The sequence below is a fragment of the Malus sylvestris genome, chromosome 9 (genome assembly GCF_916048215.2).
Source record: "Malus sylvestris chromosome 9, drMalSylv7.2, whole genome shotgun sequence".
In the NCBI taxonomy this organism is placed as follows: domain Eukaryota; kingdom Viridiplantae; phylum Streptophyta; class Magnoliopsida; order Rosales; family Rosaceae; genus Malus; species Malus sylvestris.
The window spans coordinates 8,920,809-9,063,957 of record NC_062268.1 but is presented as its reverse complement, the minus strand read 5'-3'; the positions used below and the strand labels follow the sequence as shown (position 1 = coordinate 9,063,957).

Here is a 143,149-nt window from a genome sequence, read left to right as displayed (position 1 = left end):
GGACTTTGGTACAACAGAAAGTGTCAAGTTTGTGACCTTCACTAGATTGCTCCGGTCACTAGTGTGGGTAAGTATGTAAATGGATAGAGACAGGAAAGCAAAACACAAGATGTACGTGGTTCACTCAGATTGGCTACGTCCACAGAGTAGAGGAGTTCTCATTAATTATGAAGGGTTTACACAAGTACATAGGTTCAAGCTCTCATTTAATGAGTACTAGTGAATGATTTAGTACAAATGACATCAGGAAATATTGTGGGAGAATGATCTCCTTTTATAGAAGAGAGTTTCTAGCTTTGTTCTGAATTGACACTTGTTGTGTTGTGATTGACTTTTGATGTTGACATGTGTTGCACTGTGATTGGCCTCCTGGTTGGAGGAAAACTCTTCTGGGTCCTTGACGGTATCATGTTGATCGGTGCTCAGTAGTTTCGGGATTGGTCAAGTATGGTACAATCAGTGCTCCCCTAAGTTCCCGAGTGAGGGAAGCTCCTCGGTTGAGGACTTGCGAAATCTGAGCCGCTGAGTAATCACGAAACTTTTAAGTACCGAAGTGTGGTATCGTTTTCACTTGCCTTATATGTCTCATAGTAGATGTGGCATTTTCTCTGGAAGTACTTTTCCTCCATCTAGGGGTGATATCTTTAACCGATGGAGATGCACAAGGTAATTTATCAATTTCACTTGAAGCTTACTTGTACTTTCGGGCTTGGTCAAGCGCAATACAAACCCTATAGTAGGAGTCCCCCAAGTCTCTGAGCGAGGGGATCTGCCGAAAGAGGTGACAGACAAAGTAAGCAATCAGAGTTCCAAGCAGTCAGTCTCAGATTGAAAGTTTGATCTCGTGTTCCGGCTGATTGTTCTCATTCTCTTTGTTCTGTAGACATCAACAAGGACAAAGAAAAGGAAATGGAGAATAGATGATATGATGTACTTTTGCTTTTGAAGAAGTAACTTTCCACAAGCTTATTCTTGAACTAGGTTGGAGGGTTTTCTGGTTTCCTCCAGAGGACAAGGTCGACTCAAGAATTTAAGGGTCAATATAAGTCCATCAAATCAAGAGTGCGTTCAAACTTGATGATATGAGATACTTTTGCTGTTGACAAAGCAATAGATAAATCGGTACGTGTTCTGTTGCGCTTGTCTCCACATGCTTCCTTGTATCATTCTCACTTGCCCTATCTGTTCCTTAGGTAGATGTGGTATCTTCTCTGAAAGCACAAGATGTTGAAGATGAGTACTCAAGAGCAATGCTAGGTAAGTAATCAGGCAAGGGGTTCCAGGCAGTCAGTTCCTGACTGGAAGCTTGATTCAAAGTGCTGACTGATTGCTCTTTTTTTCATTGTCTTGCAGGTAAGAACAAGGGCGAAGGAAAAGACAGGGAAAAAGCATGATATGAGATACTCTTACTTTTAACGCTGATGATATGAGACACACTTGCTCTGATATGGCTTGTTTGCAGAGGTATTATCGGGGGGAAAATAAGCTAAGTATTTCAAGAGACGCTGCTGAGAGTGCTCTCTCGGATGTGAAGAAAAGTTGAGCATATTTTTTATTTACAGGTTTGCGTGGCTGTGGAGGATGAAGGTCGACATATATAGGAATTGTCCTAACAGTGAGTAGTAACGATGTTCCTTTACCCTTCTCGATCATAGCAATGTAGTGGGAGCTGCAAGATTCACATGTTTTAACTTTGTCAGAGCACTTTGAAAAAGTGGTATGTGGTATCTGGAAAGCTGATGTTGCGTGTGAAGATTGCAGACAAGCTTTATCCAAGGAAATCTGGGTCTCGAAGTTCGGAGAGCGATGCCTCTTCGATTTTCAAACAAGCAATCCTGTCGAGGATATAACTCTCGAGATTCGAAGAACGGTGCCTCTTCAATTTTTGAGAAAGCAATCCTGTTGGGAGTTTGGCTTTCGAGATTCGGAGAGCGGTGCCTTTTCAATTTTTGAGAAAGTAATCCTGTTGGGAGTCTGGCTCTCGAGATTCGGATAACAGTGCCTCTTCGATTTGTGAGAAAGCAATCCTGGTGGGAGTCTGGTTCTTGAGATTTGGAGAGCGGTGCCTCTTCGATTTTTGAGCAAGTAATCCTGTTAGGAGTATGGCTCTCGAGATTCGGAGAGTGATGCCTCTTCGATTTTTGAGTAAGCAATCCTGTTGGGAGTTTGGCTCTCGAGATTCGGATAGTGGTGCCTCTTCGATTTTTGAGAAAGCAATCCTGGTGGGAGTCTAGCTCTCGAGATTTGGAGAACGGTGCCTTTTCAATTTTTGAGCAAGTAATCCTGTTGGAGGTCTGGCTCTTAGTGTTCAATGTGCAGGTTCTATGTCTAATATGACCCAACGCCTATTTGCTCGAACCCGCCAAGTTGAGTCATTGGCGACTGAAGCGATAAGTCTCAAACAGGAGATCAGAGGGCTCTAGCATGCGAATAAACAGTTGCACAGGCTCGCACATGACTATGCTACACACATGAAAAGGAAGCTTGACCAGCTGCATGAATCTGATGGTCAGATTTTACTTGATCATCAGAGGTTTGTGGGTTTGTTCCAAAGGCATTTATTGCCTTCGTCTTCTAGGGCTATACCGCGTAATGAAGCTCCAAATGATCAACCTCCAGTGCCTCCTCTTTCTGGGGTTCTGCCCAGTACTGAGGCTCTGAATGATCACCCTCCGGTGCCTTCTCTTTTTGAGGCTTTGCCAACTGCTGAGACTTCTCTTGAGCAACCTTTGTGAAGGCTCCTTCTTGTTTGTTTATTTTGATTCATGTATATGCACATATTTGTAACTTCTCAGAGATATCAATAAATAAGTTTTGTTTCATTTCAACGTATTATGTTAAATACACCAAAGTCTTATTCACTAAGTTCTTTGAATTTTTTCTTTTGTTGAAGCTTGTATGTTGAAATTTTGTGAGTGAAGCATGTAGGTTGAGGTAGTGCTCCCTTAATTTCCCAAGTGAGGAAAACTTCTCGGTTGGAGACTTGAAAAATCCAAGTCATTGAATGGTCGTGAGACTTCCGAATATCAAGGTGCAGTAGCATATGGTAGGAGTCCCCCAAGTCTCCGGTCGAGGGAGTTGACGAAAGAGGTGTCTTGCTAGTAGCCAAGTTTCCAAAGTAACAAAATTTGACCATTTTCCTTTCTAAGTGGTAGCCCAAAACTCCTCCTTCATGTATATTTGTTATGAAAGTTGTTAGACCCAAAGAAGAGGAGGCCTATGCAATTTTTTTTTTTAATTTTAAATTTTTTTTTTGAATTTTTGAATTTTTGAATTTTCGAATATATATTATAAACTTTATATGTGAAGCTTTGTAGGTGAAGTTTTGGTGTTGAAGCTTTGTAGGTGAAGCTTTGAGGTTGAAGCTTTGTTGGGTATCATGAATTGATTTTGCTTCACACTATCTTAATTAAGAGTGTGTGAAGCTTTTGTAGGTGAAGCTTTTGTGTTGAAGCTTTTGTAGGTGAAGCTTTTGGGTTGAAGCTTTGTAGGTGAAACCTTTGTAAGCTTTGGTGTTGAAGCTTTTGTAGGTGAAGCTTTGGAGTTGAAGCTTTTATAGGTGAAACTTTGGAGTTGAAGCTTTTGTAGGTGAAGCTTTGGAGTTGAAGAAGCTTTTATAGGTAAAACTTTGGAGTTGAGACTTTTGTAGGTGAAGCTTTGAAGTTGAAGCTCAAAGCTTGGAGTTGAAGCTTTTGTAGGTGAAGCTTTGGAGTTGAAGCTTTGAAGTTGAAGATTTGTAGGTGAAACTTTGGTGTTGAAGCTTATGTTGGCACCATAAATTGATTTTGCTTCACACTGTCTTGATCAAGAGTGTGTGAAGCTTTTGAGAATTGTAGTTGCCCTCTATTGATGAAGGTTTTGTCGGCACCATAAATTCGTTTTGCTTCACACTGTCTTGATCAAGAGTGTGTGAAACTTTTGAGAATTGTGGTTGAACTCCTTTGATGAAGCTTTTGTTGGCACCATAAATTGGTTTTGCTTCACACTGTCTTGATTAAGAGTGTGTGAAGCTTTTGAGAATTGTGGTTACCCTCCATTGATGAAGCTCTTGTTGGCACCATAAATTGGTTTTGCTTCATACTGTCTTGATCAAGAGTGTGTGAAGCTTTTGAGAATTGTGGTTGCCCTCCATTGATGAAGCTCTTGTTGACACCATAAATTGGTTTTGCTTCACACTGTCTTGATCAAGAGTGTGAAGTTTTTGAGAATTTTGGTTGAACTCCGTTGATGAAGCTCTTGTTGGCATCATAAATTGGTTTTGCTTCACACTGTCTTGATCAAAAGTGTGTGAAGCTTTTGAGAATTGTGGTTGAACTCATTTGATGAAGCTCTTGTTGGCACCATAAATTGGTTTTGCTTCACACTGTCTTGATCAAGAGTGTGTGAAGCTTTTGAGAATTATGGTTGCCCTCCATTGATGAAGCTCTTGTTGGCACCAGAAATTGGTTTTGCTTCACACTATCTTGATCAAGAGTGTGTGAAGCTTTTGAGAGTTTATAGTTGTCCTTCATTGATGAAGCTTTGTTGAATTTCCCAATTTCCCTTTTTCGATTTTTTATTTTATTTTATTTTATTTTTGGGAAAACTGGAAATTTGAAAATGTAAGAGAGACAATATATATAAGCCACACCTTGTAGTAGTCGAAGGTTTGGGTGAACAATATAAATTGAATTTGCTTCTAGAAGTCTTGATGAAGAGTGTGTGAAGCTTTCTATGAGTTGTAGTGTTTGCATTGTTACAGAGGAGAAATGTCTGAAGCAGATGCAAGAGGGCTGAATAGTTTGATCTTTGTATACCATGCACTGAAGTTGTTGTTGGCTTGCAATAAGACTTTGTTGGTAACTATAACTCTTGTTGGGTATAAATGCTCCCCTAGTTGAGTTGTAAAGCTTGAGGGTTTTTGATTATTTGTGAATGCTAGGAGTTCAAATGTACAAGTTATACCACTCGTCTTCTTGATGGTGGAATGAATGGTGAGTTGCTTTCATCACATGGTTGGTGGTATGAAGATGAGTTCCTTCATCACATTTCAACACCTGGTTGGTGGCACGAAGATCAGTTCCTTCTTCACCTAGTTGGTGATAAGAGTGGCAAGTTGCCAAATAATATTAAAGTACAGGTTGTGCATTTCATCACTTGGTTGGTGGTATGAAGGTAAGTTCCTTCATCACCTAGTTGGTGAGAATAAGGGCAAGGTGCCGAGGCAAATTGTAGCAAGTGCTGAATGACACAAAGTATTTTGAACCCTTTTGAAGCACAATTGCTTATATATGAATATGTTGGAATGTATGATTGAACGAATATACTGTGAAGCTGTTCGTTTATTTGTATAGTCTTGTTGACATATACTTAGACTTTGTTTCATGTTGGAAGCATTCATGTTGAAGCTTTGAACCCGAGTGTTTCATTGCTTAGAATGTAAGAGGATTAGGACCGAGTTGTCTAAATCACCTCTTTATTGAATTCATGTCAAATGGTCTTCGTTACATAGGATGCCGAACGGTTGAAGCTTAACACTTGTACAATGTGAGTTTACTTGTAATAGTACTTCAAGTGATCAGCGTTCCATGAATGGCCAAAGGTCTTGCCATCGGTGCTTTTAAGCTTGTAGGAGCCAGAGCGACTGATGCCAACAACTTCAAACGGTTCATCCCAGTTTGGATTAAGTGTTACTTCACTCGGGACTCTGTTGCAGAGTAATCTTTTCTTCAATACCCAGTCCTAGTCCCCCACTTTGAAAGAACGAGGTTTGACCCTTGAGTCATATTAGTTGGAGATGCATTGCTTGTAAGCGACATTCCTCAAGTGAGCCTGGTTTCTGTGTTCCTCAACTAAATCTAAGTTGAGGGTAAGTTGTTTGTCATTTTCGTTTTACACGTAGTTCTGGACTCGGAACGTTGCTTGCTCAAGCTCAACTGGGACAACTGCTTTTGTACCAAAAGTAAGTGAGAATGGAGTTTCTCCTGTTGAAGTCCGATATGAAGTGCGGTATGACCAAAGAACTTGGGGTACAAATTTTAGCCAACAACCTTTAGCCTTGTCCAAGCTGGTTTTTAAAGTGCACTTGATTATTTTGTTGATGGCTTCAATTTTTCCATTAGACTGGGGATGAGTTGGGGAGGCGAAACATAAGTTGATGTTGAACTTAGAGCAGAACATCCTGAACTTATTGTTGTTGAACTGTCGCCCGTTATCAGTGGCTATCGCATTGGGAATGCTGAATCTGCAAAGGATGTTTTTCCATACAAAGTCTTCTATTTTTGTCTCAATAATGGTTGCCAAGGGTTCTACTTCGGCCCACTTTGTGAAGTAGTCAACTGCAAAGATTGCATAGCGGACCTTGCCCTTCCCTGTAGGCATTGGGCCAATTAAATCAAGTCCCTATTAGGTGAAGGGCCAATGGCTAATCATAAGAGTGAGGGGCTCAAGAGGGGAGTGAGGAATAGTTGCGTAGCGTTGACATTTATCACATGAGCGAGATATTATGATGGCATCTTGGTGGAGTGTTGGCCAGTAATATCCTTGGCGAACAACCTTATGTGCTAGGGATCGAGATCCAGCATGATCTTCGCAGATTCCTTCATGTATTTCTCGAAGGACAATTTTCGCCTCCGTGGGCGTAAGGCATCTTAGGTATGGTAGGTTAAAACCCCGTTTGTAGAGTTGGTCATTAATGATCAAGTAATGGGTAGCTTTGTATTGAATCTACTTAGCTTGGACTTTATCATTTTGGAGGGTGCCATGCACAAGGAATTTATAAATCGGGCTAATCCAACTATCCCCCTATTGTAAGTTGCACACTTCTGTGGCCATGATGCTTGGTGCTGCCAACAATTCGACCTGAATTTTTTCTCCCAATTTTATCTTCCACTGTTAAGGCGTGGCGAGCCAAAGCGTCTGCATGACTGTTTGCCGCTCGAGGAATTTGGGTGATCTGGTAGTGGAAGTGCTTGAGCAACAATTGTGTTTGTGCCAGATATGCTGCCATGAAGCTATCCTTAGCGTCAAGGTTGTTGGTGACCTGGTTAATCACCAATTGGAAGTCATTGAAGATATCAATTTGTTTAACCCCAAGGTGTTTAGCCAAACGTAAGCCTGCTAGGAGGGCTTCATATTCGGCCTTATTGTTCAACGTCTTGATTTTGAAACGAAGAGCATACTCCATTGCCACTTTGTCAGGGGTCGTAAGGACTAGTCCTGCTTCACAACCCTGTTGGTTGGACGAGCCATCAACATATAGACTCCATGCTGGGGCTGTTGGTTCTATTCTCTGAGCTTCAGAGGGTAATGAAACCACTTCTTTAGGCGTAGAAATAATGTCAATAGGATATGTGAAGTCGGTGATGAAGTCTGCCACTGCTTGGCCCTTCTTAGCTAGCTTTGGTTGGTATGAGATGTCAAACTCACCCAATGTTATCGCCCATTTGATAATTCACCCCGAAGTGTCAGGACTTTAGAGTATCTGTCGAAGATGATGATGGAGTGTGCTTGGAAGTAAAGGCGAAGTTTTTGAGCAGACATGACCAATGCTAGAGCCAATTTCTCAATGTTGGAGTATCGTATATTCGCATCTTGTAAGGCCTTGCTAGTGTAGTATACAGGCCGTTCGACATTACCATCATTTTGAATAAGAACGGAACTTACTGTTGAAGCCGATACCGATAGATAGATAATGAGAATGGCACCAACCTCAGGTTTGGAGAACAGATGAACTTTACTCATGTAGTCCTTGAGGTTCTTGAATGCATCGACACATTCATCAGTCCATGTAATGTACTTTTTACTTCCCTTAAGTACTTTGAAGAAAGGAGCATATCTGTTTGTGGCCTTAGAGATGAACCTAATTAAGGCTGCCACCTTGCCAGTAAGGCTCTGGATGTCTTTTGAAGTTACCAGTTCCTTCATGTTGAAGATTACTTTGATCTTCTCGGGATTAACCTCAATGCCTCGTTGGCTTATTATGAAGCCTAAGAATTTGCCAGAGCCTATGCCGAAGGCACATTTGTTGAGGTTCAACCTCATTCGATACCTCTTCAGAATGGTGAAAGTTTCAGATAGGTTGGTGATGTGTTGGTCAGCATGTTTGCTCTTGACTAACATATCATCAACGTAAACTTTTATGCTCTTCCCAATCTGTTCGGCAAACATTGAATAAACTAGTCTTTGATAAGTCGCTACTGCATTCTTTAGGCCGAAGGGCATGACTTTATAGCAATATAATCCCCTGTCAGTAGTGAAGGCTGTGTGTTCTTGGTCCGGAGGTTTCATGAGGATTTGGTTGTATCCTGAGTAAGCATCCATAAAGCTCAGAAGTTCACAACCTGCCGTAGAGTCTATAAGTCTGTCAATGAGAGGAAAAAGAAAGCTATCCTTTGGGAGCAGGAGACTTTCTTTGGTCGGATTTTTCTTAACAAGGACCACATTTGCTACCCATGTTGGGTAATTGACTTCGCGAATGAAGCCTATGCCTTTGAGTTTTTCAACTTCTGTCTTCATCGCTTCATATCGTTCAACGTCATAAAATCTTCGCTTCTGTCTCACTGGCTTGGTCTTGGGGTCAATACTCAAATGATGACATATGATATCGGGAGAGATGATTGGCATGTCTTCGTATGACCAGGTAAAGACCTCAATGTTCTCTTGTAAAAAAGAGATCAATGCCAACCGAATGGGTGGTGACAAGGTGGTGCCAATCTTTACCATGTAATCTGGATAATCTTTTGAGATAGAAACCTTCTCCAACTCTTCAGCGGGTTGTGCTTGTTGGGTGAAAGAGTCATCTCAAAGATCGTCGGGTTGATTGTTGCCACCATGAAGATCCAAGTTGGCTTCGTCCGGGCTAGTCTTTATGACTTGGTCATGTATAGAAAGGGTTTCCTTGGGCACATGCAAGTGTTGTTGCTTGATTGAAGTATTGTAACATGACTGTGCACTAAGTTGATCTCCTATGATGTAACCATTGCCATAGGGGGTTGGAAATTTTATCAACAACATATGTGTGGATACCATGGCCTTGAGATCATTGATGTCTGTACGTACAAAGATGACTTTGTATGCCATTGGGCAATCAACCACCAGGTAGTTAGTGGTAATGGTAGCTGTGTAAGGGCATGTACCAATGGTGAAAGGTAAGTGTATGCTCCCTAAAGGTTGCACGATATCACCGGAGAAGCTTATTAGATGAGAAATTGAGCGATCGAGCAAGTGTTCAACTACATTAAGTGCCCTGAAAGCTTCAGCAAACATGATATTGACTGAAGCCCTTGTGTCCACTAGGATTCATCGTACTTCAAAGTTGGCTATGTGAGCTTCCAGGATCAGTGGATTGTTGTAAGGGTAGATGATACCTCTTTCTTCCTCAAGGTAGAAACATATTGGATCCCAATTAGGCTTTTAGTACTTGCCTCCCCTGATGTCTTCCACATGAAACACTTGGTGACCAGGCCTTAAAGCTTGTTCGCTGTTTTTCATGGCCCTGTAGAAAGATTCAGATATTGGTGTGTCGCCGCTTATGGAATGTATCACATTCACTTGGCGTTGGTTACGGTTATCCCTTGAAGGGTGAAGGAAGAATTCAACAATTTTTCTTTCACGTGCCAAAACTTCAATATGATCACGAAGGGTGATACACTTCTCGTCGTCATGGCCATTATGCTCGTGGTAGCAGCAAAATATGCCTGTGTTCTACGTGAGCTTGTAACCTGACTACCTCGGCATTGGCTTCAGTATCAGGTGTGCTATGCTGGGGTAAATGGCCACGCATGTGGCGTTCAAAGGTGTGTATGTCTCATACCTCGGGGTAAGGCTTGTCTTGACACGTGCTTGGCCCACTATATTGACTACCTGGGGGCGGGCATTATCGTGACGATACCTTTAGTTATCGCGATAGTGTCCCTTACTCATTTTACTAAAATGAGATTGGTGAGGATGGAAATCTTTCTTTTTGCCCTAAGATTGATATGTCTGTTGACTTGGTGAAGTATTAAGTAAGGTAGGGGGAGGCACCGCTGCCGTTTGGAAGGTTGAGGTCTTCTCATTTGGGTGGGTCTAGCTTCCACTCCCAACTTGCTGATAGGGGATGGTTGTTGGAGGTTTCTCTTGGTATGTCCTTGCCTCGGCGGAGGCATGGTTATAAGCCTGCACCATCACCTCAGAGTAAGTCTTCCAAGTGTTGACATTGATTATATACTTAAAGAAACAGTCACGTAGGCCTGTCGTGAAGGTTTTGAGAGCAGTCTTATTGTCTGCCTTGGCACAACAGGAATTCTCATGGCTGAAGCGGCCAGCATACATACGTAATGACTCGTCTGGCTTCTGGCGAATAGTGTACAAGTCATCCGCAGAATGCAAGTGATTGGTCTGGAAAATATGTTGATAAACAAACAGTTTCCTCAATTCCTTAAATGAGTCTACCGTTTCAGGTGGAAGACAACAATACCAATTTAGAGCTCTGCCAGAGAGGGTAAAGGGGAAGAGAAGACATTGCTCTTTGTCGGTGTGCATCTGGTATGCCATGGTGGACTCAAAGAGGTTAAGGTGTTCAATCGGGTTCTCATTTCCAATATAGAGTTGCAAGCCAAGCTTTTGTTTTGTCTTTGCTTGAAGGGGGTGTCGAGGATCCTCCTTGTAAGAGGGCCAGGCCTAGGTTGGTTCCAATCAAGTATCTCAGCTTGTCGTTCGGCCTTCAACTTGTTTACTTCTTTAAGGAGCTGTAGGACAAGAGGGTCCTGAGTGGAGTCATGTACCACTGGAGTTTTCTTTCGTAAATCTCCATCTCCTCTTGGAAGTAGGAAGGTTTGATCAAGAGCATGTGATTTTTCCCTGGACTAGCCATACTAACTTCCAAGGTATGTCTGTCGGAACATCTCTGAGTCCCCTATACCTTCGTGTTTCTCTAGGACTTGTTTCTTCTTCCCCAAATTGGTAGTCGGCCTGGGACATGGGAGGGGACTGAGTCTTTCAGAGACCCTTGGGTCATTGATCTTCGAGCTTACATGGATGAGATTGTCTCGACGTTACTTTAGGAAGTCTCAACAGTTACGAAAGACGGCTTTCGATCATTCCACTCATTTTGTAAGGAGGTGCATTCCTCCACTCCTCTTGCTTCAGGTCGAAGCAGCTGGGTTGAGAGAAGTCTCATGTTGGTCGCCATTTCAATGAGTAGTTCGCTCCTCAACAGGAATACCCATGTCGATGGCAAATGACCCTTCATGTTGGGGGGCACCCAGTTGATGGTTGGCTTCCACAGAGGTGATAAGCTTGTGTGTTTTAGTATATCTAGCCTTGTGGAGCATCTCGAAGACCTTCTCATACTGCTCTTGGAGGATCTCATTCTTCATCGCTATCCCGTTGTTATGAGCCTCTAGCTCATCGACTTTAGCCTGAAGAGCAAACTTCTTTTGTTCATTCTTTTGTTGCTTCGCACCAAGTGTGAGGGGGGTGTCGTTCTGCGTGTTGTGGCTTCCTTCACTCCCCATGTTGGAGAGGGATGCCTGGTCAAAAGAGAGTGTACGAATGGTGGAAATCTTTCCTTTTGCCCTGAGATTGATATGTCTGTTGACTTGGTGAAGTATTAAGTAAGGCAGGGGGAGGCACCGCTGCCGTTTGGAAGGTTGAGGTCTTCTCATTTGGGTGAGTCTGGCTTCCACTCCCAACTTTCTGATAGGGGATGGTTGTTGAAGGTTTCTCTTGGTATGTCCTTGCCTAGGCGGAGACATGGATATAAGCCTGCACCATCACCTCATACTAAGTCTTCCAAGTGTTGGCATTGATTATGTACTTAAAGAAACAGTCACGTAGGCCTGTCGTGAAGGTTTTGAGGGCAGTCTTGTCATCTACCTCGGCACAACGGGAATTCTCATGGCTGAAACGGCCAGCATACATACGTAATGACTCATCTGGCGTCTGGCGAATAATGTACAAGTTATCCGCAAAGTGTAAGCGATCGGTCTGGAAAATGTGTTGAGAAACAAACAGTTTCCTCAATTCCTCAAATGAGTCTACCGTTTCAGGTGGAAGACGGCAATACCAATTTAGAGCTCTACCAGAGAGGGTGGAGGGGAAGAGAAGACATTGTTCTTCGTCGGTATGCATCCGGTATGCCATGGTGGACTCAAAGAGGTTAAGGTGTTCAATCGGGTCCTTCTTTCCAGTATAGAGTTACAAGCCAAGCTTTTGTTTTGTCTTTGCTTGAAGGGGTTGTCGAGGATCCTCATTGTAAGAGGGCCAAGCCTAGGTTGGTTCCAATAAGGTATCTCAGCTTGTCGTTCGACCTTCAACTTGTTTACTTCTTTAAGGAGTTGTAAGACAAGAGGGTCCTGAGTGGAGTCATGTACCACTGGAGCTTTCTTTCGTAAATCTCCATCTCCTCTTGGAAGTAGGAAGGTTTGATCAAGAGCATGTGATTTTTCCCTGGACTAGCCATACTGACTTCCAAGGTATGTTTGTCAGAACATCTCTGAGTCCCCTATACCTTCGTGTTTTTCTAGGATTTGTTGCCCCTTCCCCAAATTGGTAGTCGGCCTGAGACATGGGAGGGGACCGAGTCTTTCAGAGACCATTAGGTCATTGATCTTCGAGCTTACATAGATGAGATTATCTCGACGTTGCTTTAGGATGTCTCGACGTTGCTTTAGGAAGTCTCGACAGTTGTGAAAGACGGCTTTCGATCATTCCACTCCTTCTGTAAGGAGGTGCCTTCCTCCACTCCTCCTGCTTCGGGTTGAAGCAGCTGGGTTGAGAGAAGTCTCATGTTGGTCGCCATTTCAATGAGTAGCTCGCTCCTCAACAGGAATACCCATGTCGAAGGAAAATGACCCTCCATGTTGGGGGGCACCCAGTTGATGGTTGACTTCCACAGAGGTGATAAGCTCGTGTGTTTTAGCCTGAATAGCAAACTTCTTTTGTTCATTTTTTCGTTGCTTCGCACCAGGTGCGAGGGGGGTGTCGTTCTGCGTGTTGTGGCTTCCTTCGCTCCCCATGTTGGAGAGGGATGCCTGGTCAAAAGAGAGTGTACGAATGGTGGAAACCAGCTTGACAAAGCTGAAGAAAGTAGAAATAAATGTGTTTCCCACAGACGGCGCCAAATGTTGATGAACAAAATCTGCGAGGACTTTGGTACAACAGAAAGTGTCAAGTTTATGACCTTCGCTAGATTGCTCCGGTCACTAGTGTGGGTAAGTATGTAAATGGATAGAGACAGAAAAGAAAAACACAAGATGTACGTGGTTCACCCAGATTGGCTACGTCCACGGAGTAGATGAGTTCTCATTAATTGTGAAGGGTTTACACAAGTACATAGGTTCAAGCTCTCATTTAGTGAGTACTAGTGAATTATTTAGTATAAATGACATTAGGAAATATTATGGGAGAATGATCTCCTTTTATAGAAGAGAGTTTCTAGTTTTGTTTTGACATTGACACGTGTTGGGTTGTCATTGGCTTCTGATGTTGACACATGTCGCGCTATGATTGGCTTCTGATGTCGACACGTGTCGCGCTGTAATTGGCCTCCTGGTTGGAGGGAAACTCTTTTGGATCATTGACGGTATAACGTTGATCGGTGCTCAGTAGTTTCGGGATTGATCAAGTATGGTACAAACAAAACCAAAATAAAGTTTTCATCAAACCTCCAAACGAAAGAAACTAATTCTGAATTGAAAACTCAAGATGGATTTGAAACTGAAAAATATCTTGCCAATGTTTATGTCCTTCTTGTTAGTATCCACATCTAATGCCCAATCTGGTGTCTATGATGTAACAAGTACAAATTATGGTGGAAAAGCAAACTCTGATATAAGATCTAAAATATCCAAAATATCCCGATATTTTTATCGAAATTTCCGTGTTTTTGGACTATCGATATTTTTTTGGACTACCGATATTTCCGATATCATTGATATTTTAGACCTTGCTAAGTCACTCATGTATCTTACCATGCAATGTATAAAGTGTAAAATATTGTACTAATTCATTATATATAAATGATTATGATGTGTTTAAACTTCTTTCATTAATTACTACATATTTTTTACACTCACAATGTTTGCCAACTTGCTATATAATCAACTTAAATCAGTTATATCTATCATGCAATGCATTTCCTTCCAATTTTTTGTGATAAACTAATAGATAATTGACTAAATAAACATCCTGCGAAGTTTCAATAAAAATTTCCAAGTTTTTCTTACAATTTCTGTGGTTTTTATTTAATTTTTATCGATATCGATAATATCCTGATAGTTCCATCAAAATTTCCGTGTTTTTGGACTACCGATATTTCCGATATCATCGATATTTTATACCTTGGATATAACCGAGGTAAGCATTATATATACTTATATAATTCATCTTGAAATGCTAAACCAATATTTTTGGCTAGAAGAAAAATTACTTCCGTACACACTTAGTCTTTGCACATTCTTGTTTTTGTTTCTTGCTTTTTCTTTCGATTTGTTTAGTTAGAAGTAAGCAATAAGTATGCATGGGAAAAAAATGAATAAGCGGAAAATCATTTCCGTTCTAGAATTGGTTCGTAATTAACTAGAATCATTTCAATTTTTAATTTTTAATTTTTATTTAATGTTTGTAATTAGGCTTTGAGCAAAGCTTGGACAGATGCATGTGCATCGACGTCGGCAAGTAAAATTGTTGTTCCAAGTGGGACATACAAGTTTGTAGGGGCAACTTTCAAAGGACCATGCAAAGCTGCTATTGAGTTTCAGCTAAAAGGCACAGTGCAGGCTCAAGAACATATCAAGGATCTCCTAAAACAAGATACTTGGGTAGCTTTTGAGCGCATTGATGGGCTCACCTTATCTGGTGGTGGAACTTAAGATAATTTAAATCTTGTTCTTTTATATTTTAAATCAATTGCTAGATTGTGAAACTAATTGGCTGATCATACTCTTCTAAGAATATATATATATGGTGCCTGACAGCCCGAGCCATACGTGTGAAAAGGGTATATATTAGGTAGCGACTCTAAGTCATGGATCATGTGGATAATCTGCGATTTTGATTCATTCTGACTATAAAAAAATTCTCCTGACAACATAACTTTTGCAAGAGACATTACTTGTCTTAATATGTTTTAACTGTTTTCACACTTTGGCAGAATTTGAGGTTCAATTCTGTTACCAATTCTATAATTCGAGATATAACAACAAAAGACAGCAAAAAATTCCCATGTCAATCTTATGGGTTGCAAAAATCTGGTATTCCAAGATTTTACTGTCTCAGCGCCTCAAGAGAGCGTCAATACAAATGGAATTCATATGGGACGTTCATCTGGGATCAACATCACAGATACAACCATTGGAACTGGGGATGATTGCATCTCTATACGTCACGGAACCAACCAACTCCATGTAACCAACGTTAAATGCGGACCAGGCCACGGCATAAGCATCGGAAGCCTCGGAAGGACTGAGGATGAAGAACCTGTGTCCGGAATCTTTATCAAGAACTGCACGATTACAAATACAGATAATGGTGTGAGGATCAAAACCTGGCCTGCTTCCCCTGCAAAGGGTACTGTTGTCTCAGATGTTCACTTTGAGGATATTACCATGGACAATGTTAAAAACCCTGTCGTCATAGACCAAGAGTATTGCCCACATAAGCTGTGTACACCTGAGGTATACCATTTTACACCAAATTAACATCATTGTTTCTTTATTACTTAGTCAAATGCTTAATCTAGCTAGAAGAATAGAATACAATTGATAACCGTTTGATCTATTGACACCAATCTCCACTATTTTGAATGGATACTTGAGTTCACCAGCCTATTTGAGATTGTTTATGAAAGGTTTAAAAAAAAAATTATGTCGACCAAAAACACTTCTATCAATGTTTGATATAAAAACTTAAAAGCATTTTATGAAGAAGTACATTTCTTTAGGAAGAACTCCTGTGTGGTTTTCCAAAAAATTACACTTGAATTTTTAATTACTTTTTTGGCATATTTATAATTAAAACATTTTTGTAATTAAAATTACACTTTAAAATTACACTTTAATGGTACTATTATTGTGTGCAGGTTTCATCCAAAGTTAAGATCAGTGATGTCAGCTTTAAGAACATAAAGGGCTCATCTTCAGGCCCAGTTGGTATCAAGCTTTTATGTAGTGGAAGAATGTGAAACTGAGTGACATTGATCTCACATACACTGGAGAGAAAGGCTCTATTACCTCTAAATGTAAACATGTCAAACCCACCATTAACAACGTGGCAAAGCCTCTTGCTTGTGCTACATCTTCTTAAAATCAAGCCAATTATTCGTTGTGAATAAGTTTTTTTGTTTGTTTTTGTCGTGCGTTGTAAATAAGTTACCCATAAGACTTTTCTCAAATAGCATGAGATGAGCGTGGGTTGACGGTTGAGTTTTTTTGTTCAAACCTCTCTTTGTAATAACATGACAAAATAAATTTTGTGTTTGTTACTCCAGGTCTCCCTAGCTAGTAGTGAATTTTCATATGTGATTTGAATTTAAAATACTTCATTTACAGGTTAACTGTCAAACTTTTTCATTTTTTTTAACAAAAATAAAAATTATAAGGACATCCAAGTTGTTGGAATATGACACTTTGTTTAGTCTGTTTAGACCTTCTAACGATAGTTATTTCCTTGTAACTGATGGACTTAAGCAGTCACATTTAGTTACTAGAACCCTAGACTTTTACAAGAGTTTTTTATGCAAGCAAACATTGGGGGAAGTGAAAATAGAACTTATGACCTCGGGTGTATGGGGTAGATGTTTTTAATCAATTGAGCCACATCACAAGTCAAAAGAGTAATACATATATAAAGTAGCACGGGCATAGTTTGAAGCAGTACATAAAAATGAACGATCATTTTTAATTACCCTCCACATCACATTTACTTGATCCACCACACAAGATCCACCACATAAGGCTCCATCAGTTCCATTGTTCGACATCTCAACCCTGACAAAATCACAATCAACCCTCAATAGCCTTGTAAACTCAAGATTTATAGACAAATAATACATGAACACTTTTACAAAGTAATAATTTGTATTAATAAATTTAGGGTTATAATCTTTTTACAAAACTTGAATCCACTTTTTCAATCCCTGGTTTGAAAAATGTGGATGTTGTTGATTTAATGGTGGCGATGACTTAATCTTGAATGAACGGATGCCACAAGGGTTTGTCTTAGAGCCACGTATTTATAGGCTTTCCATGTCTTGCCTACTGTTGAATTTGGTCTTGATTGTGGACTTGATTTATTGACGAAAGAAACACAAGACTTAATTTTGGGCTTTTTCATGATTTGGCATTTTAAATCAATTAATTTGTTTTGATTTAAATTAAAATTAATCAAAGAATTAATAAAGATAATTCATTAATTACTTTCCGTCAAGTGTCCACACATGTCACTTGATGACTTGTCCGGTTTTGATGAGTCACATGTCACGTGTATGATTTATGTGACCCTCGGTGCATGCCCCATAAGCTCAGGCATGTCGAAATTTAATGTATTGGTAAATATTTATTTCGTTGAAATTTTGATGCATGCAAGCCTAGCCACGGAATGCGATCCTCTTTCCACCCTAAAACGACCCTGCACTGCCACATTGAACCCCACGATTCCATCCCTCAAATCCTCAACCACAGCAGCCGCCACTCAATCCTTGACAAATTAACACCAACGAGGCAGAAGCACTGGCACGCAAGCTTCTAATTCTTCAGACGAATGGGATCTTGGTACAACCGTTAGCGACAACGTTAGTCATGGAGAGAAACTCCTTTAGAAAGAAAACGAGACTTGCATGAGTACGTCATAGTAGATGCTCTTGTCTTTGTCTTTCTAGCAAGTAAAGTGATGTACCAATTTGCGGTCAGTGAAGAGGTAGACTATAAAGGGAGACACCGAGATGTGCCATCTAGCAAGTAAAATGATGTACCAATTTGTCTTTGTATTGTTTCCATGCTATGATATGGTTTAAAACTATTATTGTGAGGATTCCCACAAGTCACGCCGTAAAGTTTAAACAAGTTGTAGGTGTGTCGCGGTGGTGGAGTTGGCGTTGATCAGGGTGCTGGTGGCTGCAGCAACTAGGGTTTGCTTAGAAGAAACAATTCGAGTACTGACTTGGAGAGAAAGCATGGTGAACTATATGTTGAAGTGGTAATTGACACTGAACTAACCTAGGGCCATACATAGTAGTGGTAATTGATGTTCTATAAGCAGCTTAATTAATTACAAATGATAGGATATAATTCTTGAACTACACTGCAATTAAACATCTTAATTCGGGGCTACTTCCTTGTTTCTTGGAAGAAATATTCTGAGTGAGGAAATTTCAAGCTCTTAATTAAGCCTTTCTTTTGAAGAAATTTTGAGATTTTTTTACTATTCAACGGCTGCTAGTTTTTTTCGTGCACGGTTTTTAGGGGTAAGGCACCTTCCATAAAACTAGCTAGTAATTGGCTAAATAATTGGAGGACGTTAAGCTTTCCAGTCTAAGTATAAAATTGCGATGAAACCAAAATAAAGTTTTCATCAAACTTCCAAACGAAAGAAACTAATTCTGAATTGAAAACTCAAGATGGATTTGAAGCTGAAAAATATCTTGTCAATGTTTGTGTTCTTGTTGTTAGTATCCTCATCTAATGCCCAATCTGGTGTCTATGATGTAACAGGTGCAAATTATGGTGGAAAAGCAAACTCTGATATAACCCAGGTAGGCATTATATATGCTTATGCAATTCTTCTTGAAATGCTAAACTAATATTTCTAACTAGAAGAGAAATTACTTCCGTACGCACTTTTTAGATTTTGAACATTCTTATTTTTCTTTTGATTTGTTTAATTTAAAGTAAGAAATAAATATACATGAGAAAAAGTATGAATAAGCGGAAAATCATTTCCATTCTAGAATTGTTTGGTAATTAAAGCGAATCATTTCAATTTTTAATTTTTATACAATGTTTTTAATTAGGCTTTGAGCAAAGCTTGGACAGATGCATGTGCATCGACATCGGCAAGTAAAATTGTTGTTCCAAGTGGGACATACAAGTTTGTAGGGGCAACTTTCAAAGGACCATGCAAAGCTCCTATTGAGTTTCAGCTCCAAGGCACACTGCAGGCTCCGGAACATATCAAGGAACTCCCAAAAGAAGATACTTGGGTAGCTTTTGAGCGCATTGATGGGCTCACCTTATCTGGTGGTGGAACTTTCGATGGCCAAGGAGCAACTGCTTGGAAGCAAAATGATTGCCACAAAAACAAAGATTGCAAATTTAAAGCTGTTGTAAGATAATTTAAATCTTGTTCTTTTATAATTTAAATCAATTGCTAGATTGTGAAACTAAACGGCTGATCATACTCTTCTAATATATATATATATATATGGTGCCTGACAGCCGGAGCCATACGTGTGAAAAGTGAATATATTAGGTAGTGAATCTAAATCTTGGATCATGTGGATAATTTATTATTTTGATTCAGTGTGACAATATAAAAAATTTCTTGACAACATAACTTTGACAAGAGACATTACTCGTCTTAATATGTTTTAACTGTTTTTACACTATTCGCAGAATTTGAGGTTCAATTTTATCACCAATTCCATAGTTCGAGGAATAACAACAAAAGACAGCAAAAATTTCCACGTAAATCTTTTGGGTTGCAACAAGTTGGCATTCCAAGATTTTACAGTATCAGCGCCTAAAGAAAGTGTCAATACAGATGGAATTCATATGGGACGTTCAACTGAGATCAACATCACAGATACAACCATTGGAACTGGGGATGATTGCATCTCTATAGGTCATGGCACCAAGCAACTCCATGTAACCAACGTTACATGCGGACCAGGCCACGGCATAAGCATCGGAAGCCTTGGAAGGACTGAGGATGAAGAACCTGTGTCCGGAATCTTTATCAAGAACTGCACAATTACAAATACCGATAATGGTGTAAGGATCAAAACCTGGCCTGCTTCCCCTGCAAAGGGTACTGCTGTCTCAGACGTTCACTTTGAGGATATTATCATGGACAATGTTAAAAACCCTGTCGTCATAGACCAAGAGTATTGCCCACATAAGCTGTGTACACCTGAGGTATACTATTTTACACCAAAATTAATATCATAGTTTCTTTATTGCTTAGTCAAATACTTAATCTTGAAGAACCCAAACAGAAAAACAAAAATTTCTTGACACCAACCTCCACTATTTTGAATGGATAGTTGAGTCCATCGGCCTATTTGAGATTGTTTATGAAAGGTTTAAAAAAAAATCTCAACAAAAGCACTTCTAGCGATGTTTGATCTAAAAACTTAAAAGTGATTTTTGGAGAGAGGTATATATTTTTAGGGAGAACTCCTGTGTAGTTTTCCCAAAAAATAAATACACATGGAAGTTTTAATAACTTTTTTGACATATTTATATTTAAAACATTTTTATCAAAAATATTTATGAGTATAAATGCTTTCTAATAATACTACTATTGTATGCAGGTTTCATCCAAAGTTAAGATCAGCAATGTTAGCTTCAAGAACATAAAGGGCTCGTCATCAGGCCCAGTTGGTGTCAAGCTTTTATGCAGTGGAAAGCTGCCATGTGAGAATGTAGAACTCAGTAACATTGATCTCACATACACCGGAGATAAAGGCTCTATTACCTCTGAATGTAAACATGTCAAGCCCACCATTAACAACGTGGCGAAGCCTCTTGCTTGTGCTACATCTTCTTGAAACACTACAAGAAAACAGGGCATATGTGATAATAGATATTCGTCACAGAAAATAAAAATGCGTCACATTTGATAATATGTGACGCTTTTACAGCGTCACTGCGAGCATCACCTATGACGAGCCACGGACAGTATAAGTGATGAATTTTAAAAGCGCCACATATTTTTAGTATATGTGACTGCTTTTGTCACTTAACACTAGTTTAAATTTACGAAAATAGGAGATTGTGACGGATAAGGTGTCACAAAAGAATAAATTATGTGACCTATATAATTCATCACGTATGAAATAGATAAGTGACGTTGAAAGCGTCACATTTTTCTTCCATTTGTGGCATAGCCTGGGTCACTTGTGTCAAAATAAAATATTTATTTTGGAAATATATGTGACAAACAAGTACATATTCCCTGTTTATAATCTAATATGACAATTCCTTGTTTATAAAAAAGAATAAATTATGTGACCTGTATAATTCGTCACGTATGAAATAGATAAGTGACGTAGAAAGCGTCACATTTTTCTTCCATTTGTGGAATAGCCTAGGTCACTTATGTCAAAATAAAATATCTATTTTGGAAATATATGTGACAAACCAATACATATTCCTGTTTATAATATGATATTACAATTCCTTGTTTATAAAAAAGAATAAATTATGTGACCTATATAATTTGTCACTTATGAAATAGATAAGTGACGCTGAAAGTGTCACATTTTTCTTCCATTTGTGGCAAAGCCTGGGTCACTTATGTCAAAATAAAATACCTTTTTTGGAAATATATGTGATAGACCAATACATACTCCTTGTTTATAATATGAAATTACAATTCCCTGTTTATAAAATAGAATTACAATTCATGTCAAATATAAGGTAATGCTTCGATTAATTTCATTTTCATTAATAGACTACTCAGGCACATATATCAAGTACATTTCATATACTCATATAAAAATCCCAAAAAAATCTAAATCTTAGTGTCTCATCTCAGCTCAATGGCAATTCATTATGAAGGGCACCAACTCCTCTATACATGTTGGGATGCTAGCAAAAGAGAAATCTAAGACAATGAGGAGCTAACCAAAAAGTTCTACCATGTGCATGACTAAAACTAGATAACAGTAAGTTCATCAAGAAGGGCACCAACTCCTCTATACATGTTGGGATGCAAACAAAAGAGAAATCTAAGACACTGAGGAGCTAACCAAAAAGTTCTACCATGTGCATGACTAAAACTAGATAACAGTAAAAGACTTTGTAATATAAATCAGTCTTCATTTGTACCAAGGTCTTCCATTTCAGCATATGCACCATCGACATCTGAAAGATCATCATCAGTACCTATAGAGTTGTTGATACCTTGCCCCTTCTTTGCTAAAAGAACTTTTACTTGTAATATGAGAATATCATTCTTCTTTTTCAACTATTTATTCTCATTTTCCAAGTTGACGAAACTAGTTGACAGAAGCTTTATTTGATCTTTCATCTCTGTTAACTCAGAACTTGAAGGCATTGAAGAAACACAATCAGATGTATCCATACGAGGAAAAATACCTACACCATTAACAGATTTTCCCTTATTCCCAAGGTTCTCAGCCATGATGCCAAACTCATCATTCAATGGAACTTGTAGAGAATCTGGTGGAGTACCATCTGGTGCTTCTTGAATCAATTTCTCCATAACTTCATCCTTTTTTTTTTTTCATCTTATCCTTACATAACAAATAGCACCAAGAATACTAAAACACTGAATTCAATATTCATCAATTGCTAAATACCACATTCATACACAAAAGTGACTTACATATTTCTCTTGAGTAATATCATTTATCCATTGGCTATTCTTGTCTTTGTGGAGAGTCCCCCAATTGTCAATCACAGAAAATGGTTCTCCTTCTACTCCTCATATTAAAAACAAAATATAACAAACATGAGCATATCGAAATTACACACTGTTGATGGACAAAATCAGTGAGGACTTTGGTACAACAGAAAGTGTTACGTTTGTGACCTTTGCTAGATTGCTCCGGTCACTAGTGTGGATAAGTATGTAAATGGATAGGGACAGGGAAGCAAACACAAGATGTACGTGGTTCACCTAGATTGGCTACGTCCACGGAGTATAGGAGTTCTCATTAATTGTGAAGGGTTTACACAAATACATAGGTTCAAGCTCTTTTTTAGTGAGTACTAGTGAATCATTTAGTACAAATGACATTAGGAAATATTGTGGGAGAATGATCTCCTTTTATAGAAGAGAGTTTTTAGCTTTGTTTTGACATTGACACGTGTCGTGTTGGGATTGACTTCTGATGTTGACACGTATCGCGCTATGATTGGCTTCTGATGTCGATAAGTGTCGCGCTGTGATTGGCCTCCTGTTTGGAGGGAAACTCTTCTGGGTCTTTGACGGTATAACGTTGACCGGTGCTCAGTAGTTCCAGGATTGGACAAGTATGGTACAAACAATGCTCCCCTAAGTTCCTGAGTGAGGAAAGCTCCTCGGTTAGGGACTTGCAAGTGTGGTATCATATTCACTTGCCTTATATATCTCATAGGTAGATGTGGCATCTTCTTTGGAAGTATTTTTCCTCCATCCAGGGGTGATATCTTTAACCGGTGGAGATGCACAAGGTAATGTATCAATTTGACTTGAAGCTTACTTGTAGTTTTAGGCTTGGTCAAACGCGATACAAACCATGTAGTAGGAGTCCCCAAGTCGCCAAGCTAGGAGATCTATCGAAAGAGGTGACAGACAAGGTAAGCAATCAGATTTCCCAACAAGCAGCCCCAGATCAGAAGTTTGATTTTGAGTTCAGGCTGATTATTCTCATTCTCCCTATCTTGCAGGCAGTAGGAAGGATAAAGAGAAGAAAAATGAGAAGATATGATATGAGATACTTTTGCTTTTGAAGAAGTAACTTTCCACAGGCTTACTCTTGAACTGGGCTAGAGGGTTTTCTGGTTTCATTCATAGTATAAGGCTAACTTAAGAATTTGAGGGTCAAAACAAGTTCATCAAATCAAGAGTGCGTTCGACCTTGATGATATGAGATACTTTTGCTGTTGACGAAGTAATAGATGAATCAGCACGTGTTCTGTTGCTTTTATCTTTACATGCTTCCTTGTATCCTTCTCACTTGCCCTATCTGTTCCTCAGGCAGATGTGGTATCTTTTCTGGAAGCATAGGATGTTGAAGATGAGTACTCGAGAGCAATGCCAAGTAAGTAATCAGGCAAAGGGTTCTAGGCAGTTAGTTCCTGACTGGAAGCTTAATTCCAAGTGTTGACTGATTGCTTTCTTTCTCCTTGTCTTGCAGGTAAGAACAAAGGCAAAGGAAAAGACAGGGAAAAAGCATGATATGGGATACTCTTGTTTTTGACCCTAATGATATGAGATACTCTTACTTTGCATAGGTATTATTAGGGGGAAGAAAACTGAGTATTTCGAGAGGCTTCGTTGGGAGTGCCCTCTCAGATATGAGGAAGGGTTGAGTATTTTTGCAGGTCTGCCAGTCCATGGAGGATGGAGGTCAACATATATAGGAGTCTCCCTAACAACAAGTAGTAATGTTATTCATTTACCCTTCTTGGTCATAGCAATGTAGTGAGAGCTGCAAGCTTCATGTGTTTTAACTTTGTCAGAGTACTTTGAAAAAATGGTCTGTGATATTTGGAAAGCTGATGTTGCGTGTAAAGATTGCAGACAAGCTTTATCCAAGGAAATCTGGCTCTCGAAGTTCGGAAAGCGGTGCCTCTTCGGTTTTTGAACAAGAAATCTTGTCGAGGATCTGGCTCTCGAGATTTGGAGAACGGTGCCTCTTTAATTTTTGAGAAAGCAATCCTGTTGGGAGTCTAGCTCTTGATATTCGGAGAGCGGTGCGTCTTCGATTTTTGAAAAAGTAATCCTGTTGGGAGTCTTGCTCTCGAGATTTGGAGGGCGGTGCCTCTTTGATTTTTGAGCAAGTAATCCTGTTGGGAGTCTGGCTCTCGAGATTCGGAGGCAGTGCCTCTTCGATTTTTGAGCAAGCAATCTTGTTGGGAGTGTTTTCTCAAATGTGAGTAAAGGTTGGGCATTTTTGCCAGTCTGTCTTGCCACGGAGCATGGAGGTTGACACACATAGGAACTTTCCAATTATCAAGCAATGGTGCTGTTCTTTTACCCTTGTGGGTAATAGTATGGTAGTTGGACCTTCAAAATTTATGTGTCTAAACTTTGTCAGAGATTTTTGGTAAAGTTATCTATGGTACCCGAGGAGCTGATGTTGCGTGTGGAGAGTGGTGCCTCTTTGAAATCCGAAGAGTGGTGCCTCTTCAATTTTTGAACCAACGACCTTGTTGCCCTTTCTTTTATAAGGGCACCAATTGTGTGCAAGAAGTACATTCAGAGAGTTATTGCTTGTAGGAATTTTCCCCTTATTTTTGTACTTCAGAGATTTATTATACCTCATTTCTCCTGCATCATTTTTGAAATTATCTGGCCCATCCGACCGTCGTTTTGACTTGAACTTTGGTGAAGAGGCAGCTATGTCTCCTCAAGACAACATATGGCGTCTATCTTTCTTATCCTCTACTGGTCCTCTTACCGTAGGGGACTCTGTGATGAAGAATGATATGACCGCTGTGGTGGTGGCCAGGAATTTTCTCACTCCCAAAGATAACAGACTACTTTCCAAACGGTCTGATGAGTTGGCTGTTAAGGATTATCTGGCTTTCAGTGTTCAATGTGCAGGTTCTGTGTCTAATATGACCCAACGCCTATTTGCTCGAACCCGCCAAGTTGAGTCATTGGCGACTGAAGCGATAAGTCTCAAACAGGAGATCAGAGGGCTCTAGCATGCAAATAAACAGTTGCACAGGCTCGCACATGACTATGCTACACACATGAAAAGGAAGCTTGACCAGCTGCATGAATCTGATGGTCAGATTTTACTTGATCATCAGAGGTTTGTGGGTTTGTTCCAAAGGCATTTATTGCCTTCGTCTTCTAGGGCTATACCGCGTAATGAAGCTCCAAATGATCAACCTCCAGTGCCTCCTCTTTCTGGGGTTCTGCCCAGTACTGAGGCTCTGAATGATCACCCTCCGGTGCCTTCTCTTTTTGAGGCTTTGCCAACTGCTGAGACTTCTCTTGAGCAACCTTTGTGAAGGCTCCTTCTTGTTTGTTTATTTTGATTCATGTATATGCACATATTTGTAACTTCTCAGAGATATCAATAAATAAGTTTTGTTTCATTTCAACGTATTATGTTAAATACACCAAAGTCTTATTCACTAAGTTCTTTGAATTTTTTTCTTTTGTTGAAGCTTGTATGTTGAAATTTTGTGAGTGAAGCATGTAGGTTGAGGTAGTGCTCCCTTAATTTCCCAAGTGAGGAAAACTTCTCGGTTGGAGACTTGAAAAATCCAAGTCATTGAATGGTCGTGAGACTTCCGAATATCAAGGTGCAGTAGCATATGGTAGGAGTCCCCCAAGTCTCCGGTCGAGGGAGTTGACGAATGAGGCATTTCCTTTCTAAGTGGTAGCCCAAAACTCCTCCTTCATAAATATTTGTTATGAAAGTTGTTAGGCCCAAAGAAAATGAAGCCTAGACAAATATTTTTTTTTTTCGAATTTTCGAAAATATATATATATATATATATATATATATATATATATATATATATATATATATATTCAGATTTGTAGGTAAAGCTTTGGTGTTGAAGCTTTGTGGATGAAGCTTTGAGGTTGAAGTTTTGTTAGGTACCATGAATTGATTTTGCTTCACACTATCTTGATCAAGAGTGTGTGAAGCTTTTGTAGGTGAAGCTTTTGTGTTGAAGCTTTTGTGGGTGAAGCTTTTGTGGTGGGTGAAGTTTTGAGGTTAAAGCTTTATAGGTGAAGCTTTTGTGTTGAAGCTTTTGTAGGTGAAGCTTTTGAGTTGAAGCTTTGTAGGTGAAGCTTTTGTGTTGAAGCTTTATAGGTGAAGCTTTTGTGTTGAAGCTTTATAGGTGAAGCTTTTGTGGTGGGTGAAGCTTTTGTGGTGGGTGAAGCTTTTGTGGGTGAAACTTTTATGGTGGGTAAAGCTTTTGTTGGTGAAGCTTTTGTAGGTGAAGCTATTGTGGGTGAAGCTTTTGTGTTAAAGCTTTGTAGGTGAAGCTTTGGAGTTGAAGCTTTATAGGTGAAGCTTTTGTGTGGAAGCTTTTGTAGGTGAAGCTTTGTAGGTGAAGCTTTGGAGTTGAAACTTTTGTTGGGTACCATGAATTGATTTTGCTTCACACTATCTTGATCAAGGTAGTGTGAAGCTTTTGAGAATTTGTAGTTGTCCTCCATTGATGAAGCTTTTGTTGGTGAAGTTTTTGTGGTGAAGCTTTGTTAGGTACCATGAATTGATTTTGCTTCACACTATCTTGATCAAGATAGTGTGAAGCTTTTGAGAGTTTGTAATTGTCCTCCATTGATGAAGCTTTGTTGAATTTCCCAATATATTTTTTTTGGGAAAACTAGAAATTTGTTGAATTTCCCAATTTCCTTTTGTTTTTTGTTTTTTTTTTTTGTTTTTTTTTGTTTTTTTTGGGAAGCTAGAAATTTGAAAATATGGGAGAGACAACATTTTTGCTTCCACACTATTGAGCAAGAAATTGTGATGCAAGCCACACCTTGTAGTAGTTGAAGGTTTGGATGAACCATATAAATTGAATTTGCTTCGAACAGTCTTGATCAAGAGTGTGTGAAGCTTTCTACGGGTTGTAGTTGCTCTTCATTGATGAAACTTCTGTTGACACCATAAAATGGTTTTGCTTCATACTGTCTTGATCAAGAGTGTGTGAAGCTTTTAAAAATTGTGGTTGAACTCCTTTGATGAAACTCTTGTTGGCACCATAAATTGGTTTTGCTTCACATTGTCTTGATCAAGAGTGTGTGAAGCTTTTGAAAATTATGGTTGCCCTCTATTGATGAAGCTCTTATTGGCACCATAAATTGGTTTTGCTTCACATTGTCTTGATCAAGAGTGTGTAAAGCTTTTGAGAATTGTGGTTGTCTTCCATTGATGAAGCTCTTGTTAGCACCATAAATTGGTTTTGCTTCACACTGTCTTAATCAAGAGTGTGTGAAGCTTTTGAGAATTGTTTTTGAACTCCTTTGATGAAGCTCTTGTTGACACCATAAATTGGTTTTGCTCCACACTGTCTTGATCAAAAGTGTGTGAAGCTTTTGAGAATTGTGGTTGCCCTCCTTTGATGAAGCTCTTGTTGGCACCATAAATTGGTTTTGATTCACACTGTCTTGATCAAGAGTGTGTGAAGCTTTTGAGAATTGTGGTTGCCTTCAATTGATGAAGATCTTGTTGTCACCATAAATTGGTTTTGCTTCACACTTTCTCGATCAAGATTTTGCATTGTTACAGAGGAGAAATGTCTGAAGCAGATGCAAGATGGCTGAATAGCTTAATCTTTGTATGCCATGCACTGAAGTTGTTGTTGGCTTGCAATAAGACTTTGTTGGTGACTATAACTCTTGTTGGGCATAAGTGCTCCCCTAATTGAGTTGTCAAGCTTGAGGGTTTTTGATTATTTGTGAATGCTAGGAGTTCACATGTACAAGTTGTACCACTCGTCTTCTGGTAGGTGGAATGAATGGTGAGTTGCTTTCATCACTTGGTTGGTGGTACAAAGGTGAGTTCCTTCATCACTTGGTTGGTGTCACGAAGATGAGTTCCTTCTTCACTTAATTGGTGGGATGAATGGCAAGTTGCCAAATGATTTTAGAGTACGGGTTGTACATTTCATCACCTGGTTGGTGGCATGAAGGAAAGTACGGGTTGTACATTTCATTACCTGGTTGGTGGCACAACAGGGTTAAGGTTGGTTGGGATTTTCTCCTATGATGATAGGGCTATCGCTTTGCCGATTCGCCGGAATATTGAAAAGAGTGGCCGGAACACCGTTGATTTTCGTCGACTTTCGTGACCTCAAACAGCCACATACTGTGGTTAATCAAGGTGGTTCTTAGGTGGGTTTTGTAAAGGGGAATGAGAGCTTCAAGATGGCAGTGGTGGCGTAAAAAAACTCCACTGGAGTTGGCCGGAATCGACCTTGGAAAATGAGAGGTCGAACTGGGTTGTGTGGTGTGCACGGGCTGATGAAATGGGGAGGGATGTTTCTCTCTCCTCTTCCTATTGGTCCTTTTTCTTTCTCCCCTTGTCTGATTGGTCCTTAAAAGAAATAATATGATTGGTTCCTTATTTCCTTGCTGAAAGCTGATTGGGCTTCTTTCCCACAAGATGAGAATTCAATTTAATTAGAACTAAACTTTGAAAAACCAATTTCAAACGTCTGTAATTATACCGTTATAATCTGGACTCGTAAACGGTTTTCGCCGATGCATTCGTACCAACAAGTACTAGAAGGAGATGCTAAAAGAATAAGTCATATGTCTCTCTAGGCGATGGTCAACAGAAGTCAAAGTCCTTGCCTCTAAGGCATTTTCGTAAATTCACGCTTTTAAAATTAATAAAACGTAGAATTTGGGACGGGTTGTCACAGCTTATTTGACATCTTTTAAAAGAACTTTTCAGTCGCTATATCAAATTAAATTATTATTTTATTACATTATAAAATAAATTATTAAACTAATAAAAAATTAATAAAGGAAATTTAGTTCATTATTATATGGGCGCACCCCTTGATTGAAAACACGAAAGAGGTAGGATATTTTTCACATCCCGGCCTAGAGCGGACCACTTCCCGGGCCCACTCAGCACCATAACACGATATTATCCATTTTGGGCTTACCATTCCCTCACGGTTTTTTTTTTGTTTTTGGGAATTCACGAGCAACTTCCCAGTGGGTCATCCATCATGGGAGTGCTAAGGCTACCTTATCGCTTAACTTCGGAGTTCCGACGGAACCCGAAGCCAGTGAGCATCCAAAAGGCCTCGTGCTAGGTAGGGATGAGAATATACATTTAAAGATCACTCCCCTGGGCGATGTGGGATGTTATAATCCACCCCCCCCTTAGGGGCCCGACGTCCTCGTCGACCCACTTCCGGCCAGGGATTGGCTTTGATACCATTTTTCACATCCCGGCCCAGGACGAACCATTTCTTGGGCCCACTCCACCACCGTAGCACGATATTGTCCGCTTTGGGCTTACTATTCCCTCACGATTTTTTGTTTTTGGGAACTTGATGAGTAGATTTTATATTATATATTTTACCCTAATCTTAGTATATTTTGGTTAATATTTTGAAAGAATTTTGATACTTTGAATTGTATTTTCAATATAGGACTTTCGACTTCCTCTAGAGCAAAACAAGACCAAATGGACGAATTTTGGAGTAATTCTAGTTGGAGGACGTTCGTAAGCCACTTAACTTGATTGTATCAAAATTTGGGATTTTTCTACCAAGCATTTATTTTCTGGCGATGGAATAAAGAAGCAGTGTGCAGTGCTGGAAAATGACGTTTTTGGGCTTAAATTATGTTTTTGGAGCCCAAGATGACCTTGGATGGGTTCGTGGCCTTCTGGAGAAGTGTTCAGAATATTCCAAACATTAAATCCAGCCATATTGGGCCAGTTTTGGAGCAGCTTATGGGTACAAAACGTGGCTATTCAGATTTTAGGCGAATTTTACCATTTAATTTAGGGTTATGTTTCCTATTTTATTTGGATTATTAATTTTAGTTTCCTAAGGGAAATAAAGGACCTGTTTTTTGGGTTTGTTGGGGGGCTTAGCAAATATATTGCTTGGCCGTCTACAGTTTTTTACTACGCTTTATTTTATGCAATTTTGGAGACAGAGAGAAGGGCTAGGGTTTTGGAGATTTTTTACTTGAAGGTGTTTTCAATCCTTTTCTTAATAATATTTTCTATGATTTCAATTATGAATATGCGTAATTAATTTCTTTTGCTAGGGCGAAGCCTTGAGCCTTAGCATGAATATGTGATTTTTATTTAACTTTCTTTCTTTGCTCACAAGTACTAGCCTTATACCTTGGCTCATTACACACTAAACATATATCTTTCTTTTCATGTTCTTTATAAAACAATGCACAGTCGTAGTAACAAGCATAGATATTTTCATACCCTAATCCAAGACTTCTCAATATCTTCTTGTACTCATAGAATGATTTAGGAACGTGGTTGGGTTGGGGACACATCTTCTTCATCATTACTAACATCTTATCAATTGCCCTGTCAGTCATATGGTTGTCAACTTTGTTGTGAATTAATTCCACAACGTAGATCAAAACTATATATTCATTGCATCCAAGGTATAGTTCCATTTGAGCTTCATGAAGCAACTTTTCATAATTATTAAAATCTACCCTATGAGCATTAGTCACCTCACCACTCCACAATGTATCTTGATAACCCATTGTATCTTCATCATCATCATTATCATCCAATATTTGAAATGCATCATCAATCATATTGACCATGTTGCCACTAAGATTACTAGTATGCTCGTCATTCGTAAATCTTGAAGTTTGTCCTTGCACTTGATGGATTCGCTTCCCATGATATATCCATGTATCATAATTCATATCCATACCGGAATTCAACAAATGAAGATGAACATCTTCAATAGAATGAAAAAATATGTTACGGCAAACTTTACAAGGACATGATATCTGATTATTTTGGTTCACATGGTGACGAGCAATATCAATGAATGACTTGACCCCTTCTCTATATTCCAAACTAAGGAGATTCCGATTACAAATCCATTGTCTGTCCATGATGTCCAACTGTATTTTAACACAATATTAACTTACTAAGACTTATTTGTTAAACACTATATGTTTTAGATTAAAATAATTTCGAGTAGCTAGATATGGAATTTACATAAACAAGGAAAAGATATATTAATTTCAACAAGATAGGATACATGTCTTTCGTAGGATGTGTGTGTTTATACATAAAAGCCATATGATATTATTAAAGTGACAGAATTAATAAAATTTGTATCCTAAAACTCCAAATATTGTATGCATTAATAAATAAATAAAAAGTATATAGATTGGTACCTAATCGTTCCATTCTCCAAAGTATTGTAAAATGTATCTTCTCCTCCGTGCTAATTCCCTGAAAACACACAGCAAAACACACCACATATAGGTCAAGGGTTTATTTCGTTGCTAATGAGAGAGTGAGAATTAAAATACTCTGATGGTAAAAAACAAATATGCAAAACTACACTCCTGCACTCGTGCCATCCCATGCAATCCAAGCAAATCACCAAGTACAAGAATACTCCTTACCTACCATAACTATCCTGTTATTAACCACCATTTTCCAATTCCATAGTGATCATATATCATTACAAACTGACTTTTTCTCAATTCATTGTGCATGCTTCACAAATCAAATAAGAATCAAATTATCACTATTTATTCCTTTTTTCTACTTCTTCTTCCAAGTGCAAGATAACCCCAAGGGGTTGTAGGTTTTTTTTTTCCTACCAATTGGGGCCCTCCTTTCACCACCCCCAATGGTGGATCATCTGTTTGAACTTGAAGCCTAACTCTTCTTCATCACTTTCATTCACTCTCCTTCCGGAAGGAAGAAAGAAAAGGCAATGAGCTAACATGCCAAATTATACTCGCTATCATAAGAAATTCATGACATTCACATATGCCAAGTTATTGTACTTGGTTTATAAGAAAGTCTGCTAGCACTAATGAAGCATACAAGCAAATATCAAGCCTACAAGTTTGTAATGTCAAACATATAAAGCCAATGTGAAACCTACTATATTAAGCCTACAAGCCAAAACCAAGCTATAAGCAATGCATAAGATAATCCAAACGCCTGCTCCAAACAAGCCTATCATTCATCAGACGACTAAAATAAGTTGCTACAAAAGTTACAAATACAAGTTTGTGATGTTGTAAATGTTAAAGTCATGCGCATGCTTACATGATTATAATGTTATATATATATATATATATATATATATATAATATTTCAGTTAATTATTCTAGCCAGTTTCTTGTCATTGTCATAGCTGTAAGAATCAAAGCTACAGCAGCTGCAATAGTTGTGCAGCTTTCATGAAAATGTTATGAACAAACACCAATAAGAAAATAAGAAAAATCTTCTACAATCATCCACCGAATAGCAATCACGAGCACTACATGGAACCAACACCATCGTGAAATTTTAAGGCCCGTTACCAGACAAGACAGTGATCAAAACTATAACTACTGAAACTGATAAGGATCGATCAAATAAGTAAAATAATAAAACTTTAAGACAATAATCAAAGGCTAGCACTATCTTTCAACCAAAAAAGGCCAATGATATCTGATATATGATTTGGAATTTGGGAGAATAAAATCTTGGATTTTAGGGTTACAAGTTTAGAAATTGCCATGGTTCATTCAAACAAAAGTTTAATTATGTGCATAACCTAAAACAAAATTAAGATGAGGTAAGACAATGAGGCAAATCAGAGTGCAATGGGTAAAAAAAGGGTGCGATTTGTGGGAGATGGGTGGCCACCGATGATGGCAACCATCGGAGAACAAAAGAGGGAGATGAAGGGGTGGGGCAAAAAGTGACGAAGTGAGAGTGGGTACTCTCTCTGTTTAGAAAACCAAAGGAAGGTGGACTCTGTGGAAGATTAAAAGAAAGATTCAATTATTTTATTTTATGTTTTAATATTTGGTTTTTATGAATAATTATATATATATAATCAGTGAGGCATCTTTAGCCTCACAATTGCGTATGTCATATTATTTAACATTATGTGACGCATTCAACAATTTGTCACAAAGAAACTTTCATATGGAAGGTAAAATTTCCCTCCCATTTATATGTGGCGAATTTGAAAGTTATATGTGACGCATACAATTGGTGCGAAAATTAACTTAACACACAAATTAAACCCTCTTTTGACAATTGTAGTATATGTATAAGTAGGGATCGTTCTAGGCTGCGAATTAGGATGGATTGCTAATTGATTCTAAACTGACTTAAGGACACAAAAACAAACTTAAAAACGTTAAGATAGATTCAAAAGACTCAAAACTAGTTCACAAGACTTAAAATAAGATAAAAACACTCAAAATTGCCTAAAAACACCAACTAGGCAGTTTTTGACACTATACACAATTTTGGACGAAAATAAGGTTCGGGCTTGACTCAAAACACTTAAAACACAAACAAAACAAGTTTAAAACAATTTGAAACAAGAAAGTAAAGGGGGGTTTTGTTTTGGACGAATTTAAAATAACAAAATAGATTGTAACTTAAAAACAGGTTTGAAAACAATTTTGGGAAATTAGATGGATGATGGGCTAGCTAGAAGCTTTTCCTCCACACATGACATGTATGCTGACAACTTGATTTCCAGTTACTACTTCATTGAATTATGAACGACAATGCTCCAAATTAACCGTGACATCACTAGTTAACCCTCAGATTTTCTTTGTTTTATTGGATTGGATGACATCATTCGACAACCCAAAGTATTCTTCAAAAGTTCCCTACATGACATCATAATAGATATACGATCAAAGATCATTACGTTCAATGAAAATCATAAGCATTGACAAAGCACTTGCAACTCTATGACATCATGTCACCATGCTAGGAATTAAACTTAACGCGATCGTTATCAACAACCTTCACTACATATGAATATAAGTTTGTAACGATTATGTGAAACTTCCTTATATTTTAGCATCGGATTTATGCATGCCAATTAAGTGTCAACCCTCAATCAACAAACAAAAATAAGTTATCAATTAAACAGTTAAGCCAATTGCATTCACGATTCAAGAATTCATAACTGGAATTTATCAACTCATATTGCATACATAATCGTGGCTTTGAAATCACCCCCTAGCCAAGAGGGGTTTAGCCACTCATTTTCACAGCAAAACAAAAGAAAAAGAATTTAAACATTGTAAATATAGAACGAATTACACCTAGAATGCTTCAACAATCAAGCTTGAACATCCAAGAGTACTCCCTTCTTTCTTTACTCACGGCACAAGGTTTGGTGTAAGGTTTGGCTGGTGATTTATAGGGAAGAATGGCTGAGAAGATGAATGGATGTGTATGGATGAAGGTTGGATGCGGCAAGGAGTGTTATGTGTTTTTGGTTGTGTTGAATGGTGGTGGAGGATGGATGAACCCTATGGCTGTTACACACACTTCCTTTTATAGAATGAATGCACATCTAGGGAAAGAAAAAGGAGTGGTGTGTGCAGCAATGAGTGCAAGGATGAGAGGTTAAAGATGCACGGCATGGAGGGTGAAAGTTGAGGAATGGTGCAGCAATGAGTGCATGTAAGGGACATGAATGATTGTGCACATGGTAGAGAAAAGAAAAGGAGGTGAAATGGTGCAGAAATGATACAAGGGTGAAAGTGGAGTAATGATGCACGGCTTGGGGGGTTAAAGTGGAGTGATGGTGCAGCAATGAGTGCATGGAGTGGAGGTTAAAGTGATGAAATGATGCATGAAATCTGATATGATGGAGGGAACAAGGAATGATGCGGTAATGAGTCAATGAAATGGTGCATGAAATGAGTGCATGAAAGGGACAATGATGATGATGCACGGCATGGGTGGAAAGGTGAAGGAGTGGTGTATCAATGAGTGCAAGGAGTGGACAAGAACATTGTGCATATGGTAGACAAAGAAAAGGAAATGGAATGGTGCATCAAATGAGTGCTAGGAGGGAACATGGATGATGATGCACAGCATGGATGGAAAGGTAGGGGATGTTGCAGCAATGAGTGCATAGAGTTGATAAGAATATTGTGCACATGGTAGAGAAAGGAAAGGGAGGTGAAATGGTGCAAAAAATAGGAAAGGGATTGGCTCCCTTGAACGGCAAGGAAGAAAGAACTTCTTCTTGGATTCCTTTTCCTTCCTTGACTTGAATTAATTTTTCTTCCTCTCTTTAGCTGATTCCTAGCATGCTTTGGTCTTCAATTTCGTCCATCCATCTTACTCCATTCATGTGATATTCATTCCAAGCCCAAAATTGCTCCAAAATGCACCAAAATGCACCTTATTGCTTTAAAAGGCCTATGGACCTACAAACACACGAAAATAGCTTAAAATACATAATTCACTAAGAAATAACAACATAAATGCACAAGAACAAGCTAACTAAGTCGCATAAATATGCTTCTATCAACAATCTAAAAAATCATCCTAGTCTCGCGAAAGTTTTTATGTGACACTTTCGAAAATTTCCTCACTTATTCTCGTAATATATGATGAATTTTTGGGCGCCACCATAAATTCCGTCACATATTCCCTGTTTTCTTGTAGTGAAAACAAACCAATTATTTGTTGTGAATAAGGATTTTTTTTTTTTTTTTTTTTTGTCGAGCGTTGTAAATAAGTTGCCCATAAGACTTTTCCCAAATAGCATGAGATGAGTGTGGGTTGACGGTTGAGTCTTTTGTTCAAACCTCTCTTTGTAAATAGATGACAAAAGAAATTTTGTGTTCATTACTCCATCTCCTTAGCTAGTAGCGAATTTTTACATGTGATTTGAATTTATAACATATTTAACTTGTAAGCGAAGTGATATACGTTGTATTAAATGACATTTATTTTTAAATAAATAAAAAATTATATTTATTTTCGTGTAATGTGAAATAGTGTTATTGTGTAATTATCGATTTTTTTATTAATAGAAACAAAAAGTACAAGGAGAAGCCCCTAGGGCAACTAGAAGCAACAAAATCCCAAATCCACGGTGCTCTTGCCTCACTGGGCAAGGAGCGAACCCAAATAGCAGGAACAACAAAAGAATGACCCGAAGAAGCTAATTCATCAGCTACAAAGATAAACTTCCCTGAAGATATGACGAAACGAGATACACGGGAAGTTATACGCCAACTTCTGCAGATTATGTATATTAAGTAAGAAGGTGCCAAGGGAACGAAGATCCACCATTAACATCATCAATTAGGATCTTAGAGTCTCCTTCCACCTTCACATGGAACTTTCTTCAGTTAGTCCTACCATGGATGCTCTTCTTTTCGTATGAACTGTTAAACTTCTGTTTTGTTTACCGGAGTTTGAGCCAAAACAAACTAAAAGGTCTAGAAAAGCGAATACATTCAACAACTCAAAAGCTCCAACATTCAGGGGGACTACTACTCATGATGGCCAAAATTAGGCCCTTGTCCAAGGCAATTTCCCAATTAGATTTGACGAAGACGTGAGAAAGGTGACACTCCCAATATATTGCCTCGACTAATTTTCAGGTTTTTCTAATTCATTATGTCATATGTTCATTTACATTTGGTTGATCATGTGCATGCTTTTAAATTGTGCAATACTTACACGATAATTTATTAATTTTGTATGTGATTAATATAACAATTAGACCCTATTTTTCAACAGCGTGTAACCTGCCCGCTTTGTTTGCTGAAGGCGCCCTTCACGGGCATAGGATTTCAAGGCGGTGTCGATGACGGTGGCAACGAGCTCCAGCTCGTTCACAACGAAGTGGATCCGGTCGGCGCTGCCAATCACAGTGATGCTGAGAGCCGGTTGCCCTGGCGGTGTTCTGATTCTTCCTCTGCTTATACAACGACATCTTCATCGTCGTTTCGTAATCAAATTCAAAATAAAGAAATAATTGAGGGCAGCGACAATTAATGATTTAGAGATCGAGACCGAGGCAGTGGTAGCCTTCCTTACAGGAGTCGAAGGTGGCAGCAGCAGAGATCGAGAGGACAACTCGACATTAAATTACCGGCACTTACGATTTCCTCATTCATAAATCACAGCTTGATTGCTTCGAATGGAGAAATAATCACAGCTTGATTGCTTCGAATGGAGAAATAATTTTTTTTTTCTTAAAGGGAGACAACAGGTGGCAAGATACGGTTATCTATCCTTTTGAGGGCCGGAAAGACTCACAGAAACATTTTAGCCTCCCCTGGCCACAAGTCTGGCTTCCACACCAACAATTCAAACCCGAGACCTCCAGTTTTTAGTTTTAAGGAAGCCTTGTAATCCATCTTTTACTACTGAACCACCAGCTTGGTTAATGGAGAAATAATGGTTAATGGCGAAATAATTTTGATAAAGGAAAGAATTATGTGGGGTTTTTATAAGAGCCCCAAATGGTGAAGTCATTACCTTCTGTTTAAAAATTATTCTGTTATTTTAGATGCCCTTGCTTTTCCTTGGCTTGCAAGTCTTTTCGTTAGGCTGCGATGTTTTCCGAGGAGTAATGCTAGATTTGCAAACTAAATAATGTATCACTAATAAGAAATAAATACGTTAATCAATACTTAAATAATTTTCCAATCATCAATTTTCATATCATTTATTTTACAAAATTTAGTTTACACATTTAGTTTTCTTATCATTAATCTGGAATGAGGAGTACCTATCAAAACATTACGTGGCAGCCCACTATTAGTCTTTTTTCAAAAGACAGTGTCTCCTCCTTTATAAACATACTCGTTTCTTTCTCTCAAAGTCACCGTTGCATGTAACCCAACAGTCCCAAAAGCAGGCAGAGCGACTCCTCTTCGCAGTCATATCTCTCTCTCTCTCTCTCTCGCTAAAGTTGTGAACTCTCATTTTCGGTTTTGCATGTGTTTGGGTTAAAACTTAAACTTTGGGCTAAAAAAGGAGTTGGCCCAAAAAGATGAGAGAAGCCCGAAGTCCAGCCCAAGCCCAGAAGACACAAGAGGCCTTTCTCGACTAGGTGCAGATCATTGGCACCACTTGCTCACCTACCCAAAGACCAAGTGGTATAGACCAGCCAGCTAATCAGCCCAAAAGTACTTTACAGTGGCAGTACAAGTAAATAGCTGATGAGTCACTATCCTTCAAACTGCATTCGGGTAAGATTACTGCTACAAGAAGCCAAGCCAGAGTGTCTATAAAAGAGGAAAGAGAAATCAGAGTTGAAGACACTCAAACAAACAAACAAATACAAGCACAAACTCTGCTCAAAAGCCAGATTTGCTTTCAAACGAAGCTGTAGTTAGCCCAAGCCTTCATCCCTTTCGGGATAAACCCTCACTCAAGCCTTTGTAATAGCTCTGCTACCCTGTTCAACTCTTGTTATAGTATCGATTTCTTTCTGTAAACTCATCTCTATACCCTTCTTCTAAAGCTCTCAGCCCCTTTGATAAACCACAAAGATAGGAAGTTGCAAGATGATCAGCCTTGCCCGACCCTCTGTGTTTCTGTCTGTTCATTCATTAACCTAGCAATATGTTGTATACTTCAAGTTGTATTCAAGTTATTTCTAGTAAGATGGCTATTAAAAGATGCTCTCAATGCTTGAATCCGATTTGAATATGTCTTCACAGTTCAAACCAGATCTAAGTTCTAAGCCCTCAGGCATGTAAGATTTGATCATTTAAAAGTCCTTGGCCTCAAGGCATAAAAAAGAACCTTATGTGGACTTAACCCATCCACAACAAGCTTTGATAACAAGAAGTCCGAAGTTACTTGGGGCGCAAGTAATCGACCTATTCCTTAGTTTCATTTCTATTATATTATGATTACCATAGAACGTTTGAGTATGGAATGAATTCTGATAAGAAGCCTCAAGGCCTACACTTAAGGCCCTACAAAGGCACCTATTTGGATTCATTCTATTCCTCGGGCTAGAACGTTTGAGTATAGAAGGAATTATGATGGGAATCCTCAATGCCTATATCTAAGGCCCTACAAAGGCACCTATTTGGATTCATTCTGCTCGTCGGGCTCAAGTAATCAGAAGTATAATGGTTATAAGACTTATACAATCAATGAAGCGGACATTATGTTCGAGTACTGAGTTAGTTATTGACTGGAAGCCTCAAGGCCTACACCTAAGGCCCCACAAAGGCACCTGTCATAACTAACATAGTCTCTCGGATATATATACAATTAAAACTCAACATTCGTTTTACATCTGCCATGCTGAAGATGGCAGTAGCACGCCTGAGCACTTAAAAGTTAATCTTGATTGTGAGCCTCAAGGCCTACACCTAAGGCCCCACGAAGGCACATTTCAAAGTTAACTTTGTCCTTCTCTTTCAGCTTTGCCCAACAAGCCTTGCCCGACAAGCTTTGCCCGATAAAGCCCACCAGTGAAGCAGAAGCCCGACAGAAAGCATCAACCGGCACCAACCTCTCGGGGAGCTGTGTGCTTGTCGGCCAATGAACATCCCCGAAGGAAATTCCTGCTACGAACAGCATGTACTTCTCAATTTTCACCATCCGATTGCATAGATTTGAAGGTTTGTCTGATTTTTCCTAGATATTTGATTGTTTTGATTTCACCCCTTTGAGGATTTTGGACTGGCTTCTTTGTTTATGCCATCAAATAATTGATTCCAAAAGAGTTGTAAAGGAAGATGAAAAGTAATAGTCTTTGTTTTGTAATTTTTTTTCTTTAATTATGTTTCTATTGAGTCCTACACTGGTTATACAAAAAAAGAAATAATAGTTTAAATACCTTAACCCCACTTCAATTAATACTGAGGTCTTTTGTGATAAAACTCTACCTCTGACGGATTGTGCAGGTGATAATTACCAAGTTTGGGACAATATCGGTATTGTTGGAAGTGGGCCAAGTTTAGGATAATATCGATGTTGTTAGAAGTGGGTTGTATGGCCCGTCTCTCCCTGCATGTAGGGTGTGTCCCTGGCCTCTCTCTACAGTTTCTCCTTAGGGGGACTAAATCATATTAGTTGAACGTCAAATTTCAATTTAAAGAACAAAATTGAAATGATGAAGAGGCCTTCAAAACGACATAATTAAGCACATATTGCCGGGCCCTCGAATTCGAAGGCAATCATTAGTTTTCATTTAGTAGGCTATGTGGTGCTTATTATTTCTACTGGAGTGAATATGTACGAACATAATTCTAGACACAACTGGTATGATAAATCAAATTTACGATCACCTTTGTTTCTCTGTATTGGTTTTTCTTTTTTCCTCTTCTCTTTCTCTTTCAATGCATTCTAAATAAGGATTTCATTGATTTTTATTATATTTTTGTCTATTGCGCCAATTTTTATTGAAATGCCTTAACCTTTCTACTTCCTAGCAGTATATAGTTTATAGTTTATGTTATTTTCTGGTACTTATTAGGGTTTCGTAACGCAGGTTACCGGATATTCGAATTAAATACAAAATTTGAAGAAAATCTTTTGCTAGGGAAAGAAGCTCAGATGGGACAATGTCAGTCTCTTCTTTTCCTCCTGATCTTCCTAACTCTCTCAAGGTCTGGTATGTCATGATTTTGGTCCTCTTCTTTCAGCAACACCGACAATAATCCTCCGGAAAATCCGCAATTATCTGGTGATATTTGTTGCTGCACAAAACCGAAGGGGTCTTGGAACAACGTAAATCCGACCGTGAATCTGCAAGAAAGTAAATAACACAAGATGTGTCGTGGTTCACCCCAATGTTTGGGCTACGTCCACACTGATATTGTATTTCTCTAAGAGGATTGTGAGGGAAAGGGTGAGAGCTTTTGAGGATGAGAGAGATGTTCCCATGGCCTAAAAAAATGACCTCCCTTAATGAGGAGAGTGAAGGGTCATTCTATAGAATAAGAGCTCCTCACTTATTACATATTTGCCCCTTCTTTTATTACATAATTACATTTGAGTCCCCCGAGTATTTATACGAGGTCTAAATACGGAGGCTCTAAGTATGGTACAAACAATACTGCTTCCGAATTCTCTATGGATTCTCTCAATGATGAAAAAGGCATTGAACGTGTCAACAATGCTAGAAGAAAACTAGTGGGCACTAATTCGTGTTGGCATGATGCTTATAAAGGAATATTTGGAGCATGCTCAGAGATGGCCGCGGCTGACAACAATAAGAGGAAGAGATTTGCTTGGGATCTTAGCAATTGCTTTCAAAAGGATTCTGGAACTAGCCCTTGTCCTACATGTTGTGTAGGATCTCCTATGAAACCTTGTCTTGAAAAATTGGACAATGATGCTATTCACACGTTGTTTGGGTTAATATTTGAACATTGGACTTAGATGAAGGAAAGCCCAAGGGTGCCAACTAAAAGGGGACTTGCCCGAAGCCCAGCACAAAACCCAAAAGCCTTCCTAGCCAAATATAAGTCACGTGCTTACTATTGAAGTGACAAGTGATGAAGACTAACCTACTACCAGCCAAAGAACACTTTCTAGTGGCATTCCAAGTAAAAAGTTGATGACTCACTACCCTAAAAGTGCTTTCGGGCAAGATGAAGTTGCAGCAGTAGGGCTAATCTGCCTATAAAAGGAGGAAGAGGCCTCAGAGACAAGGACACTCAATCAATCAAACAAACAAACATACAAACTCTGCTCTCTAGCCAGATTTGCATCCAAAAGCTAAAATCAACCCAGATTCAATCCTTTTTAGCGACAAGCTATCTCTTGTCTAGATTTCCTTAGAAAGCCTATCTTTCTCTAGTTTAAAAGCTCTGATAACTCCTTTAGTGGCGTAGTATCGATTCCCTTGTGTAAACTTGTTTACCATCCATCCCTTTTTAGCATATAAACCCCTGTTAATTCAAAGAGAAGTAGCTGCAAGAGGTTCAACCTTGACAAACAAGGTGAAATCTTGCCCGATGCTCTTTGTTTGTTTTCTGAATTTATAGATCTATTACTTAATGCATTCTCCAGTATGTATTCAAGTTATTTCCACCTGTTTTCCCACTTTAAGAGTCTCATTTGCATTTGGATCCGGCTAGTTTAATGGATATGTTATCATTAAAAGCAATTTAGGATCAAACAAATGACTTAAGGGGATCTAGACTCCCTTCATTCAAACTTACAAGACTATGAACTAAAAGTCCTTATTTACAAGGTAAGAAAAAGAACTTAATATGGACTTAACCCATCCATGACAATCCTTTTATAACAAAAAGTCTGAGTAACTTGGGGTGCAAGTAATCGACTTAAAACAGTCTTGTTCTACATTTGCTATACTGAGATAGTAGTGGCACGCCTAACACTCAGTTAGTTTTGATTGCGAGCCTCAAGGCCTACACCTAAGACCTCACAAAGGCACCTTTCAGAACTAACTGTGTCCTCTTCATGTAGCACATCAACAAGCAAGAGCCCGACTACACATCCAAAGTGCCAATCTCTTGGGAAGCTGTGTTGAGGTCCGAGCATCCTTCCACAGAGAAATCTTCGCCATGAAAACACGTACCGTGATTCTATCTTGAAACCAACTCCATTTGCCATCAGTTACAGTCTGGTATATTCAGGCATCAGACAGAGAAATTGGTGAATGATTTGAAGAAAATCATCCGATTATGCAGAGAAAAATTTAGAGAACATAGCGGAAAAGGGCAGATAAGTTGTTAGAGGGCTCGAAAGATATACACGAGTCTTTGACTTCAATTGAAGAACAAACACAACAAGTGGCTCAAACTTCCAAGAATGTCAGTGATCACATTGGTGAGATAGTGAAGCAGTCAGAGGCAGTGCTCGAGAAGTCCAAGAAAATTGAAGCCTATTGCAGATGGGGCAGCACAAAATGAAGGAAAACTTGGAAGCAGGGATGGCAATGGTTCATGAATCTTATCACATCTTAGATAAAGGAATACTCAGCTTGCAGGATGAGACTAGTGAAATAGAGAAGAAGATAGGAGTAGTTGGAGAAACCTTGTCTTCAAAGATGAGCTAGTTGCAAAGCAAGGTGGACGATATTGGGAATGTAGCTGATATTTCCTTGGAAAGGCAAAAGGAACTTCTAAATGGCCAATCTGAAGCGCTTAACGGGCTTCAGTCTCTGACCAAATTCCAATCCCAAGCTCTAAAAGAGAGAAAGTAAGACATAATGCACTAGTCATGGTGGTGAGGAAATTTTAGGCATTATCAAGCTGTATGTCTTAATGTTGCTAATAACACATTTTAAAATTTGCAGGGCGATATTGCAGCAGTTCACTACATTTGGCCGTGAAAAACAGGAAGGGCTTCTTCAAAGCCAAGAGAAGATTCAACGAGCTCATGACCATTTAGTTGAAAATTCACAGACCATATTGGAAGCTCAAGTAACTATTTCTTTTCGTTCCATTCTCTTTGTAATAATTTTATGATTAACATAACACTGATTCATTTTAATGTATACAGGAAGCTTTTGAACAGAAGCAGTCATCCATGTTTGTTGCTTTGGATAGGCTATTTGCCTTGCAGGACGCGTTGCTGGTGGAAACACGATCAATGAAAGCAGTCGTTTTCTATTTCATATCAATGCTTGCCATTTACATGTTAACCAGCACAAAGCAAACCTATCCAGTGAGACACTGGCTTTACTTGTGTAAGTGTATCATCCATTATTCGTTTTTTACAAAAATATGTTTTGTGATTTTGTAACTAACTTGTAAGTGAACATTTTTTGTCACAGTTCTATGCCTTGCATTCATGCTCGAATTTGCAGTCCTTCGACTTGCAACAAAGGGAATAGAACAACGGACTCGGTGGGGTAGTGGACTCAGGAACGTTATGTGCTTTACGCTGGCCTTCACTTATTATATGCTTGTTGGAAATACAAGTAAGTGAAAAGACCTCATCAAACATTAAAATTATATAGTTGGTTTTTATGATTTGGATTTAACATGTCTATGTGTTTTAAAATTTTCAGGGACTATGAAAGGCTATACTACAATATGCTACAAAAACTAACAGAGGAGGTTATAAGCTTGCGAAAAAACGCAGAGTTGTCATGGGAATCAGATGATGAATCCGACTGGTCTGCATTAGTTGACAAAGACGTATCGGGCGACATTTTCTAAGCATTTCCAGGAAGAAGTTGGAGATAATTTACGTGCAGTCTCTTCATATACTGGAAGATATAAAGGAAGACTAATGAAAAGGGCTTGAAAACTTTGAGTTTTAATGATAAGGACAAAATAAAGGATAAAGTAAATAGTACCAGGATTGACTTTTTAGTGTAAAAATGTGGTTTTTCGTTAAAGTGAACAGTACCGGGTGCTTTTCGTTAAAGTTTCCAAGATATAATCTACGCAGTCCCACTCGCAGTCCTATCTGATTTGATGTAAAAATTTGTTTGCCATGTTTTTGCTAAGAAATTGAGAACAACATTTTAGTCTTAGATTACTACTGTTTTCCTAATATTTTTGTGATTGTGTATGTAAATCAACATTCGTTATCATCAACAATATCTAATCCAGTTTTACAAAGATATTTAATACTGGATACTAGAATTATTATATAAAAACGTCAGTTGAGAAAAGTTAACTATCAAGGATTCCACATCTAACCAACATAAAAGATAAGCTCACAAGGCCTAAGCCTTACGATCTAACCTAACATCATTAAGACACACAAGATAAACATCGTACTATCACAGAAGACTTTGCAACAACAAGAAAACATGTTTGTGAATTCCTCGAACCATTGCCTCGACCCCAAGATGGAAAGACCGCACCACCCATTCATAATCTTGCAATTGTTGGCAAAACCCCTACTATGAGTCACCTCCAACAAATGTAGAGCTTCCTCTGCATAATCCTTGCCAAGTGCACAAACTTCGTGAGCGTTATCTTTCTGTTTGTTTAAATGTGATTATGTGGAGTATGTTTTGTATTGTCTTTCTGTTGCGTTTGTAATCATAAAATTGTAATCATATTCTTCGTTCATTTGACTAATAAAATACTTATTATCTTTAAAAAAAGGATCTTACAATCTTGGAAATAAATAAATTTGACAGGATGTGAGTAGATGGTCGCAAAATTTGTCACTCATAATTTTATTTTATTTGTTTGCTTTCATATACATAAGTTTGATATGTAAGACTCACTGTTATCAAATACATGCACATACAAATCCAAATCAAGTGATTAACAGAAGAATCTTTCACCACTTTTAATTGTTTTAAAATATTAGATTTGGGATTTGATTTGGCTGCTCATATATATATGGAAAGCCTTGAAGTCGAATATAGCACATAACTGATACTGACATACCATAATCATGATTAAAACAAAGCCAAAAGCGACTAATCAAAACGTTGGCAGGTGGATTTACAATTCAGAATCCTTAAGTGGACAAAAATGTCACCAACAAGGCAACTTCATAATCTTTGATGCTACCGTAGAAAGTAAAATTTTGATTAGAAAAACAAGCAACAAAATTATATAAAAAAAAGAGAGAGGAATTGGTAATAATTTGATAATTAGTTTAACTAGCTTATTTAATTGTGTTTTTCATCAAGTACATGTATCTTAATTACTATTAGTCATTGTTGAGACTCAATTATTTCCGTCTTCCATGATAATCTACTTTATTCTTCATGTCATTTTCAATCTGTATAAAAAGTGAGAACTGGTCATAAGATAATTGGAGCTCTTAGCACTTTAAAATCGTATTCATCAAGCAAAAGATAAGATCAAATTAAAGGGCACGGGAAAGTACTTTAGTTGCATATGTTGCTTTTTTTTTTCTAGTTAGTGATTATTAACGAGGGTATCTTTTCTTTGATAGTTACTCTTTTAGCATTATCATTGGTTTCTCTATATATGCTTTGTAATTCCCTTTGAAGAAGAAATTACATGTGGAACCAAATTATAAGACTGTATTTTGAAGAGAGACAAAGTTTATTTATTTATTTCATAGAGAAACAAAACGTATTCATGTGGTAGATGATGTTAATTGTCTTTGCATTTACGATTTTATCCTTATATGTTTGAAAGATAATCTCCTCATTTCTCTCTTTCCTCTTTTTCTTCAGTAAATCTCACTTTCCCTCTCCTCCTTTTTCTTCCTACCTCTCTTTCTTTCTCTCTTCTCCTTCTCCTTCGTCCTTCACTCTCTCCTACTTCCAAGGTTCTAAAAGACGTTAGGCGCTAGTCGGGCGGTGGGCTGGGGCCTAGCGCCTAGGCGGCTAGGTGGAGTCTAGGCGGGCGCCTGGGCGGACTAGGCGGATTTAAGTAAATCCATTATATTTCGTGTAAATAAGTGTCTGTTTATACTTAAAATATATATAATTTCATCATAAACTACAAAATAGAATGACATATGTATTATGAAGTATTGGAACATAATAAAAACATGGGGAGCTAGTGTGTGTTCATTTAAGTATTCAACAAGTCTCTTACAATTTATTGAAAAAAATTAAATGCAAATCAAAAGTTATTTATTTTTTGTCTAAGTGAGTCGCAACCTAGCCAAGTGCCTAGGCGGGTCTGGGCGGTCTAGGTGGGCGCCTCAGCTGGTCTAGGCACCCTTTCTTAATTTTCAAATGCCTAGGCATTAATCAGGGCAGTGACCAGCTGCCTAGTGCCTAGGCGGGGATTTTTAGAACAGTGCCTACTTCTTATTCGTACTTCTCTCTCCTCCTCTTCTTCTTCGTATTAATTATTCCTTAGATTTATGAGTTTAATTTTTCTTTTATGAGAATGATTGAGATTTTTTATTTTTAGCATTTTAATATATATATGTATATATATATATATATTTATATTTATATTTGATTTAGGTTTTGATTATTTGGTTGCATGAATTTTGAAATTGATCTAGCAAAAGTACTAAAATTTTTTAAACTAATATTGTAGAAGTGCTGAAATTTTGAAACTGATCTTGTAGAAGTGTAGAAAATTTAAAACTGGAATTTTGAAAGGGATTTTGCAAAAGTACTGAAATTTTGAAACTAATCTTGTAGAAGTGTTGAAATTTTGAAATTGATCTTATAGAAATGCTGAAGTTTTGAAACTGATTTTGCATAAGAGCTAAAATTTGGAAACTGGTCTTGCAAAATGCTGGAATTTTGAAACTAATCTTGTAGATTTGCTGGAATTTTGAAAATGATCTTGCAGAAGTGCTGAAAACTCATAAACTAATCTTACAGAATGCTGGAATTTCAAGACTGATCTTAGAGGAGTGCTGGAATTTTTAAACTTATGTTGCAGAAGTGCTGAAAACTTTGAAATTGATCTTGCAAAAATGCTGGAAATTTTGAAACTAATCTTGCAGAAGTGCATGAATGTGAAATTGATATTGCAAAAGTGCAAAAATTGATTTTTACTAATTTAGAATCAGTTTGAAGTTTTTATAGATAGCGTCAGCTTGTAGTTTTGGCTTGGTTAAGTAACAAGTCTATTGGGGCGTGACTGAAATTTTAAAATTTTGGTTTGCATAATTTTGGGTTAGTTTTATTAGGATTTGTCTCTTTTGAAATGATTCAAAACCAGATATGAAATGTATTTTATAATTTTGTCTTTATAAGTAAAACTCTTTTTTTTTTATTATGTTAATTGACAAAAACAAATGTTATACATATGTAATTGTTTTGTTCCATGAGACTAATTAAAACCCCAGCCCTACAAAATATCATCAAAAGAGAATATTTTTTTATGCAATATTATGGTAGTTAAAACTCTTGTTTTACTTATCATGTATCGAGATTTTTGAATTTATTTTATTGTGTCACAAGTTATCTCTAATGATAGATTCTTAATTTTTTATTTTTTTATACATTCTTAAATTTTTAATTGTATACAAATATGTGGCTAAGTTTGGTTGAATGCACATTTTTCCACTCCGGCCAACAGAGATATTTGTGTGATTTCAAAAAGGTTTCTAGTCACCCTAGCTCCATCTACCAAGCATATAGTTAAACCAACCATTAACACTATTAAAATAGTATTTTCCACACGTGAAAAAGATCAACGATTTTTATACATAACCACTGAAAGCGTTTTTCATATATAAAAGGAAAGTATTACTCGTTTCCAGAAACGTGCAAACATTTTCTTTTCGATGTTTTGGCCAATATTGTTGTTGGCAATAATGTATAGGTAACCTGTCGAATTAAGAAACATATGAAGCAATCAACAAAACGGTATTGAGAAAGAAAAAGAGTACGACTCCTTAATAAGGATATAAAAAGGTTGACACTGAAAAAAGTGCATGAGGATGCCATTGCTGTTGGCAAGTTTTACGGCGTTTTCTATTTCCTAATTTTACTGTTTAATTAATGCATACTTCGATTTAAATGGAACACATCCTTTTTCCACAAAACTCACAATGACAACTATTCTTGAACACAAATTTCTCAGTGTGTACTTCATCAGGAGGAGTGACTCAAATTTGACTATACATTTCATATCTTTACATGAAAATATACATATCGGAGACCTAATACAAAATGTTATCAAACTCATCACATACGGTTTATGAAACGAGACTCTTTTGTGTGGATATGAATGAATGGACTGATCATCATACAAGGAAAAAGAAAATCTTAAATGAAATGATTTGTTGGGATGGCATGGTGACCACAACTGCAATAGCTAGTATACACATGACTTCCTACAAATTCCACTTATTTTGGACAAAGGTTGGGGCAGTTGACTCTATCCTTGTTTCCCACTTATTTTAGACAAAAACCAAGCCACGTTCGTACCCTCTTTCCCCTCTTATTTGGTAATTTGAACACAATTCATAGGGTCCCCTCATCATTACTGTTGAGAGTTGTCCCACATTGGTGAGGGACAATGTTTGCTATGTGCTTATATAGTCTTGGACTACTCCTCATATTGCCAATTGATTTTATGATGGAACCCCAATTTCATCAATTACTCAATCATCAAAACCATATATATATTGTCAAACAAAACCTTATATTTATTTGAATATATATGTCTAATACAAGGAAAAACAAGGTTTTGGGAAGGGCATAAATATTCGTCAAGTAACGCATGATGTGGTAGGTTTCTGTCAAATTCGGTAGGGGGTTTCTTGTAGCCTTGTAGGTAAACACTGGAATTTATTCCCATGTATCTTGGGACCAAAAATTGATGGGTTGGCCAAAGGACCATTATTTTTTTTTTCTTTTTTCCTTGGTTTACATATAGAGTATTCTGTTCTCTTTTTTTTAATAAAGAAATATTATTAGTATTGCAAAATAATTATCTTACACTCATTATTTCATTAATTTTTCCTCAAAGTAACTTTTTTTTTTAATACAAGTAAAAGCTACTATATGTGTGTGTGCGCGCGCGCATAGACAGTTTTCATCACCATCCCCTATACCTTTACTTTGTTGTTTCTTTTTAGGCCATCCTCAAATATCACCTCCACAAAAAAAAAATTCTAAATTTGAAACCATATGATCATTGGACTAAATGATTGTCATTATAGTGTTTCTTTGCAAAACCATATCCGTCTCCGTCTATTGTTTCATTAAAAAATAATATCTTAATAGTTTTGGATTTGTCTATCTTTTTGCAAGATGAATTATGAATGATAAATTAAAACGTAAATGGTTTGGATCCTTGAAAAAAAGTTAGGAAATGCAAACTACAAGAAAGTGTGTCAAAATGTGTCCCTCGATCCGGACCCATGTTTATATATATTAGGGCTAACCACATTTTACACCCTCAAGGTTTGTAGTGATTTTCAAGGTCATGAGGGTTCAATTTTCTCACATTGCACCCTAAGATTTTGTAATTGTATCAATTTATACCTTTTGTCTATTTGCACCTCTAATTCTTTATTAAATTGATGAGTTTTTAGTCAATTTGGTACAAATATAGCTTACATGCTAATCCAATTACAGTTTCACGCTCATCATGTCATCAATTTAATAAGGATACAAATAATTTCTTAGACAAAAGGCATAAATTGATACAGTTTTCAACCTCAAGATGCATATGAAAAAAATTAAAACCTCATAGCGTAATTTGAAAACCACCCAAATTTTAAGGGTGTAAAATGTAATGAGCGCTATACATTAAGTCACCTTTCTCTTTCACGTATGTATGTTGAAGCGTGTCCATAAAAATATAAGGATAGTACTATCCACACACCTATTTTTACTTTTTACACACTTTTTTTAATTTTCGACCGTTGAATCGCATAAATTGAAGAAGATCAATGACAAAAAATTAACAAGGATGTGTGTAAAGTAAAAACAAGTGTGTGAATAGCACTATACAAATAGATATATAAGCACCATCATGCTAATCTACACCTTTCAAATTAACAAAGAAGTAAGAGTGGGGGATTGAAGGTAATTTGATTGCACGTTTTACCTCTACAACCAAAGTTAACCAATAACTCAACTCATAAAAAAAATTGAACTATTAGAATATGAGCCAAGATATGTTTAAAAGGCAACAAATTCCCTCCTCCACACTCAGCAATCAACCAGTACAAACGTACAGACAACAAGGTGCATGCCTTTGTATCTTAATCTCTTTAACTACTAAACAAAATATTCCAACAACATTGTGTATGCATATTGAAACTAATTAAAGGTAAATTAATAATGTCGATACAATTGTGGAATCTTGAAAAGTTCAAGCCAAAAACACCTATATTTTAATGTAAAATATAGGTAAATTAATTTTTAATCAAACAATATTCATTTATTTTGTAGGTAAATCATTTTATAGTGCCGTTTTAGATTTTCAATTTGGTGAAAAAATTAAGATAAATTTAAAATACGTAATATTATGCAAATTTAAAAAACAATTTAGAGGAATCAAAACATCATATCATTTTATATTTGTTAAGTAAAGTGGATGCTGCTTCTTTTCTTTTTCTTTTTTTTTCTGGCCACAAACCTTAATCTCCAATTTGTTATAATACACAATGAATTTAAAACATATATTCATCCACTTATTACTATAGTCTAATAGTACTCATCTTTACTTATAAACGAGAACTCTTCGGTTCGATTCTAGCAAAAAGTAAATTTGAACCACATTATTCTTAGCCCATTGTGAAGCTTAGCCCATTCATCCATCCCTTTAGTGGAGATAATATTGTTTGTTAAAAAATATTAATACAATAATACCGAATTATTAATCTCTCTTTTGAAATCGGTGTATACAATTAATTGTATACATTAAAATTGTAATTAGGGGTACTTTAGACATCCAAAATATGTAAAATGTAGTAAGTCAAATAGGATTAATAAATTTGCTTATGTGAAGTCTAGTCATTGTGTTTTAACAATGATATAAGTACTTTTATTTTGTCGAAGGTAAATATTATTACAAACAAAATAAATGTAAACAAGCAGAGGCTCAATTACAAGATAAGCACAACACAGAAATAGACCCCAAAACTAAACAAAACAGAAAGAAAACAAAATAAAAATGCAAAACACAACCGCTTGCAACCCCCGCCGCTGCCATAGCATCACAGATCCACCAACATAAACTAGCCTGAGATCCAACCAAACGACACCCCAGAAGTAAAGCAAATGAAAGAAAATAAGGCTCAATCATTCTCTACCGATCATCACCACAAAGATTGCAGCCACAAATCAAAGAGAGCCTGTGAAAATTCACGGTTCGCAAGCTACAATGCCAAAAGGCAAACAAGATTGATGTTGTAGACCACGGAGGGACGAAGCCAAGTGGGAAGAGTATGAATCAGATTGATGAGAAACATGGAGGTGGACGGGCATCAGGGAGTGGAGGGAAGTGGAGGACGGAGTTTGGGGCTAAGGACAGTGAGATTGAAGGCAAGAGGAGTGTACGACGGGAGATCAAGAGAGAGAGGGAAAACACAAGCTGAAACAGAAAGGAAGAGGAGCAGAGAGCTACCACTAGCCATAGCTAAGGTCGGCAGCGGCATAGAAGTTATCAGAATGGAGATCACTCACACAACGGCAAAAAAAGCTCTCAGTGGGACATAATGATTCTCTCACCAAAATTGGAGAGAACTGTAAATAGGATAGCGTTATCCACACTCTCAGTTTTATTTCTCACATACTTCTCAATTTTTAACCGTCAGATTGAATGAATTGAAGAAAATAGATGACAAAAAATCAACAAAAGTATGTGTGAAGTAAAAAAAGGAATATGAATTATCCTAAACATATCATAATATAATTGATTTTGCTCCTTGACATACACGACTAAATAGAGTACTGGGAGAATAAAATTAAGCAGCCACACCATCCCATATTATTCATAAAACAAAATTAAAGCTGAATTATATTATTGTATATATACATAGGCATGTATGTATATATGTAGATGTAGTACCTCACCAACATATCATTGATAAAACTACGGGAAACATTTTTATATGGATGGCCATCTATAAGTAAGACCTTTTGCCAATCCATGCAAGTAGTACTTCTACAAAAACAAGATGATCAACTACAATCGTTACGTTCATTATTTTTTTTCACATCAAGATGGCATAGCGCATGCTATCACTTACCATTAGTTGATTCATCTCCGTGATCTGGGAAAACTCACCAGATGCCCACACCCCATCAGCACCATGAACATGATGAGGTTGAGAAAAGCAAGAAATCACAGAAAATGGCACGAGTACAACGCTGTACAACAGCGAATTAAACCCCTTAATCCAACGTATACGCGGCAACGATCTTCTATCCACGTGATGATGATCATGATGTGCTGGAAAAATTGGCAATTCTGCTGGTGCTGGGTTCCCTGCCCAAACATTTACCATGCTCTCATCTGCTACTCTAGGGCTTTTCCTTATGTTGTGGAGATTTTGCCTCATTGTTGCTAGCATACTCCACATCTCTCGAATCACCGGTCGGATGCCTAATTGCTTGCCGGAATCAGAAAACTAATGAACAGAAGATTTTGGTTGTGAATTTGGTGAATTGAAGGAAAAGGCTTTTGGGGAGGCCAAATTTTCTATGTGGCTTTTGATAATGGCATGATAGTGGAGTTGCTAGTGCTAGTGTTTATCACAAAGGGTTTATGTCTGAGTGTGCCTTTTTATAAGGAAGTTCACATTCACATATATATATTCCTATTTTTGTGGGGTAATATCAAGGCCAACATTCCCACAAAGCTGCCTAGCTAATTATCTAACATTATTACAAATTAAAACCCCCTCCTGTTGTGCTGATTTTGTACACATTTTTAGCATATACAAAAGAAGTGAATTTTTAAAATTTTGGCATTACCTTTACAGTTCATTTGGTACAAAACTGAGGGCTGAGGATGTCCCACATATGTGTGTATGAAGCTTGGGACACTTACAGATCGTATCAAAAATCAGATCATGGTGTGGTACCAATCATTTTATGATGAGAAAATTTCAACCATTTGATAACTACTGAACTTCGAATATATATTTTCTTTTGGATACATAACACACATACGACGGATGATGCATAATTAAGGAAGTCTACTAGCTATCAGTCGGGTCCCAGATTTGGACTACATAGGAGAGAATCAAATACTGGAATTTTTTGTGTGATGAATTCTGATATCTTGGCTATCACTACAACTCAGTCTCTTACAGGTGTAATCAACATGCATAGTAACCTAGCTATCAGTTGGGATTGTTGCTAAATATTTACTTAGAAATCTTAGCAAGCTTTTTATTTGATCTTTATGTTTCTTTGTGGCTTATATTCTTATCATATGTAGTGTTGTATGATCCAAAGCGTTTATATTCTAAATCACTTTTCAAATATTATCTGTACAAATAAATTAAATAAACTAAAAATTGATTAGTAATAATCTAACAATTATTGGATATACGAGTTATGTTTCTTAATTACTTAAAATGCTAAATTTCAACAACGTTAATTAAACAGTTAAATGAACTCTGATTTAGTTGATTATTTGCACAGTTGGTGTTATGTTTCTTAATTACTTAAAATGCTAAATTTCAACAACGTTAATTAAACAGTTAAATGAACTCTGATTTAGTTGATTATTTGCACAGTTGGTGACCTAGAAAGTTGATAGTTCCGATCATCAAACAACATTGTAGGGTTAAAAGGAGAGTTGAGAAGGTAGAAAGAAAAAGTTCAAGTGAGAAGGGTACTAGCTAGCATATTCCTTCACAAAATCACTCAAGAACTAATTATAATTAAAGCATTTAAATTCACAATTTGTCACGACAAAACTATATATGTTATGGTCCAACAATTTTTTATTAATAAACGATATTATCTACATTAAGGAAGTGATATAGTCCAACAATTTAGCAAGAAACATTACTTTTTCTATAATGGATAGTTTAATCGTTGTGCTCTTGGACATGATTGCCATTTACTTGTCTTTTAACTAGCTACTACCCACAGCTTATTTTTGTTTTATCTTATTTTTATACAACCCACAGTTATTAGGGCTATACCTTCAAGAAAGAAACAAAACCAGGCTGGTTTGTTCACATATTCCTTTTATTTTTTTAGCTAGCTGCTTCTTTTAGGAAAAGAAACATAATAAACAAGTTAGTGTTTGAGTACTGGAAAAGTGATTAATTAGGTCCATAGTGATGGAAGTTCATGAACCTGCATGCTTCAATTAGTTTCGTTTCACAAAATCCTATAATTATCAACAAATTACTAAAATGTAAAAAACCTTGTTATAAAAATAAAATTATTACAAAATTAGGTTTTAATTCTTAAACAAAATGAAGTTTATATTAGTGCCTGGTACAAGATCTTTTTTTTATATAAAAAAAAAAAAAGGATCAGCTAGTGGCTTCACCATGTTAGTCTATCATTCCAAAGGCCATGAACACTCACAGAGGCATTTCAACCTCTTTTGGCCACCATCATGCAATTCACCAACGTCAAAAATCGAACTTAGGACATATTGTGTGGAATACATGTCTAAAATTTATCTCCAACTACTGGACCACCCCGTGGTGGTTGTACAAGATCTAAAATTGAGTTTAGTCCATTGGATCTATTTAAATGCCAACATTTATATTGCATGTCTTTTTTTTTTCTTTTGTAATTTCATGATTTTTTTATTTATTATGTCTACACTAATTCCTTAGACCAACTTCAACAATGGGCTAAAACCTATAATTCTCCTCTTTTTTTCCCCTCAAAATCCACTTCAACCCATGACCTAAAATTAACCTAAAACCTAAAACCCAAATAGAGGTCAAATATCAGCCCAAGTTTAGGCCACAAATTGGAGTAGACCCCAGCTTCTGTGACTGAAGCATGGGCTGTGAAGCCCAATTGCCCTCTGTCACTTACTCCACGCGCAACACGCAAAGCCTTCAACCTGCATTCAAGCGAGGTGGACCCCACCCATGTGGGTGTGTCCCCCGGTTTGTCAAGTTTTGTCTATAGCCAACGGCTACTTTTCTTCATCGGGTGGTGGTGGTAATTGGACCGTTGGTTAATCCAACGGTCCACGTTCAAATATGTTTTAGTTCAAAAAATTATATGAACATTTTACATTTATATATTTATTGAATTCAACGGCTTAGATCAAATATAATCAAATTTAACGGTAAAAAAAAGATCTAAAGGTCTAAATTAAAATCCAACGGCTAAAATAATTAAAATAATAATAATTTAACTCAAAATTCAACCAAAAACTCTATGAATACCTATGTATTTGTTCAAACATCCACACAAAACTCACTTTTCTCCTACAATTATTCCAATTTTTCTTTCTACCATTTCTTCTCATTTCCAAATTTTTTCAAGATGGCAAAAGAGCATGTTAGAGGTCGTAATTGGACCTTTGACGAAGATATTGCTTTATGTTTGGCATGGATTTCTATTAGCAAAGATGGTGCCATCGACATGAATCAAAATAGAAAGGTCTTGTAGGGTAAAATCATTGATAAGTTCCATGAAAACTCCAACGCTAGTCGAAGGGAAGCTGGTGGTGTTTATGATCGGTGGAAGATTATCAACAAAGTGTGCACTTTGTGGAAGAGAAGCTTGGAGAGAGCCATTGTTAACATGCCTAGTGGAAGGGGCGCCTCAGAAATTGTGAGTTTCTTTGTTGATATTTTATTTGTCATGTACATAATAGTATTTTGCAACTAATTGTTTTTATGTATTTGCGACAAGAACTACACCAAAAAATCAAGCTTTTAAGTTGCATTATGCTTGGAACATCCTCAAGGATTGTTTGGGGTGGGGAACCGATGCGGACCAACAATGGGGAATATTATTTCATAGTGAAACCCCGCCCCCAAATGATGTCAATGAAGGTGTGAATTTTGCCAACAATGAAGGTGTTGAACAAATGAGTTTATGAGTTTTCGATTGTATTAAGTTTATGTGGTTTATTAATTATCTTTTTTTTTTAAGTTTATGTAGTTTATTAATTGTCATTTGTATTAAGTTTATGTGGTTTATTAAATGTCGTTTGTATTAAGTTTATGTGGTTTATCATGATTTTCATGTATTGATTTAGTGATTTTTCAAAATTTATCGGAATTTAAATATTTTTAGGTTAAAATGTTCATATAATTAATTTAGGATAGTCTACATAATATTTTTTTTAAAGTTAATATAAAAAAATAGCTTTAATTCATTCTTTGATAATCTCGGGCTAAAATTTTAGGTCATAAGGGTTGGAGCAGAAAAGCTGTTTTTGGGCTAAAACCTAAATTTTTTGGGCTAAATATTTTTAGGTTTTAGATCACCATTAGAGATAGTCTTATAATATATTTCGGTACAAATATTTAGGTACACTAACTCATTATAAGCATATTTCAGTACAAACATTTTGATACACTAATTCATTATAATATATTTTAGTACAGCTATTTTTGTACACTTATATATTTACATATTTTTCTTGTGTGTCACTAATTTCTTTTAATGTTTTCTCATTTAGATTTATTTATAATTGGAAGAACTAAAATGTGCATATTAATAAAATCAAAATTTTAATGTGGAGACATTAAATAACAAAAATAAAATATGAATTTAATAAAAGTACTCTTCAAAGAATTAAAATCAAAATGTAACCTAACACCAAATTTGTTTTAAATTTCAATTTGTTTGTACCATACTTGACCAATCCCGAAACTACCGAGCACCGGCCAACGCTATACTGTCAAGGACCCAGAAGAGTTCCCCTCCGACCAGGAGGCCAATCACTACTCGACACGTGTCAAGATTAGAAGCCAATCAGAGCGCAGCACGTGTCAACATCAAGAACCAATCATAACATGACACATGTCAATGTGACAAAGCTACAAGTTTTTCTATAAATAGGGGTCATCCCCCCACAATATTGCCTAATGCCATTTGTGTTAAATCATTCACAAGAACTCACTAAATTGAGAGCTTGATCCTTTGTACTTGTGTAAGCCCTTCACTACTAATAAGAACTCCTCTACTCCGTGGACGTAGCCAATCTGGGTGAACCACGTACATCCTGTGTTTGCTTCTCTGTCTCTATTCATTTACGTACTTATCCTCACTAGTGACCGAAGCAACCAAGCGAAGGTCACAAAACCTGACACTTTCTGTTGTACCAAAGTCTTCGCTGATTTTGTGCATCAACATTTGGCGCCGTCTGTGGGAAACGACACTTATTCCTACTCTCTTCAGCTGTGTCAAGCTGGTTTCTATCATTCGTACACTTTCTTTTGATCAGGCATCCCTCTCCAACATGGGAAGCGAAGGAAGCCACAGCACACAGAATGACACCCCCCTTGCACATAGTGCGAAACAACGAAAGAATGAAGGAAAACGAGTTCTTCTTCAAGCTAAAGTCGATGAGTTGGAAGCTCAGAACAACAAGATAGCAATGAGGAATGAGGTCCTCCATGAGCAATATGAGAAGCTCTTCGAGACACTCCACGAAGCTAGGCAAGCTCAGACACGCGAGCTTGTTGCCCCCGTGGAAGTCAACCATCAACTGGGTGCCCTCCAACATGGAGGGTCACATGCATTCGACATAGATATCCCTGATAGGGAACAGATTACCCCTCGACTTGATAATCAACATGAGGCTTCTCTTAACCCAGTTGCTTCGACCCGAACCATGAGAAGTGGAGGGAGACACCTCTTTGCTGAAGGGGCAGAAGGATCGAAAGCCGTCTTTCGCGATTGTCGGGATTTCCTGAAGCAACGTCGAGAGAATTCCATCCATATAAGCTCAAAGATCAATGACCCAAGGATTTCTGAGAGACTCGGTCCCCTGCCACGGCCCGAGCCGGCCACCAATTTGGGGAATGGGCAACAAGTCCTAGAGAGACATGAGGGTACAGGGGACTCAGAGGTGTTCCGACAGACATACCCTGGAAGCCAGTACAGCGAGTCCAGGGAAAAATCACATGCCCTTGATCAAACCTTCCTAATTCCAAGAGGAGATGGAGATTTACGAAAGAAAGCTCCAGTGGCACATAACTCCGCTCAGGACCCCCTTGTCCTACAACTTCTTGAGGAAGTAAACAAGTTGAAGGCTGAACGTCAGGCTGAAATACCTGACTGGAACCAACCCAGGCCTGGCCCTCTTACAAGGAGGATCCTCAACACCCCCCTTCAAGCAAAGACAAAGCAAAAGCTTGGCTTGCAACTTTATACTGGAAAAGAGGACCCGATTGAGCACCTTAACCTCTTTGAGTCCACCATGGCATACCGGATGCACACTGACGAAGAGCGATGTCTTCTCTTCCCCTCCACCCTCTCTGGCGGAGCTCTAAATTGGTATTGTCGTCTTACACCTGAGACGGTAGACTCATTTGAGGAATTGAGGAAACTATTTGTTTCCCAACACATTTTCCAAACCGATCGCTTGCACTCTGCAGATGACCTGTACACTATCCGCCAGAAGCCAGACGAGTCATTACGTATGTATGCTGGCCGCTTCAGCCATGAATACTCCCGGTGTGTCGAGGCAGACGACAAGACTGCCCTCAAAGCCTTCACGGCAGGCCTACGTGATTGTTTCTTTAAATACATGATCAATGCCAATACTTGGAAGACTTACTCTGAGGTGATGGCGCAGGCTTATAACCATGCCTCCGCCGAGGCAAAGACATATCAGGAGAAACCCCCTACAACCATCCTTTATCAACAAGTGGGAGGTGGAAGCCAGACTCACCTAAATGAGAAGACCTCGACTTTCCAAACAGCAGTGGCACCTCCCCATGCCTTGCATAATGCTTCGCCGAATCAACAGACATATCAATTTCAAGGCAAGAGGAAGGATTTACATCCTCACCACTCTCATTTCAGTAAAAAGAGTAAGGGACACTATCCCGATAACCAAGGGTATCGCCACAATAACGCTCGCCCTCAGGCAGTCAATGCAGTGGGTCAAACCCGTGTCAAGATACCCCCTACCCCAAGGTATGAGACATACACGCCCTTGAATGCCACAGGCGCGGCCATTTACCCCAGCATAGCTCACCTGATACCAAAGCCAAAGCCGAGGCACCCAGATTACACGCCCCCGAATAACGCGGGCATGTTTTGTTGCTACCATGAGCATAACGGCCATGATAGCGAGAAATGTATCATCCTCCGTGATCGTATTGAAGCTTTGGCACGAGAAGGAAAAATTGATCAATTCCTCCTTCACCCTCAAAGGGATAACCGTAACCAACGCCAGGTGAATGTCATATATTCCATAAGCGGCGGCACACCCATATCTGAATCTTCCAATAGGGCCATGAAAAACAGTGAACGAATTCTGAGGCCTGGTCACCAAGTGTTTCACGTGGAAGACATCAGGGGAGGGAAGTATCAAAAGCCTAACTGGGATCCGATATGTTTCTACCCTGAGGAAGAAAGAGGCATCATCTACCCTCATAACGACCCATTGATCGTGGAGGCTCACATAGCCAACTTTGATGTTCGACGAATCCTCGTAGACACAGGGGCTTCGGTCAATATCATGTTTGCCAAAGCTTTCAGGGCACTCAGTGTAGCTGAACACTTGCTCGATCGCTCGATTTCTCCTCTGATAAGCTTCTCCGGTGATATCGTGCAACCCTTAGGGAGCATACATTTACCCTTTACTATTGGTACAGGCCCTTACACGGCTACCATTACCACTAACTTCCTAGTGGTTGACTGCCCAACGGCATACAATGTCATCTTTGGGCGCACAGGCATCAATGATCTCAAGGCTATGGTATCCACGCATATGCTGTTGATGAAATTTCCAACCCCCCATGGCAACGGCTACATCAGAGGAGATCAGCTTAGTGCACGATCATGTTACAACACTTCAGTTAAGCAACAACACTTGCCCGGACCCAAGGAAACCCTGTCTGTACATGACCAAGTCACAAAGACCAGCCTAGATGAAGCGAACTTGGATCTTCCTGATAGCAACAATCAACCCGATGATCCTCGAGATGACTCTTTCACCCAGCAAGCCCAACCTGCTGAAGAGTTGGAGAAGGTACCTATCTCAAGAGATTATCCAGATCGCATGGTGAAGATTGGCACCACATTGTCACCACCCCTTCGGTTAGCATTGATATCTTTTTTGAAAGAGAACACTGAAGTCTTCGCCTGGTCATACGAGGACATGCCAGGCATGTCTCCCGATGTCATCTGTCATCGTTTGAGTATTGACCCCAAGATCAAGCCGGTGAGACAGAAGCGAAGATCTTATGACGCTGAACGATACGAGGCAATGAAAGCAGAAGTTGAAAAACTCAAAGGCATAGGCTTTGTCCGCGAAGTCAATTACCCGACATGGGTAGCAAATGTGGTCCTTGTTAAGAAAAATCCGACCAAAGAAAGTCTTTTGCTTCAAAAGGTCTTGTGGAGAATGTGTGTTGACTACACCGACCTAAACAAAGGGTGTCCGAAAGATAGCTTCCCTCTTCCTCTTATTGACAGACTTATAGACTCTACGGCCGGGTGTGAACTCCTGAGCTTCATGGATGCTTACTCAGGATACAACCAAATCCTCATGAACCCTTCGGATCAAGAACACACAGCCTTCACTACCGACAGAGGACTATACTGCTATAAAGTCATGCCTTTCGGCCTAAAGAATGCAGGAGCGACTGATCAGAGACTAGTCAACTCAATGTTCGCCGAGCAGATTGGGAAGAGCATGGAAGTTTACGTTGATGATAAGAGCAAACATGCTGACCAACACATCACCAACCTATCTGAAACTTTCACTATTTTGAAGAGGTATCGAATGAGGTTAAACCCCAACAAATGTGCCTTCGGCGTAGGCTCTGGCAAATTCTTAGGTTTCATGATTAGCCAACGAGGCATTGAAGCTAATCCCGAGAAGATCAAAGCAATCCTCGACATGAAGGAACCGGTAACTTCAAAGGACATCCAGAGCCTTACTGGCAAGGTGGCAGCCTTAACCAGGTTCATTTCTAAGGCCACAGACAAATGTGCTCCCTTTTTTAAAGCACTTAAGGGAAGTAGGAAGTACATTACATGGACTGATGAATGTGCCGAGGCATTCAAAAACCTCAAGGAGTACATGAGTAAAGCCCCTCTACTCTCCAAGCCCGAGGTAAGAGACATTCTCATTATCTACCTATCGGTATCAGCTTCAGCCGTAAGTTCTGTTCTCATTCGAAAGGATGGGAATATTGAGCGACCTGTCTACTACGCTAGCAAAGCCTTACAAGATGCGGAGACACGGTACTCTAACATTGAGAAATTGGCTCTGGCATTGGTCATGTCTGCTCGAAAACTCCGCCCTTACTTCCAAGCGCACTCCATCATCGTGCTTACCAATTATCCTCTTCGACAGATACTCCAAAGTCCTGACACTTCAGGGCGAATGATCAAATGGGCAATAGCGTTGGGTGAGTTTGACATCTCCTACCAACCAAAGCCAGCTGAGAAGGGCCAAGCAGTGGCAGACTTCATTGCCGACTTCACATATCCGGTTGACATTGCTTCTACACCTGAAGCAGTGGCTTCATTACCCCCGGAAGCTCAGAAGATAGAACCAACAACCCCAGCATGGAGTCTGTATGTTGATGGCTCATCCAACCAACAGGGCTGTGGAGCGGGACTAGTCTTGACTACACCCGACAAAGTAGCAATGGAGTATGCTCTTCGTTTCAAATTCAAGGCATCAAATAATGAGGCCGAGTATGAAGCCCTTCTAGCAGGATTACGTTTGGCCAAACACCTCGGGGTTAAACAAATTGATATTTTCAGTGACTCCCAATTGGTGGTCAACCAAGTTACCAACAACTTTGATGCTAAGGACAGCTCCATGGCAGCATATCTTGCGCAAACACAACTTTTGCTCAAGCACTTCCACTACCAGATCACCCAAGTTCCTCGAGCGGCAAACAGTCATGCAGACGCCCTGGCTCGCCTCGCCTCGGCTGTGGAAGACAAGATTGGAAGAAAAATTCATGTCGAACTGTTGGCAACACCAAGCACCATGGCCGCAGAAGTATGCAACTTACAACAGGGGGATAGTTGGATCACCCCGATCTATAATTTCCTTGCTCATGGCACCCTCCCAAATGATAAAGTCCAGGCTAAGCAAATTCGATACAAGTCTACCCGCTACCTGATCATCAATGATCAACTCTATAAGCGAGGTTTTAGCCTGCCATACTTAAGGTGTCTTACGCCTGCCGAGGCGGAAATCGTCCTTCGGGAAATACATGAGGGAGTCTGTGGAGATCATGCTGGATCTCGGTCCCTAGCACACAAGACTTTTCGCCAAGGATATTACTGGCCAACACTCCACCAGGATGCCATCAAAGTATCCCGCTCATGTGACAAATGTCAACGATATGCGGCTATTCCTCATTCCCCTCCAGAGCCTCTTACTCCTATGATCAGCCCTTGGCCCTTCGCCCAGTGGGGACTTGATTTGATCGGCCCAATGCCGGCAGGGAAGGGCAAAGTCTGTTACGCAGTCGTTGCAGTGGACTACTTCACAAAGTGGGCCGAAGTAGAACCCTTGGCAACCATTACTGAGGCAAAGATAGAAGACTTCGTGTGGAAGAACATCCTTTGTAGATTCGGCATTCCCAATGCGATAGTCACTGACAATGGGCGACAGTTCGACAACAAGAAGTTCAGGTTGTTCTGCTCTAAGTTCAACATCAACTTATGCTTTGCCTCTCCAGCTCATCCCCAGTCTAATGGACAAGTTGAGGCCATCAACAAAATAATCAAGCGCACTTTGAAAACCAGCTTGGACAAAGCTAAAGGCTGTTGGCCAGAATTTGTACCCCAAGTTCTTTGGTCATATCGCACTTCATATCGGACTTCAACAGGAGAAACTCCATTCTCACTTGCCTTTGGCACAGAGGCGGTTGTCCCTGTTGAGCTCGAGCAAGCAACATTCCGAGTCCAGAACTACATTCAAAGTGAAAATGACAAACAACTCACCCTCAACTTGGATTTAGTCGAGGAACACAGAAACCAAGCTCACTTGAGGAATGTCGCCTACAAGCAGCGCATCTCCAACTATTATGACTATAGGGTCAAGCCTCGCTCTTTCAAAATAGGAGACTGGGTCTTAAAGAAAAGATTACTCTGCGACAGAGTCCCGAGTGAAGGCACACTTAGTCCAAACTGGGATGGACCGTATGAAGTCATTGGCATCAGTCGCCCTGGCTCTTACACACTTAGAAGCTCCGATGGCAAGACCCTTGGCCATCCATGGAACGCTGATCACTTGAAGTACTACTACAAATAGACTCACGATGTACAAGTGTTGAGTTATAGCCGTTCGGCATCCTATGTAATGAAGGCCATTTGGCAATGAATTCACTAAAGAGGTAATTTAGCCAACTTGGCCCTCACTCTTTTACATTCCTAGCAATGGAACACTCAAGTGTTGAAACCTCAAAGCAGATATATCCAACACGAAACAAAATCTAAGTATGTGTCGACAAGACTATACAAAGAAAGGAACAACCAAACAATGGCTTATATCCAAACAATAGATCTATTCATACACAGCAAAAAAAAATTTCACTTAAAACAGCTTCACCCAAAAAAAAAAAAGCTTCATCCAAAAAGTTTCACCCAGAAAGTTTCATCTACAAAGCTTCACCTACGTAGCTTCACCCAGAAAGCTTCACCATCAAAGCTTCACCTAGAAAGCTTCATCTACAAAGCTTCACCCAGAAAGCTTCATCTACAAAGCTTCACCATCAAAGCTTCACCCAGAAAGCTTCATCTACAAAGCTTCACCATCCAAGCTTCACCCAGAAAGCTTCATCTACAAAGCTTCACCATCAAAGCTTCACCCAGAAAGCTTCATCTACAAAGCTTCACCATCAAAGCTTCACCCAGAAAGCTTCATCTACAAAGCTTCACCATCAAAGCTTCACCTCGAAAGCTTCATCTAGAAAGCTTCATCTACAAAGCTTCATCTACAAAGCTTCACCATCAAAGCTTCACCTAGAAAGCTTCATCTACAAAGCTTCACCTACAAAGCTTCAACACCAAAGCTTCACCTACAAAGCTTCAACACAAAACCCAAGATGCCCTTGAACTTGTACAAAAACACTTGGGTAAACATAAACATTTTTTGTTTTACACCCACAAGGGCCCAAAATTTTCCTTCTTATTTATTCACTTATATATGTTCCCAAACATATTATAATAGATCCAACAACAAGCCAAAGTCCCAAGTTTCATAATGGACAAAAGTACAAGCAATTCATCAATAATGAAGGTGCTACAAAAATTGGAATCTGCCCCAAAATAGAAATCCAACCCAAGAGACTTTTTCTCTCTCTCCCTCTTCCGCCTCCTTTCATCTATCAAATTTCTGCAACCTCTGCTCTTCTCCAATGGAGCTGAATTTTGGACACCCTATAGTTCTTGAGCATATGAACAACTTTCAAGAAGGAACCATTTCTGTTTGAGCGACGGAAATTAAAGTGTTGAAGCTCCAAACATGACAGTCGGATTCTTGCAGATTTCGAAGCTGCTGTGATGTTTCGAAGATCTGGAAATATTTAACCATTAGTTCATTCTGAATTTTTGATATGTTATGAAAGAGACGATGAGGAACAACTTCAATGAAGAAAGCATGCTGATCTGAGCAAGAGAAAATAGAGTTTCAAAGCTCACAACAAATCTGACGGGTTGACAGACAAATGATAAACAGTCACTCATCATACCTGGATTTCTGGAGTTATACTGCTCCGAAGGACTAATGTCCACAAGCCCTTAATTACTTGATATATTGACTTAAACAGAAACGGAAACGACTTTATTAGGTCCTTTTTCAATTAATTTCTAATTGTTTTTGTAGGAACACACCAGAATCACTAGTGCGGAATCATATTATGATCTCCAATTATGTTAAAGTTATAATTAAAAATACCAGCTCCTATAATGGAATTTGCAAACCAATTCGAAGGTGTCAAGGGCTCGATTAATGTCAATGTTCATCCAGTTCATGTAAATTGCCTTACACAAATGTATGGTCTGGCTGCTAACCGTATCGTGGCCTGCAAATAGATAGCTATCTCCCACTAATTCTCTTTTCAAAGTTTTGGTGTTGGATTAAACGCGCTAATTAGGTCTAGATGAAGTCCATACTCATACTTCCCATTTTGATGGTCAAACTTAGAGGAAGAAAATCTTTCGATCATGGACACAAAACATAATTTGTTTTTGTTCACAAAAATATAATTTGTTTTTGTATTCACTATTTAGGTTGGCAGATATACTCAATTGCTCCCTTTTCTTGCACACTCAGCAACTATGTTTATGAGAGTCATAGAGATAGCATCTGCAAATGCAAAAATTTTTAAAATTGAAACAATCTGGGCGAAAAAATTATACTGATTTCTTAAAGCTACTTAAAGATCATTCCTTGTTTGTTTGTATTTGTTAGCAATTATAATGCATATGGTATTGGTCAATTCATTTGTTTTTAACAAATGCGTTAACGTTGGACATACCATTTAGAGATTAAAAAATCAACCATACATGATTAACGCAGTTTTGTGACACTATAGTATACAGAAACATGACTCAATATAACCAGCTTCGCACAAACTTGTAATATATAATCATATATTAGGGATTAGTTTGCTATTGTAGCTAGGTTAATTCCTTATAGATATGGCACAAAACCCCTTCTTTTGGTTTACCTCAAAATCTAGTTTCATGACCTGAACTTATTGTTTAGGTTCTCCTTTAACGACCATCAATATTTATCCTTCAAGAAATTATGTAATCTAAACATGATTAAATTAATAGATAAACTCAATGTTTCGATAAAAGAACTAGTTTAATCATCATGGACTGAGCCGGATTGTGTCACTTAGTCCATACTTAACGCAATTCAGCAGAACTCTTGCATATTTAACTTTTCAAGTCAGATCCAATACACGTACCATGAAACTAGAGTCCCACATTACAAACTTTTTGCATTTTATTTTGTTGCAATATCCAAATTTCTTCTAAATCAATTTGAATCAGGGTTGTGATGGATAGACTGTGTGCAGTATTCATCAAACATTCACATACACAAGTGGAATATGATCAAAAGGGGAGAGTAGGTACGTTAAACACACATAAAACAAATTTTTTCATCCAATAATTATTTGTCATACATAAAGGATATTGGCCCATCATCATCTACTCAAAACCCCAAATTGACATAGCACGATAACAATAGTTTCTGATTTCTGTGTAGTGATCAACGGCAGTTGATTAATCCTCCTCTAGAGAAACAGGCATGTTGAGATCAGGTACATTGTCCAAATCTACCCGATCAAGCTTTTTGACACCAACCTTAGCCGTCTGATGATGACGATGGTCCCGCACCATCTTCTGATTGGATGCAGAGATGAGTTTGGTCATATGAAGCAGGATTTCAGAGACCTCAATCTCAACAGCACTAAACTCACTAAAACGATTAGTACTAGTGTTAGTAAGAGGATTAGGGTTATTATGGTAGGGGGTGTTAAGGCTGCACATATTCATTCTCTCTTGAATTGATCAAATTATATGCATTTGGTCAATGGATACTGTGCTATATATACAACTTAAGGGGGCTTTTCTTTTTCCAATCCTATTAGGGAAAGTAAGTATCACCTAATTAGACCATTTGACCAAGTTATACAAATTAAAATGCAAGTCATAAACTTTTTTTTTTTTTTTTTGAGCTAGGTTTCATTTTTCTTTTCTGTTTTTTTCTCAATTTTGTGCTAGGTATGGCTAGAGTGGTCTCATAATCAAAAGTGGACTCTTAATATCAAGTCTAATTAGGATATATAAAGTTAAAACTAGTTATATCCTTTCTTATCTATTTTTGGACAAACGATCGTACCGCAACAAAAGTTACAAAATGAGACTATTAACATTATTAATATGTGGACTAGTAATGTTATGTGATGGTGTGAATAAACTGTGGACATCAAGTTGTTTGATTGCTAACAAACAACATATGAGATATTCAAAACATTTAAATCACGAAAATAGAAAAATGCTAGATAGGATCGCCATCTGCTTAGAAAATCCAACTCAGCGAAAAAAGAAGGTAAGAATATCCAATATTGATTAGGATGATGATTAGATTGGAAACAAATCCTTATAAATTATAAGTTAAGAAAAAAAGTATCCAAGTATAAAGCTTGTTATGCAACAAAGTAGGAAAGTAGGTTAAGCCCTTATTTTCCACTTTTGATTTTTTGGTCTCATCATCAAAAGGGATTTGAATTCTCGCCTCTCTCATCCCCTCTTTTTAATCTAGAACGTTCAATGAAAATTTGATGGTTTGAAGTTGTGCCACATATTTAATGAGCTTCATTTTATTTTTATCGCTTTTGTCCAACAATCTTTCCCTAGCTTTTCCATTCATGTTCACACCACCATTTACCGTCTTCCTTCTAACACGCCAGCCATAAGTGGCTCCTTAAGTCGATCTAGAGGTCGTAACAGAACTTGACAACTATTTTGAAGATCTTAGAGCTACCAATGAAGTAAGGAAAAATCTTAGATTGTGTCATCGTTCCCATCAATCTGTTTAACAACCCTTATATGCACCATACAACAAATAAAAAGAAACGCGTGGGGAGTAAATAGGAGGAAAGAGGATTTGCTCCCATCAAAAGGTGCCAAAACCTAGTTCTCAATTAAACATAAGGAAAATTGATGAAAAAAAACTTGAAAATTTTGAATTTTAACGATAAAAATAAAATAAAGAGTAAAGTGAATAGCACATAGTTGACTTTTTAATGTAAAAATGTGATTTTTCGTTAAAATTTTCTTAAACATATTTGTCTTAATTAAAAAAAATTAAAAATTTTGTTTGAACTAAAACACACAGAGCAAAGTAGGTGAACAATAACAAATCAACGGCTGGCAAGATCAAAGGCTGACAGGTTGCCATCTAGGTTTCCAACGTTCACTGTCTTAATTCCAAACTACTTTTCCGATCCTTCTAGAGGATAATTACCGCGTCAACCAAGTGTTTTATCTCCTTCTCTTTTTTTATTTTGGGTAATGATCTCTTTTCCTTCCATTTCTTTCTTTCTTCAACCACAAAATTAGGGTTTCCTCAGTTTCTCACATTTTTCTCCAATTCCATTCGAACACCACCCCCCCCCCCCCCCCCCCAAAAAAAAATAAAAAAAAAACTTTAAGGCGATTTGACATTCGATTCCATATGTGAAGTCGAATTCTAATAAAAGCCCCAAGATACCCACATTCGATTTGGGGAATAAGATCGACGATTGCTTGAATTTGGGGAAAAAGCTTGGACCGTTCTTTCTTTGAATTTGGGGGAGCTTCAGGGCTTCCGGAGAGGGCTGCATTTCTAAGGTTTTGCTTTTCTTTTCTCAAAGATCAAATCTTTACCTCCAATTATGGATACCCAATTCCCCAAATCCCTAATTTCGATTTTTTCCCTAATTCTCTTCGCCTTCTTCATCGTCCTCTGCTCCTTCCCCGCCGTCCGATCAGAACCAGAATCCGTATCCAAACCCACCATCATCAGATTGCCCTCTGAATCCGAACCCGCGGACGCCTGCGGCCGATCGACCCGGTCAGCCTCCTTGTGCCCCGTCAATTGCTTCCGTCCCGACCCGGTCTGCGGCGTGGACGGCGTGACGTACTGGTGTGGGTGCCAAGATGCCCAATGCGCTGGTGTCAAGGTGGAGAAATTAGGGTTTTGTGAGGTGGGTAGCGGCGGCTCCGCCCCCCACTCTGCTCAAGCTCTGCTTTTGGTTCACATTGTTTGGCTGATCGTCCTCGGCTTCTCCGTCTTGTTCGGCCTTTTCTGAGAGTTTTCGGATTCTGGTCCAATTCGATTCATCGCTTTAGTTGGTTGTTCGGAAGCTGTATTGATGGAGCTTCCAAAGATTGCAGCTTTAGCAGATAATTTTAGCTAATACATTGTGTAAGATATGTCAAATTCATTGCTTGCTGCACATTTCTGATTGATTTGTTATCGTTTTCGCCCTCGGTATACGAATTCTTTGGCCCGGCTTTGAGGCTAATTGTGTTCTTTGATTTGAGGAGAATTGGGTTGTTGGGTTTTGTTTTTGTTGATTTTCTTCTTAAGTTCTTGTAGATGGCAGCATGTATCTTAGAGATTGTTGTATTCATCATTGTATTTGTATTTCTCTGTACAACTATTGTTTAAACTTGAATCATAATTAACATTCTAATTTCAGGTATTAATTTCCCTACATTTGTTCAGATGATGGGATTTTGAATTCTGAATAACTTCAAAGCATTTACGTTTGATTTTTGCGAGAAAGGTTTGGGAACTAAGAAAATGCTTGTTTAATTTGATGAATATGTTTGTTTAATTGGATAAAAGGGATGAATTAACCCAAAAAAATGTGGTGGCAAATGTCTCAGCTGGAGCTGGTGAGCTGTTGCACCCACCCCCACCAAGGGATTGGGTTGGTTCTACTTCTAGCTTGTATTAGTGATCCAATAATTCATCCTCATCAACAACATATTTCCCGTGCAAACTTACATGCAATCGGGACATTGAAGACTAAAGAGAACTTACTTGCAATCGGGACATCTGTTTGAAACTACTTATTTTTGGAACTACTATTAAAAGCACATTAAAATTTATAATAAAAATGCAAGTCGAAGCACACATAAGATGTTGTTTTTAGAAAGCACTTCAAGTGTTTTTTTATAAATATTTTTAACTTTTTCGGTCAAACATGATCATAAACGCTTGTGAGAGAATAAAATTCGATTTTGACACACGTAACCATCTCAAGTTGTGCATATAGGTACCGTTTGACATGCAGACAGGACGGAATGGGACGGGACAGAACAGGATGGGATGGAACATGACGGAACGGATGATGTAAATATTGAAAAAGATAAGGAGAAATTTTGTCATAAAATGTTATAAATTTGTGTTCCACGGATGTGGAAATGGTTGTTCCAGGGGGAAGATGTGGAACGAAAAATCAGCCAAATTTCGTCCCATGGGACAACCCGTTCCACAGTTTTTAGGCGCACCAAACGTGGGACAGAACGGCTCATCCCGTCCCGTCCTACGTTATCAAACGGTACCATAGGGATATGAAACAAGCCCAAGGACGAAAGTTCGTTATAAAGCTCTTTGTTATGATCGCAAAGGTATTAGCTAAATCGGATGACTGGTCATTAGCGGCCTACTAAAGTCATCACTCTCACACTCCGTGTGAAGCATGTGGTGTTTTTTTTTTTTTTTTTTGTCAAACGATAAATTTATTAGAATAGATATTAGATTAAGAAACCGACGAGATTTGAACTCACATCGTGGTGTAAGGACAACACTTCTCTTTACCACTGTGATAGAATGCCACTTGCAAGGGAACGTGCATTTAACCCACTTGCATGTTATGTTAGTTGCCCTTCACTCACACATAAGACGTAGATCTAGGGAAAGAGGGGTTAGAGATTTGTGAAATCAAAGTTTGAAAGGGATGTTGAGGGAGATCTGCAACTACCTCCACAGCGGGAAAGTGAACGAGGATTGAGAGTGGTGCTTGCTCCCCAAGCCAATATGATCTTCTCCGGATTCTTTTGATAAGATCATAAATGTCTGTTAATTATGTCCGTTCATCATACATTGTGCAATCAGTTTTTGTCAGGTTCTGTTTGTGTTTAATTTTAAATTAAAATATTTAAAATGATTTCTAACGGCACGATGTACGATAAATGGACACGATTCACGGATTACTAGGATCCTCACAAAGAGGATCCAGCAAGGATCCGAATTCTTCCCCAAGCACCCGAGCTTTATAACAACTCAGTCTTGACAAAAATCGAGGCACGCAATCTGAAACCATTGACAAGAGAACACCAATTCATCTTGATTGACAAAGCGTCAAAGTACAATTCATCTTGACTAACTCAGCATTGAAGTACCTTTTGCAGGCACATCTCCCATTCAACGAAGTTTTCGAAAAGTCGTTCTTGACGAGTGATTCAACAAGCGTGTGAATTACAGTGAACAAATCTGGTGAGGTATTTCTTCTAAGAAATTTGGCTCCAAACAATCTATAAAATCCGTTTTAGTTATTGTAAAAAGTCATAAAAATGCTTAAGTGGATTCTTTCGTAACGTTTTTGGTTTTACCTGTATCTTGGGCTGTTTGGATTGGCCCCTAATGATTGGACTGCTGAGGGGTCAGAAAAGTGGTTTTGGGCTGGAATTATTATGTTTAGGCCGAAAATTATGAGCACCACTATTTTCACCTTCTACATTAATAATTTAATATATTTTTATGATTATTAAATTGAATAAAATTAAAGATAATTCCGTAAATGAATAGAGACAAGAGAGCAAAAGATGAAAAAAAGGAGTGGAGGGACAAAATTTAAATTTCCCATCTGCTTTTGTGAGATAGATTTGCAATGAATTCAACTTGTGAGCATCTTAATGGCCATTTCTTCTTAAAAAGTAGGCTTAAAAGCCAAACCACCCCCACTAGATAAAACTAAACTCGAAAGGCCAAATACATTTTTCAGCTGTGTGTTCTAATATAGTGAAAGTAAAAGGTGCTTTTATTTATTTTCAAAAAAGCTACACCAACTGAGGTGTTTTGTGATAGATTTTTCAATATGCTTTGAATATAGTGACGGTGCATTATAAGTTATTATACAAGTTGAGAGATTTCTTATTTTAAGTGTCTCTCTACTTGTATAATATAATGACATATAGTTTATGTACTTGTATTTCTAGCACACTGAAAAATCTCTCGTGTTCTACCTCCATGCGGTACCAAAAACAAAACTACACCAATAGCCTCCAAAGTAGTGACAAACACTCAACAATGTCCAATTGGTTGTTGTACAAAGACTTTCTTGTTCCTCGATCAACATCAACACAAACTAGAGACTCATCAAGTTTGAATTTTCTCCAACAAATCATGGCCACACATTTCAAAGCCAACGGTGAGGTTAAAGAACCCAACTTTCCTCCAAGTGCATTATTCAACTGTGGATCCCACACACCGCTATTTCCCTGCGGTTTCCGTGTCACCAAATCCTTGTATTTCATGCCATGAAAATTCAGCCGAAAGAAAATCATCTCTCTTAGAACGCATAGTTCATCCTTTGGTAATGGACTCAGACTCTGAATTGCAGCAGAGCAAAAGGAGGAGGAGCCACCAGAGAGAAGATCAATCAGTAACTCGCTTGGAAAATTTACCACATGAAATCATCACTGAGGTAACTTCAAGGCTGCCCTTTTCATCTCTGGTAAAATTCAGGTATGTATGCAGAGCGTGGAAAAATTTAGCACAAGACCAACATCTTCGAATTTTCGATGCTTTGCATAACTCTAACACAGCTGATCACAACAATCTGTGCCTGATTTTTCACTGTGATTACCCCATCAGAAACCATATTTACTTTGTAGATTACCCTTTTCACCATGGTGAAAAGGAGACAATGCTAGTGAAAAAAATTCACCCTCCTTTCTGTGGTTCGATGCCTGAGTTTGATGTGGTAGGATCATGTGATGGTTTGCTGTGCTTATCTGATTCGTTGTACAATGATGCAATATGCATATATAATCCGTTCACTAGGGATCATAGAGAGCTGCCTAAATCAGTTCGATTTCCTAATCAAGAAGTGATTTACGGATTCGGGTTTCATCCGATCACTAAGGAGTACAAGGTAGTGAAGATAGTGTACTATAGTAGACGAGAATCATGGAGCCGGTTTCGAGTGTATCGGCCACAATCAGAAGTTCAAGTTTTCACTCTTGGAACTTCTGATTGGAGAAGTTTAGGAGGAACATCTCACTACCTTCATCACTGGCCAGCTCAGGTCTTGGTCAATGGAAGGCTTCATTGGGTTACTTGGAGAAAGGGTTACCACCCTGGTCGAAAGCTCATTTCTTTTGACTTAGGAGACGAGCAGTTCAGGGAGGTACCGAAACCGGAAGTTGACGGATTGAGCAGGTGGAATTATCATGTGCTGGTTGTAAGAGGTTGTCTTGCTGCATTTTTTTACTGCAGTTATGGGAAATTGGAGATGTGGGTTATGGAGGAGTACGGTGTGAAGGAATCATGGGTTAAAGAGTTGACCATTGGAAGTTATGTGCCAAAGACATTGAAACAAGATGTTGATAGATCATGGAAGATTTCAAAGATTGTTAAAAGAGGAAGACATGTTAGGGTTTTGTGTGTTTTGGGGAGTGGCCAGATCTTGTTGGAGTACAAAAGCAGAGCTCTAGTTGTTTATGAACCAAGTAGTGGAAAGTTTAAGGATCTTTTGTTTCAGGGGATGCCTAAGTGGTTTCAAACCGTTGTTCACGAGGGCACGCTCAATCCGATACATACTCTTGTTAACATGTGATGGCGGGCAATGAGGAGACAGCGGCTCTTGCGCAGGTGCTTTGATGGAATAGAGGAGGAGGAGGAGGAGGAGGAGAAGGAGGAGGGGGGGGGGGGGGCGGGGAGTGGGGGTTGAGATGTCTTTCTGTACTGTTTGTAGAATTGTGTCCTAAACAAATGTAATGAAACCAACATGAAATTCTTCATTTACTCTGATCATTATATGGTTAATTTACACAACATTTACATATGCATCATACAAATTAGCATAACTAGTCTGAAGCTATTCTGTGCGACGGCTACAGAACTGCAATTCGATTATTCGAGCATCAGTCTTTTCATCATTGAGTTGTCCTCGGAGCTTCTGTTCTATCAGTGCTTTCCTGCATTCTTTTGTCCGGGCTGAAGCAATTGTGTTGCTGACCTTTTTTCATTTTCCACCACCACCAAGGTAGACTTTTCCAAACACGTGAATTACCATTGTCAAGACTCTCGAGCTGTGTTGTATTTTTTAGATTACAAATCGCAAACTCAATTTCGTACGGAAGACATTTGAATCCCTGCATCTTAACTTGTTTCAAATGATCATGTGTGAATTCAGAATGCTTCTCGGCCTGTGGTTTGTCACGACCGGAGTATTTTCCTAAATGTCTCAAGCCAAACTGCGATACTAAACGAATTTTCTACCCAAACAAAAGGCATCCCGTAGCAACTAAAATCTCGATGAAAGAATATGGATACTGATCATTTTATTCTTTAGTGCTGAAACTTCAAGCCCTACTTCATAAAGCTCTAACTAGTAACTACTGTCTTTAGTTTCCAGACATCAGCCTCAAGTTAATTATCAGGTGTCGAATAACAGCAAAGAAGAAAGCAAATCAAGTTCGACTAAAAGTTAAAAACCGATTTCTGTGCGTAATCTAATCTAATACTAACCGTTACTACAAGCTCTTGCTATGAGGTGCAAACTTGAGGAGATTCAGAACACACCCGAGGTAAAGATCACGAGTAATAATTTACTTTCAATGCAACCTGATTTGCCTTTTCTTCGCTGAAATCTGGACACCTAATAGTTTACCTAAGACTGATGTCTGGAAAATTAGTTTTAATATTATAGTTAGTCTTATTGTTTTTCTTGTAAGCCAGGGATTAGGATTCCTTGCTGGTTAAATTTATTTGGCTTGCTCGTCAAGTTTGGGTTTGCTTTCGTTTTCTCGTATAAATAGATGTTTGTACTGTTGTTAGAAGTAAGTTAGTCACAAAAAAAGTCTTACTAGTTATGTAGTCGCCTTGGCAAATTTATAATGTTCTCTTTTGTTTCGATTAATAAAACATTATTTGTAGTTTAGTATTATGTTCGTTCCTTCGGGGTTTAATCCACTCTTGTTTGTTATCAGTTTTCTAGAGTTTGTTGATCTGTCTTATTTTAAGTTTGTGAAAATTGTATGTTCTTGTTTTTGGATCTTGATTAAGATTTCGCTTTTGCTGTGCTCGTGTTCGTTTTCTATTTTGATTAGGGTTTTACTCTATCTAGTTGTAGGTAACTAGCAAAAGTGCCTGTGTGATGATGCAGGTTTTAAAATCGTATAAAACATATAGAAAATTATAAATAAATATGTGTGTGTGTGTGTGTGTGTGTGTGAGAGAGAGAGAGAGAGAGAGATAGGCAATACTTTCATACATGTGGAAATCTACATGCAACCTTATTTACAGTAAGGAACAAAATTTTCTTAATTTTGTCCTCTTCAATCAAACCTCTTGACTATACTATTGGAGAGATCCTCTAGAAACCATGACATAGTTATGGTAGCGTTATTCGTGAAACATAGGTTTGTTATGGGTTCAAAACGTACACCATATGTTTGTTAAAAATTTGTCACATGATGAACTGGTGACAAAAGTATCTTTTATGTGTTGTTGTCAGTTGTTTTTGTGTATAGTGATTAGTGAAAGTGAGGACTTGAAGCATGACCAAATAACAATTCTTTTTATACCTTGGTGACTTATTCATGCTCACCAGTGTAATAATAATTCCAAAAAAGAGTGTATAATTAGGTGACAATATGGAAGCATATAGGAGCAAAGTTGCACTTGAAAACGGCCAAAACTTTTGATAGATAAGTAGTGAATGATTTCCTTCTTGGGATTATGCAACATCAATAGAGTCCCCAACTGCAGAATGAAATAGTAAATCTCTCATATAAGTATTCTAGGCTACGATATATTGTCACATTTATAGCCTTGCAAACATCAGTGAAAATCAAACTTACTTGAAAGTGAGTTTGGGCCTTGCTAGCCACCATAACGTGCGCACCACCCATTCAATGTCTCCGTTTTCCTTCCAAACGCTCCAAGATATGTTCTTCATCGGTCAGGTACTCGACCAAGCCTTTAAAATAATTCAAAGTAAATAAATACATCAACCTCCTAAGCACATCTTTACTAATAAGATAATAAATTATACCTAAGTGAATATTGACATCCTACGTAAATTGTTACCATTGGTATAATTCCGACAATCATGATGACCAACTCTCAGCTTAGTTTCCCACTGTTTGTTGAATTCAAGTGCCATATCTATGGCACCTGATCCTTTGGGAGAACCAACGTACCAGCATTTTCTTCTCGGCAGTTTCGACAACTTCCTCATAAGAACCACTCCTAAAAGAAAAATGCATGCTAGTCTAAAATACCAAGAAATAAAAACAAACTTAAATGGAACCCAAGATAAATTTGTAATATTATGTTGCAGGGTTATAATTATATCAGTACTCACAATTTCTTCTTTAATTTCATAAGCAACATTAGATGGTATCTCTATGATATATTCAACCCATACAAATTAACTAAGGTTCAAAGTTTTCTCAGAAATCGTAATAAACTTCATTGTTATTTGTTTACAAGAGGGAAGTCCTCTCTTATAGAGGGCCAAAAACTAGTCATAACAAGTGGACAAGCCAAATGATGATTACATGAGAAAAACACCGAAGGGGAAAATAAGGAGAAAAGGAAAGCAAAGCAAAGTACTGATGGCTAGCTATAAAACAAAGTAATGATGGCTAGCTATAAAGTAAAGTAATGATGGCTAGCTAGAGGAATAATTACAAGTCTATTGTCTATACCAATAATGTCTAGCTAGAGGAATAATTACAAGTCTATTGTTTATACCAATAATGTCTAGCAGCTATTGTTGACAAGTTTCACAAGTAGAAACTAAAGGATCAAAAACAACTAATGTCAAAGAGTTATGCGGTATGAGATCAAGGATTCCAAGGAATGGTGTTTCAAAGCAGTATATCAGACAGGACAGACAAGACCAAGCCCCGGTTTGAGGTGCACAAGTTTTAATTTTAGGTGTTCTTCGACATTGATGTTTGCATTTTAATTATTTTCAATAACTTACTAATGCATATGCCAATTAGCGATGAACTATGCTTTCTTGAGCAACATGAAAGATGTAGTAGATGATGCAGCTAGTTAGGCTTACCCGGTATTGCTTTTCCGGATAGAACTGCAAGGGCTGCATATATGTTTTCAGGATCTTTAGGTTGAAAATCGAAAACTATGGCCTGAAAAAAGAGACTAGACAAATTTAGAGTTCAAATTTTCAAACTTTTGTATTGAAAAGGTTACAAAATATGGATACCAGGTCTATGTTAATAGACATTTTCCCAAAAACTTTTGTTGGAAATTAAGTACTAATTAGGAGACATGTTTTTTCCGTAGCAGTTAACTTTTCTTTTCACTTGAGTTAGACTACTTTAATTAATTTCAAGAAAAAAACATTTTTCATATTTATATTGTTTACCATGTTTTTGTTCTTGTAGCATGCTTTGACTTCTCAACTACTTTTAAAAATCTAAATATAAAGAAGTTTAGTATTTGAAACAGAAAAAAGCAGCATTTAACATTTAATCTCAATTTACCCTTTTCGTTTTTGTTATACCAATTCGCCATTGGGCTTCAAGGTGATTTCATATCAAAGATTTAAGCACTCTTGAATCAAGCATATCAGTTTGCGGATGGTGGTGTGTCTGGATCAGGAGGGATTTAAAAGGGTGATTGTGGAGTCATAGTCTTAAGTTTGATAGGCATGCTGAAGAAGGAAAGGGCTCTGTCTATTGAAGGTATCCTTCTTGATGTGTGGGAGTTAACGAAACAACTGTAGCTAGTTGAGTTGTCATACGCTTCCCGACGTTGTAATGGAGCAGCACAATCTGTGGCTTCTTTTGTGAGTAAGAATGGAAGAGTCCATAGATTGGGCATGTTATTTCCCGAGTAGTTGTTTAATAATCTTGCTCATGATATAAACATTAAACATTTATATTCGACTTAAATGAATTATATCGTTTGATAAAAAAAAAAATAAAGCATCAGTTTGGTTACCACATTCATCTCTCCCATAAATGGGGTAAGGCTAGCCGACATTCACCTTTCCCAGACCCTGCGTAAAGCGGGAGCCTTGTGCACTGGGTACGACCTTTTTTTTATCAGTTTGGTTACTTTGGTAATGAAATTGCATGAGAGTTGACTTTTTGGCAAACTGAGATTATGTACTAGTTGGGACACAGGTTAGGAAATAGATTTTAAGGTTAATTATAGTAAACAAAAATCAACCAAGTAAATTGAATTGCCCAAGAAAATCCAAAAGAATAATTAGTGAACTAGCTAAGCTACCTTATATAGAGAAATGGAGGGAGGAGAACCTGACAATCAGGTGGTGGTGGGGAGGGATTAATGATAACCATGAAATGCTGCAAATTCCAGAGATTGAGAGAGTAAGCAGCAGATGTAAGCAGCTGGGCGGGTCCTTTTGTTGCTCTTAGAGGCACTGCTGCAACATAAACTTCATCCCGTCCTCTTGTCACTGTTGGTTTCGTGAGCAGTGAGGCCATTTGGTTTTCCAAAAAGAAAAAAAAATATTGAATCGGTTTCAGATGAACAACAAAAATATGAAAAAAAAATTAAAAATTATTTTTATATTATTATAAAGGGGATAATTCGCAAGTTTGGGTTCATTTCTGTCCACTCGGTTAGCCTTGGTGGAAGTCATTTGTCAATTGGCCCAATCCCCGTCCAAAGATTATAAAAGACAAATGTTGAGTGAAAATTCCACGCACAAGATAAAGTTCGGAGATTTCTTCACACTTTTCATCTCATTTTTTACATTTTAAGGCCCATCAAGCTTTTTTTATGTTTGTTTTGGATGGACAAGGATCCTCTCCGGATTATTTTTGTGGGAATCCAGAGATCAATTAATCATGTTCGATTGTGCAGTTAGTTTTTATTAGGTACTATTTATATTTAATTTTAAATTAAAATTTTAAAATAATTTCTAACCGTACGATGTACTGTGAATGGACACAATTAATTAATCCTCCGGATTCTCACAAATAGGATCCAGAGAGGATTCTCACAAATAGGATCCGGAGAGGATCCTATTCTGTTTTGGATATTTTATATAGCTAATGGTTTGAATCACTGGTGTGTGTACTAGTCGATGGTATTCATCAGTCAAAAGAACTTTTCAAACAGTATCGTTATAAACAACTGATTAAATTTGTATTACTGATAGCTCATTGTGAGGCTAAGTTCATCCTAGATAATATCGTTTGTTAAAAAAAAACATTTGACAACTAATTTAATCACATTATTATGTGCGTGCAAAAGACATTTTTTATAACCAGCATTACACGCATCTTAAGATGTTTTGAACGTATTTAAAAATAAAGAAAATAATATTTTAACGAACAACTAATTGCTTTTATTTAATAGGAATCCTTGTTTCATGGAATAAATTTTGAAGTGCAAGAGGTAAAAGAAGAAATTGAAATTGCTACATTAAGTTATTTCTCTCCTCATTTTTGATGATTCAAACCGAGTCCAAAGAAATTTGGCAAAAACTAAAAATTGAGTTCAGAGAAAGAAGCACACGATTTTAACCACTTTGACGAAACCAGATCTACACAACCACTATTTTTTTCTTGTCTTTTCGTTGGATCATCATCCCTTTTTCCCAACTAAAGTTTTCACATGTTTGTTGAATTACTAAACACTAAAGCGCATGCAGAAGGTCTTTTTTGAATCACAGCGTGTTACGCACTACTTACATGTTTTAAATGTTTTTATATGCGTGAATTGACAAAAGGAAAGTCAAATATTTAAAGTAAATGAACAATCTTAGATCATGGTAGAAAAAAACCCCTCACAAACCAATCAAAGCAGCTGAATTCACATAATAAAATCGGTCTTTGAATGTCCATCTACATTCTATTGAATTTACATTAAGAATAGAGAAAATAATATTTAATAAACAATTGGTTGAATCACTTATTACTAGTCCATTGCGAGGCTAAGCTCACCCTCTATCTCTTAATGTAAATAATATCGTTTGTTAAAAAAAAAAAAACCAATCATTTGACAACTAATTTAATCACATTATTATGCACGTGCAAAAGACCTTTTTTATAACCGGCATTACACACCTCTTAAGATGTTTTGAACATGTTTAAAATTAGAGAAAATAATATTTAATAAACAACTTATTAAATCACATTATTGTTATCCTATTGTGAGGTACTAATTTTAAAAAAAAAAAGTGTACAAAAGGAATTAATTATTAAAAAACACTATTAAAATAACGAAAATACCCTTGCATTATTTTGAGTTGCTTTTGAAATTTTTTGTTTTGGGGGTATTTTTGTCCAAATATTTTGATGAAACTTGTGACCTCAAAAAGGGTTGTTGGCTTTATATATAAGGGTGTAGCCACAAACAACTGTTAGCATCAGCTGAAACAACTTCACGAATCTAAGTATAGAAAATTTTCACATAGATATCAACATTATTATTTGAGGAATCAAATTGCATTTTACAAATTATCATTGATTAGATACGTATCACTATCTCAATATAAGTTTTTAATTATGAATCAAATTATAGAGACGTGCCACCTAACAATTGTTGATGTGGATATTATCAATTGGTTTTATGGTAGAATCTCAACTTTTTTATGGTATCAAAGCAGGTTAGCCCACATGTGAAGCTCAATGCTACACGTGTTCCATGTCACCCTAATTCCTGCTTCCCACGTATTTGGCTTGAAAATTCGTCACATATGATGAGCATGTGAGGATGCGGTCAAAGAAAAAACCTTGCAAGAGTTTATATAAGAAGTTGGTGTAACCTCAACTTTCTTAAGCTACTTAAGAAATGAAAAGGCATTCCACACAAATTAACAATGGTGGCATGCATATTAACTATTTCAATATAGTTCCAATGAATCCATGGAAACTTATAGTGAAACGATGGATGTGCACACCCATTCTTATCTCCAAGTATACCTCAAACTCCTAACAACCACATGATGAACCTTTGTCATCAAGGAAAAGTAAACTTAAAATCAGAAAGAAAAACTTGATCAAGTAGAAAATGCATGTAACTCATGAATTTGTCATGAAACAAGTAGTAGCTATGTATATAGTACAACAATAGTCGATCTTATTACTCAAATATTCAAACATCGGCACGTACATGCACCACGATACAAATCATCATGTCTACCATATGTATATGGAGAGCCAGCATTATCTATGTTCCACACTCACCTCACCTTCTTTGTACGTTACGCCTTATATAATTTCTTAAACCACACTAAATGAAAGACATTTAATTGATCTCTTCACATGCATGCAAACCCCAATATACCCACTAATAATACAACTTAAAAATTCACTCAGCCTTCTCCACCGGGGCTTCAGTACCAGCTTTCCCCTCAACATCATCAGCTGCCTTCTCTTCTTCCTTAACTACTACCTCCTCTTTAGGGGCTTCAACTGCTGATTCTTCCACCGGTGCCTCCGGTGTAACTGGTGCCACCGGAGGAATTTCAGCAGTATTCTCCTTGTCCTTGGCCTCCTCCACAAGCACTCGTTCTGGTTCTGGCTCAGGGGCTACCTTATAATTAGGTGTAGTAGTTTCCTCTTCGGTTGTAGTACTAGTACTCTTCTCCAGAGTTGGTTCTTCTTCTTTTTCGACTCCTACAACTTCCTTGGGCTCCTCTACCTTCACTTCCTTTGTCTCAGCTTCGACTAGGACTTCCTCATCTTTTGCAACTATGTTTTCCTCGTCTTTTGAAGCCTCCGCTTCAGCCTTAGGTACTTCTTCCCCAGAAGCCACAACAGTCTCTGCAACTTCCTTTGCCTCCTCCGCAACTTCAGTTGGTGCTACTTCTTCAGTAGTAGCAGTGATAATAGCCTCTTGAGCCTTAACTGATTCCTCGTGATGAGTTGTATCCTCTACAGGAAGGGCTGTCTTTGCTGATACAACCTGCATGATCATATACATACAGATACAACTCTTTGATTAATATTTTGTAATTAACTAATCAATTAGTTAAAATTGTAAGAGAGCTTGAACTGATAATCACAAACACAAATGTGTTTTACATATTGAACAAATTAAAGGAATGATTTTTGCAGAAGTCTTTATTTTTGTCCCTAATTCCTCTTTGATCAAAATAATACAAGTAAATAAAGATATACTGAAAGACAAAATAAATGTGCGAAAATCACTTCACACAAATCAATGTAAAATAAACCAGTCTGGAACCGAAGTTGAGTGAACACCTGAGCAGTGGCCATAATGGGAATCGAAAAGTGATCAAATTGAACAAATTAGAAGATCGAGAGAAAGGCGAACTTAGATGAGGAGAAAGCCAAGAACAAATTAAAACTAATGGTTGCATGAATAAAAATGATCAATGGGATGGTTTATATAGAGGAGTCCATAGACCTCACTGCCTCGTGGTTGATGCACGAGAGGACTAGAGTGGTGGGAAATTTTTGTTTCTCACCGCCCTCAAATGATGATGGTGCTTATCACATATTACTCTTGAATGAATTTAAATTTCGAGATCTGTACGATGGATAGACACAAATCTTAAATTTACATTCATCCAATAATAATAATAATAATTAAATAGGATGGTAAAGAATTGCCACTGCTTGAGAGTGGTGAGCAAAAATGCACACCCTATTAGGGGAGATCAAATCATCTGCACCCAAAATGGATATGGCCTCTCTATGACTCCAATAATTAACTAATACATGTTTATAAACTTAACTTTTTTTTTAATTTTATTGTTAGAAAGTTAATATATGTTAGTCAATGATTGATGTCACAAATACACCGCACGCATTTTGAATGAAGAATTGGTGGGGTGGCGAGGGCGAGGGAAACTGAGGGAAACTGAGGAATCTTGGGATTTGACACCTCATATCTCTCAAAATTCATGAGATTGGCATGTTTGGTAATAATGTCACACAAAAGGTTTTGGATCCAATTTGGGTTAAATAATCGCTCTTATAGCGGTTAGAGAAATGTTAAAGAAATTCTTTTAAAAGTAAGATTTTTTATGAATTTTCTGCCATTTTATATTTTTGACATAATATTTTATAACATTGACACAAAAATTGATATTCAACTATACAATAACAGAGAATCTATAAATAATCTCATTTTAAGAGAGTCTTCTTAATATTTTTTTAATTATTATAATGATCTTAGGATGGCAGGGAATGATAATAATGGGCATCTTTTGCTTTTTCCCAAGCCATCATTCTTCTTTCGGTTGTGTGTGCTCATGTGCTTTTGTGCAGTTGGGCTTGCAGGGTTACATTACCTTCATCATATCCACTCATATGCATCCTTCAAATCTTGATTATTTAACCACCATTTGTTTGGCCTATTTACCAAATTAATTAAGCTACCATGCATGTTACAATTCCATCAGGTTATGGAAAACTTTTTTTTTATATACTACACGATTATCATCACATGTTGTTAGTAGTTCATATGTATTTTTACATAAGAAAAACGGTAGTATTATATGATAATGTTACAATCACACTTGAATTTTTACTATGTCACGTTTTATATTGGGCAACTATATATTTTCTTCATGATCTTCTTCTTAAGTCTCCTCCAAAATTTTAAAATGTTTGATATAACCTAACATTTAACAGGTAGACAAAGTGTGAAACATGATGCTTATTGCTTAGCATACAAAGTCACTAAAAGTATAAAAGGTTAGGCCGACCATAGATTATGCAACCATAACAACCAATAGGCACAATTTGCTTATCAGAAATGAATAACACTCTGACGTGGAACATCATAGACAATATGTTCAATCACCTATTGCCTCCTCTATTTGTCTTGGAGCCCTAATATTAGGCGACAAAATCTGCACTATCAATACTAATAGTTTTCTGATCCCACTCTCCCTAGTTTCCTTGGCTGAATTGGAAGACAGTCACACATGCAATGAACATCAGCATTTTTTAGAATTCATAAGTAATCAAACTCTCACTAATCACTTTAACTTTTGTAAGAAAACTCTTTTAAAGTGACTCTCAATGGACCATATGTCATCTCACAGTTTAACGTTTATTTCCGTACTATTATTATAAAACATTGTGTAAGAAACATGAGGTGGCAGAGATCCATGAAGGTCTCACTTTTAAGAGAGTCTCCTTAACATTTCTCAAACTAAGAAAGTTGAAACTAGATAAAGAAAAGCAAACCGCATGTAACTGCAGTGTAGATCACATCTCTAACGCAAGTGTGAAAACTCGAACCCTCATGCATAATTGAATCTAGTTTCTATTAGTTAAAATGTTATCTCCAGTGCTCATATACTAAAGTTTCACTGATACGTATGACATTCTTTGTGCGATTTGGATCCAAAACCAAGTTGCACAAACAATATTCCAAGAACAAATTATCTACCCCATGCATGCATGTTCAATATTACAATTGATAACTTCGCACACTACTAGCAGCTGGCGATGATGGCCTTGGGATGGCTGTTGTATATACATTCCAACCATGATTCAAGTCCTACGTGCCGTTTCATTTAGGGTTTAGGCGAATGAGGATCCTCTTTAGGAATCCTCAAATCATGTTCGTTTATTGTACATTATACGGCAAGTTTTCGTTATGCACTGTTTATGTTTAATTTTAAATAAAATTATTTAAAATAATTTTTTTACTGTACAATATACGATAAATAAACACGATTTGAAGTTCTCTAGAATCCTGAGAATCCATAAAGTATTCTCATTCGGTTTAGGCAATGACTATCAAGATTCAAAAGCTGTAAAAGGAGCCCACAAGAGATTCACGAGAGATTCACAGTGCCTTGCTGTACTTCTGTGCCAACGAATGTGTGACACGTTGCAAATACATCACCGACCACTTGGTGCGATGTGGCTCCCTGTCAGCAATGGACATGAAATGGTCCTAGTTTTGAGATGAGGATTTTCTCAGGATTCACTTTATAGAATTTTAGAAATTCTCACTTCTTAACAATTTATCGTATATCGTGATGTTAATTTTTATCAAGTACTATATTGTGATGTTAATTTTGGTGCTCAATTTGTGGGTCCGCATGATAAATCATGAATAACAGAAGTGTGATAGGTTGGGGAATGAAAAAGCTTTCGTGCTCTATCAACCTTTTATCTTTTTTCATCTCTTTGAATTGAATTTGAATGCGTATTTTTTGTTCATTAACTTATGATTAATGAAATATGAAGCCAAGATAATCACACATGGTGCCAGATTTGTGTGGTTCACTATAAACTTCATGGGTGCAACAATCGAGCTGTCCCTTATTAATTAGTTGTACTATACAAGTCACTATATTTGATTTGCCAAATTACTTTCTACTTATTCCACATGAGACTTAGAGTTAGCTAGTGCACTATGCAAGCCTATTTGTTGCAGGGCTATTGGATTTGTTTGGGCATAAAAATATTGGTTTGGGCCGAGTTTAGAATTGTTCTCGGCCTGGTGCTAGTTGGGCCGAGTGTAGAATTGTTCTCGGCCCAGAGGTTGTGTTTAGGTGTCATTGAGAGGTCATGGGCCACGCAGTCGAAGCTGGCCATATCCCGTCGGGAACCTATGGGATGTGGGTGATGCCTATTACGAGAAGGAGTTTCGGTAGGATAAGGATGTTAGAGTTTGAAATTGAATGCGGCCTGATAATGAGTTAAGTTCAAAGTCCTAGTAGGAGTAGAACTGGCCGAGATAAGGTTGAATCGGGGAAAAGAGTTCTAATCCGAGAATGATTAGGATTCGATATAGGTTGGCTACTATAAATAGGGAGGGAGGACATCGAACAAAGCCCCCTCCAATTCAACATACAAACTGCCATGCGCAAACTCTCGCTCTACGCGAAACCTCTCAACAACCTTGAGATTTTTATTTTCCTTTTTCGCCAACACATCTTCAGTTTGGATAAACAGCACTGTGAAGGCAACCGGCGAGCATATTCAGTTTGGATAAACAACACTGCGACGAGGCTAACTAGTTATCTATCCAAGTCTCAACCGAGAAGGATTTTCGAATCCTTATTGGCAGAGGTCATCTCATTAGCCTTCTTGGCGAAGTGAGGTGTTTCGAATTACTGGGTTCAGCATGTTAAACGCCAAGTTGTTTTATGATTGGATACTCACAAGTAGGCTTTAGAGTTCGGCATTCTGATAGCTGAACCATTTTCACAATCAAGACGTACATTTGTTTTGATTATTTGTGTCCCTATACTCTGGTGTCGATTCGACGTGCTTATACTTTCACGAACATAATCACCGTGACCGAATCAGGTGCCGACGATTTGTGAACTTCGCAGAACTAGTAGCCTTGTCTTCAGGCTCTATATTCCGAAGCCCGATGCGTGTTCCTTCCTCGGCCGCAGTCGCAAGATCAAGAAGTCCGCAGCGCACCCAACGTAACATCAACAAATTTTACTCCTCGGTCGAACTCGGCCGACGAGTTGGCACGCCCCGCATACAACCGAATGACGTAGTTAGCTTTTTAGTTACTCGGCCTGCGCGCCACGTAGGCTTGGTAGTTTTTAGGGTTAACATTTTAGCACGCTCGGTAGGACCCAGTGTTATAACTACGAAGTTCATGACCATCGAGACATGATCAGTAAAAAAGAAAACAACCATGGAAAAATCAACGACCGATCTGCCGATTCAGAATCCCGGACAAGAAGTGTCACATGCGCGAAATCCTATTGTCACAGTGACCCTTGAGGCTACTAATGTAACATACCGAGAAAATGAAATATGCCTCGGTACCCAGCCTCGAAACACAGAAGTACCCAACCGAACTGCATGCGTTTTCATTGAAGGGATAGTGGAAGACTGTGACGAAGACGGTGGTGAAGGCTCTGACCCTCTGACTAGGTCGTTTCTTCGAAGACGACTTGATAAGCAATCTCGACAAGTTAAACAGATAGTGGGTCAAAAAATGAACAGTTTGCTTAAAATGATACAAAGCAATGGTGAGACCCAAACAAGATTGCTCGAACTATTAGTTAGCAAGGTCTTCGAATGATGACCTGTTGATCAGGCTCGGCGGCTTCCACTTAAAGGTAATCCCCTACAGGCCGAAGCAATATCTACTCGGCCCAAAACAATTGACTTAGAAAATAGGGAAGGATCAAGTAGTAGGTTAGATGGATCCGACCAGAGAGTGGAAACAACACCCGTCGATATGACCGAGGTCCAACGGATGATCGATTCGGCCATGAAAAAAGGGCCGAAGTTCCCGAAATTCATCCACCCATATCCAGCTTATGTGGAAAAGTTCGAATATCCTAAAGGTTTCAATATTCCACATTTCAGCCTTTTTGCTGGAGAATCGTCCTTATCCTCGTTAGAACATGTGACTCGTTTCACTGCACAATGCGGAGTTGTCAATAGTGATTTTCATAAACTACGGTTGTTCAACTTTTCGTTGACAGGCTCAGCATTTGCATGGTATATCAACCTCTCACCTAATTCTATCCAAAGTTGGGAGGAGTTGGTCGGGAAATTTCACGAACAATTTTATCGACCGGGGATGGAAATGTCAGTTTCTTCATTAGCTAAGATGGCTCAAGCATCTGATGAGTCACCAATGGATTATCTTACCAGATTTAAATCGGCCAGGAATTGGTGCCGAGTACCTCTTCCCGAAGTCGAATTTGTTAGGCTTGCTCTAAATAGGCTCGACGTAGAGTACAAAAAGAAATTCTTGGGGGCAAACTTTTGGGATATGTATGAATTAGCCTAGCATGCAGAGCAATATGATTATTTTCTCCGAAAAGAAAAGATCTTGAAATCTCCATCTCAAGGAACAATTTACAAGAATCCCACGGTCAGCTACGCATCGACCGAATGCGAAGATTCTCAATACGTCAACGTAGACGCAGTCGAGATAGTGATAGATAAACCATACATTTGCAAGGCACTGACTCAAATTAATTCCAAGGATGTTAAAACTCGCTCAGCCACCGAAGAGACGGCGAAAACATCAAAAGTTTACACTTTCGATATCATAAAGGCCTAGGCAATTTTTGACTAATTGTTATTAGCAAAGATCATCAAACTTCAGCCAGGACATAATATTCCTAAGGCCAAAGAGCTTAAAGGAAAGACGTATTGCAAGTATCATAACTCGACCAAGCATGCCACAAACAACTGTGTCGTATTCCGTGATGATATCCAGAGATAGATTGACAAAGGCAAGCTAAAATTTCCCAAAAAACGAATGACAGTCAACGTTGATCCATTTCTTTCAGCAACAGTTGGCATGGTAGATGCCCGTTTAACCAAGAGCAAAGGGAAAGGGAAGGCCGAGTTGGTTCTAGTACAACACGTCCCAAAGAAACATTCCCAGCCACGATTCAAGATCGACCTATTTTCCAATGAACCACCTACCAAGTTTTCGGGATCGGCTGTAGTTGAATCCATGTCAGATTCCAGTGTAAAAGAAGGTGACGGGCCGATAGTTTTGTGTAGCAATTGTAGAGCACGCGTTGTATTAACTGAACCCAAGGAGAAACTGCCTCAGACTCAGACTCTGACATCACGGCAACAATCTACAGCCACGGTGGCACCGTTAAATGAACCTAGTGAAGGCCAGCGCCAGAAAGTGTTCGATAGGCTCGGCCCCCAGAAACAAACGGACGGCCCTACCTCGGTCAAACGACGCCTTGATTTTGACGCACCGTTTTATAACGAGGATTATTATTCGTGTAATTCCAGTAGCTTGAGCTCATTAGCGAATCCAAAAAACTTCAGGCCGCCTGAACCACGTGACCAACGTTGGTACAGTTACAATTCTCCCACCAGCATGTATATTGCGCTTTCTAAATCTCAGAAACGTCGACGTCAGCGTATCGATTACATGGCTCGACGGCAGGCAACCTAGACTATTTCAGCCACTAAATGGCAGTCGAAAGAGGCGATAGGGAACGGAGATGACCGGCCAACCCCAACAATCATGGCTGAATTACAAAGGCAGAAGGAAACCAATCGTGACTTCGAAATTACCATCGATGAGTCCAAGAAGCGCATCAAACTCTTCATTCAGCCCGAGGAGATGAAAGCTCGCTTCGAGCAGTTTAGGAAAGAGGCTGAAAGCCAGCTTTCCCCGTTACCTTCGAAAGAACCGCTAATAAGAGTTCGACGGAATCTACACCCCACATTCCTCAACGAATCTTTGGAATACATGAAAGATTTTCACAAGAAATATTCAGCCAACGATTTGTACTATTTACTCAAGGCGTGCCAAAAAGCTCTTGACATGGCACTAACTTTCCCCAATGCTGAACAAATCATCCAAAAAACCATCGATCCAGCGATGAAAGCTAGATTCCAGCACATACGAGAGGCTAAGGTTCTCGGCTTCGAGGTCGACCCATACACGAACATTGATATAGCCGAACTCCCTTTTTCTCTTAAAGACCTTCAACACATTTGATATCACTTCGAAGTCTTCTCGGCCGTATCCTTATTCGGTTTGACTGCTGATAAGAAATATCGGGTGACACATTTGAACGCCTACCTAGTTGTAAGAGACGCCCGGATCATCTATGAGGGACGCGTTTGTAAGACACTACAGGGGTAAAATCAGACACCAGACGCAAGTGGGCCCAACGATGACAGTAAAAAGGAAATAAGGTCGGACTACATGGCACAAGAGCAAGAGCATGTTGAGACACACGATAATCAAGCCGATGATGCTCTAACACACGATGCTATAGTCCTCAATAACCTGGAAGACGACGACCAGGATCTAATGGGCCCTTCAGTAATTGAGAATATGGAAATCAACATAGTCCATGTTCTACCTGCTGAATTCCAGCTAACTACACACCAACCAAATTTCTTGGATGGTGATGTGGTCACCGAGGAAGTAACACAAGTTGATTTCGTCACCACCACTGAAGATGAGCCAGCAAACAACGACGATAAACTTAAACAGCTCTGGCCATCTTGTTTCCCCGTTCCTCTTCAGCTAATCTTCAGCATTTAAAACCGTTGTATGTCACGGCCCACATTGAAGGTTACCCAATCTCTAAAATTTTCGTCGATTATGGGGCAACGGTCAATATCATGCATGTATCCGTCATGAATGCATTACGACGATCCAACGCCGAACTCATTCCTTCAGGAATAACCATGAGCAGCTTCGTCGGTGACAAGTAGAGGTGAACATTACAGGTTGCAATCACATGACCGTATTTTTTATCGTCGACTCTAATACCGAATATAATGATTTGCTCGGTAGGGATTAGATTCTTCAAACGAATTGCATCCCTTCTTCTTTATACCAAGTTCTCATTTTTTGGGATGACAAATCAGTCGTGGTCCACCTATCCGATAATCAGCCATTTGAAACCAACATGATTCAGGCCCGCTATTATGATGATCACGTCGGCTACATTACCCTACAGGGTTTTAATGAAAATGAACGGCCGACTCAGATCTTAGTCCCAAAAACCATTGAGGTAGGCGCCGAGACTGTCCACCAGGATTTGATAAGACTCGGCTTGGCCAACTTGATCCCTACCACTGATGATTAATGTCAAAGGTAAGAGGCGTCGAGTCGCGGTTTCATTCATAATGGAACGTCTGCTGGCCCATTGGTATGCTATTTTCAAGCACCCACATTCGGGCATCAACTTAATCGAATTTTTGGCCTAGGAAGATAACGGCCCAGTACTGTCGTTGGACAAAGTTCAGGCTGCACCGACCAAACTCGAAGACAGTTAAACCCAAGTTAAGGACCCCTTAGAGGAAATAAATGTTGGAACGGCAATGACCCTTGGTCGTTATTTATTAGTGCACTGTTACCCCATGCCATGAAAGTCGAACTCTGTCAATTACTCAACGAGTTTAAAGATTGTTTTGCTTGGAGTTATCATGAGATGTCGGGCCTTGATCGGACCCTTGTTGAACATAAATTATGCATCAAAGCTAGGTGTAAGCCTTTCCGCCAGCCCTCTTACCGGTTCTCGATCGAAGTACAGCTCGGCATAAAAGATGAATTAGTTTGATTTTTAAAAGCCGGGTTTATACGGACCACTCAATACGTCGAGTGGCTGGCCAATATCGTCTCAGTGCTAAAAAAATGGCGCCTTACACATCTGTATCGATTTTCGTAATCTAAACCTGGCAACGTCCAAAGACGAGTACCCGATGTCAATTCTTGACTTGCTAATTGACGCCGCAGCACATCACGAGATCATATCCTTCATGGATGGGCATGCCTGTTATAACCAGATTTTCATCGCCGAAGCTGATGTCCATAAGATTGCCTTTTAGTGTCTCGAGGCACTCGGCACATAGTAATGGGTCGTCATGTCCTTCGGCCTCAAGAATGCCGGTGCTACATCGATGATGTGGTCATCAAATCAGCACGACTACAGACGCATTTGGATGACCTCCGTCAGGCATTCCTGCGTATGTGCCGGCACAATCTGAAGATGAATCCCGCCAAATGTGCTTTCGACGTATCAGCCAAAAAATTTTTAGGCTTCCTCGTACATTACCATGGTATTGAGGTAGACGACAACAAGGCCCGCACAATCATTAATGCTCCACCACCGATGACTAAGAAATAATTATAGTCGTTGCTCGGTAAGATCAACTTTCTCCGACGATTTATTACTAACTCGGCCGGGAAAATGAAAACTTTTTCCATGTTTTTGAAACTCAAGGACTCCGACACCTTCGAATGGCGTGCCAAGCACCAAGAGGCATTCACGCAGATCAAAGTCGCTCTAACGACTCAACCCGTCCTCGTTCCACCACGACGGCGTCGACCTCTTAAGCTATATATCTCGACGGTTGAAGAATCCATCGGATGCCTTCTAACATAAGACAATGACGCCGGGCGAGAACAGGCCATTTTTTACCTTAGCCGAAACATCAACCTACCAAAAATTAATTACTCCGCTGTTTAGAAGCTCTGTCTTGCCCTATTTTTCGCTGCGTCCAAACTTAGACATTACATGCTCCCGTCAGTCACTTAGGTCATCGCCCAAACAAATGTTATTCGTTACATGCTTACTCAGCCAATCGTAAAGGGCCGAATCGGCAAGTGGACGATGGCCCTTTCTGAATTCAGCATGCAATATGTACCCCAGAAAGTTGTCAAAAGTCAAGCTCTGGTCGATTGTTTTGCTCAGCACCCTTCCTCGTATGAGTTCGGGGGCAATGGCGTTGACATCGGCCTGATACAAACACGTGATAATTACTAGACGATGTACTTTGATGGTTCCAGTACTTCAGTCTTGGATGGCGTTGGGATCGTTATTCAATCCCCCACTCATAATCGTTGGTATTTTTCTCTTAAGCTCGATTTTGATTGTACAAATAATCAGGCCGAATACGAAGCCCATATTATCGGCCTCGGCGTGCCGTACGATTTGCGGGCAACTCGTGTCCTTATTCTTGGTGACTATGAACTTGTCATTAATCAACTCAACGGGACTTTTCGTTGCATGAGTTGTACTCTGACGCCTTATCGTATGGTTTCTAGCTATTTGGCCAAATCCTTTGACGGTGTAACTTTCAAACACATTTCACGAGTTCTTAACACTGACGCCGACGAACTGGCTCAACTAGCCTCCGGAGCCCAACTCATGGAGGGTAAATTCGGTCGAGAAATACCTATGTCATGACAAGCACATTCGGCCTTGATTAATCAGCAAGTTCTCCAACGTGATTGCGTGATCTGTACACGGGTCATGTGTTTGCCTTCGTTGTTAGAACAAAAGGACACTATTGAGGTTTGTGTTGTCGAGGCATTACCAAACGATTGAAGAATGACGATTATGCGATATATTGATAACGCTAACGAAAAACATGACCAACGGACAAGGGTTCATGCCACAAACTACACATTATACCATAATGAGCTGTATCGAAAAGGTGAGGATGGGTTACTGTTGTTGTGCCTCAGCCAGCAAGAAGATGCTCAAGCAATGGCAGAAGTACATGAAGGAATTTGAGGAGCCCACCAATCTGGATGAAAAATGCGTTGGCTACTTCGACGGCAAGGATATTTCTGGCCAAGTATTCTGAAGGATTGTATTGAGTACACAAAAGGTTATGTACAGTGTCAAATCCATGGGCCTATACAGAGAGTATTGGCCAAATCATTACATTTGGTCACCAAACCATGGCCGTTCCAAGGATGGGCCATGGATATTATCGGTAAAATCTCTCACCATTTTCTGGTGCAGCCAAACATGCATGGTACTTGTTGCAACGGACTACTTCACCAAATGGGTCGAAGCCAAGTCATATGCCGAGCTAACGTCTAAGAAGGTTTGTAGCTTCGTTGAAGAAAACATTGTGACTAGATTCAGCGTGCCAGAAACAATCATAACAGATAACGGTACGATCTTTACATCCGACAGATTTAAGGACTATACGGTAAATCTAAATATTCGACTCGAGCAGGCGAATGGACAGGCCAAGGCAAGTAACAAGGTTCTTATTGGAATTCTTGAAAAGATGATAAAAGAAAGGCCATGCATGTGGCACTTAAGGATAAACGAAGCGTTATGGGCTTATCGAACCTCTCTGCAGACATCCATCGGAATGACTCTGTATGTGTTGACTTATGAACACGACGCAGTGTTGCCGATTCGAGCTAAGTATAAACTCGTTGCGAATAATTGAACAAAGTAGTTTGTTCAGTGCCGAGTACAGTCAAGCCATGAGACAAGAACTAGAAGATTTAAAAGAAGTTCGACTTGATGCTTATAACTTATAAGTGGCTCAAAAAAAGATCGCTGAGCGTGCATATAATCAACAAGTTAAGCAAAAAACGTTCGGCGAATGAGAACTAGTTTGGCAAACCGTGCTACCCGTAGGAATTAAAGACCCTAGGTTCGGCAAATGGTCACCGAATTGGGAAAGGCCATTCGTTATTCTTAAAGTCCTCGGCAATGGGGCATACCATCTTAAAGATCGAACTGGTATTGTTCACAAGTTACCAATCAATGGAAGGTTTTTAAAGAAATACTATCCAGTTACATGGGAGATGCGAGAATAAAAGTTCATTTCATTGGTTGATCAAGTTTACAATCAAATAATTCTAGGGTGACGAAGGAAGAAGAGATTTAAGAACAGCCTTCAGCTCCAACCACCTCACCTCGCCCATCGTGATCTTAGCTTGCCGATTCCTCTTGTCCATCTTCAGTTGCTCAACTCACTTCACGCTCGCCGCGTATTCGGTTAAACAAGATTTACCGCCCGACTCAAAATCTTTGGCAAGCTCATAAGCAATTACCAACCTTCGATTTTGAAGTTCGGCAATTTGACAGTCAAGGTCGGCCAGGGTTTCTTTTTTCACCTTTAAAACTTTGACCTTCGGACGAATAGCATCTTGACCGGTTGTTGCAGCTTTCAAGTCATCGTCAGCCCGAAGAGCTTTCTTGAAAATACTGAAATATTCTCGAGTCCGTTCCAAGGAGGACGACGCTTGAATGATGGTTTCGACGCTCAATTGACCATCAGCTCCGAGATCATTTAGACATGCACATACCGAATCAAGGCCCTTGCGCTCGAGGACTTGCGAAGCTGAGAGAGACAAAAGCTCCTGCAATCGAACAAGAACAGTTGATTCGGTCAAACTCGACTTCCCATGAAGGCTGCACAAGAAACAATTTAGGCGCAAGGAAAATCATAAAAGAAGGTAGCAAAGAAAGTTTGCTTTAGACCTGTCGAGATGAGACTTCGGCCATGTCTCCAAGTTCATTGCTCGAACCTAGAGAGCTTAATGGCCGAGCCTAGTGTTTCAGGCTGCTTCTTAATTCACGCGGCCGATGAAGGTTATCTACGTTCGATAGCCACTGAGGTGGCCAGGAATATAGATAACACCCTTCGGCGCATAGAATTTTCGATGAAATGAATAACTGGGCACCTGACATTTAATGTTTTTCTCGGTTCAGACTCATTATAACAAAATTGACAAAAAAAAGTAGTTGAGCCTTACAAAAGTCGATGTCACTTCTTGAGAGGGGATGCTGAGGTCCTGGTCCTGCGGGTGAACTGGAGTTTTTTACGTCGCCTCAGGTTCAATAATGGGCCTTTTTCCCACGATCGGCTGCATGAGGATCAACCGGAGCGGCCGCCTCAACCACAGGAGGATGATCAACAGAAGGAGTTTCGGTTGGTCGAGAGCGACTTGCCAATAGAATTTCGTCACTCTCATCATCCTAAAACAAAAGATCCGTTAATACTTTTGAATTTAATGAGTAAATTGAGTGATCGGCATAGTCATACTTCTTCTAAAATGATCGCCGATTGTTTTGGATTCTTAAGGAGATTCTTCCCGATCAAAAGGGTTGCCTCCCCGAGTACAAGTTCTACGGTCAGCCCTGAAGCTGCAGGCGTGTCGACTAGCGGTATGGCAACTGGCTCAACCACGACCTCGAGGACTTCAGGTGCTGGTTGAGCTTGGGTTGCCAGGCTGGTTAAAGATGGCCGATTCTCCGCTGATGCCTCAATAACAAAAGTAGGAGGAGAGGCACTCGGAGCAGTTGTCCCGATGGTATGGCTAGAGATAACATGAATCTCCCGTGCTCCCTTCTTCGCCAATTGCTTGACGCGTTTTGGGGGACGGAAAGCTTCACCAGTCATCTCGGCATCTGGGTGAGGCCGTTTGCTTGGTGTATTTTATGTGATGGCTTTGGATTTCTTGGAGGAAGAGGCCAATTTTTTCTTGACCACTGCCGGGACGACCACGTCCACCTGTTTTAGTACCTGACCGCGTAAGAAAGCGAAATCTCGTTAGTAAAACCTTTCAAGTGTTTGAAGAATAAAGGTGGAAACAGGGGTATACCTTGGGGCGCTTATTTAGATTGAGGGGCAGAGGTTTTCTTGGGTCGATCGCCAAAAATTTTATTGACTACGACCTCGATCGAAGTGCCAAAAAAGTTATGAGTATATTCGTCTCACCAGTTGTCGAAGGTGTCGATGCTGAGAGATTCAGGAACAGTTGGTTGAAGGTGGAATTTTTTACACCGTTCCTGAAATTCTTTCTCGGTGTATCTACACTCTCTTTCTGAGGAACCAGAGACACGTATTCGGCTTAGAAGGGAGCGGGAAGAAAGTAGAGGCACCAGGCAACCTTGAAGGTAGCCAAGCTGTCAGGCGACAAAATGGGGGTGGTAGACTTCCCAACTTGCTCAGCGAGCATCACAACCAAGAGGAATGTCACGAGTTAACATGAACAACCCCCAGTTTTGACGAAGACCAGCATCTTCGCTTTCACTCCAAGTCGAGGTGGGAAGTCTGATACAGTGGGGGTATTCTTGACGATGACATATCAAAAATTCATCATCAGAAAGGACGTCCAGGCCGAAGAGGTGTTTAAAGACTTCTTCAGCTCGGTGATGAGGTACTGGTTGAGGGGCCAACTGAAGGCCGAGTGCTATAGTAGACTGGAGGCAAGAGATTTCTGGCCGAAATGTGGAGAAATAAACCTGCAGCCGGAGTTGGAACACCTAGAGAGGTCCATTCTGGTGCGGGTCAATCTTGTCGATGGTTGTTTCCGCCAGGCAACGTAAAAGGTTGGCAAGGATGACGGGACTGAGCGCCAAAGAGTGACCACTAGCCAGGGCTTCCTCCACCGGCATATTCTCGACCAAGCATTTATTCGACTTGGTACAACAGATGAACTTGTTGTACCAGTAAAATAGGAAGGCCTCAAGTTCTCCCTTCCGTAGACTTGTTTCCCCTCGACCAGCAAAATAGAGCATATGGGTGTTGTAGTTCAGAAAATTCTTGTGTAATTTCTGAACGTCCTCTTTTGAAGGCTCTTGACCTTCTTGGCTCGACGGCCTGTGCGTCGAACAACACCTTGAGGTCAAGGTTTGATGGGCATCCAATCAGGGTGGCATCAGCTGGAATGTCGGAATGAGGAGTCCCGATGATAGCCGAGATGTCAAGGATGATGAGAGTTATAAGGCCGAATGGAAGGACCATGGTGTTGGTGGCCGAACACCATAGGCTTAGAGCTACCATGAGGAGTTCTTTATCCATTATAATCTCCATGGTCAAGAGCTTAATAGCGTTGTGGATACCAAGAGCCTCACACTCTTTACCGAAGAATTTTTCCATTCGTACGACCCAGGCTACCCAGTTCGCATTGGTCGAAGGCCACGACCCAGGCTACCCAGTTCGCAGTGGTGAGAAAATTTCAAAGGTTTTAGAAAGCATAAGGTACGAATGGAAGGGATCCGAGTATTTATAGACATTTGGGATGGAAGGCTGAACGTTTAATTTTCAAAATCAAGGGTAGAATCGAACGAGAGAGTTACTAATCATTATACATGCTCAGAGAATTGAGGCAAGAAGACCGAGGTTTTCGCAGTTTGAGGATGCACGATGGCATGTTGCGGCGGGTTTAGTGCAAGAAAGACATTTCGGTGGTCGCATGTGTTCGAGGGTCATGATTGAAGGTTGATAGGGTAACCAGGGGGCTAACATGTGGCATGACAGTTGGGAAATCGAGATCGTGGGGTTACGTCTCATAAATGTGCATGGTGGTAGTTCCCAAGAATCGGTTTCACTTATTCAAGGTCGAGGCTTGAACCAAGGAGTATAGGTTGACGACCTCAAAAGCGATAAGGCAATGTTTGGGCCCAAAAATATTGGTTTGGGCCGAGTTTAGAATTGTTCTCAGCCCGGTGCTAGTTGGGCCGAGTGTAGAATTGTTCTCGGCTCAGAAGCCGTGTTTAGGTGTCATTGAGAGGTATCTAGCTCATGGGTTGTGCAGTTGAAGCTAGCCATATCCCGTCGGGAACCTGTGGGATGTGGGTGATGCCTATTACAAGAAGGAGTTTCGGCAGGATAACGATGTTAGAGTTTGAAATTGGATGCAGCCTAATAATGAGTTAAGTTCAAAGTCCTAGTAGTAGTAGGACTGGCCGAGATAAGGTTGAATCGGGGAAATGAGTTCTAATCCGAGAATGATTGGGATTCGATACAGGTTGGCTACTATAAATAGGGAGGGAGGACATCGAACAAAGCCTCATCCAATTCAACACACAAACTGCCCTGCGCAAACCCTCGCTCTACGCGAAACCTCTCAACAACCTTGAGATTTTTATTTTCCTTTTTCGCCAACAATCTTTAGTTTGGATAAACAGTACTATGAAGGTAACCAACGAGCATCTTTAGTTTGGATAAACAGCACTGTTGCCGTAGAATCAGCCGACCGCGAAGCACCTTCAGTTTGGATAAACAGCACTGCGACCAGGCTGACTGGTTATCTATCTAAGTCTCGGCCAAGAAGGATTTTCGAATCCTTATTGGCAAAGGTCATCTCATTAGCCTTCTCGGCGAAGTGAAGTGTTTTGATCTACTGGGCTCGGCATGTTGAACGCCAAGTTGTTTTATGATTGGATACTCACAAGTAGGTATTAATGTTCAGCATTCTGACAGCCGAACCACTTTCACAATCAAGACGTACATTTGTTTTGAGTATTTGTGTCCCTATACTCTGATTCGTTTTAATAAATAAAAAGTAACTAAGACTGAAATTTGATGGGAAATTTTTTTTTATTTTTTTTTTTATTAAACTATAGAAGAATTCACATAAATTCATCTAAACTACGAGAGGAAAAGAATTTAAACCTAATAAAATTCTGAAAGTTTTTAAAACATGATCGAGTAGGAGAAAGTCATGGGGTATAGGGCTGTATAGCCTCTGGAAAGATACCATAAAGCCCATAAGCGTAGAGATTGGGTTTATGCTTTTACACCTTCATTACAAAGCCTTTAATGTCAGCCACGGTTCCAAACTTCCAAAAGCCACGGTTCCAAACTTCCAAAAGAGTCTGCCATGGCAGTGGCACCATTGGCGGTTTTAACCCTATAACTTGTTTCCTCAACTTATATTTTTGGGAGATTTTTGGGTTCTAATAGCTACTCAAGATCCTTTAGAAATGTTTTATGATTCCGAGAGGTTTTCAAAATGAGTCATTGAGTTTAGTTTCATCAATTTACACCATGATGATTTAACATTGCAACTATTTAAGATTTGATTGATCGTTAGTTTACTGTTAAATTGATGATGTGACAAAATAAGACACTCATTTTTTGTGCTGATGTGTCTAAAAAACTCATCCCCAACCCCTTTCTATCAATGGGAGAATTCTACCATACAACACTTCAACATGAATAATATGGGTATCGTAGTTGCCATGCCATATTACCAGTCAAACAACAAGCATAATTGTTTTTTTTTTTTTTACAAATAAATTATGAATCATGTTTATGCTTGAATTAGTTATATGAGGAGTGTAATGACTCTCAGTCGTTGATGAATGCAGAACTCACATTGCATCAATGACTTATCATTATCATTTTTCACAAGTTATAGGTGCAATCCTGTCCTACACCTTGCAACTACTAATATTATTTTAGTAACAAACATGGATTAGCACCCCTTAATAAGAAAAATAAAAGAGAAGACACAGTCAAAGAGTGGGGAGTACATTTCTTTCAATGGTATGTGGGTCCCCATGATCAATCTAATCCCTCATGTAAGGGGATAAATGTGTAGAACATACAAAGCTATTCTCTATTTCACTAAACATTCCCCCAAATCTCCATAAACTTCTGCATTAGTGTCCTACACGTTCTCTCTCTCACTTATGTTTCGGATCACCACAGGACCAATTCTCACTCAGTTTGACAAATCATCCTCAATCTCTCTCTTCCCTTTTGAGAACTTCAACAACCCACCACAGAGAAGGCTATAGGGGACAAAAGTCCAGTTTTTCCCTTTTGCCTTTTTCTTGCTCTTCTTTCTTTGCTTTCAAGGTCTTATTTCTTGTGTATTCCCAAACACACAGACGATTATTTCCTTCATTGGGTTGTCCCCAAAACACAAATTCTCTCACTTTCTGCCATTTTTCCCCAATTCCCCACCTGGGTTTCTTCCATTTTCTCCCCAAACTCACAAAGCAAGAACCTTTAATTCTGCTTTCTCTGTAAAGCGTTTGTTCGGTTCGTCTGCGATTGGGAATTGCTAGTTGGGTTTTCTTTGCTGTTGTTGATGAGTTGATAATTTTCTGGATTTTGGAGCTATTTCAAGTTCCAAGAACATGGGGGGAGGAGAGAAGAGTGACAAAGAAACAAAGAAAGAAAACCAAGGTGATACAGATAATGAAGGAGTTGAGGGGATTGGGAGGCAGATGAGTGAGACTTCCGTCTCTGCAGCTGAGGAGGAGGAAGATGAAGAAGGAAGCAGTAAAATTCAGTTGGGTCCCCAATGCACTCTTAAGGAACAGATTGAGAAGGATAAGGTCTGTTTTTTCTGCTCAATTATTGGCAAAAAGTTTGTATCTTTTTACATTAATTTCTTTTATTTATGCAATATTTTGTTGGGTTGTTGACTTTTTGTTTTGTTTGCTGCACTGTTGGTTGACTTTGTTGTTTCAGGATGATGAGAGTTTGAGGAGGTGGAAGGAGCAGCTGCTTGGGGCTGTGGATTTTGAGAATGTTGGGGGTATGCGACATTGAAAATTTCATTTCATCAGCTCTCAGCTTTTGTGATTTTACTAGAATCGTCAAATTTCAAAATCTTTGAATTTTATGTTAGTTTCTTTTGTACTTTAATCTTTCACTGTTGATGATTGCCAATGATCAAAGTTGTTAATAACTAATTGGAAATAATTAAAGTGTAGCTTTCCTTCAACCCCTTTTCCTTTTGTGCTTTCCTTGGATGTCCAGTCCTTTTCCTGCCTTAATAGTTAATAATGATTCCTTATCTTAAGAATGTTTGCATCTTAATACTTATCATTGCTTGGGTCAATGTTCCTGTTACGCTTGTTTCCAAAGAAAATTTCACGTGAGAATTTGTACGTATTTTCTTTATTTTGATTTAAGATTCTATCATGAATTGTCATGTTGTTTATATATGTAGAAGAAAGAATAAGGATCGTCTTGGAGACATTGTTCTGTTTAGCTACAACCCTGAGCTTATCTCTTAGTTTTATGAATCTCAATCTGTCTGAGGCGCCATCATTTTAGGGGGCCTGTAATATTGGGAATGGTTTTGCATAATTTGTTTTATTGTCTGTTTTAATGAATGGTGTTATCATTTTAGAGCTGATATCTTGCACTGTTTTCTGCATGTGGTGTATCTTGCAGCGCAAGGCCTGTATCTGGACTTGATAGTAGAACACCATAATTGTTGAACTTTGAAAATTAGTGATTCTTCACCTATCGTCATTTTACTAGAACATTCTCGGATCTTTTTTCCTCGAATCTTGTACTTGTAGCCTTGTAGAATGTAGAGATGAAATTGTCAATTTTTGGGTTTCTTTCTTCATCTTTTTTCTTCTTTGTTTCCAACGAACCTACGGGTACAGTTAGCTATATTCTTTACTAATTTGATAGTAAGGATGTACATTTAGAAATAAATGATTTAGCTCCAATACTCTATTTCCGATGTTTTACTCTTTACAGAGACGATAATTGTTTGACAAAAGTATGCCTTAATCCATATTTTTGCGCTTTTTTTAAAGGGCTTTCCGTTCCTTTCTCGCGCATAGTAATTGTTTCCCTTGTTTTACAACAGAAACTCTTGAACCAGAAGTGAAGTTCATTCAGCTGTCAATCCTTTCTCCTGGTAGACCTGACATTGTTCTTGATATTCCGGAAGATGGGAAACCCAAAGGCTTATGGTTTACGCTGAAAGAAGGTAGTCCGCACAACCTGAAGTTCTCCTTCCAAGTTAAGAATAACATTGTGTCCGGCCTCAAGTACACCAACACTGTTTGGAAAACTGGTGTCAAGGGTAAGTAATCCATCTCCATCCTAGTTGTTCATGTAAAATGAAACATCCCGAATTGTTCCATTCAAGATTATTTTAATTTCAGTCGACAGCACAAAAGAGATGATTGGAACTTTCAGTCCTCAGCAAGAGCCTTACATACATGTGATGCCGGAAGAGACCACACCTTCTGGCATGTTTGCCAGAGGATCATATTCTGCAAGATCAAAGGTAAGCCTAGTCGAAGTATTTTTCAGTTAATTGACCGCAGTGATATAGTCACCACTAGAAAGTCTCATCCTGTTCTGTCTATCTTTCTGTTATTGCAGTTTCTTGACGATGATAACAAGTGCTACCTGGAGATCAATTACACCTTCGATATTCGAAAGGAATGGGCTAAATAAACCGATAATTTCCCAGAGTGCTAGCAAATCTCTTCCATTCAGCTGATGTTCTCACACCGCAGTTAGTTTAAGATTTTTTCCGGTTAATGATACCCGAATAGTACTTACTTCCATGCTTATGCTAAGTTTGTTACTTAATTTTCATAACATCGGATTGCAAGAAAGCGAGTGTTTTTTTTTCTTTTCGAGGGGATTCTTTGGTTACTGCCTGCAATAAAAAAGGTGAGCTTAGATTCTGTTCTAATCGAAAGCATTGTTGCTCTGGTTTGGATGCATTTGGATTTGTTTTCTTCATCTTCTTCCTATTCAAATCGGCCCTATTTGTTTCTTCCACCTAAAAGAGTATCGAAAATTTGGAAATTTATTGGGACAAACAGAATGCTTAAGCTAATCTTAATAGGTTGGTGACAAGTGCTTCAAATTCACCGTCAAAACACGAGTTGTTGGCAATGAGGCTCCTACCTTAAGTGGTTAAGAGCATTATCCTACACTGGAGTCCCTAAGTTCGGTTTCCTCCGGTCTCTATCCCCGGTATTAATAAACAAAGAAAAAACAAGAGTTGTTGAGTTCAAATCCAAGTTTTCCTAGCATGAACGCAATAGGGTTCAAAGATTGAGGCCCTCACATTTGTGTCATGCCTCTTTATTGTTAGGTGCAAGAGATTTCAAAGAAAACCATACCTGAAAGGAAGAGCTTGATTAGGTCATCCTGTCTGCTTTCTGCACTTTGACGATAACCCACCATCCTCCTACCTCCACATTCATGCTCTAGGACTTTGCCATTGTATAGTCTTAGTGCTTTCTTCCTAACAAGTCTTAAAAACGGAATGAACGCGAGAGTTTCAATGTGCCGGGAATACGGTCTGGTACAGCAATTGTCATAATGCAATTAATTGATTTTTTTTTTCAAATTTCCAACTAACGGGATTATTACACTTGGTGTAGCAGGTCATATTCTCAACACACAGAAAAATTTCTTGTTACGTTGATAGTCTAGCATTATCGAGTCAATTCTAAAAAATGTAGCCATTAGGTTATGTAGGAGAAGAGACTTAAGGAGAACGTAGGACCTGCTTAGAATTTAGCCAAATCAATGAGACTAGCTTTCCCGAAAAAAAAAAAAAAAAAAAAAACCCAATGTGAGACTAGAGTTTTTTACTAAAGCAATATTCTAATATATCCCAATTTACAGAAAAATATAATTGATTTTAGTTGTAGTTTTTTTGGGAATATTTGAAGAGATCGAAACTCATTAAGTTCTTCTATTATATTGACTAAAAAAAACTAAAAATGCGTATTTCGACGTAGTTAAGTTAGCTAAGAAAGTGTCTCATGTACATATAAGTTCGAATTATTCTCCTTAGAACTTATATAATATTTATTTAAAGCATGACTCATATGCAAATAAATAATTTCAGAACGTTGAGATTTCATTGGCGGTTCGTTAATTAGATGAGGATCATGTGCAAAAACACCGCTCTTCGCCAACTAATTTGTTTGACTAAAAATTTCCATCACACCTTTCCCCCAAGTAGAAGACAAATTCCACCTCTTAAGATGAATGATTAATTAATCAAACTACCTGATTTGACCACAAATACCAATGACTTTCACATGCCTCTGCATCTCCAAATAAAATGTCAAGAAATTCACATCATTAATAACAACATAAAAATAGTATTAGAATTTTCTAACCGAAATGTCAATTTCTATGTGGTTTGAGATGGAATGACAGTAGATGCAGTTACTGTCAAATTTGACAACAGCTTTAAATAATTTTTAATTAATTAGTAAATACTTTTTAATTTCTTATTCGTTTAAATATTTATTGTAAATAACCATTAAATGTGTGAACATTGCAATTTGTCCTTTGTCCTACAATTTTTTTTTTCTAACCAACGAATTCATTTTTTTACCTTATTTTGGTGACCACTGCAAGTTCTAATAGATATTAGTATTTGCCTACATATTTTGTGTGTATAAACACATTTTTTTAGAAAATGAGAATGAAAGAGGGAGAGAGATAGAAAGTGGGGGGAGTGGGAGGGTTTTTTTTTTCGTTTTTTTTTTTAATATTGGAGGTATTTTAACATCACATGTAAGTGAGGCTTCAATTAAAAAAAAAATTGAACCTATGAAATTACATTATTGCCCATCATTTTTTTTTGTATGATAGAAGACTAATTTGTTGTTTCACCCTCTTTTGGTTGACAAAGAGGGATTTATTAATTAGTAGAGGTTTATTGTTAATGGTTATTTGTAATAAATTATTACAAAAAAAATATTCTGTCTAAATTTATAAAATAAAATATTTTTGTAGCTACATTGGTAAATCACAATAGCAAATCAACCATGTGCTTTTACGAGTTTGATGCATAGTTGTGATGAAGATAATAGACATTTGTAATGAGTGATATTTATTATTTAATAGTGACTAGTTTTATTTGCTGTACTTTGTTGAGTAGATATAAATATTAATTATCATATAAGAGTTATTTAATGCTATATTCCACTATTAGAAAAATTATTACAATAATACAGCATAATTAGTAATAATATTTCCTTGTAAAACAAAATTAGGAACAATAATTATGATCATGTGGTAGATTAAGAATTATTAGTATTATTTTGGATTAAGGTTTACTTTAACAAGGTTATACAGTATATGCGTAATGTTGGGCATGTGTAGTGTGTACTGTGGTGTCTGCGTGTCCGCAGAGACACGGTGAAACGGTGTCGTGTTTACGGCCTCGCGTGGTTTCTCTGAGTGAGTGCGCATGTTTGCCAAATCATTAGGCACCAGTTGGCACCGACGGACTTTAGAACAACCAGACAGCCAATGTTTGTTGGTCCAAATCTCATGTATGCCCCACCATGCCATTCTTGTTACTTTAATTCATAATTCTCATCACGAGAAATTGGATTCGGCCGTTTTCAAGTGCGTGTGATGATAAACGCTTTTAACTATTGAGTTATAGATTTTATGCTTCATTTTAAGATGTCAATTAGGCATTGTGCAAGTTTTTCAAACTCGTATTTTTTGTAATCGTTTTTAAATTTAGGCCTGATATTTGGACTCAACTCGTTAACATGTCCCAACCCATCTATTAAAAATTAGCATTTCAATTGATGCTTAATGAGTCAGGTCGTTAATAGATGAAATCGTTGGATGTCAATTAGGCATTCTACAAGTTTCAAATTACAAAGGACTAGATGTCAATGGGCGTAGGCAGTCCTTCTAGATTGTCCTTTGCTTGGAGTTCGTTGATACAGTATAAGTTTGATACTTGTCCTTTTCCTACTTCCTACCCCAGATTTTGCCATCCTAGTAAATACCAAGAAGTTCGATTCCCAAGAAGCAAAAGAGATAAAAAAAACCAGTTGCAAACCACACACGATTAGCACTAATTAACAAGAATACTAGCCATGAAAGATTCAACTGGTGCTTTGGTTGAGCCAACGATGCTAGCTAGGAAAGGTTCAACTGGTGCTTTGGTTGAGGCAAGAATGCTAGCTAGGAAAGGTTCAACTGGTGCTTTGGTTGAGCCAACTGCTAAGTAAAATCAACAACTTACATTAATTTAGGTGCGACAGTGTAAGAGTGTAAAAATATGACTCTTTGTATTGATGTGTGAAAAATATAACAAAATATGTAAGGTAACCTTACATGGACTTATAAGTAAATTGAGCTATATTGCCAATTAATTTTATGATGGAACCTCAACTTTATTCAGAGATGAACTAAATAGGATGTTCAAGGAAGGGAGCATTAAACATTTCCTCATGGGAACATTGCATGGCTCACAAAAGTTCCTAATGTTGGAAGACGAATTAAATTTTTCTTGAAGAATACGAGTCATTAACATGACACGAGTATAAATTGATAAATTCAAACAAGACCCATAGACAACCCTAGCTAGAAAATGTAGGAGAAAGTCTTTAACGATGAAAAGGGATTCGGAGACGATCCCTTTTCACCTAATCTATCAAGTTCGTGATTCGGGCTATTAAAATTTGATCTAAAGGTTATAAACATGGAATCATTTAAAAGTTATAATAACTGTATCTGTTGGATCAAATTTAAATGATTCGGATCCCGAACTCGATGAATTAGGTGGAAAGAGATCCGGAGAGAATCTCTTTCCTGTAATGATGAGGTAGAGTGAAAGTTTCGAGTCTCTTCAATGCTTTGAGAAACTGACTTGATGAAGTTGATTTAGAAATCCCACCCTACACACACAGTCACACACTCTCTCCCCTGTTTTCAAAGTGAAAATGTCATTTCAATTAAAGTAAATGTTCTTAGTTTCCAAAAGCTTAATCATTAATAGTCTAGACTCTAGAGGGGATGGGGAAGTCGTATGATAGCCTCCGTGATAAAAACAATTTAAGATTTAAGTTTATGTGATAAAGTTTGTTAAATTTGAGGTTTAAAATTGAAAATTTCGTCAAATTTTTGTTATTGTTAGTATGAGACTCATATGTGAGGTTAAAAAGATAAAGTTAGCATCACGTTTTCAATTAATGAAAAGTTATGTTTTCAACTCATACGTGTCGTTCACATGCTAATAATTAACAAAAAAATTAATAAAAGTTTTAATTTTGAATCTAAAACTTAACAAACTTTATCACATAAGCTTATTCTCTAATTTTTTTTTTATCACATTGGCTATTTTTCAACTACTCGAGAACTAATAATCCATTTACACTTTGCAAACAAAACCCCCACTTTCCATCTTTACATCTCTTCACACCACCACCGCCACCGGGGCACCAGCTGGTTCCATCCCCACACATTTTCTTTTGTTTTTATCTCACCAGCAAAAGACCCCCTCTCACTTTATATACCCTCATCACATTTCGCTCTTCAATTGCTTCCGCAACCTTCCATTTTCTCTCTAAGTTCCTCTGCTGTGAGAGGTCAGTGCCACCATTTTTTTCTTCAGGATTTTGCTTGTTCAATTCTACTTCTTTGAGCTTCTGAAAGTTTACTGCTTTACTTCATATTCTTTGATATTTAGTCTTATTTGATATGTTGTGATGTATTATTTTGAGTTGGGCTGATCTAGATCTGATTTGTTGGTGTGCATTGTTTGAATGTGGACTCTTTCCTCTTGTTCTTCTAGAGATTTGTTGACTTGGGTTTTACTGAGAAACCTCTTGTGAGTGTGGAAAGGTGAATTTATTGCCTCACAGAAACAGAACTTTGATCTGGTTTTTCCCATTTTTTAATTTCTTTTCTGGGTTCTGAAACAGGGAATTGGGTCATTTTCTAAGTTAATTTCACCTGCATTTCCTGTTTCCTTCATTGCAGTTTCATTTACTCTTGCATCTGTTCTTTTACACCATCTCCAACCCTTGGCTAAAAGCCAAATTTTTTAGCTCAGAAAATTTGGCTTTTAGCCCAAAAACATCTTTTCTGCTCCAACCTCTAAAATTTTAGTCCGAAATTATTAAAGAATGAACTTAGGCTAATTTTTTTCTTAAATCAATTTTTTTTAATAAAAAAATAAATATGTAGATTATTATAAATTAATTTTATGAACATTTTAATATAAAAAAATTTAAATTCCAATAAACATTTGGCATTTAGCCCGGGGAGAAAGTTGGGGGGTATTTGGCCCAGAAATAACATTGGCATTTAGCCTAAAATTTTAACATGGGTTGGTGAGTGTTTGGAGGGTAATTTGGGGGGTAATTTGACTTTTAGCCCAGGTTTGGAGATAGTCTTAGTGCGGTCCATTAGATCTTTAATTACCACTTTAATGGGTAATTATCCTGTTTTTACAACTTTTTTTTACTGTAAATCAAGATCTGGCAATGATTGTGTTTTTAGATTTTCTTACTTTTTCCAAGATTTAGCAGAATGGGTGTTGTAGAAAAATAGTTCTACTGCAAAGAAAAGGTGAAAAGGTTGGATCTTGGAGTAAATTGAAGAGTTTTACTGCTCACACTGTGATTAATTGGCATTTGTTTCATAAGAGTGGTTAATTAATTGGTATTTTACCACTTTGCATGTCTTGTTAAACTGAGATTTAATTCATATTTTGGAATTTATTCTTGCAGGAATTTGGAGAGTGTTACCATACCAAATAGTACTATCAAAATTTTTGGAGAAAATGGTACTTCCTGTGGTTTGCATGCTATTGCTTCTGAGTTCTTCAGCAGCATATGCTCAAAAAACCAAACCTCCCTCTCCCTCATTCAGCCCTACTCCAGCCCCCGCCCCAGCGCAAGATTTCGTGAACCTCACGGATTTACTCACCGTGGCCGGCCCATTCCACACCTTCCTTAACTACCTTCAATCCACTAAAGTGCTTGAGACCTTCCAAGACCAAGCCAACAAGACTGAGGAAGGCATAACTATCTTTGTCCCGAAAGACAGTGCCTTCACAGCTCTTAAGAAGCCCTCTTTGTCCAATCTGACCGCCGACCAGCTCAAGTCAGTCATCCTATTCCATGCCTTGCCGCATTACTACCCTCTAGCCGACTTCAAAAACCTCAGTGAATCAGGCCCAATTCCTACATTTGCCGGCGGAAGTTACACTTTGAACTTCACTGATGCTTCAGGCTCTGTGCACCTTACCTCAGGATGGTCAGACACAAAAGTAAGCAGCAGCGTGCGCTCAACTGATCCTGTTGCAGTTTACCAAGTTGACAAGGTTCTTCTACCTGAGGCAATCTTCGGTACTGACATTCCTCCAACCCCAGCTCCAGCACCAGCTCCAGTTCCTGACACTGCACCAGCTGCGGATGCTCCAACCGCTGACGGAGGCTCATCATCTCCAGGATCTGCACCGGGAAAATCTTCGTCTTACAGGATTATCAGCTGGGGTATTTGGGGTCACTTGGTTTTGGCAGTCTCTGGTGGTCTGGCCTTGATCTTGTGAGAGACACCTCCCCGTTGATCGATTTTTTTTTCAAGTCATATGTTAAGAGGGTCGATTCGCTTATTTTCGTTCGATTGCTTGATTTGAAACCATTTTTTGTGGACATATGTGGCACTGAATCTCTATGTGTATGAGAATTTGAGTTCTTTTATTTTACATGAGTAAATGGGATTTTGTTTGATCTGCTGTTTATGCAGTGAAAAATTGTTGTTCTATTAACTTAATTCTTCTGTTGCTTAGCTTACAAGATATACATAAATACATGTGAGATTTTTCATGTTATGGGGATCGCCTACTCGTTTTTGCTTCTTCTGAGCAGGCTGAGACAATCATCGAGACAAAAACATATGCATCTGAAAGTGGTAGAGGTTTTCACATTAAGGAAGATGTGTGTCATTAAGAAACATGTTTCATATAAAAAGATTAAGCAGTGCTCACTAAACTGATCTTTACGAGGAGAAAGACTTGGGTGTCACTGGAGATGTATCTTCATCTCACTATAGCACTCGTCGCATGACTTGGAGAGATGGGAATGGGATACATCGACAAGTCATGCGATGAAACTGCCCATACTTTTGCTTATCACATCATCTGCTTTGTTTGTCAACTACTTTTTTACGAGATGATATTCTAAACACTCTTACTCTACTTTATAAAGACGAGGTTTCGAACTTGGGTGCAATGCCCTTACCAACTGGCCTAACCTCTGGTTTGTCAACCATTTACATCAGCTAAACTGTTTACAAGTTACCATTTTACAATAACATTTTTCTATTTTTGCTTGGGAACTTGCACAATGTTCAAACTATAGAACAAGGTCCAAACTTTTGTATACCTTTTCTTATTTGTTGTGAATTGTTAAATAATCAACAAGCAATCGATATGTTTTTGAAATAATTCTTCACACGCAACAAGCCTAACACACAACGACATATTCGGTTGAAGTTTGAATCTAAAAACTAATTGACAATATAAAAAGTAACCAAACTCTTTCATCGAGCATTATAAAATTTCATAACTTTCCGACGTGCAACAGTGCTCAAACTTATGTGTTTACTTATGTGGAAACACAATAAATGATTTGAAATTTATAGAAGATGCCAAACCGACCACATTCCTTTTCCCTCAAAATATTATTAGACGTTCACATTCCTTGTACGCAGACAGAGCCGGCCTCTCCTCCTCTGCTTTTCCATTTTCCTAATCTATTTTCCCTTCCCCTGGCTCTTCGCGCGTCCTTCCGCGTACACGTTTTTCTCTCCTTCTCTCACTCTCGACTTCTTTCCTTTCATCAATCTACACACAAACATCTCTCTCTCTCTCTCTCTCTCTCCAACATCCAAACTTCTGCAGAATCAATGAGAAAGTCCATCAATTTCGGTTTTGTTTCTGAATCTCCGTAAGGTACACTCCATTTCCCGACGTGGGTTTTGACTATTTTATGTGTTTATGTCCGTTACTGTATGATTCGATTACTGGGTCAATCTTAAAAACGCGTTTTTTGATCGACGTGCATGCTATTCTGCATCTATGATATGATTCCTCAATTGGGTTCTCTTCATATATCGATCTAGTTTGTGTTTCTGTTGTTGCCAGATTAATAATTCCATGCTAACACGTCGAACATTGTGATCTTTATAGCTATTTGAAGATTGAAATATGTGATTTTTGTTTCTGGGGAATTCAGTGTCTTAGTTTTTTGTACTGGGAATTCGGCACAAATAAAGGGGAAGATGTCTGCTTTTGAAGGAGTTATTGTTTCTGATACATGGCTGCAGAGCCAATTCACTCAAGTCGAGCTTCGCACCCTCAAATCGAAAGTAAGCTTTTTGTGATTGGTTATCAATTTTATGCATTTTGTATTCTGTCAAATTGTTAGGAGAAATTTTATGATCAAGAGGAAATTTTTTGGTGATATGTGAAATTGGTTGCATTGGTTTTAGTTTCTTTCGATAAGGAATCAGTCTGGTCGAGTCACATTGGGAGATTTGCCGCCTGTTTTTGCGAAATTGAAGGCTTTCAGTGATATGTTCAATGAAGATGAGATTAAATCAATCTTATTGGAGTCGGGCAATAACATTGGTGAAGAAATTGATTTTGAGTCCTATCTTCGGGTGAGTGTTCCATTTCTCCTGCATTTAGTGAATTATTCATAATCGTTTGATGGAGTATGCATTTGTAGTCTTGTTTCTTTTACATCATGTTCTGATACTTGTTAGACACAATGGAATCGGATTTGCTAAATGGCAGGCATATTTGAATTTGCAAGCGCGTGAAAATGCAAGATCTGGTGGTTCAAAACAATCTTCCTTTCTCAAGGCAACCACAACAACGGTTCACCATGCGATTAATACTTCTGAGAAGTCTTCTTATGTTGCTCACATTAACGGCTATCTAGCGGAAGATCCGTTCTTGAAGAAGTATCTTCCTTTAGATCCATCTACAAATGCTCTATTTGATCTTGCAAAAGACGGAGTACTACTCTGGTAGTGTTTCTTGACCCACTCAATTTTATACTCAGTAGAGTCAACTGACATTTTTCGAGTTTCTTAATTATTTTAGTTGTTTGATGTAGTAAGCTTATCAATATAGCTGTTCCTGGGACTATAGATGAGCGAGCTATCAACACTAAAGCAGTTCTTAATCCATGGGAGAGGAATGAGAACCATACCCTTTGTCTTAATTCTGCTAAGGCTATCGGCTGTACTGTAGTTAACATTGGCACACAGGATTTGGTTGAAGCAAGAGTAAGTTGAGCACTAGCAGCTACCTATTGGAATGTTTTTATTACTTTTCCTGCTTGTTCTGAGCTTCCAGTTTTCTCGTAACGTTTTCACCATATTCTTAATTTGCAGCCCCATCTTGTACTTGGCTTGATTTCACAAATAATCAAGGTATGCAGTATGAGACATTTTCGCTTTTTGCTTTTGTGTCTCTTAGATCATAGAAACCAGAGTGTTTCAAGATTTGGGTTATCTAGACGTAAACTTTTAACTCGTTTTTCACGTGGTGGCAATATCAGATTCAACTGTTAGCTGATCTTAATCTGAAGAAAACTCCACAACTTGTGGAATTGGTGGATGACAGCAAGGTCAAATCTTTTATTTTTTTCCTTTTATCCATGTTTGGATAAGGGTAGACGATCTCCATTTACATTTCGCCATGTTTGTGGATGAGCGCATAAACTTACTTCAGGTATTGTGTTCATGGACAGGATGTGGAAGAGCTCTTGGGTCTACCACCCGAGAAAGTTCTACTAAAATGGATGAATTTTCATCTAAAGAAAGCTGGCTACGAAAAGCAAGTCACAAACTTCTCTTCTGATGTGAAGGTAAGAATGAGCTGACCAGTTTAGTAATGATAAGCATTTTAAGCATAAACCTAATAGTTACGGTGTTACAGTTGTACTTCCTGTTTCCTGTAAACTGACCACTAAATTATCAATTAAGGGGGAGGATATTTTATATGCATCATACATTATATCTTATTTGAGTTGCTGCTGTGCAGTTAGACTTTCTTGCCAACTTACAAATAAAAGCAATATTCTGCATAAAACTTGTATCCAACATGACATGTTTTAGTTTTGTTTTAAAGTATGTTGTTGAGTTTTTTTCCTGTTCTCGTGGTTATGTAATAAATGCGATGCATTTTCAGGATGGAGAGGCTTATGCTTACCTGCTTAATGCTCTTGCACCAGAGCACTCAGGCCCTGCTGCCTTGAATATGAAAGATCCTACAAAAAGAGCAAACCTGGTTCTTGAGCAAGCAGAGAAATTGGATTGCAAAAGATACCTTACTCCAAAAGACATTGTTGAGGGCTCACCAAATCTTAATCTTGCATTTGTTGCACAAATTTTCCAGCACAGGCAGGAAACAGTACTTCTCAAGTGCTTTAGTTTGAGCTTACAAATTTGGCTTCTCTATTGCAAATTAATTGTACTGAGTTAATCGTGTGTGGCTTTCTCTATTGCAGAAATGGGTTGTCTGCTGATAGTAAAAAAATGTCCTTTGCTGAGATGATGACAGATGATGCCGAAACTTCTCGAGAAGAGAGATGTTTCCGACTGTGGATTAACAGTCTTGGAACTGCTACCTATGTCAATAATCTTTTTGAAGATGTCAGAAATGGGTGAGATTTTCAATTCCTTCTCACGCTTACCCTTCGAAGCATGTACCTGTTGTGCCTGGTTGACCCGTGGTTAATATATCTCACTTGTGCATGCAGATGGGTTCTTTTAGAAGTGCTTGACAAAATTTCTTCAGGATCAGTCAACTGGAAGAAGGCATCAAAGCCTCCAATAAAAATGCCGTTTAGAAAAGTCGAGAATGCCAACCAAGTTATAGAGATTGGAAAGGAATTAAATTTCTCCCTTGTGAATGTAGCAGGGAATGATATTGTGCAAGGAAATAAGAAGCTCATACTGGGTAAGTTTGAAGAGTTTTTTCTTTAATGTTCTATCTTGTTATGACCGCAATATTCAATTTTTGCATCCAAGCAAAGCTTCAAAGTTATGTTACTTTCTTAGAACTATACGTTTTCTGATCCACTTGGCAAAAATAAAAGACCAAAGTTATGGTTTCTGATGATATGTTGACTGGGTGAGTTTTTGTTTTTTGCGTTCTTTTGGGCTTGATTTTGTTTCTGGTTGTGCTAAAGACAAATCGCGCCCGTGGCCCTTTTTCTCAATTCATATTTTTATGATGTAAGTGATAACTTTTAACTTTTCTACCTCTGCAGCATTTTTATGGCAGTTGATGAGGTTTAGTATGCTTCAACTCTTGAGAAACTTGAGATCCCACTCCCAAGATAAAGCGGGTAAAGAGATTACTGATGCTGACATTCTAAACTGGGCGAACAAAAAAGTTAAGAAGGCGGGTAGAACCTCCCAAATAGAGAGTTTCAAGGTAATTAAACCTTTCTCACTCATCACTTCAATCCCATGATTGGTGATTCAGTTTTTATTTATGGTTTTTATTTTTAATTGAACTTTCAAATTTTAGGATAAAAACCTTTCAAGTGGAGTTTTCTTCCTCGAGCTTCTTAGTTCTGTGGAGCCAAGGGTGGTCAACTGGAGCCTTGCCACCAAGGGGGAAACTGGTACTCTACTTTTTATTGTTCATGATCAATATTGTTTTCTTTTACAATACTATTTGTATACGTGCTACATTGTTCTTGCTACAACATTTTTGTATTGAACTGTTGGAGATGGACATGTATATAGACTGATACTATAGCATTGAACACATTTCTCATTTTTCTCATGTTCTTGTTGTTTACCCCTCAAGTTTTTAAATTCATTATCTTCAATATTGCAGAGGAAGATAAGAAGTTGAATGCAACGTATATAATCAGTGTTGCCCGAAAGCTAGGTTGCTCCATTTTCTTGTTACCAGAGGACATTATGGTGGTATGGATATAATAGTATACTGAAATATTTATAACATACTCATCTGTTTCATCTTGACTCGAATATATGAAAACATCGAGTACTTTCTGTCCCGTCTGGCACCTGATTAGGTCATTTTGATTTCTCATTTGTTTCTGTTTAACCGATGTATGTGAAGTAGATATGACTATTCAGTTGAAAACTGGATTCAACCAAAAGCGCAGTTTACCGTCTTCAGTGGATACATTAGTTGGTATATGTAACACCCAAATTTTACTGTTAGTGTGCTTTTGTATGACAGGTAAACCAGAAGATGATGCTTACTTTGACTGCAAGCATCATGTACTGGAGTCTGCAGCAACCGGGAGGGGAAGCGGAATCAAACCTTACCACTCCTGAAGGGTCCCCTACAGCTTCCGCTGATGGCGAGAAGGAAGCAACTTTGGCCAGTGCAGTCTCCAATCTGTCTATGGACGAAGCTGCTTCAAATCCAACCTACCAACAGACAGAACACGAGAATCCCTCGAAGGTCGAAAATGAGGAATCGTCTGTAGAAAATGAAAAAAAGGACACTTCTGGTGAAAAATGACAGGATATGCTTGATCACATTTCATTGTTTTTTGGTTTCTAGAGAGGAGGAATAAGAGGAAACTTGGTTGCAGTTATCAGACGCTCTCTTGTTAATGGGATTGTAAACCACAGGAAAAGAAAAGGAAAGAGTTTTGTAAATTGATTTTTGTACCTAGGAATATTCTTTTTAATGGCTATTTCATTAATTTTACTGAATAATATGAGAATTCATTTTTTATTCACCTTTCTTATATTTTTTTAAATATAAGCGATATTCTTATTCTTAATTGCACTAAGGAGAGGATATGTGTTTGAACCCGAAAGACAGTAGGTTCAGAGGAAGGCCCTAAGCACATTTCTTAAATTTTTTGAACTTATAGATTAGATCTTGGTATTCCTCTTTACTTGTAAGTAAGAAGTTTTAGGTTTGATTCTAGCCAGAGGTGAAGTTGAGCCTCATTATTATGGCAAGCCTATTGTAAGACTTAGTCCACTCCCCTACCCCCTTAGTGTAGATACTATCATTTGTTCAAAAAAAAAAACTTAGATCTTGGTATTAGAGTTTATTTCGTTTTTATTTCATTTATTTTTCGAGAACCTTGCAGATTTTGACTAAAATGATGAAATACAAACTCTAATTGTCAGATTGATCCCTTTTAGAGATTTGTTGATGTGTTATCAATATCTGATCGATAATATCATCAATATCTGATTGATATTGTCGTCATTTAATTTTAATCATTTTAACAATTAAGATTTGTAAATTCTTCTTCATTTAACTCAATTTCCCTTGAAAAAAAAAATCACTCAAATTATATTTGTACAAATAAAATAAATGTACGGAATTATAGGCTCCTAAGACCAAAAGTTACCAAAGAAACAAATGTATAAAAATGTTTTGTTCATAATATGTGGAATAGAAACAAAATTGGCTAGTCTACATTTTCATGTTCCTGTTCACTTGTCATGGAGGTAGTAGGATGTATTACAAATGACGCTTTACCGTAATGACGAAAAACAATCATACCTATGCACCTGGTGCAATTTCAATCCCTCTCCCTCTTAACAACTAAAAAAAACTGACACAAAAACAAAAACAAACAGTTCACCACAGTAAACATTTTAGCATGCAATCCCTGTGTGTTACGCTTTAATACATATTTGCTAAGATCTATCGCCCACGTGACCTCCATCACAAGATTATGATCGCAGCACTGCTTAAGCATTTATATATTGCCACATTTCTTTGCAGATTACCATGTCTGCATTTCACAAAGAACCATTTTACAGTTTATTTTTCTGAGACGATTAGATTTTGTAGAACAAATTGAAATTCATTGAGTGACAGTTATAGGCACAACAGCATCGAAGCAAAAATTACAGGGCATAAAAATGCGGCAATGCCCGAATTTGCAGCGTATCTAATCACATATACGGTAACAGTTGAAAATTTACCTTTGATCACCTCCAACTACAACATGCTAATACACAACAGGTACTCTCTTTTACTTGGTTGTTTCTTTCATACAGAAACGCAGGAGAGTGACAACTTCAGGTTCTTTCCTCCCGAGGGGAACAATGCCCCCAATAGGGTGCCTGACATTTTTGCAGCTTGATCAGCTCGATGCTGCAAATGCTATTTCTCGTCCAGTTTTAGGGAATTTAGCCGTCTTATTCTCTGATCGAGCTCTTTCATCACCGCTGGTTCTTGCTTTTTCCTTTGCTTTGATATCGTGTTGGTTGTCATTGAACCTATCTTATCAAATGCCACCTGCAATAGTGTGGACACCATATGATACAAGGTTCACACGAAGAATATATAAATTTCTTCAGGGGAAATAAGCAGTTGTAGAGATATGCGTTACCGTCAATAGTTCATCAGGATCAAATAGGTGATGGGTGGTTCTCTGTAGAATACTGATTACATCTCCAACATGATGGGTTATAAGCAGCTGATCTTCCTTCATCTGCAATTGAAAATCACAAAATCAGACTAACTTCTCCTGTAATCATGTCTAATATTTCAGCTGAACTTAGATGATTGACAATCAAGAGGTAGTAAATCGGCATAACAAATACGAGCAACAAAAAAGGCCAAAGTTTGAAGTTCTTGTACCTTAAAGATTGCTAAAGCAACGTGAAATAGAACTTTAGCCCCCTCGTAGAAAAGGACATCCCATACCCTTAGAGTAGTCTTGAAAGAGAAAAAGAGCAAGCCCCATGAAAGTGTTAGTCACGGAAATTAACAGCATGTTTCTAACAGAGAGAGAGAGAGAGAGAGAGAGAGAGAGAGAGATTTGGTTTGGTTTAACCTCAGAAGGCAAGCTCTTAGAAAAGAGGCATAGAAACCACTCGGTGGCCACAAGGGAGACATCAAACTCCATTGCTTCCAAATGTGCTGCTATCCTGCATTTTGCTTCCGATTTTTAAAAATACACAAGGGGAAAGTAAAACATAAGACAGGCAAGCCACCGAAAGCAAGATACCTCGGGCACTTTTTATCCAAGAACTCCTTGACAACTCTTTGTTCAACATGGCATCCTGATAAATTATTTGTATAGCAGTCATTAACTAACACATTTTCCAAGAGGACTGCAAGCATCCAAAATGCATCTTCCTCTGTTTTCATCACAAGCAGTAACAATGCTGCAACATAATTTAAGCCCTGCAGCAAGAAGGTCGAACCGTTCCAGGTAAGTAAACGTCAGCAGCCAAAAGTAAATATAATTCATATGAAAATACAGAAAGAGGAAAGACCAACTTTGTTGTTTCAAATCAGTTATCTTGGAAAAATACATGAAATAAGATATTATCTCGAGAAATAAAGACAAGTGGGGATGAACACACAAGCAGATTGTGATTGATAAAATTTTCCCGTCAACCCTATTGAAATTTACAGGAGAAATAACTCATACTTCACTGGGGCATACAACATGAGTTGGTGAACTAAGGTATTGGGATGGCTGAAAAAACAACAGAAAGGTACTGTAGTAACAAGTATTTGAGAAACCATTCGAATAGATTCAATTTTTGTTATTTTCTTTGTTTAGGACATTCTCATTAGAGAAGTGTGGCTACAAGATATATTCAATGGGAGCAATTTAAAATATGCTAGCTAACAAATGAAGCTGAAAAGGAAAGTAAAACACAAAAAGGGTGCCATAAAGAGTAAGAAAATCAAAGCGTTGAACTTAATCTGAACAAAAACAATAATATGGTTAACAAAAGTCGAGTCTTGAACATGCTGCAATTGGAACATCAGTCTGTAACATATAAATGTTTGGCACTTTCATGCCCGTGATAAATCAGTTAATCACACAACTTTAAAACATGTGTATTTCGAGAGGCTCAAGAGAACCACCTGACAGTATCCAACATCAGAATCACGGAAGGAATACCCAACAAGGACACGTCGGAGAGCAGCATGACCCTCTGGGGTGTCCAACCATGGATGACCAGGGAAGGTCCGGGGGAGGTCCTGCACATACAGTCAAGGAATGAATTGCAGAAAGTGGAAGAAATTCAACGACAATGCAGCTATAACCTATAAGCTATAATTTTAAATAAATTCTAAGCATTAGAGTAAAAATTAAAAGGAGAATTCCCCAATGGATTGGTACAAAATAAGCAGACAGAAAAATGCTGCAAACATGAACATTTCCAAAGATCATCCACAAAGTTACCTAGAGCTAATATTTTCGTAAATTCACTGACGTGGGAATAGCTAGATTGGCTAGAGCGGATGTGCTCCCCCTATGCACCTAAAGTCGAATCCCCCTAGAGTGGATGCGCTCCCCCTATACACCCGAATTCGAATCCCCCTCCCAGCAATTTAGATTACAAAATATCACTAGTATCAAAAATATTTTCCTAAATTCATCCTGAAAATTACTTCCATCTCTCAAAAGGGAAGCTGAAACCAAGAAAATCAAACCAATAAACTATCAAATTCCAACATTTTGCCACAAACTTATGATTGCAAAATCCAAATGAGTGGGCAAATTAAGAAACTCACATGATCAATCTGCCTGGTGGCAGGGGTGACCTTGCCCTCAGTGGCCTTGATCAAGTCATCGTAATAGCTCTCCGGCACGGTGGACTTCTTCTTGGCGGCCCCGGACAGCGAAAACCACACCTTGGGGCGGAGCACCGGCGGAATCCCCTTCCTAATCAGCCGCTTCAAAGTGATCGAATTTCCCAAAGCTGAAAACTTTAAGGAGGATTTCAAATTCCCTTCAGAAATAGAAGTCTGCAAGTACCAATTTGCACCTTTGTTTGCCTCCAATGACCACCATTCCCTCCCCTGCTGCCTCACCTTCTCTCTCACCTCATTCAACACATTCACATCATCCACATTCCCTTCCACTGTAAACCCATAAAGGTCCTGGAATTTTACAGTCAGATTTGCCCTCCTGGCATGGATGCTGGGCCTCAAGATTGGCATATGGGATTGGAATTCCAGGGGCAGGTCTCTCTTGCTCTGAGTCCCAAACATCTCTTTGGAAATGGGATTCCAGAGGGGTGGATCAAGATGAGGAGACAGAAAGAGGAGATAGAGAGAGAGGATATGTCAACCAAGAAAAAACCCAGCAGCTACAAATGCATGGAATTGGTCTTAATTTATAGGCTGAGAAAAAAATCTTTGAAATTTGAACAAGGTGTTTGATTTCTTCAGCTGGGTTGCTTAAAGATTTGATGAAAGATGAGTCAGGGACAAAAAATTATCACCCAAAAAACCTAGCGTTTGTGATGGCCATGAAAGTCTGTTTTCTGCCATTAATATATATACTCTACCCAAAAAAAAAATTCAAAGATAAAAAAAATGAACAAATGAAAAGAAAAACCTTTTAGAGTTTTAGTGGGCTTTTTTTTGTTGAAAAATAAATATTTTCAGACAAAAAAACCCAGAAAAAGAAAAAAAAGGAAAGGTGGAAAGAAGAAACAAAACCCAGAAGAGATTTTTCCTGCAGTGTGAAATACGAAAGGGAAAAATGGGGAAAGAAAGTGGCACCTGAGATAGGGGTTGAATCAAGAGGACAAGAATATCCTAATTTAGGATTAAAAAGTAATTAGTGAAATTGGATGATTAAGAAGCGGTTTAGCAGGAAAGTCCGAATATTAGGGGGTAATTTAAGCTTAACAGAAAACATGGATGGTATGAAGTGGGAAAGAAAATAGTGAAGTACGAGGGAGGGGTCCAATTTGTAAAATAAGTTAGTTGTGGGTGTGTTTTGCTATTAAATTTCTTTCTATAAATATCTTTTGAATGTTTTTGGAGCCAGTTGACACTGAAAAAAGACGGAAAGGGATCATCTCCTTATTATTTCCTCCTAATTCACCAAATCAGTGGATCCATACGATTAAAATTTAATCCAATCATTGAAGTTATTATAAATTTTAAAATGAACTCCTGTTTGTGACCGTTAAATCAAATTTCAATAATATAAATTCACTAATTTAGTAGATTAGAAGGAAGAGATCCAGAGAAGATCCCCTTCCAAAAAAGACAGACGTTCACAATTTCACACACACAGTGTATGCAGAGTTTTCTCTTTCCTTTTATTTTTTTGGGTTTGGCTCTTTTGTTTTGTTTGTTTTGTTTGTTACTTTATTTGTTTAGACAATTTTAGCTAAAAAATATAATTTGAAAATAAAATGAGAAACAGACAGGATTTGATTTCAATCCATTGACGTTTCTCCTTTTGTTTCGAACAATTTTTTGATGGATTTGGTACTTTGATTTGATATTAGACAGTTCACTCTAAATTCTTAAATATTTCATTTAATATTGTAGTCAACAAAATATATACCTTTTGCATATGTATAAGTCGAATTTGATAATTTTTTAACTAAAAAAAATCAAGTGTTACAAGATCAACTTACTATCTAGTTTTTTTTTTTTTTTTTAACAAACGATATTATCTATATTAAGCGGAAGGGAAACTGAGTTAAATCTCACAATAAGCTAACAATAATATGGTTTAAATCGATCATAAGACCTCTCATTACAAGTGAAGAGAAATATCATTAGCCTGTAGTACTAAGTGGTAACTTACTATCTAGTTATCTATAAGAGACTTACAGCTTAAGTAATTAAATATTTATCAATGCACACAATATGTTATATTTCTTTTTTACTTTTTAGACAACGATAATATAATCTACAAATGGCATTTTACCTTAGTAGCGGAAAGTAGTAATATTTATGCATCTTGGTGCGGGGTCGATTACCACCAATCCTCTTTCTCCCTACCATTTAAAAATGTAACCCCCATATGTCAAAAAAATAATTATAATACATGGCTCGTTTATGAGTGCTTTTAAATGACTAAAACCAATTTTAGAGAAAATGTTTTTGAAACCCATAGTAAAAATTAAAGTTAATCCTGTAAAGTATTTTTGCAATTCAAAATCATTTTCTCTAAAAACAGCTTCTATCATTTAAAAACACTTCTTAACCAAATTCATAATATATTTTAAATTCAATTAAATTACGAAACAAAAAAAAAATTTAATTCAAATACAGAAAGGAGAGCACATTGCTTCACCTCATTTAACTAAATCCAAGTCGGTACTATGTTAATTTGACTAAAAAGATTTAACTGTAATTAATCCAGATTAGACAGAAAGGTAAAGCGCGTTTTAGTTTGACAATCGAGTGAATTGACAACGGATGAGGAGGAGGGCATTTCTGCACACTGTTTAGGGCCCGTGATATAATTACCAGAAGTGCTAGTGAGCTGGACGTCTCGTGGGGCCCCGTTCTGTGGGACCACAACCTCTAAGCGCGCCAAAAAGGGCGGGTTGAATCACGTGCGAGTGCCTTACATTCTTGATCCTGATCATCAGACCGTGTACGAAGATGGACAACGCCGCTTAGGCTCTGACAGTTGTACGTTGTGATCGTGGTACGAAGGCTACACACGTCTGCTGATCCGGGTGCATGGTAAATGAGGTGGGACTCACAAGCAGCGGATTGCCGCTGTCCGGAGCCCGACTAGTCATTCGTGGGAGGACATGTGGACGTGTTTTGTTCGGGTGCTGGGCCGGCCTCCGTTGTTACGAATACAAGAAGCTGGGCCGGTTTTTGTTTGCGGGTCCCACTTGCAGTAGGAAGTCAGAGACTCAGAGCTCTCTGCAAAAATACAGTTGCTTTCGTTGCTTCCGATAAACGGACAAGGAAACAAAAACAAAGGAACCGGATCCCTAAAAACTGAGCAGCCTGAGCAAAGATCTTGAACCGTTGAAATTTGATCCAACAGTTACAAATAGGAAATCTTTATAAGGTTATAATAATTGTAACCATTGGATCAAATTTCAACGTTCCTGATTTATTGCTCAGAGTGTTCAGTTTTTTGGGGATCGAAGAGGATCTGGATCCAAAACAAGGCACGATAAAACTTTAGCAAGAAGCTAAAACAACATGAACATAGATCCTTTCTGGATCTGTGCAATTGAAACCCGAAGATCGATGAATTCGAATTATTAAAATTTGATTCAACGGTTATAATTATTATAATTTTTAAAGAGATCTTTTATTTTTCTATTTGTAGCCGTTGGATCAAATTTTAATACTTGATAGATCAATTTATTTAGACTAAATTTGTAAATTATATAATGCATCATTAATTAAAAACAAGCACGTTAATCAATATTTAAATAATAATTCAATTATCAACAATCACGTCATATAGTTTACAAAATTTAACTTAAATAATTAGTCTTTCTAACATTACATGTTACATGTATATGGGTTCCTTTGTTCTCAACAAAAATCATCATCTTCGATCATGCATTAGACGTGCTATCACCTACTTCTTTCCTTTACTACAAAGACAAGATCATAGATTTTATCATGCAGGACGCAACTTGTATGGCCTATAAGCAAAGTCACCATCTCAATTGCAACAAAACGTAGTTGTAATAGTACTCAATACAACTACTACTCAATCACATATTGATAGGTTTCAATGATGTAGGACATAAGAAGAAAACCTTTCTTGTACTCGTTGCCTGAAATAAGTATCTGTAGATCTCACATCTATGATCATATGTTACAATAGTATTAACTAAGTTAAAAAATTGTGAACGTAAACTCACCATCCCATATTATTGATGTAGTTCTAAATTACTGCTAAAGAAATTAACATCTAACAGTAGTATTAATTAAGAACCCTAATAATTAGTAAATTGCAGTTTTGACCTTTGGGGTAGAAATTGCTTTTCACAAATTTATGCAAAAGATGGCTCGAGCCACTTTTGTGAGAGAAATGAGAGGATTTATGCAAAAATTGCATTAAACCAGGTTTATGCCGTTAAATACCTTTTCTGCGACCTCGTCGCCAAATAAAAATAGTGTTCATCCGAACAGCCTGAAGAGTCCAACACATCCACTTTTGTAATATGGCAGCAACAAATAATCTTTTTACCCTGAATTGTGAAACATTTGCATCTAACAGAAAGATTTTCAAAGCAAAGACTTTTTGACAGTTCTTGCATTGGTCTTTGCAGCTTGCTTTCCCTGTAGACAAAGATTGCATGCAAACTCTACCATACACATGTTGTTACAGTTCTAAACTTGTCCCGCGCCTCTTCCCTTTTTGACTATTTTGTTAATTATGTCTTACATATATATGCCATGATTTGGACATACAATCTACCACCTTTCCTGTAAAGAAAAAGTGTTAATTGTTAAACAAACACCAATAATTATTAAATCTGTATAGATAGTTGTGAAAATTTTGCATAGAAGGTGAAAGATTTTCAAACCAGTATATTGTTATCAGTGTTACGAAAGTATAAATTTTTAAATTTGAGTTCTTCTCTAGTTAGATATTCTTTTTTCAATCTCAGTCATTTATTTTTTATATTACCAAGTATTGTTGAAGAAAATAAAAAACAAAGATGCCAAATTGTCCCACTCTATTTTTACAGTTCCAAAAACCTGTTTGGACCCGAATTTACACTATCGGCCCGTGCAATCAAGATAGTTGAGTGAGCATAGTTTTACACCGTCAGATAAAAAGTGGAGATAATTCATTTTATTATTATTAGAGGATAATGTTATGATGTTTTATCATAATTATCTTTTAATAATAATTTATTATGAAAGATGAGATATATATTTCCAACTGGAAACATGGCAGCACAAGTCAAGCTGACTTGGGTGTTCTAGCGTGCAAATGTGTGGTGCAAACTGATTATTGTTTATTTAAAGTATGGTCGGGATCATGTTGCATGAATGGGTAAAGATTATGAAGAAGCCTAAGTAGGATTGGATTGGATTGGATTTTGGTGGAGATGTGATAAGCCTAGGTTGAGATGATGACACAACAAACCTAGGTAGATAGGTTTTTTGTGTGATTGAAGTGAAGGTTTCTGCTGGAAGTTTTTTAATAAGATCAGAAGCCTAGGTGGATTAGGTTTATGATGTGGTGTGATAAAGCCTGGATTGGCTTTATTTGGAGGTCGCAGAAATTTAAAGGCCACAGATCAAATTTTATTCAGCGAGTTAGAGTTGCAGTCAAACTCTATCTAGCCGTGCCAAGCAAATACATTAGCCACTATAAATATAGAGTCGCAAACAACTGGAAGGGGACATCCAATTCAACACACAAATTGCCCTGCGCAAACCTTCGCTTTACGCGAAACCTCTCAAACATCTTGAGATTTTTTTTTATTTTCCTTTTTGCCAACACATCTTCATTTTGGATAAACAGCACTGTGAAGGCATCCGGCGAACATCTTCAGTTTGGATAAACAGCACTGTTGCCGTAGAATCAGCCGACCGTGAAGCACCTTTAGTTTGGATAAACAGCACTACGACAAGGCCGACTGGTTATCTATCCAAGTCTCGGTCGAGAAGGATTTTCGAATCCTTATTGGTAGAGGTCACCTCATCAGCCTTTTCAACGAAGTGAGGTGTTACAAGTTAATACATTCAGCACATTGAAAGCCAAATTTAATATTGAACTTCGCAGAACTAGCAGCCTTGTCTTCAGGCTCTAGAACCCGAAGGTTGAGAGTGTTCCTTCCTCGATCGCAGTCGCGAGATTTAGAAGTCAGCAGCGCTCCCAATGCAACATCAACAAATTTTACTCCTCGGCCGACGAGTTGGCATGTCCCGCACACAATCGAAGGACGTAGTTAGCTTACTAATTATTCGGCATGCGCGCCACATAGGTTTAGTAGTTTTTAGGATCAACAAAACCAAATAAAAATGTAACAATATCAGTGATCCAATCCTCTTGACCATGCAAATGGCAGTTTATGTAGGAGAATCAGAACGTGACCAAGTGTTATATACATAACATGACAGCCATTTAGAGACGACGATGGTCCAAAACACTATTCATTTTAATACAAATCAAAAGTGCAATCAGGACACCAAACCGCACAAGAACAAAGCCGATCCGTTTTTAAAGCTACGTGAGCCCACGACCCTACCCCATACCATATAATTTTATAGCTATTATGTACTTTTTAATTTGTTTTTGTTGTTGCTGTTGTGCGGCTTGTGCCCTAGCCAATTCAAACATATTGAAGTTGTTACAACCCATAATGATATCACTTCTAAGCTTATGTTTCATTAGATCGATCGGATTATGGTGATAAAGATAAAGATTAGGAGTCCAAAAATGCAAAGCTTTGTTCTCGTGCTCCATTCTGCGACTTTCCACTTATTTTCAATCCACTTTGCTATCTGATCTACATCATTTCTTCATCCCTCTTTTTCCCACATATACCATCAAACAAGACCTACTTTTTTAGAACATTGGCTCAAATAATAAAAATACAAATTTCAGTTGTTGGTCAATAATGTGGACAATATTTAATCGATATATCGTCATTATTTGATTTTAATTATTTCAATAATTAAAATTTGTAGAAACAACCAATTTCTCAGAAAGTATTATCCCAACTTTCTTTTCAGTTTCTTCCTAACTATAATGTAGTAATATATATACAATTGGAAGGCCCCTGCAACCTTGCCTCTCCTACAATTCTTACTTTTGTTATGTGCTAGTTTGTTCATCGAGACCGTAATCCTACAATATGCATCTTCTAGCGAACCATACTCTTGTGTATCCCTGCAATCATGTAATGAATGAAGATGGAGCTTGGCTTAGTGATGTAGTTGCTTTTGTTGTTCATTGAAGATGAGTAATTAACCAAAGTATGCTTTCAACTATAAAACGTGTTGTAATAGCTCGTGTTCCAGGTACAGTGAATACCATGTTGTCCATAGACAGAATACAGTAGCAGAGATGTAGCCAATTAGCCATAGAGACTTGTGAACAAGCCCATGAACCTTTCGCTGGTGGGCATGGGTAATGGAAAAATGGTAGGGGCAATGGGTTGGGCAATGTGGTCCAAAGGATACTTCAACAAAGACTTTCTCTCCTAAAATCTGAATCGTGGAGGCTTGGAGTTGGATCCAACTCCGGAGTTCAATATATACTTGGTGACAAAGGTATGGAGCTTAAATAGGGGAAAAGCTTACTCCTAATCGAGTGACTTTTGTGTTTACAATACTTAATTTATGTAAGTGGTCAATTACATGATGGTAGCTAGGGAGAGGTTGAAATGCCTAATCTGAAGGATGGACTACCGTAGCGAAGCCATTAGCTGGTCCCTTATATATATATATACCTATTATATGTAGGGTCACATATTAATCCGGAATACATGTAAGTTCTTTTTCTCCTTACATAACTAGAGGCGTTTAAAATTGTAGAGCTTTACTTAGACACATGCACACATGTGCATATAGATAGAGAAAACCAACGTCATTCACGTGTATATAGAGATGGTTGAAGATCACGTTACGTACTAATGTCAATGATAAACAAAACGGAGTGAATTAGTTTAATCAAATCTTGATCAAGCAACTTCCCAGGCATGCATTCTTGTCGTTGACGATTCAAAGCCTCGTATATATATTTTAATGCACTTCCCCATAAAACCATAATCAAATTAAGAGGATGATTACGCATGAACTATATAGTTAGCTGCTCAAATATTTCTTAGATCATAGATGGAAACCTTAATTTACGTACCTCAAAACAACTTGCCCTAAACTATAAGATAAGAGAAATGCTAAGGAGACTCATTCAAAGTTGGACTTTTCATAAATTCTCTGCTACCTCATATTTTAACGTCAATTTTCATGCTAACATTATAAAATATTGTGCCAAAACATGATGTTGCAGAGTTCTATTTTTGAGAGAGTCTCCTTAGCATTTCTCATGAAATAATTAGGACTAAATCACAAAGTTTTGTTCATAGCTAAATTGGGATTATAACCCTAATTAGAATGTGCAAAGAAACGAGAAACATTGAAATGAAAGGAGGGAAGTCGAAGTATATAAACAACGTCGAGCCTCGGGCGCAATTCATGGCGTACAATATTGAAAGAGGTTAGCTTTCCATCCGACACGAAATTAGTGAGTTAGTAAGTTAGCATTACCATACTCCATCCATATATATCTATGATTTCTAACCCATTAATTCAAAGAAGATGTCTCAATCCAACCTAAAAATTAAATGAAAACAAGGGATGTGTCTCAAAACAGGTGTCAGTTTATCAACGTACAAGAAGATGTGTATGTGGCTTGCTGCAATGCATTGATGCACCTGAAGAAAAACGCCTCAAACTTTTCAAGTCAAATAAGCTTTTACTTTCTCCAAAAAAAAAAAAAAAAAAAAAAAAAGCTTTTCACTCCCCAAGGCAAAATTGACAATAATTAAGGTTTCAATTCGAGCGTTTGATGAAATATGAAAAAAAAAATATCAAACTCTGTGTTCCAAGTTCAAATCATCTCTACATTCTTTAGTATATATTAGTATAAAATATCGTTTGTAGTGAAAAAAACCAAAACATCAAAACAGGTTATTTCACGTGCATAACGATGCTTATAACATGTTTGGTAGAGGTATAAAATGGTTTGCTAGGAAATGTTCCTTTTAACATGTTTATGTTAGATTATGAATTCAATTTTTTTTCTCTTTTTAAAATATGTGTTCTTAAAATTCGCATCTTGACAATATAAATATATATTTGACAACGTAAATCTGATAAGATTGATAACATCTTACTCACTAAGATGATTTCTTATGGTATTACATTTTTTTCTTCTAGAATCATACACTCGTATACTAGGGCGGAGCCATCGAGCGAATTTGTTGGGAAACTAAGTAAATTTGTGAGAAAAGCAACATTTTAGCGCATCCTAAACCTAATTTACACTCCATATATAATTAAATAAAAGAAAAATAGTATTTCACCCTGCCACTTAGTACTACGGTCTGGTGGTATTCCTCTTCACTTGGAAGTGAGAGGTCTTAGGTTCAAATCTCATGGATGATAAATTTGGTACCAAATTAGGTTGTTCATTATGTGACTTAACCGAACTCTCCCTCCCCTTAGTGTAAAAATATCGATGTACTTAAAAAAAAAGAAACCAATTTCATACATCGATGTACTTAAAAAAAAAAAAAGCAATTTCATACATTCCGTCAGTTTACCTGTCAATTATCCGTCAGTTTATCTGTCAATTATTCCGTTAAATAGTGATGTGGCTTGAGAAGGAACCCACCCTCTATTAAAAAATTAATTAAATATTAAAAACTGAAAAAATAAAAACATGTAATAATTTAATATTTTTTTGCATGGGGGACCCACCCCTATTAAAAACCAACCTCACCCACACGTAATCTCCTTCCTCCCCCACCTCTCTCTCTCACTGTGCCCAGAACCACCATCCCTCCCCTCTCTCCCCTTTCCTCCCGTATTCTCTCTTCCTTTCTCCCTATCACGCTGCAACAGCAGCCTTGTCGGCTCTGCCATCGTCCGCAAGCTCCAAACCTTATGCTTCACGAACCTATCCACCGCACCCACGCCGAGCTCAACCTCACCTGCCAAGCCGATTCGAAAAACCCAGAAATGTTCCTGCACCACCGAACCTCACGGAAGAATTGACATACAAACTGACGGAAGTTATGAAATTGTAACAAATTCGTAAAATGAGGTATGACACTGACATTTTTTAAAAATGGGGTATGAAACTGTGACTGATCTAATAATTAAGGTAATTTTATGTAATTTATCCTAATTAATTTGATGATGGATTGCTGATGAGATGTCTACATAATGCTTTTTTTTTTTTAATTAATTTGTCACTCTACCAACTACTAATTTAGGAAAAATATGGAGTAAACTACACCAATAAAAGGACGAAACAATTACTTATTTTAAATGGTTGTTGGCTTTCAAATAATGCTACATAATTACCCAAACCCTCAATAATTTCATAAATAGAAAAAAAACAATAATTAATTCGATAACAATAATGCCAACAACAATATGCCTCGCAGACTCACAAACAAAACTTGTTTATTTTTATTTTTGTTGGAATACCACCAAGGTTGTTCTTGTTAATTTGTTCATCAACATAGAAATCGGATCTTCGAGGAATATTGGACTTTAGTCATAAAAATCGTGTGCAATGTATCTATAACTAAATGTGAAGAACTATATTGAAAAGATTAATATACTAAATTAATATTAATTCATAACTGGAGACACCGATAGAGAAGAGAAAGACCTGGGAAACCAGCCAAATCTTATGCCATGATTTCTATCAACTATCACCATTGGAGTACTTGTAAGAATAGTTTACAAATACAGTTCTTGTAAATCTTTCTCAATATTCATGTTCCCGAATTTGAAAAAAGAAAAAAGAAAAGAAGAAGTGCATGCAAATAAATATAACAAGAAATATGAAAAACACGATGAATTAGAGGAAGAAGAAGAAGAATAACAAATGCCTGGCTTTCCCATGTACGCCGCGAAATCTTTTGCCCACCGATGAATTATCCACCGGAAACACTCACACATGTTGATCGTATAAGCTAGACATGATAAATATGATACCTCAAAAAACTATGTAATTTCTTCTCGGAAGAGTGAGTAGTAGTACTAGCACTAGCACTCATGACAGACCATATTAATTTCTCCTTCTTGATCTTCATAACTGTCCGTGATTGCTGCTCAAAGAAAACCCAAAAGCATGGACGAGACAGAGAGTGAAAGAAGAGTGATGCGTGGAGGAGTCAATTAATAATGCAGTGGAAAATATAAAAAAGGGCAGAAGTAGAGAAATGTTTATGTGTTTCGGAAGTAACTGCCACGTGTTATAGAATGAATAAATAATAGATTAATATGTGTCATTTTTACTAGATATTACAGTAAAAACAAATAATTTAAGTGAAACAATAATAGTACATAATGAAATTTAGGTTGTATGAAGTACTTCTCATACAACCCGATATTTTAGGATTACTGAAATGCTGAGAGAGAGAGAGAGAGAGAGAGAGAATACAACCCGATATTTTAGGAATACTGAAATGCTGAGAGAGAGAGAGAGATAATAGATTAATATGTGTCACTTTTACTAGATAGAGAGAGAGAGAGAGAGAGAGAGAGAGAGAATAGATTAATATGTGTCACTTTTACTAGATATTACAGTAAAAACAAATAATTTAAGTGAAACAATAACAGTACATAATGAAATTTAGGTTGTATGAAGTACTTCTCATACAACCCGTTATTTTAGGAATACTGAAATGCTTCTCAAGAGAGAGAGAGAGGTTGTATGAAGAAGTTGCTCCCAAGAAGATGATGAGCGTTTCCCGTTGATGTTGTTTTCAAAGGAGGAGGTTTCCCGTTTTGTTTCACACTTTGGAGCTCTTATTTTTGTCTTCCAACCGCTCCAAGAGTCGACGAAGATTAAAGTGCCAATTAATTTTTTTTTTGTCGAAAGAAAAGATTTTATTGGAAAAAAAAGTTTAATTACGAATAGCTACATTTGCATCTTCTGCCAATATGTTGAAAAGAAACTTTGGACCTAACTCATCCCAACCAAATCTCCCACCATGCTTAATAACGTACGCCGCCACTGAATGAGCTGCACGATTACATAGCTGAGGGGTAAAGCAAAACTTTACCGACTGGAATAACGTCGCCATTCTCCAAATGTCATGGAGATAAACCTCAAGAGACGCATCAGCCATGGCCTCCTTATTCAACATCTGAATCAACCCCTTTGAATCCGATTCCACCACCAACCTACTACCATCATCCATAGCCCCACTATCAATAATCGCCTCCAACCCTTCTCAAATTGCTTCAGTCTCTGCCAAAATTGCCGCCGCATATTGTTCTCCGCCCAAGCCTCTCGTAAGCTTCAGTATTCCTGCAAAATCGCGAAGCACCCATCCAATTCCCCCCTCTTCGACTCTCCCCTCCAAGTAGCATCACAGTTCAATTTTAATTCACCAAACACAGGCTTTCGCCATTGAGATTTAGTGGTCTCCGTAGCCGACCCACTCACACCTTCCACCCATGCCCCCTTTTGCCACTGCTGCTCCTCTCTGTCCACACCTATGGCCTCACGAAACTCCTCTATTTGCTGCTGCCACAAGTCAACAACAACTTGTGGGAGAATTATGAGTTCCAGTGAATACCGCCGCATTCCTACACTTCCAAATTCTCCATAACCCAAATGCCACCTGCTGTAGAAGCAAATCCGCATCCTTCTCCAATTCCATTCTTCCCACTACCATTTGCCACCCTTCCAAAAAATCTCTTGCCCTCATATCCATCATATTAAGTTGCAATGATGTCCCAAACCAAAACACACGGCTAAACTCACATCCAAAAAAGAAGTGAGTCTCAGTTTCATTAGGTGTCCCACACAATTCACATTTATTAACCACATGAATCCGCCTTCTCTCCAGGTTATGCAGCACTGCCAGCGCCTTACAACAGGCTTTCCAAATGAAAAACCGAATTTTATTCGGCACCATCAACGCCCAAATACACTTCCACGTCCCGCCCTTCACACTTAAAGAACTCGGCATGCCACCCCCTTTACGACCAAACTCTCCATTATTCATCATTTCCATCACTACAGGGTATCCTGAGCGCACGGAATACCTCCCATTCTTCGTGTAATGCCATATCCTTTTATCCGGACATCCACTTCGACTGATCGGGATAATCTGAATCAGTTCCAAATCTTCTGGGACCACCAACTTTGCGACCTCCTCTATCTTCCAATGTTTCCTATCATCAATAATCAACTCACATACCTTCAGGTTAGGAGCTCCATTCCGTAACCTTGGTTTGAAAGAATGCGGCTTTGAAATCCATGGATCACTAGCAATTTGAATGGATTACCCATTGCCCACCCGCCACCGAAGCCCACGGTTAAGGACTTGTCGACCTAATAAAACCCTTTTCCAGCCCCATGATGATTTATTATGCTTATTGGCCTCCATAAATAAAGAGTTAGGAAAATACTTCTCTCGAAGTACCACACCAAGCAGTGAGTCCGGAGTATGTATCACCCGCCAATTAATTTTGGCAAGCATAGCCAAGTTAAAACCCATAAGATCCCGGAACCCTAAACCTCCCAACTTCTTACTTATGGTCATTTTTCCCATGCTACCCAATGGCATCCTTTAGCGTTCGCTTGTCCTCTCCACCAAAATTGAGCAATAACGCGTTCCATTTCCTTACAAGTTCCCACTGGTAATTTGAAGCACGCCATAACATGATTCGGCAGCCATGGCAACAAATTTTATCAAAATTTCATTCCTTGCAAGTGACAAAAACTGCTCAGCCCAACCATCAATACAACTCTCAATCCCTCTCCGAACATATTCAAACACCGCTTTCTTAGAATGCCCAAAATCTGCCTGAATCCCCAAATATTTGCCAAACCCATCCCTAGCCTGAATGTTCATTCTCAGCACAATTCTCTTCTTCACTTTCTTCGGACAACCCTTACCAAAATATATAGAACTTTTCCCCAGGTTAATAATCTGACTGGATACCTTCCCATATTCCTCCAACACCTTTATCACCTCTTCCGCCTCCGTTTCATTCGCCTTACAATATTAAGTCATCCGCAAAAAAAAAAGAAAAAAAAAAGGGTGATAGGAATGGTAGCCAGCGCCACCCGCACCCCACAAAGCTGGCCCTCCACCTTTCCTTCGAATAAAAGCCGAAAGCGCTTCTGCACAGAAAAGAAATAAAAAAAGGAGACAGTGGATCATCTTGTCTTAAACCCTGTTCTAGGCAAAAATACCAAGATGGAACACCATTTACCATAACACTGTACGAAACCGTAGATATACACTCCCGTATCCATTCACAAAATTTGGGATGAAACCCCAAGTTACCCATAACCTCAATCAAATAACCCTATTCCACCCGGTCGTACACTTTTGCCATATCCAGCTTAATCGCCGTTCTCCCCTCTTCCCCCTCCACTCCTTGCTTGAGAGAATGCAAAATTTCATGCACTACAAGAATATTGTCATGAATCAGTCTTCCAGAAATAAAAGCTGACTGATTATGACTAATAACCTTATCCATCACCAATTTAAGCCTCCTTGTTAACACCTTTGCAATAATTTTATAAACTACATTACATAAAGAAATAGGTCTCAACTCCGTCATTCTCCGTGGAACCTTGACCTTCAGGATCAAAACGATATGTGTATGGTTAAACTTCTGCAGTAACCTTCCCGATTGATGAAAAGCTTGCACCATGTTGATTACATCACCACCCACTACCTCCCAATGATCCTGGAAAAAGCTAGCTGTAAAACCATCAGGACTAGGAGATTTAGTAGGCAGAATCTGAAACATTGCCTCCCGAATTTCCTCACTCATAAAAGGCCGAATTAAATCCTCATTATCCCGATCATTAACACACAACCTGCCACCTCACCTCCTTGCCTACTATCTCCAGATTTGAATAGAGAAGTGAAATAATTCACTACAATATCTTGAATACCTCTCGCATCCTTCTGCCAAACTCCGGAATGATCTTCCAACCCTTGGATTCGATTAGACCTCCGACGTTGCACCGTTTGGGCAAGTGCCAATTAATTGACTACTACTTCATCGGCTTTTGTTTGATTGTTTTCTGCTTAATTGTTGATTTAAATTAATTAGTTTTCTCAACAAAACTAGCTTGATATAGGGAACAATGTAATCCAAGATTGCAAGTAATAAGAAGCCTGGGTCGAAGCTTCCTCTCCGGTTTCCAAGCTTTATGAGTTATCGTCCAACTAACAAAAATATTTTGAATTATAATAAATCTGGTTCCTGATCATAACACCAAAGAAAATAAATAAATAGAAACATTTTCGGCTGCCGGCCTCTCTCCCTCGGAATGCGGACGAAGACCTCTAATCCTCTCCCATTTATTAAAAATCTTTTGAGGGAATAGGTACGTACCCTAATATATGTTTTTATATGTGGATGTTAGTAGAAGTTTGGACGAATAGTTTGTTTATTGGACAAAGTGTGACATCTGTCCACCATTTTCGTTGTCTTGGTCTAAACCTCCTTTTAATATTTGTTTTGGTCAAACTTTTGGTAACAGTTAACCTACATATTGTTGGTACGTGCACCATCATGCATTCTGAATAGTGGAAGATCAAGGTTTGGTCTCAATATACATTCACACGTGTCTCGATCTGTGAGCGTCAATTGTTAATATAGGCAAAATTATAGGAATGTGGATTATCTTCGGATCATCTTTGTGAGGATATCGAAGATTCTCCAATCACATTCGTTCATCATATATCGTGCGGTTATAAATCATTATAAATCTTTTTATTTAAAATTAAATATAAACAGTACCTGATGAAAACTGGTCGCACGATGTACGATGAACGAATGTGATGAGATGATCCCCGAAATCCTCACAAATAAGATTTGGAGAGGATCCTCATTCAAATTATAGATGCATACTTCAACATGTGGTTGATTTGTTAGAATTTCCTTATTATCATAAAAATAAGACGTGTACGACTACTTAATCGTTATTGAAGAAATTAAAATACAACTCCATAATCTGTATAAGCACACGTGAGGTTTGGTAAACTTTTAATGTGGGACATTTCATATCTTTTGATAAACTTACGATATGATACATTTCTTCACATCCTCACGCGCCACTTGATTAATAGTGAATTTTCAAACATATTACATGAATGTGTGACCATTAGGCTTTGCATGTAAATCACCTTACTCTGATACGGTAATACCATAAATGTTTCGCCCATAAATTCAATTAGCGGTACAAGAAATAACATAACTCTTTATAAACATATACATATTTAATAAACTTCTGATCTCGGACATTATTCACATTCCCATAACTAAGGCCATCTCTAACCAAAGGGTCAAGAGGGCCAGAGGGTCGAAAATAGCCCTAAAATCGTCTCCAATCGAGGGCTAGGCCAGAGGGCTCGTGGGCCCCACGGAATCTAAAAGGGCCAAAAGGCCAAAGGACTGGCCCAATCCAGCCAGCCAGTCAGCCCCGGACTGGCCATGAATGCTAGGCCAAATTTTCAAATGCAACGGCTAGCAGCTAGCCGTTATTTTTTATTTTTTATTTTTACAGTTTTACTTATTTTTTTTATTTACAAATTTTTTTTCCTATAACTTCTATTTTACAAAATTTGTTTCATATATTTTTTTAAATTCTATTATTTTCCTATAACTTCTATTTTACAAAATTTATTTCATATTTTTTTTAAAATTCTATTTTTTTCCTATAACTTCTATTTTACAAAATTTATTTCATATATTTTTTTTAAATTCTATTTTTTTTCCTATAACTTCCTAAGCTGTTATACAACATGAAATTAAATTAAGTACCATGAAACAACATTAAACAATATGAAACAACATTAAATAACATTAACCAACATAAAAATTATACAACATAAAAAAACATTTAACAACATGAAACTTAAACAACATTTTAAAAACATTTAACAACATAAAACTTAAACGCCTACTCCATGCTTCTTTTGGCCCAAAGATGTGCAACAAGATCCTGTTGTAACTTGTAGGTACTTGTTTGTGGCACGGGAACGTATCATTCTATAGCGCCTCATGTACTCATTTATAGAGATACTACCGGTTCTTGGATTGAATGGCAAATTAGGCCCATCATATATTTTTGCACAAGCCTTCTTGACCTATTTGGATCTTCTCGGTCGTCATCGGACTCTCCATCAATATACCCATCTCGCTCATCCTTCACTATCATATTGTGTAATATGATGCAAGACATCATGATGGAGTCTAAATTTTCTCGACTCCACCCTCTTGCCAGTTCACTAATGATATTCCACCGTGCTTGTAGAATACCGAAAGCTCTCTCAACATCTTTCCGGTATGCCTCTTAGTGTAAGGTAAACAACTTTTCTGTGTTATTCATAGGGTTTGGAATTGTTTTGATAAGTGTCGCCCACTTTGGGTAGATGTCATCTGCCAAGTAATACCCCATATTGTATTGACGATCATTGATGTAGTGGTCAAGTTGAGGTGTTTTACCTTCCGTCAGGCGATTAAAAAGGGGTAAACACCCAAAAACTGTAATGTCATTTTGGGATCCAGGGACTCCAAAGAAAGCATGCTAGATCCATGTGTCATATGAGGCAACTGCCTCTAACACAATAGTTGGCTTTCTCGACCTTCCGCAGAAGCCTCTTTGCAATACGGTGGGACAGTTCTTCCAATCCCAATGCATGCAATCTAATGACCCTATCATGCCCAGAAACCCACGATCTTCAGCTTTGCGAATGAGCCGATTTAGATCTTCTTGATTTGGCCCGCAGATGTACTCGTCTTTGTAAACTTGAACAATTGTGTCACATAATTGTTCAAGAGTATCAAGGCATGTAGACTCAGACATACCATGGGTTTCATCCATCGAATTAGCTAGGGAGCCATAAGTCATCATTCAAAGTGCAACAGTAACCTTCTGATAAGGTGAGAAACCAGGGTAGCCTGCTTTGTCCCACTTCTGTCGAAAGTATAGATTAACCTGCTGGACATCACGAAGTAAACGCTCGAAGACATGACGCTTCATCCGGAAGCAATGTCGGAAATCCTCTTCTGTGTACACCAAGTTGGTGTTGAAGTAGTTGTTCATCAGATTGGCATGCATTATCTCTTTGTTTTGTGGTTTGTAAGAGCAACCAGCAACAAAACCACCCCATTGAGGTTGTTCCTCAGTTGGCTGACACACCATGGCCGCAGCCATGGTTGCTGCTCTGTTTTGTTTGTTTCGCCTTACTTGAACTTCTTCATCAGGCTTCTCATCTTCTCATCTCATTTGCGCCCATTTTTCTTCCAATTTGGAATTGGATGAGGACCCCCAGTTGGAATCCAAAGAGGATCCACAGTTGGAATTCATTGCAAACTTGAATTGAAAGAGATTGAATTGAAATAGATTGAATTCAAAGTTGTGAATTATAGCCCAATATCCACCCTATTTATAGAAAAATAAATTCAAATCCAACGGCTAGCTGACGTCACTTAACCGTTGGATTTGAATTTAAGTTGTAGGTTTTAAATAATAAATTGTATTTGGCCCTATGACCCTTTGACCCTTTGACCCCGGTTAAAGACAATTTTTTGTGACAGGGCTAAAACGAGCCATATGGCCCTCGGTTGGAGATGGAGGCAAATATGGCATTGTACTGTTCATTAAAATATTAATATCTTGGTGAGCCAGAGGTCTAAAATGAGTTCTCTGACCAGCCCTCAGTTGGAGATGGCCTAAATAGCAAGCTGATTAGGAAAAATGAGTGAGTTAGAGAACATATGCCCTCCGGTTAATTTTTCTTATTGTAGTTAATAAGTCACAATCAGACATAATTAACACATCGTCAATTGTACTTAACTTACATAAGTTGACTACCAGGGTGTGAGTATGAGACAAAACCTTTAACAATATTTTTCCATCAAACCCTTTAGAATGGGCAATGGCAACAGGAGTCAAATTAATGGCACCAACTTACTCTTTTAAAAAATGGAGATGAGAGGGTTGGTGATTGCAACCTTTGTACAGAACGACGAGATGGGAGAGGAAGCATCTTCATAAGGCTCGGCACATGCCACACTTGGCGGTAACTGCACCGTTGAAAAAAATGAACTGTCAGTTTTTCTCCTTATTTCTACCAAGCCCATAAATTTGTGTATTGGCACGTCCTAATAGTATCAAAACTCGGAGCTTGACTGGGTTCAACACTTATTTATCTTGAGTGTTGTTTTTTGGTTTTAGTGTTATAAAATGGCTCGAGAGAAAAAGAGAATAGGTGTTCCACTGTTGGAGGTTGCCAACAAACAATAGAGTGTATAGAATTGTGTTATGCTTGCGCGTTGATTTGACTTCTTGACCAAAGGATTGTGCATCAAATGAGACCAATGGTTCGGTTAAGTTTTTTTTTATTATGCCTTGAGTGAACGATGACGTGAAGCCAATGCAAAATAAGTGCATGCCTAAGTAATAACTAAAAATGAAAGTAGAAATGAAAATAAAGGCGGGGAACTAGATGTAATCATTTTTTGATGTAATTGAGATTACAAACGTTTACAAAAGTAATTCTAGGCTAATGAGCCAATCTACGTGACTTGAAAATTAGATAGACTAAACATTAAACTCTAGCAAGATTCATGCATGTTAGGCCAAGATAATGCTAGAGGAGTCCATCGAGGTCACTAGTATTGGACTGGACTAAAAAGGAAACATTGCGATCAAATAGGTGATCATGGTGGTTGGAATTGCACATCAACCAAATCATACTAGGGGTGACAGAGTTGTAAAAGTTTTACATTTCAGGGATCGTAGGCAGTGTTTGCTTTGAAGGAAGGTTTTGAGATTATACTAGAAAAGCTACTGAAGAGCAATTTGGGTTGTGCTGAAAAGCAGTTGGGTTGATTAATTGGAGAATCACTTGAGGTTTGTATAATCGTAAAGATTGATTTTGACAAAGATCCTCATCTTGTAGGCCTTTGACTCTATTTACAGGTAGTGGAGAAGAAGCAATTGATGCGTTTTAAATAACTACTATTCTTGGTTGGTGGCATTCAACTGTGTCCTATGGCATTTTGCACAATTGATGCGGTAATATTAATCTCTCAGATGCCGCGTTCATTGACATTTAAGGAGGTGAGATATTCTCGGATTTGTTCGTCTATGTGATAGGTGCTCTTCGAGGAAGTTTAAGTCCAAGCCATCAGACATGTGTGAAGTGAAATGGGTGTCGTCCAAGCTCTAGGATAGAATTCTTGATGGGGCTTAGAAGTTGGTGGACCGGAGTCGTATAACTTTGTGTGAACAAAAATATATTATCCCCATAACATGTCTTATTTTATTTATGGCCCATTAACGTCCAAATTGTTTAATCTCATGCGTTTATTTTTCTCGATTTCACCTCATGCGAGCAAAAAGACTGGCACATTGATCATATACCCCCTACAGCTAAGTCTCCTTAGGCATGTTGCTCCCTGTTACATGGTCGCACTAGCACTTGCACCATAAATTTGAAAATATAGGTGATGTTGCTACATAGGTTGGTAGTGATGGTGTAGAACAATATCAATAGAAGGAAGATGTGGCAATAGTCTCCGTGGTGGTGAATGATTCTTTGATTGTTATTGCATATTTGAGCATAAGCAACTACGCACCCATAACACTGTTCGCTCTTGCACGTCAATTTTCCTTGTAAAGTGAAAGTAAGGCACGTGTAGTTGTTGACAAAGAAAACAAAGGTAACCAAGATGATATACCTCGATGTTTTCCATAAAGATTTGAATTCTCGGATGTGTAAGATTTAGTACGTTTCATTTTTTGGTGGTTAAGTCGACGTGATGATGGTTTATATCATACTTTTTGTGGTTGTTGCAAGAGATCCGTTTGTCTCTTAAAGCAAGAGGACCAAAATTGACTTATTGTTTATGCATGTGCATGTCAACGGTAAAATGTTACGAATATGCATGCATGGTTGGGCTAAGAAGCACCGACATGATTCCCAAATTATATGTGCACCAACCCCTCTTTGAAAATCATGTATAACAATTTATTAACAATTTAATTAGCTTTAAAGGGTGGATCAAAGAGAAGTATAAGCCAATAAGAGTAGGTTAAAGGAATCTTATCCTTGTAACAAAGCTAAAAGTGGAAAAAACGATTCAATTGTACTCAACCTGCAACATTTTATTTAGATGGGGACTGAATCATCCAAATCTCATTAATATCCTCTCTATCATTCTCTTTAATTCCCAGTACAAACTTTGCTGTTATTTCACTCATTAATCTATTTTTACTAACGCATGTTATAGAACTGCAGAATTTATAACCTTGCCCTTCATATTTTTCTGCAGTTTATACTCGATCGTTGATATTGTGAATGTTGGGAAATAACTTGAGTGTCACTAGTCAAGCGGGGCACCATTTAAGCATACATCATTTGAGGTTATAAGAAGGTCGGTGCAAACATGTTAATATATATATAAAAGAAAGAGTACATGCATGCCTCGATTAAAGGTTATCGACTATGGAACATACATACATACAAGAACCCACAGACGCAGCTTACTCATGTTTTCCTCAAACACTCGACATACATACACTGGGCGACAAAAGTTTTTATTCTTAATTTACTGAGCTACCCTGATTTGGTGGATCATTTCAGTTTCCTTTCTATGGCTAGAATTACTAACCACCGCCATGGCTACCACTGCTGCCACTACCATATCCACCACTGCCACCACCTTTACCACCTTGATGCTCACCACTGCCACCGCCTCTACCACCTCCGCCTCCACCTTTTCCACCTCCATGGCCGCTGCCAGCTCCTCCTTTACCACCTCCTTGTCCTTGACCGCCTCCACTACCACCACCATATCCACCTCCTTGGCCACCTCTTCCACCTCCGCCTCCACCTTTTCCACCTCCATGGCCGCTACCACCTCCTTGTCCTTGACCACCACCGCTTCCACCTCCGCCTTTTCCACCTCCGTGACCACTGCCACCTCCTCCTTTACCTCCTCGTCCTTGACCTCCACCGCCCTTACCCCCACCACCATATCCACCACCTCCTCCTCCTTGTCCGCCACCACCTCCTTTACCACCACCTTGGCCACCTCCACTTCCTCCTTGTCCACCACCACCTTTACCGCCTCCATATCCACTACCCCCTCCTCCACCGCCACCGCCTTTTCCACCGCCTTGTCCACCACCACTGCCTCCTCCTTTACCACTACCCCCTTGTCCGCCGCCGTGGCTGCCTCCTTGACCACCCCCTTGTCCACCCTCTTGTCCACCGGCCCCTTTACCACCCCCTTGTCCACCGGCCCCTTTACCACCCCCTTGTCCACCGGCTCCTTTACCACCCCCTTGTCCACCGCTGTGGCTGCCTCCTTGACCACCTCCTTGTCCACCGCCACCGTATCCACCTCCACCTTTTCCACCCCCTTGTCCTCCTCCATATCCAGTACCACCACCAACTTGACCCCCTCCTTGTCCTCCACCACCGATAGTTTGAACACCATTTTTACCTCCATGCCCACCGTGATGCCCAGGGCGTTGATGGTTAATGTCCTCTAAACAAATGAAATTCATTGCAAGAATATGATCATCTTGTTTTAAGCATTGAAATAGATAAAATTAATCCAAATACTATAATAATGGGAAAGAAAATTTCATAAGGTTTACTTACGTGTTTCTAGTGTGGCTTCTTCAGTTTTAGGGTTAGCAGCGTAGCTAGCACACCTACCACGTCGACCGAAGCCCTGGTAATGAATGCAATCGTCTACCGTCTTGTCTTCCCCATTTCCTGCGCAAGTCATATATGTACTGATCTGTGAACTAGTATTTAAAACCTGATCAGTGAACTAGTATTTAAAACCCTAAATATGCATGCAATTTAGGAATTAACCATGAGAATATTTTTCTTAAGAAAAAAATTATTTACGTCATGCAATAATCAACTTCTGCCAATCATCTTGCATAACCATTTTTACACTAGAATTTTATAACCATCTTCTTTTATTTTATTTTTATTTTTTATTTTTTATTTTCTTTTCACTTATTCGTCAAATATAAACATGCAGTAAGAAATGTAATAAATTGGATTTGGTGTTTGAAAATCTTGAAAAGAGGATACTAAAATACTGTTAGTGTAAGTTCCACCATAAAAATAATAGTTGTACGAAAAATAGTTCAAATTACGTATTAATTAGTATGCAAAGTTTGAAAAGCTTATAACGTGAGACATTTTATGATGCGAGACATTTCATGCAGCTGCGAACGTTAAACCAAAGAAATGAAAGAACAAAAGGAAAATAATATGCATGGAAGGTGATGATCATGGATATGATGAGAAACCTTTGGTCTCATGATCCTGAGGCACTACTTGAGCACCCACAGAAGAAAAAATGAGAACGAGCGCAAGCAGCTGCAGGCGCAGGAAACGATTCATTTTTTTCTTCACAAACATAATACTCACAAAACCACACTCAGAAGGAAATGTCTCTATGGATGGAGATCTTTGAGAACTCCAATGCTTTTTCCAGGCTTTTGCTTGGCTTTATTTATATTGCAGGAGGAGTAGTAAAATACGAAACCGCCATTAAATTGGGTAGATGGGATGAGAACAGAGATCTGAACACTTAGATAGTTACTTGGCTACTGAAAAGGTTGGCACATAGGCTTTGTGCATGTGCCTGTCTCAGTTATCACTTCATCTGGATCGAA

General features: G+C 38.3%; 12 protein-coding genes and 2 pseudogenes across 13 annotated transcripts; 8 read left to right on the top strand and 6 right to left on the bottom strand.

Moving 5' to 3' along the window:
• The first annotated feature begins 15,197 nt into the window (after positions 1-15,197).
• Positions 15,198-16,144, top strand: LOC126633761 (exopolygalacturonase-like). Its single transcript, XM_050304326.1, has 2 exons — positions 15,198-15,638; positions 16,043-16,144. Exons 1-2 carry the CDS (start codon positions 15,198-15,200, stop codon positions 16,142-16,144), a joined length of 543 nt encoding a protein of 180 aa, XP_050160283.1.
• Positions 16,145-18,523: 2,379 nt separating this feature from the next.
• On the top strand, positions 18,524-21,108 carry LOC126634181 (exopolygalacturonase-like). The gene is made up of 4 exons (XM_050304676.1): positions 18,524-18,712; positions 18,971-19,282; positions 19,572-20,093; positions 20,492-21,108. Exons 1-4 carry the CDS (start codon positions 18,578-18,580, stop codon positions 20,726-20,728), a joined length of 1,206 nt encoding a protein of 401 aa, XP_050160633.1. The 5' UTR covers positions 18,524-18,577; the 3' UTR covers positions 20,729-21,108.
• A 19,777-nt stretch (positions 21,109-40,885) lies between these two features.
• LOC126633760 (protein GAMETE EXPRESSED 1-like) lies at positions 40,886-44,554 on the top strand (annotated as a pseudogene).
• An 8,032-nt stretch (positions 44,555-52,586) lies between these two features.
• On the bottom strand, positions 52,587-53,420 carry LOC126634223 (uncharacterized). The gene has a single exon (XM_050304719.1). It carries the CDS (start codon positions 53,207-53,209, stop codon positions 52,841-52,843), a length of 369 nt encoding a protein of 122 aa, XP_050160676.1. The 5' UTR covers positions 53,210-53,420; the 3' UTR covers positions 52,587-52,840.
• A 15,398-nt stretch (positions 53,421-68,818) lies between these two features.
• Positions 68,819-69,979, top strand: LOC126583907 (uncharacterized). Its single transcript, XM_050248451.1, has one exon. It carries the CDS (start codon positions 69,176-69,178, stop codon positions 69,590-69,592), a length of 417 nt encoding a protein of 138 aa, XP_050104408.1. The 5' UTR covers positions 68,819-69,175; the 3' UTR covers positions 69,593-69,979.
• Positions 69,980-72,811: 2,832 nt separating this feature from the next.
• LOC126583123 (F-box protein At3g07870) lies at positions 72,812-74,694 on the top strand. Its single transcript, XM_050247420.1, has one exon. The coding sequence runs from the start codon at positions 72,893-72,895 to the stop codon at positions 74,132-74,134; it is 1,242 nt and encodes a 413-aa protein (XP_050103377.1). The 5' UTR covers positions 72,812-72,892; the 3' UTR covers positions 74,135-74,694.
• A 1,386-nt stretch (positions 74,695-76,080) lies between these two features.
• LOC126583124 (uncharacterized) lies at positions 76,081-79,082 on the bottom strand. The gene is made up of 5 exons (XM_050247421.1): positions 78,819-79,082; positions 77,600-77,681; positions 76,612-76,773; positions 76,383-76,501; positions 76,081-76,284 (listed from the first exon to the last, which is right to left on the bottom strand). The coding sequence occupies exons 1-4, from the start codon at positions 79,005-79,007 to the stop codon at positions 76,434-76,436; spliced, it is 501 nt and encodes a 166-aa protein (XP_050103378.1). The 5' UTR covers positions 79,008-79,082; the 3' UTR covers positions 76,081-76,284; positions 76,383-76,433.
• A 2,510-nt stretch (positions 79,083-81,592) lies between these two features.
• LOC126583794 (uncharacterized) lies at positions 81,593-82,906 on the bottom strand. The gene is made up of 2 exons (XM_050248316.1): positions 82,740-82,906; positions 81,593-82,440 (listed from the first exon to the last, which is right to left on the bottom strand). The coding sequence occupies exons 1-2, from the start codon at positions 82,752-82,754 to the stop codon at positions 81,844-81,846; spliced, it is 612 nt and encodes a 203-aa protein (XP_050104273.1). The 5' UTR covers positions 82,755-82,906; the 3' UTR covers positions 81,593-81,843.
• Positions 82,907-95,424: 12,518 nt separating this feature from the next.
• On the bottom strand, positions 95,425-97,592 carry LOC126633759 (uncharacterized; annotated as a pseudogene).
• A 2,470-nt stretch (positions 97,593-100,062) lies between these two features.
• Positions 100,063-102,906, top strand: LOC126583976 (rho GDP-dissociation inhibitor 1-like). The gene is made up of 5 exons (XM_050248541.1): positions 100,063-100,786; positions 100,923-100,989; positions 102,064-102,282; positions 102,365-102,489; positions 102,588-102,906. The coding sequence occupies exons 1-5, from the start codon at positions 100,586-100,588 to the stop codon at positions 102,660-102,662; spliced, it is 687 nt and encodes a 228-aa protein (XP_050104498.1). The 5' UTR covers positions 100,063-100,585; the 3' UTR covers positions 102,663-102,906.
• A 4,508-nt stretch (positions 102,907-107,414) lies between these two features.
• LOC126582915 (fasciclin-like arabinogalactan protein 7) lies at positions 107,415-109,755 on the top strand. Its single transcript, XM_050247144.1, has 2 exons — positions 107,415-107,581; positions 108,728-109,755. Exon 2 carries the CDS (start codon positions 108,781-108,783, stop codon positions 109,549-109,551), a length of 771 nt encoding a protein of 256 aa, XP_050103101.1. The 5' UTR covers positions 107,415-107,581; positions 108,728-108,780; the 3' UTR covers positions 109,552-109,755.
• A 946-nt stretch (positions 109,756-110,701) lies between these two features.
• Positions 110,702-115,746, top strand: LOC126583760 (fimbrin-5-like). Of its 2 annotated transcripts, none has more exons than XM_050248275.1 (15): positions 110,702-110,955; positions 111,239-111,371; positions 111,495-111,665; positions 111,802-112,037; positions 112,127-112,298; positions 112,407-112,445; positions 112,574-112,642; positions 112,766-112,882; positions 113,206-113,417; positions 113,525-113,680; positions 113,777-113,976; positions 114,290-114,456; positions 114,553-114,649; positions 114,868-114,959; positions 115,240-115,746. In XM_050248275.1, the coding sequence occupies exons 2-15, from the start codon at positions 111,285-111,287 to the stop codon at positions 115,525-115,527; spliced, it is 2,103 nt and encodes a 700-aa protein (XP_050104232.1). In that variant the 5' UTR covers positions 110,702-110,955; positions 111,239-111,284; the 3' UTR covers positions 115,528-115,746. The 2 variants fall into 2 exon arrangements, with proteins under 2 accessions (XP_050104232.1, XP_050104230.1); XM_050248273.1 differs by having other exon boundaries at positions 111,193-111,371.
• Positions 115,747-116,821: 1,075 nt separating this feature from the next.
• Positions 116,822-120,620, bottom strand: LOC126583251 (uncharacterized). The gene is made up of 7 exons (XM_050247580.1): positions 119,524-120,620; positions 118,870-118,986; positions 117,995-118,173; positions 117,821-117,914; positions 117,625-117,702; positions 117,374-117,475; positions 116,822-117,279 (listed from the first exon to the last, which is right to left on the bottom strand). Exons 1-7 carry the CDS (start codon positions 120,001-120,003, stop codon positions 117,145-117,147), a joined length of 1,185 nt encoding a protein of 394 aa, XP_050103537.1. The 5' UTR covers positions 120,004-120,620; the 3' UTR covers positions 116,822-117,144.
• Positions 120,621-140,878: 20,258 nt separating this feature from the next.
• LOC126634205 (glycine-rich cell wall structural protein-like) lies at positions 140,879-142,976 on the bottom strand. Its single transcript, XM_050304700.1, has 3 exons — positions 142,781-142,976; positions 142,113-142,229; positions 140,879-141,996 (listed from the first exon to the last, which is right to left on the bottom strand). Exons 1-3 carry the CDS (start codon positions 142,890-142,892, stop codon positions 141,110-141,112), a joined length of 1,116 nt encoding a protein of 371 aa, XP_050160657.1. The 5' UTR covers positions 142,893-142,976; the 3' UTR covers positions 140,879-141,109.
• Between the last annotated feature and the right edge of the window lie 173 nt (positions 142,977-143,149).

What these genes read in the sequence shown, in the direction of transcription:
- LOC126582915 (XM_050247144.1), top strand. Translation starts at nt 108,781, where the DNA reads ATGGTACTTCCTGTGGTTTGCATGCTATTGCTTCTGAGTTCTTCAGCA.
- LOC126634205 (XM_050304700.1), bottom strand. Translation starts at nt 142,892, where the DNA reads ATGTTTGTGAAGAAAAAAATGAATCGTTTCCTGCGCCTGCAGCTGCTT. An exon ending in TCAGGATCATGAGACCAAAG is followed by an intron (nt 142,230 to 142,780) that starts GTTTCTCATCAT and finishes TGACTTGCGCAG; the next exon opens with GAAATGGGGAAGACAAGACG. An exon ending in AGAAGCCACACTAGAAACAC is followed by an intron (nt 141,997 to 142,112) that starts GTAAGTAAACCT and finishes TCATTTGTTTAG; the next exon opens with AGGACATTAACCATCAACGC.
- LOC126634223 (XM_050304719.1), bottom strand. Translation starts at nt 53,209, where the DNA reads ATGTGGAGTATGCTAGCAACAATGAGGCAAAATCTCCACAACATAAGG.
- LOC126633761 (XM_050304326.1), top strand. Translation starts at nt 15,198, where the DNA reads ATGGGTTGCAAAAATCTGGTATTCCAAGATTTTACTGTCTCAGCGCCT. An exon ending in ATAAGCTGTGTACACCTGAG is followed by an intron (nt 15,639 to 16,042) that starts GTATACCATTTT and finishes TATTGTGTGCAG; the next exon opens with GTTTCATCCAAAGTTAAGAT.
- LOC126583123 (XM_050247420.1), top strand. Translation starts at nt 72,893, where the DNA reads ATGGACTCAGACTCTGAATTGCAGCAGAGCAAAAGGAGGAGGAGCCAC.
- LOC126583907 (XM_050248451.1), top strand. Translation starts at nt 69,176, where the DNA reads ATGGATACCCAATTCCCCAAATCCCTAATTTCGATTTTTTCCCTAATT.
- LOC126583976 (XM_050248541.1), top strand. Translation starts at nt 100,586, where the DNA reads ATGGGGGGAGGAGAGAAGAGTGACAAAGAAACAAAGAAAGAAAACCAA. An exon ending in AACAGATTGAGAAGGATAAG is followed by an intron (nt 100,787 to 100,922) that starts GTCTGTTTTTTC and finishes TTGTTGTTTCAG; the next exon opens with GATGATGAGAGTTTGAGGAG. An exon ending in CATATTCTGCAAGATCAAAG is followed by an intron (nt 102,490 to 102,587) that starts GTAAGCCTAGTC and finishes CTGTTATTGCAG; the next exon opens with TTTCTTGACGATGATAACAA.
- LOC126634181 (XM_050304676.1), top strand. Translation starts at nt 18,578, where the DNA reads ATGGATTTGAAGCTGAAAAATATCTTGTCAATGTTTGTGTTCTTGTTG. An exon ending in ATTGCAAATTTAAAGCTGTT is followed by an intron (nt 19,283 to 19,571) that starts GTAAGATAATTT and finishes CACTATTCGCAG; the next exon opens with AATTTGAGGTTCAATTTTAT. An exon ending in ATAAGCTGTGTACACCTGAG is followed by an intron (nt 20,094 to 20,491) that starts GTATACTATTTT and finishes TATTGTATGCAG; the next exon opens with GTTTCATCCAAAGTTAAGAT.
- LOC126583124 (XM_050247421.1), bottom strand. Translation starts at nt 79,007, where the DNA reads ATGGCCTCACTGCTCACGAAACCAACAGTGACAAGAGGACGGGATGAA. An exon ending in CACCACCACCTGATTGTCAG is followed by an intron (nt 77,682 to 78,818) that starts GTTCTCCTCCCT and finishes CTCTTTTTTCAG; the next exon opens with GCCATAGTTTTCGATTTTCA. An exon ending in TTGTCGGAATTATACCAATG is followed by an intron (nt 76,502 to 76,611) that starts GTAACAATTTAC and finishes ATTATTTTAAAG; the next exon opens with GCTTGGTCGAGTACCTGACC.
- LOC126583251 (XM_050247580.1), bottom strand. Translation starts at nt 120,003, where the DNA reads ATGTTTGGGACTCAGAGCAAGAGAGACCTGCCCCTGGAATTCCAATCC. An exon ending in CCACCAGGCAGATTGATCAT is followed by an intron (nt 118,987 to 119,523) that starts GTGAGTTTCTTA and finishes CTGTATGTGCAG; the next exon opens with GACCTCCCCCGGACCTTCCC. An exon ending in TTGCTTTAGCAATCTTTAAG is followed by an intron (nt 117,476 to 117,624) that starts GTACAAGAACTT and finishes TTTCAATTGCAG; the next exon opens with ATGAAGGAAGATCAGCTGCT.
- LOC126583760 (XM_050248275.1), top strand. Translation starts at nt 111,285, where the DNA reads ATGTCTGCTTTTGAAGGAGTTATTGTTTCTGATACATGGCTGCAGAGC. An exon ending in TTTGAAGATGTCAGAAATGG is followed by an intron (nt 113,681 to 113,776) that starts GTGAGATTTTCA and finishes TTGTGCATGCAG; the next exon opens with ATGGGTTCTTTTAGAAGTGC. An exon ending in TACCAGAGGACATTATGGTG is followed by an intron (nt 114,960 to 115,239) that starts GTATGGATATAA and finishes TTTGTATGACAG; the next exon opens with GTAAACCAGAAGATGATGCT.